The sequence below is a fragment of the Pseudorasbora parva genome, chromosome 21 (genome assembly GCF_024679245.1).
Source record: "Pseudorasbora parva isolate DD20220531a chromosome 21, ASM2467924v1, whole genome shotgun sequence".
In the NCBI taxonomy this organism is placed as follows: domain Eukaryota; kingdom Metazoa; phylum Chordata; class Actinopteri; order Cypriniformes; family Gobionidae; genus Pseudorasbora; species Pseudorasbora parva.
Window position 1 is genome coordinate 4,004,315 of NC_090192.1, and position 144,179 is coordinate 4,148,493.

General features: G+C 38.6%; 6 protein-coding genes across 14 annotated transcripts in view; 2 read left to right on the forward strand and 4 right to left on the reverse strand.

Annotated features, from left to right (window-relative positions):
* Positions 1-6,120: 6,120 nt before the first annotated feature.
* On the reverse strand, positions 6,121-21,983 carry ubtd1b (ubiquitin domain containing 1b). The gene is made up of 3 exons (XM_067429661.1): positions 21,410-21,983; positions 10,365-10,592; positions 6,121-8,287 (listed from the first exon to the last, which is right to left on the reverse strand). Exons 1-3 carry the CDS (start codon positions 21,480-21,482, stop codon positions 7,905-7,907), a joined length of 684 nt encoding a protein of 227 aa, XP_067285762.1. The 5' UTR covers positions 21,483-21,983; the 3' UTR covers positions 6,121-7,904.
* Positions 21,984-23,695: 1,712 nt separating this feature from the next.
* Positions 23,696-71,770, forward strand: mms19 (MMS19 homolog, cytosolic iron-sulfur assembly component). Its single transcript, XM_067429270.1, has 31 exons — positions 23,696-23,825; positions 25,430-25,478; positions 28,432-28,532; positions 28,637-28,722; positions 28,806-28,880; positions 29,757-29,826; positions 31,148-31,276; positions 31,738-31,799; positions 32,542-32,628; positions 32,781-32,855; positions 34,123-34,200; positions 39,611-39,749; positions 42,498-42,652; positions 44,137-44,215; positions 46,481-46,606; positions 54,601-54,682; positions 54,775-54,872; positions 54,957-55,076; positions 61,047-61,214; positions 61,481-61,565; positions 62,554-62,656; positions 62,804-62,878; positions 63,931-64,057; positions 64,851-64,957; positions 66,360-66,416; positions 66,499-66,685; positions 67,782-67,864; positions 68,487-68,651; positions 68,745-68,804; positions 70,395-70,495; positions 71,259-71,770. Exons 1-31 carry the CDS (start codon positions 23,738-23,740, stop codon positions 71,287-71,289), a joined length of 3,048 nt encoding a protein of 1,015 aa, XP_067285371.1. The 5' UTR covers positions 23,696-23,737; the 3' UTR covers positions 71,290-71,770.
* A 3,359-nt stretch (positions 71,771-75,129) lies between these two features.
* Positions 75,130-93,200, reverse strand: zdhhc16b (zinc finger DHHC-type palmitoyltransferase 16b). Of its 2 annotated transcripts, XM_067430093.1 has the most exons (11): positions 93,021-93,200; positions 90,053-90,297; positions 86,685-86,879; positions 84,000-84,088; positions 81,760-81,788; positions 81,503-81,636; positions 80,918-80,998; positions 78,701-78,786; positions 78,491-78,614; positions 75,997-76,067; positions 75,130-75,895 (listed from the first exon to the last, which is right to left on the reverse strand). In XM_067430093.1, exons 1-11 carry the CDS (start codon positions 93,061-93,063, stop codon positions 75,793-75,795), a joined length of 1,200 nt encoding a protein of 399 aa, XP_067286194.1. In that variant the 5' UTR covers positions 93,064-93,200; the 3' UTR covers positions 75,130-75,792. The 2 variants fall into 2 exon arrangements, with proteins under 2 accessions (XP_067286194.1, XP_067286193.1); XM_067430092.1 differs by lacking the exon at positions 80,918-80,998.
* A 937-nt stretch (positions 93,201-94,137) lies between these two features.
* prkar1ab (protein kinase, cAMP-dependent, regulatory, type I, alpha (tissue specific extinguisher 1) b) lies at positions 94,138-107,522 on the forward strand. 2 transcript variants are annotated; one of them, XM_067430332.1, is made up of 11 exons: positions 94,138-94,248; positions 95,599-95,798; positions 98,435-98,602; positions 98,683-98,774; positions 100,632-100,693; positions 100,786-100,832; positions 100,935-101,093; positions 101,207-101,267; positions 101,679-101,800; positions 101,880-101,961; positions 105,264-107,522. In XM_067430332.1, exons 2-11 carry the CDS (start codon positions 95,625-95,627, stop codon positions 105,434-105,436), a joined length of 1,140 nt encoding a protein of 379 aa, XP_067286433.1. In that variant the 5' UTR covers positions 94,138-94,248; positions 95,599-95,624; the 3' UTR covers positions 105,437-107,522. The 2 variants fall into 2 exon arrangements, with proteins under 2 accessions (XP_067286433.1, XP_067286434.1); XM_067430333.1 differs by lacking the exon at positions 94,138-94,248 and adding an exon at positions 94,299-94,319.
* Positions 106,425-127,839, reverse strand: fam20a (FAM20A golgi associated secretory pathway pseudokinase). Its single transcript, XM_067430331.1, has 11 exons — positions 126,743-127,839; positions 121,676-121,869; positions 121,507-121,557; positions 118,003-118,081; positions 117,813-117,905; positions 115,665-115,780; positions 113,920-114,100; positions 112,663-112,772; positions 112,399-112,480; positions 111,223-111,282; positions 106,425-111,105 (listed from the first exon to the last, which is right to left on the reverse strand). Exons 1-11 carry the CDS (start codon positions 127,084-127,086, stop codon positions 110,838-110,840), a joined length of 1,578 nt encoding a protein of 525 aa, XP_067286432.1. The 5' UTR covers positions 127,087-127,839; the 3' UTR covers positions 106,425-110,837.
* Positions 127,840-133,686: 5,847 nt separating this feature from the next.
* LOC137056263 (cilia- and flagella-associated protein 337) overlaps positions 133,687-144,179 on the reverse strand; it is a 38,814-nt gene continuing 28,321 nt past the window's right edge. For all 7 annotated transcript variants that reach the window (XM_067430297.1, XM_067430302.1, XM_067430300.1 and 4 more), the window contains one exon: positions 133,687-134,356. In XM_067430297.1, the coding sequence (XP_067286398.1) occupies positions 134,216-134,356 (141 nt within the window). In that variant the 3' untranslated portion in view covers positions 133,687-134,215. The remainder of the gene's footprint in view (positions 134,357-144,179) is intronic.

The window sequence follows — 144,179 nt, forward strand, 5'->3', positions numbered from 1 at the left end:
AAGAATCAAAAACCTTCAGCTGACAGAACTCCACATTCTGACACTCAAAACCTATATACGACTTCATATAAAACACAAATCTGGTGACTTAGACCTTCTAGAGGATATAAACGGGAATGTGAAAACATCCCTCTCTATCGAGCGCCTTTGAGCGGGAATCAGAAGAACACACGGCTCCTTGTGAGTCGACATCAATGGAGGCTTTTTCTCGGGCTTCCAGTGCGATGAATGCGTATTTGCTTATGTGTAGGAGAGCGTGGCCAGTCTATGAATGTGTCATTGAGATGCGGCACACTGTTACACACACTACACTTCCTCATCTCTTCTGGCTAGAAGCTTTTTGCTTCTGGCTGAGGCATTTATCTCATTAGTCATCATTCCCACCATCGAAGGGACTTTTTTGGGCCGCAGCTGCTCCTGTTGTTTTACTGCCTCGCAGGCAGATTGTAATCCTCACCTGACCTGAATTATTACCACCTCGGAGGGAACAAGGGCTGATGTTATGTAAGGAACCACACCACGGTGAAAAGCTTATTTGCAGTGAACCTGATCCAGAGGCATTTGGTGTTTATATTCATCGCATAAAGAAACCGCCAAATATGTGCATGGGTCAATCATGTGATGCCCAAAGAAAATGCATTATAAGTTGAAAAACGTCAGCCAAATAAAAGTCATCAAACCAAGCTTATTGTCATGGTCAATACGTTTATCTAATTTGATATTAGGTTAGTTCATGTTATGTGCGAAGGCATCTATTGTAATAGTTGGCGTTCTTATTATTAAAGGGTTACTTCAGCGATTAGCATATGGCTTTGTATCAGTAGAAACCCTGGAGTATATTCAAATGATTGTGCTTTCCCCCCCTCATATCCCCCTGAGACGAGAGATTTATGCATTTTATTTCTGGAAAAATTCCTCCTATGATGCAAATTGACGATATTTGCATAATAGGAGGAATGTTTGGCCAAAGGCTAAAGACTACAGCCAGCAGAGGGAGCCATTTCCGCATGTTTTGAACCCGCGCATGGGGGATGGAGATCACACTCAGAGCTCAGCTCGCAGCTACAGGCACTCATTTAAACGGAGCAATGCTGAGCAATGTAAGTCTTTTAACTGAAAGTTAAGCTTGCAAAGGCGTGAACTGAAACGTGCCAGACTGAACTCGCGTTGTGAATGTATGCCGCGAGTGTAGTCACGATTACCTCAGCTCTCATCACGAGAGCTCATCAGCTCATTTATCTGACTCCTGCAGTCAGTGCTCAGTGCTGTGATACTCGCGCGGTGATTCGATCATTATATTGAACAGACACATTCAGTTTTTAATTGTAGTGTCTTCAACTCAGTCACAGTAGCAGTGGCTTTGGGATTGGCCTCACAGGGCAGCGAAGCATTCTGGGAATTGTAGTCTTTCATCCCTATGAGACAAAAATATATTTTCGGTCTTTTCTCAGTCTAGAAGGCACCAAATTCAAAAATAATTTCACATTTCTACTACATTGATGACCCAGTTTAAATACAGATTCATCTTCCCAGCGCTGAAGTACCCCTTTAATCGTCCGTGTCTGCTCTGGAAGTCTATGGCAGCCCATAGAACCATTAGCGGAAAGTTCTGAAATTGGCACACAGATGGAGGTCAGTCTGAACATCCAGCGTGGCAAATTTGCCGTTTCTAACTCGGTCCCTCTAGCGCCACCAATCGTCGAAAGGTGCACTCACATTTATGCTTTTTCTTTTTCCTCTGATTCCTCGGGTCAAGCCGTTTCGATTGCTTGGTATGATGTCATTTTCCACCATGAAAATGTTGCTACCATTTTGAATTTTCAGGGGGGAAAAAACAACTTTTTCTACTTTTCTGAACTCCCAAACCCGTTGCTCTGATTTTCACTAAAATTGAACCAGATCATATTCACACCATGCCGACTTAAAGTTCTGGAATTCGATTCGTCAAACTGTTCAAACAACGCACAAACAAATTTGACTAAGTGCTTGCCAAAATGATTGTGATGCTAAATCTATCCAACGCTTTAGTGTATTTTGGCCAAACTTAGTGTGTGTTATGACCACCATGACCACGAGGCTACCTGCACTGTTTCTGCGCAGTGCAACCTAGAGGTCATGAGATTATTACTTATGGCTATATTCTTATAACTATATGGTTTGGCCAAAAACCACATAACAGGTCTCTTTAGATTTGGTGCAGTATGCGGAGTCAAATGATAGCCAATTTCACCACATTGGCCCTTTTGGGTGTCAGCCATTTTTAATTGTGTCAAAAAAAAAATCACATTTTATGAACACAATGGTGTCGTTATGAAACTTGTCTTCAGCACCATGCCCTAACACTACTCAAAAAGCTTAGGGGCAAAAGTTGACATTTTCAAAAAATTATAATAACATTTCATTAAATTAACCTATTGTATAAACCAATAGGTTACTTGAGTCATACCACATTTTGCCATATTTGGCCAAACTTCCTGTCAGCCATTTAGATTTTCTTTAAAGACCTCTGACCACACCACAATTATGTGACAGTGCCACCTACAGGTTGAAAGTGATAAACCATTAAATCACATTACTAGTGATTGGTCTGATGCTCCCAGCCATGTTTGCTTGATTTATCATGTGTTTGTGCTGGCCCTGATAATGGCTGCTTGCGCTTTTGTGGAAAATAATGTAAATGTTTTTTTGTTTTGTTTTTTAAACCATCCGAATCCACCATGAAAGCATGTTTTTAACTACATTTAAAAAATAAATAAAAAACTCTCATATTTGTCATAGACCTCATAAATACACACTCAACTCGACCATATGCATGAAGATCCCTGAGCCTTTTCTGTTTATTTAATGATCTATACATTTAAGAACAAGAAAACCTCCACATCTTTTCCTAATCAGATTTCCTAACACTAACAGTCAGCTGAGGTCACATCCTCAAACATCATCATAATAAAAACCATCTGGAAATATCAATAATCTACCTGTTACAAAAAGTCCTGGTTAGATCAACAGGAGAGAGGAAGTGCGTTCGATGGCCATTGGGACAGAAGAGGAGAGGACAGGCCTGCATGTTTTCTCTGTGTAGAAAAGGGTGTGTGATGCCAAACATAAGGATAAAATGTAACATTACTTCTAGCCTGCTCTTTTTTTATTATTATCATAATATATCATTCCATTTCATCAAAGCCAGAACAAAATCAAAACACACACACATGTATGACTATTTCTTTGCAAACACTGCCACCGTGTGGCTGAAACTGGCACATCTGCGGTTCAAAGCCAAAGCGCAGCAGGTTTTCTTCAGAGTGGCCGCCTATAAAGACAAAGCGCACGACCTTTCTCAAGCCTCGTCAGATTGTCAGAAAGATGCAGAAACAGACAAATGTCACTAAAAGGCGACTCAGCAGTTTTTAAGGCGGGTGAGGGACTCTAGCAACACCTCATTTGCTTCAGACTTCCAGCATTACAAGAGTCATTTACACCAGAACATTCTCTGTGCACAGCCAAACACACCGAGCTGAACCTAATTTTAGCTTCAGTCTGGTGTATTATAGGGTAGTTATGGAAATATTGGCCCCTTATTTACTTTTCTTAGTATGTAATATTTATAATTATTAATATTTTGATAATTAATAATTTAAGATTATTCAATATCTGGATGTTTTTTTAAACAGTATGAACGTTTTTCTATAATAATAATAATTAATTACATTTATATAGCGCTTTTCTAGGCACTCAAAGAGCTTTACATTGAAGAGGGAATCTCTTCAAACCACCATCAATGTGGTTTTAGTTTCTAAACTGAAACCTGAATTAAATAGGACATTTATCTATTACATCCAATCAGAATCCACTTTAAGACGCAATCCTGAACATGTATCAGCACATCAGAAGGTATTCATATTCATAACCTTACGTGGTTTAAATGATACGTGGTTTCATTTTAACCAATAAGGGCTTTAAACACATCAGCATCAGGAAGTTCACCTTTCCTGCTGACTTAAAGATGACAGCAGCATTTGTTTAAGTATAGATTCATAAAAGCCCTTGAAACTGATCTGAGAACATGATGAAATGATTAGCATTTACAGACTAACCTCTTTTTGCTTTCCCAGCTGTCATTTTAATGGACATAATGAAACATATGAAAAACAAATTACCTTGTAAATTATACATAACTTTTATGAAACAGGCCGTAAGCACATTTAAGTATAAGAATTGCACACATATCTCAATATACAGATATTATTCTATGAAGAAATTCACATGAATTCCTTTTAAAGGTTTATGAAAGTTCATGTATTTTGAAGGTGGGACACGTACGCATGCAAGCCTGTTTCTGCCACATGTCAATTTCACAGCAGTCAAATGAAGTCAAAATTATGAGTAACGTCAATGAGTCACAATTAAACACAATTGACAAACCGTAGAAATTATAAGAATTAAAATAGTTATAAATACGACATCAAAACTGACAATATCAAAATTTCTTAATTTAGCTTCTCGTAAAGTCGTAATTATGAGAAGCTAAATTAAGAAAAAACTTTGAAATGAGCTACTCTTAACAATTACCATTTATGATTTTCTTATCTCAATTTTGACTTCTCATAACTATGGCTTCGCATATCATATGATGTTTTTTTTTTTCTCTTATGTGGCAGAAAGGGGCTTCCATACCCACAGGTCCACAGCAGGCTCGAGTAAAGCAGAATGGCTTCTTGCAAATCTGTGATCTGAAAGACAAACGTCAAAAGCGAGTCTCCTGAAACCGTCCCAACACAGCGGGCCGAAAGAGATCCACATGTATGGCTTCCTAACAGCTTCCTCAGTCAAATATGGAAACATTATACATACATTCAAACGTAGATTACAAACAATACATAAAGAAAACATCCATTGACTGTATGAATGCAGGAGACTTGTGTCCTGCCTAGAAAACATAACAGCAATGTCCCTCTTCACTAAAAACCACTGATCATAATCAGCACACATACAGCATGTAAAACATGTTGATAAACACAGCACACACCAGTACTGTCACTATAACCATTTGATTATCTGATAACTTTGTATATATTTTTTTTAATATTACAAACAACTTATTCTGAAGCGAATGCCAATGAGCATAAATATCCTGGTCTCCATCACTAACAGCACATGTTGTCACAGCATCAGGGTTTCAGATTGTGCTGACGACAAACTCTCCTTCAGACAGCCGGAGGTCACACAGCTCCCGCTACCAATCTGGGAAAAAGCTAGCAAAGTGTGCAGGATTCGAGTTGTACACAACATTACTGTGTACTTTCTTATCAGAGCATGTAAATCAATGACGCACATAAATTATGACTGAGGTACTGAGTGACTCTGTCCTGAACGATGATCAAGGTTTTTGAAGCCGCATTGTTCCCACAGGGCATGTGCTTTACCCTGCGTACGACTTCTGGGGAATATTCCAGGCTAGTTTACCCTAAAATTAAGAGTCATCTTTTACTCTTCCCTTATGTTCCAAACCTGTGACTGTCTTTGTTCTATAAAACACAAAAGATATCGCTTTTGTACAGCATTTTGAACCCACCGACTTCCAAACACCTCAAAAGTTTCACATCACGATTGAGATAAAGCGCAAATCAGCCAAAATTGAGACTTCTGACCAAAAAAAGTCACCTTATGATTCAATGTTGACAATTATGATAGTAAAAATTAAGACACACCAAGTCAAAATTGAGATGTCATAAGTCAAATAATTGGGATAAAAAGCTAAACTATTAGTCAAAACTGAGATTTCTGACAAAAATGTCAACAATGATAGTAAAAATGATGACATACCATCAAAATCGAGATGTTATGTTTCAGATCATAATTGAGAAAATAAATTATCAGCTAAAATTGAGAATTCTGACAAAAATATCAACTTATGACTCAATTTTGACAATTATGAGATGGTCAAAAAAAGTCAAATACTACATCTACTAAGTCAAATAATTGAGATGCTATGTTTCACGTGTCATCATTGACATAAAACGCTAATTTCAGTCGAAATTAAGAAATCAGACAAAAATGTCAACAATTATGGTAGTAAAAATTAACATACCAAGTCAAAAGTCATAAACATGTCAAAATTGAGAATTCTGACAAAAATAAACACTTCTGACAAAATTTTGACAATTATAAGATAGTAAAAATGATGACATACTAAGTCAAATAATTGAGATAAAAAGCTAAATTTTCAGTCAAAATTGAGAATTCAGACAAAAATGCCAATTATGATAGTAAAAATTATGATATTCCAAGTCAAAATAGAGATTTCACGTTGCACGTGTCGTAAACATGTGGTTATTAGCCCAAATTCTGACAAAAATAACAACTAACGACTCAATTTTGACAATTATGAGATAGTAAAAATTATGAAATACTGAGTCAAAATTGAGGTGTTATGTTTCACATGTCATAACTGAGAATTCTTGACTCAATTTTGACAATTACGTGACCTGTGTAAAACAAAGCAACATTGGACAAGCATTTAACATTTTCAAAATATATTTTTTTCTTATGTCAGTCACAGGTGTAGAACATAAGAGTGAGTAAATGACACAATACACACATATACATACTCTTTAAGCCACTGCATATTGGCGATCAGCAAAGAAAACCTCACATAGATTTACATTGCAAGTGGTCGTTTAGTATACAATATAGATGACCTGGAAAAGCTTAACTTGTTTTTAACCTGGAATATTTTGGACGCAATTTGGAGGGGGAAAGGAACTGCTATTTCCAATGACAAATGAATGTGATGTAACTCATGCATGAAGGCTAATGAACACCAGTGTGTATCTTTTACAACTGAATACAGAAAGTAACCCAGAGCAATGGCGTGATAGAAGAGAGACGTATACGAACACGTCAGTGCTCAGGAGACTCGAGCTAATGAGGAACAGTTGCCGTTGAGGTAATGAGCTGTTTCTAACCGGTCACGTGGTGCTCATAACCAGGAGCAGAAGACCTTTAGCAAAAGAAACGATTTGAAACATAAATGGCCGAATGTCTGTGAACATGTCGCAGGCATAATCTTTGTTAGAGATGCTGATGAAATCTTAAAGCAATGCTTGTAATGCCACTGATAAAGGGTTAAGAATCAGTAAAAAGTCTTACTATAATTAATAAAAAAGCAGGGTAAAGATTGAAATAGTACAGAATATAATCTCTGAAAATATAAGCAATATTCTCTGATTGCAGCCTGAGCGCTTACAGCATAACAGCACTATAAAAGAGGAAGTCAGACAGCCATTGAAGTGAGTGATAGCGTGTCCAATACGGTTTCCTCCACGGAGACTGGGCAGTGCCAGGAGATGAAGATGTATAGCATCACTGTTAGTTTAATGCGTCTTTGTTCACTCCATCTACACAGTGAGCCTTTTGAGCAGTGCCTCGCGTCACTGGCCTCCAGCAAACGTGTCCGAGATGTAGATTAGCTACATTGAATGATGATATCAGTCTGAAACTGTTTTAAGATTGCATAGAAAGTACTGGTTTGTGCTCTGTCATATATTATACGAAGCATGTGGGTGTGGCCGCACTGAAACATGCCTCGTAAGCACAGTAACTCTTCATCTACTCTTCTTTTCAAGGCACAACTATTCTAAGATACTCAAGTGTGCAAAATGAAGCTCAAGTTCGATTATTTTACAAAGGGAGATCACTTTCAGAGGACCACGTGGGTACTTATGCATAGTCAAGGGAAACAAATTCACGTTGGCACTTCTGCTCAAGTTAGCAGAGATGCGATCCGTTAGGTTGGTTTATTCAAAACTGCTCGATTTGAAGGGGGAAAAAACTCCGGCAGGATCAAGTTGCTCAATTTTTGTGCAAAAGGTTCTTTTAGCTGCTGTGGTTTGGTCCTTTATCTCTTAGTGGTTTGGTGTGGGTTGGTTCACAATGACCTGGATAACAAAGTCCTTCTGGATCTTGGTGTCCTGCAGGCGGGTCTTGTCTGTAAGGAGCTTTCCCGAGAAGAACCAGCGCTGGTGGGCCAGGTCAATGTCCTCCTGAGCTTGCAGTTGCTTTTTGAGCAGGCCGATCGTGTCTGTCATGCTGGCGTTCAGGCGCAGGTCTTTGCCGGTGGAGAGCCGCACTTTCAGCTGGAACTCTTTCTTCGGTGCCGTCTGGGGCTCAGGGTTGTCCGACAGGTCTTCCTCGCTTCTTTCTGAGATCAGATTGACAGGCGGGGCCAGGCAGTAAACCGGAAGCTGGTAACGGTTTCCGAGTTCATCGTAACACTCAGTCAGGGATCCTAGAGTGATTGGAAGTATAAACAAACATCAGTGATGAAAACAGATAACAATGAGGGATGACGCGTGTCATCATTTGCACACTTTGTTATTAAATACTTCTTCATTATGGTGAAAACTTCCCCTCAAGGCCAATAAAGAAGATAAGGGGCAGGCTGTAAAGATAAGAAGCTATTTAAACAGATAAAATGTAGTTATTTGATATATTTGATAAAAAAATATTAAAAGGGGTCATATGCACGTTTACAAGCTGATTGTATGGAAATGTGTGTTGGCAGTGCCTGTACACAACCATCCTATAATGATAAAAATCCATCCAGTGTTTTTTTTAAATCTCCTTATATGTTTGATCGTTCCCTATCCCCTACATAGTGCACTGTCTGATCGTTCCCTATCCCCTATATAGTGCACTGTCTGATCGTTCCCTATCCCCTATATAGTGCACTGTCTGATCGTTCCCTATCCCCTATATAGTGCACTGTCTGATCGTTCCCTATCCCCTATATAGAGCACTGTCTGATCGTTCCCTATCCCCTACATAGTGCACTGTCTGATCGTTCCCTATCCCCTATATAGTGCACTGTCTGTTCGTTCCCTATCCCCTACATAGTGCACTGTCTGATCGTTCCCTATCCCCTATATAGTGCACTGTCTGATCGTTCCCTATCCCCTATATAGTGCACTGTCTGATCGTTCCCTATCCCCTATATAGTGCACTGTCTGATCGTTCCCTGTCCCCTATATAGAGCACTGTCTGATCGTTCCCTATCCCCTACATAGTGCACTGTCTGATCGTTCCCTATCCCCTATATAGTGCACTGTCTGATCGTTCCCTATCCCCTATATAGTGCACTGTCTGATCGTTCCCTGTCCCCTATATAGAGCACTGTCTGGTCGTTTCCTATCCCCTATATAGAGCACTGTCTGATCGTTCCCTATCCCCTATATAGAGCACTGTCTGATCGTTCCCTGTCCCCTATATAGTGCACTGTCTGATCGTTCCCTATCCCCTATATAGTGCACTGTCTGATCGTTCGCTATCCCCTATATAGTGCACTGTCTGATCGTTCCCTGTCCCCTATATAGAGCACTGTCTGATCGTTCACTATTCCCTATATAGTGTACTGCCTGATCGTTCCCTATCCCCTATATAGAGCACTGTCTGATCGTTCCCTATCCCCTATATAGTGCACTGTCTGATCGTTCCCTATCCCCTATATAGTGCACTGTATATGGGGCTTCAGATTCTACAGAGCATTTGATTGGACAGAAAATCTGACGAGAAGCTGAAGTGCAGTGATGTCATCAAAATCTTTGATCTATATTGGCGGATGTCAGTGACTTTTTTTGTCAACTTAAATTTAGGGTATCATAAAGCATGTACTACATTTATGATGTTTTTTTGATAAATGTAGTGCATGCTGTGTGATAACCAAAATTGAAGTTGCCAAAAAGTGACACCTGAAAATAAGTCACCAGATCAAAATTGCATTGTAGAGAGACGAGGAAAAACAGTGTATGTTGCATTTTTTAATTACATTAAGGGGTGGTTCCGTGGTTTTTTTTGTGGTTTCACACAAGTCACTCAAACTGACGTGATAAAAGCGGGAGGTGCCGGAAAGCACGCTGTTTGCATCCCTGTTATTGGCTGAAGTGCCAAGCACAGGTTGCCGGAAACAATACGCCCCTTCCCATTACGGGCAGAAATCTGAGGAGACTAGCAAGGGTTTATGATGTCACCAACCCAGAAAGAAGCTTGTTGTAGTCCAAACCGGCAGTTTTTGTAGGCAATATACTGCCGTAACTTTAAAAGACAATATCTCAGTTTGCATTGAACTTTCAGTGCTGTATCTTTGCAGATACTGTTTATGCTCAAGCAGCAACATTACACACTAACTAAAGTTAAAAAAGTGAAATCGCATGTAACCACCCCTTTAATCAAAATTGACCACGTCAATGCTTTTTGATTTATGGAAAAGAGCAGCATGAACATGCTTCCAAAATTCTCCTATTTCTGTTCCAAGTCACACACAATGCTGGCTTTCATCACATGAGTGGCAGGGCAGTGTAACGACTCACCGTGTGGTAACGTGATGTTGGCTCCGTCCACTATAGCCTGAGCCAGCTCGTGATCGTTACACTCCAGAGCCACAGCAGCGGCTTTTAGGGCGTCCCAGATCTCCTTGCGACCCTCAAACGCTGGCGCCGTGTCCCAGAACTCATCCCTCTTACTGCGGAGCTGCCCCTCCGTCATCGGGTAATCGCTCTTCCACTTCAGCTTATCTTTCTTCAGGGGCTCGTTACGACCTGTAGACGCAGATGACGTGTGAATTACCACTTATGTGAGAAAAGTGCAGACAATACAGCATTTCCTGGAATTATGGCTTAGTGTAATGTTTCTGGAGAAAGAAGTAGCTTTGATGATCAAAAACATTGGACCAGAATTGCACAATTCCAGTGAATAATGATGAGGTTACTTTCACTTATGACATCACCTATGAAGGCAGACAAAGACTTTCCATTTGCATTTTCCATCAGTACTCTCTCTAACGCTTTAACTGGGCAACAGACAGAGAACGCAGTGAAATGTAAAAGTAAGTGCGTAATAAACAAGAATTGACATGAAGTGCATTCAAATGATTATAGTGTAATTTTACACAAAGATCAAGATCAAGAACAACTTTATTAATCCAAGTAGAAAGAGCATATTTCGTCACAAATGAATGCAATATAATATCATAAACAAAACAAAAAAACACATGCATACACTAACATTCAAACATTTGGGGTTGGGTAATGTAGTACTGACACTACTGCCATATATTGTGACACGATTGTTTATATTGTCACACACACACACACACACACACACACACACACACACACGATTAAGATTATGATACATAAATCATTCATTAATTAGTATCAATATAAACACATGATTGAGGAGTACAGTGTGTCAAACTATAGCAGCAGCAAATGATCCTCACTTATATACACATGACTGAGCAAAGGTTATGTATTTACGACTGTTTGTGTGCTAACACTCCCTGATCACATATGACTGATCACTTTAGCCTTCATCTATCCAGATCACATCTCACAACAACCCTGAGGGCAACAGCCAAACTCTACACAGTACACACTCCCTCCATGACCCTGAAGCTATCTGGTCAAATACAGCTCTTGTTTTGAATCAACAATGATATGCTGAGGCCAACACACTGTGATTAGGACTGATACTGATATTATTGGATAAGGCCTGATGTTTCAGAACAGACATTAGGGCTTAAATTAGGGATGCACCGAATGTTCGGCAACTGAAATTATTCGGCCGAATAAGTAAAAAGGCCGAATAATTTTGGCCGAACAATGACGTTTTTAATGACGCGATCAAAAAGTAACCCACGTAGAGTGAGAGCCGCGTGCTTTATGCAGCAAACATGTCAGCAGTGTGGAAGCACTGTTTAGTGCTGCATCTCATGTCATCGATGAGAAGAGGAACCGACTTTCATGTGAGAAAGCAGAGAAGCTACTTTTCATAAAGAAGAACCTGCCACTTTTCCTGAAGAAGTAGGCTAAGTAGGCTTATGTCTAGGACAGTTATTTATTTGTTGTGGGTTCATCCACATTTTTTGCACTATTCAATGCACATTTGTTGTTGTAGACATACAGAGTTACATTCTTTCAGCAGTCAGTTATAGGCCTAACATAGGCTATTCAAGAAGGGGGGCTTCTAAGATGGCCAAATAAAAATATATTTTTTATTGTACTAATTATTTATTTTAAGTTATGTTGTGCTTAGTTTGTATAATATCTGCTGGAATGTTAAAAGAAAATTCAGTGTTAAATAAATATTTTGAAATTGTATTTTTGTTATTTGATTTATTTCTCTGAAAAGCAACACAAAATAGTAAAAAGCAAATTTTTACTATTTAATTATTGTAATGGTAAAAAAAAATTGCCAAATAAATGGAAAAAATGCGAAACACCGCGTTCGGTATTCGGCCTTCGGCCAAGCATTTCATTATTATTCGGTTTCGGCTTCGGCCAAGATTTTCATTTCGGTGCATCCCTAGCTTAAATAAATCTCCACAATATCAAATATTGTCTACAGATATTGTTATAGTCATTTGATCTCAGGGGATGTATGTAACAGGAGATTATTTAATGCAAATCTGGTGCGTTTTAACCAGAGGAGCATTGCACCTGAAATGTGAGATGGAGCAGCTCGCAGTTCAGACGCAAAGACAAATCATTATAGATTATAGTAGCATATGCATATTTTGATTTTTTACATGCAAGTAATGTTGTCCAATCACTTTTTGTGTGTGTGTGTGTGTGTGTGTGTGTGTGTGTGTATTATTTGGGAATTTTTTTATTAATTTGTAAGGCAATATTTGGTTAGACTTTATTTTAAGGTGTCATTGTTTTAGTATTTTAAGTACTGAGTAATATTAATTAATTGCATGTGCTTAATATAGGGTTAGGATTAGGGTTTGGTTTAGGGTAAGTGTAGGATGGTGAAAGATGTGTGCATAATCTGAACCCCCTTTCCTGCCTGTGTACAACACCTAGAATAATCTTTTTTTTTTTTAATAATTAATTGTTATTTCATTCAGAGTGATTCTATGTTCATAAACTGAATTAAATGAGATGTGTTAGAAAAACAATGTAGACATATACAACCTTGAAGTCTGAGAGGTCTGAGAGGTACACGTGAACAGCTAAGGGTCATAGGTTATTGGCGGATGCGCATTCGTTGTTATAAGTTACTATGTGTGTGCGTGAGCAATGGCATCTCATGTGCTGTTCATGTTTGTAATTACAGGTAAGATATAATTGCAAATAGATGCAAAAACTGTTGTATGAGGTGGAAGAGTGAGAAAGAGGTTAAATAGGCTGTTACAGTGGTTAATCACTTAATATTGAGTGTTAATCAGATCTATCCGTGATTATGCATGAAGGTGTCTTTGATATTAATACTCTCCGTTTCTGCACGAGGAAAGCAGAGATTAGCGGGGTTGTGTCGATAGTGTGAAGTTTATAGTGCCATTTAGACAGGAATTAAGCAAAAGAGAGTGTTAAAGTTAATCAATAGGTTATTGGCGGATGCGCATTCGCTGTTATAAGTTACTGTGTGTGTGCGTGAGCAATGGCACCTCATGTGCTGTTCATGTTTGTAATTACAGTGTGAAAGAAAAGTAAAGAACCTGAATCACAACACGCTCGGGAGTCGTCGTTATTACTCGTGTGTGTAACATTAGTTGCATGTAATTAAGCATTATTTACTGTTATTACTATGGTAAGTTCATGTAACATGGATGCTGTAAAATAAAAAGTAACCCAAATATTTATTTATTGGCCATAGTAGTGTACAATTAATTGGAAAACTTTGAACAAGGCTACTGTACTGTACATGTTTGATTTATGCTAAAGTGCTAAGACTTTGGTGTTTCTAATCAGCTTTCAAAAACTATATAAAAATTAGAATTAAAATGTTTAGGTCTATATATCGGTTATCTGCCTTAAAGCGTAAAGACAAGGCACCAAATAGCGAACATTTTGGCGGCATATGCTCCCGAAATTTAATCTTTGCAACCTCAGCATTCGTGTCAGTGCAAATAATTGTTGTGGTGCAACCTTTTTTCTAGATATGCACTGGTCGGCCAAAATTGGAAACTGCTGGTTTGTGCTTTAAACACCCAAACCTCAAGCCGACGGTTTTTAGATTTCATTTTGTTCAAATAAACAAATAAATTTGCTTAAACCCTTAACCGTCACCGTCTATGTTTTTATTTGATCAGCTTTTTTATATCCTATATTTTAGTAATTATCATAAATAATATGAGGCAGTGAGGTATAACCATTAACCAAATCCAAAAATCTCAACAAACAAACAAACAATAGGAAATCCCGCACACTATCAATACTTGCAAAAATCAAAAACTTTTTATTAGCAATGTTTCACTCTCATGACCTTCATCAGGTAGCCTGACAGGCCAGACCCACATCAAGATGTTTGGTCTGGAAACTCAACATTGACAGCTCAATCCGAGATTAGCTTTGCTGCCGCTAGGGTGCGTCTAGATTTCTAGGCTATTCATCAGGCATATAACTGAGAAAATGAGAATCGTTACAAAAATAATAAAAATCACAACAACAGACGGGATTCGGACTGCTTTGACCAAATAAAAAGACATATTGGCTGATGCTGATAACTTAAATGCCAGATATTGGCAGCTATATTGGCCTTATCTTATTTATACACAAGTTCTCCAGAAAGCAACCGGGAAAAATATGTTTTAGGCTACAAATAACATAAAAATGAGAACGCAAAGTCAAGTGAGTAATGTTTGGAAGATTAAGCAGTAATTTGGCTGACAGGAACAGGCAACCTTAACTGCTCGTTTACAGGAAGTCACTGTTAGGAGAATCTTCCTGTTACTCCATACGATTAAGCAATAGTGATGCTTGCCTTAGCAAACACCTCTAATAATAAACCTGCTACAGAAATCAGGAAGTTCAGGCTGATGGTGAGATAGTAGGTGGGTGGACTATGTGTGATTCTGTGCTTTCCCATCCTGTAGATGCTGCTCTGACAATGGCCAAGTATTTAAAGGACACCTTTCATCCAAACATTATTTATAGCACGTCCAGCTTAGGTGTAATTAGAAATCCCCAGGACACATTGTGTGTGATTTACAGCATTGTTCCACCCAGAATGCTCCACTTTACCTGACAGTACAATGGTGGAAGGAGTGGATGAGTATTATCATCATTTAGGACTGTATAGGATTGTGACAGGAAGTCTGATCCTCTAAACTGATTAAAACTGTAAAGCCTGACATATGATATGAGTCAGAAAAATCTAAATTGAAATGGTATAGTTTATAAAAATTTTGGATTTGCGTTTTATGTTGAGTATTATATTTAATACATCTCATATAGTATGATATAGGGAGAATATGAAGCTCAAAATATCAGTTTTATTCAGATACCCCATTGAGCATTTATAGAAAGGGTCAATAGACTAACATAAAATGCATTTCTTTCAACGTCTTGTTAAGATGATATTTACACGCTTGGATCAAAGATCTATACAATGATTGAGATGAACACAAACTTTCTTCAAAAGCCTTATAACATGATTTTCCAAATAAACATAAATAAATAAAATGATGTATGGATAATCAAGAAATCCTATGTTGCTTCATTCCAGCAAGTGATTATCTTGAAATTATCTTAAATATAAATATCTTATATTTTATTTGATCGTGTTTATAATTTTACCCTCTGGTGGGCTGTGTGGCGGTCAAAAACAATTTTTTTTACTTCAATGAAATCAATGAACTATATTTTAGTTTGATAATGTTTTTCATATTTTGATTTTTTTAGGAGACATTATATCAAAATTATATTTATGCAGGATTTATTATCCATTTATTCATTTTTTGAACATAGACCTGAAAATGAAATTTCCAGCTTAAACTGTCGTAAATCTTGAATGCTTTAGAGCACAGACTTAAGTTTAAACTCTTTTCATAGACGACACTTGGCAAATTATTGCTGAAATTAAAAAAGTTTTAAAAAAATTAACAACAAAAAAAGTTTGCAGATGTTGTTAATGCTCAAACAGCAAAGTTATGACGCTCAAAGTTCAAAGCAAAGGCAGATATTTTATTTTACAGAAATCTCTTTTTAAGGACTACAACAAACAGCTGGTAGGGACTACAACGAGCTTCTTCTCGGGATGGTGACATCACTAACACTAACATTTGCATAAACCCGCCCCCAAGAACATGTGGAGAAGAGGAAGAGTTGCTGTAGTCGAGCACATTTGGGAGTCGCTCGAGCGGTCGTCCGTCTTTCACATCTATTGATACAGTACGAACACAAATGCAACAGCATGTCATAAAGCAAGATGACAACATAAGTTATAACCGAAATTAAACTTAACTATCCCTGTTCTCTCTTCATCAGCAGATATTATAACCGTAATTAAACTAAACTATCCCTGTTCTCTCTTCATCAGCAGATATTATAACCGTAATTAAACTAAACTATCCCTGTTCTCTCTTCATCAGCAGATATTACACACCAGCAGTTTAGAGATTATCATGACAGAATATGCTAATCAATGACTGAAGATCGTTAACTCACTCATAACTTATCCCTTCAGAAGTGTCCTGTCTCATTCTACATGTCGTCTTTTCTTCTTGAGTCTCACCATCATTGTCCGACTCCGGTTTGATCATAAAAGGCTGAACAGTTTCTGTAATTTTCAGTGTGTGTGTGAAGAAATCAGAGCTGCTAACACAAGCTCTTGAAGCCCCACCCCGCCCCGGTTTGTTTTCAAACCTCAAATAAAGATTCACAAACGGTTGTGAATCAGCAGATTGATTCGTGATTCGTATCGTCAATGTCACATAATTTCAGCCGTTTGCCAGTTTGACACGCGATCTGAATCATGACCGTTTGAACCTTTAAGCTCTCGGACTAAATATAAAATATCTTAAACTGTGTCTGAAGGAGGTCTTACGGGTGAGGAACGACAAAGGGGTGAGTCATTAATGACATCAATTTCATTTTTGGGTGAACTAACTCTTTAACATGCACATTCTGGGGACATCAGAGACTTATTTTACATCTTGTAAAAAGGTGCATTATAGGAACCCTTTATAGAAACCCTTTAATTTCCAATGTGGTTATTCCTGACATATTCTGGATTTTTTTTTGTGTTCACATAGCAGGTGCCAAAACCTTTACCGATGAAGTAAAGATTCAGATTCTAATGAAGTAAAAAACAAAACGTACAATTTTCCAGTCAAAGACCTTAAAAATTCATCTAACAAATATGACACAGTTGGCCGTAGGTAGGTTTAAACCAGCCTTTTAAAGTGACAGGCAGAGAAATATTATTCTCAAATGGCCGTTTACAATCCAATGTTTGGTCAAATAAAAGAAACCACTGACAAAGTGAAGAACTCCACAGGGACTCTGATGCTCCCAGGAGCCAAGTGCACACTACAAGAGCAAAGATGGACAGCGGTCTCTTATTTTTCTCAATTTCCTTGGCCGTTGCTCTGTCACTTGTCACAGATTAGTCTGCACATTTTAAAAACAACTTAACATAATTTGTCCTATATTTATGATCAGACAGAAGGAGCTTGTCTCACAGGTTCACACTTCACACACACTTGTGATCTAGTCAACGACTCAAACACCATAGGTGACAGGGTTGAGTCTTGAGTCTCTCAGCTCGAGGGTCAGAATTCATACACTGCACATTTAATAAAAAATAAAAAATAAAAATAAAAAGTTACCTGGTTGCCTTAATTTTTAGTTCATTGAAATTTTATTTAAGTTAATACAATGACATTTTTGAAAATCGACTACCTTTATTCAAATATTATTAAAAGGTTTTGTAAGCATATTGGGTAATTGTGTTTTATATTTGTGAAGACGCAGTGAAACATGCCAAATTGTACTATTTTCACGATTTATCACGTTTAATGTGCTTCAGATACAATAATATTTAGAGTTTCTATTTATTAAACAAATTTCCTTCATTGTATCAACTCAATTTTTTTATTTCAATAAACTCCAACTTTTAAGGCAACCAAGTTACTTACTTTTTTAAGTTAAACCAACAATATTTTTTTATAGTGCAAGAGAAACACAGAGTCAGCAGGGTGCTGTTTATATATAACAGTCAAAGAGCTTATTTCACTTTATGATTATGACTTATGCCACAACAACAGGAGACAGTGTGGGCGTGTAATGCACAATGCGGCTCAGCACCTAACATAAGCTCTAGTCAAATAGCATGTAAATGCACTCAGTCTTTTGAGGCCAAGAGATCTAAAGAGCAGCATAAAGTTGCATTCTTCTCCTGTAACTCTCTCGTTACATCCACACAGCCAATGCAAGCAGCAACAGCTTCTCTTCCCTTCCTGCCATTAAGCAGGAACACGAGATGTTCCCCTTTCCTCTCGCTGCATCATAAAATGATGTGGCTCTTCCTCAGAACTGATTACATTGTTGTGCAAGTGCTGGAAAAACTATTTTTTACGACCTTTGTACAACGCGATGAGAGAGAAAGTCTGGATGTCACATAATACAAGACAGACAATAAGAAGCAGACCAAAAGAAATTAAAAATCTTTGTTCTCACAACAACAACCATACAGAACAACCCGTATAACTCTGATTCAGAAACAAATGACTCTTATGAACCGATTCTTTCAGTCAAAAACCACTCACAAACACTTAAATTAAACACTGACTCAATATTTTACTATAAGTAATAATAATTATTTTAAAAGTTTTAAACTTCTCAAACTTTGCTCTGGTAATAATAGTGTAGTCAGATTAATAACTGAAAAAAGATTAATAACAGATTAATACCACAAGATTAATAACACAATTTATGAACCGATTCAAAAACTCACAAACACTTATATGCACATTATAAATATTTTACATTGTTTAGCAAAGTTTGAGAAGTACAAATATTTTAAAATAAGTAACTTAATATTAACACAGACAGAGCAAAGTTTGTGAAGTTGTACATTTAAGTACATTTAAGGTGTACCTCATTAAGTTGTACCTAATTACACCTAAAACTTATGTATAGTCAGTATACACAAATGACTTATGAACTGATTATTTTGAGAAAAGTAACACTCACAAATTAGTCTTATATGCTCATTATTACGTAACCTTATAAATAATAACTCATGAGCAAAATTCTCTCTTAAGAATATTAATTTCATATTAAGCAAACTTCAGTAATTTAATTGAATCAGTAATAAGACATATTCCCAAACAAATTATGATTATACACTCGTATATGAGTTATATGCATTTAGTAGGATTTCATACATTTATGAAGCTAATTTTGAGACGTTAAAAACTAAGTAATACTTTTTAAAAATGTTTTTAACTTCTCTATCGCTGTAAAAAAAAAAAGTACAAGTACAAAAAGTTAAATTAAGTACAATCAACTTGGATATTTAAGTCATTTCAACTTAAATTACATTAAACTGACTTAAATGAGCAGAAACTGTTTGTATACTATTTGTATAACATACAAAATAATTGAAAATTGCTTAATTTATTTTGATAAGTTATAGCAATGTAAAAACATATGTTGTCATAACTTAATGCTCATATAATTTAACATTGTAACTTTCTCTAAATAATAATTATATTGCCGTTTTTGTTCTTTAGTGTGCTAAATTATAGTGATTTTCCCCGCTTAAATTTAAGGCTGATGTCTAATTTTTAAGCTTCACAACACATATTGGGCTTAAGAATGATTTGCTGTTAACCTCCCAAAATTTTCCCCGGTGCAAAGACGGTCTTGACTGGAGAAATGCATTGTCTTCCTGTTTTAGCAGGCGATAATCATGTAACACAGCGCCCATGTGTAAAAGAAAATCTTATCTCCGATTCAAAGCAAGACACACACAAACTGTTGAAGAACAGATAACCCTACAAAACATACAGATCGTCTGTGGCCTCAAGACTTTCACTGATAGAAGTCAAACGCATGTCACTGTCGCTGATGTTATCACTGGAGTACATAAAGTAAACTCAAAGAAAATCTTTCCATCCCAAATGTGTTTTACTGGCAAATGCAAAAACAACAGGGATAATCATGTGGAGCAAACATGCAGGGACATGCCCTGAGACGAGACTCTTCAGCCTGAACAACTGCCGGCTCCAACATGCTCACAGGTGGAAAAAAAGATACGACAGAAAGGAGAAAGATAAAGATCAAAACTGTGAATCTTTCCAAGGGCCCACATTGACACATCGGGGAGTTTCAGAATCAGCACAAATCAAACAGGACATATGGTCTGTGACATGAAAAAAAGATTCATCTGGTGAATAAATAGGGATGGGCAATATCAAATATTGTCCGATACCGATAAAACTTAATATTTGATAACTGATATATTAGCCGATAAATCTAAAATTATATAATTTTTGAGAGCCTGATTGCAAAAACTAAAGTCTCAAGCACACAATTATAATGTTCTCATTATAACTTTATGTGGCTGATATGAAAGACTTGTGGTGCACGCTGCACTTAAAGGCAGAATATGTAATTTTCCGTCGTTTATTCAAAACAAAGACGTAGCTTGATGACGCCTTGAACTTTTATTCAGCCGCTCATGTGTATGTGTGGGGGAACGCAGCGCTGTTATCATATCACACACATTTGAGTGTGTTAAAGTGATGTTATAATGCCACTCTGTGCGTCGGCTCGGCACTACTATGAGACACTTGTTCACACTGCAGTGAGCGAGATCATATTAGGCAGTTAAACATGGTACTCTGTGTGGTAAATCAAGAACACCAGATTTAAACAATAAGACTAACTGTGTTGAGCTGGAGAACAATCATTAGTTTCTGTCCATCAATGATCCAAACAGTGTCTAATAAAACACATCAGATATTAAAGCGGCGCTAGTGTTGCTATGGTTTCTACAAAATAAAACCGCAGTGTAACGCTGGTATGATGTCATTGATAGGCGACGCACGGTCAGTGTCCTGGTCCGCTTATTTCTCTGGATTTAAACATTTAGGATAATGTAAGTCCAGAAGTCAACAAAAGATATACAGGTAACATTGCTCTAGTGGATATTTTAATCCAAAAATCTTACATATTGTGCCTTTAACTGTATTTTCCTCTTTCAAGTGATTCCAATCATATTTCAAGTAATTCAAAAACATCTGAAGTTTGTCAGCTGAAGCAAATAATCCATTTATTGGCTTTCGGACAATTTTTCTAGAACATTAAAACTGTACATATATCAACCGATACCGATATGGCGGCCGATATATCGTGCATCCCTACATTTAAACCAATACAAATGATTGTAAGAGACATTCAACTTCAATAATAAAGAAACTGTGGTAAAGTGATGGAATGCATATGATAGTTGGGTGCCATCAAAGTGCCATTGTGGTATTAACATGATAATAATAACATGGTACTTTTTGTTGATGGCTCCCACACTAAGCTAAGTCAATACACTTTATATTTGCATGTTTTTAAGAATGCCAAACACGGAAACAAACATGCAAAGGTGTAAAGCAACAATGTCTCACCTCCACGTTTCCTCTGCGTCCTCGAGCCGTGTCCGCGTGACTCCGCGCGCTCTCTCCCCACGCATCCTCCCATGATTGTCAAACAAACGCAGGCCACATCTCAACGCAGCAGCAATATGCACTTCTGCTTTATTAAACGTAACACTGCTACAACTCAGATGATCTACAGTGGTATGAGTGATGATGTCTCAACTGTGAGTGCATTAAAGGGAAGTCCAGACAGCGAGAAGCTCAACACAACTCCAAACTCGAGGGTCGCGCGTAGAGCTCGCGATGGTCTATCAGTTATCTGGCACGAGACTTGCGTTTAGTTATTTCTGGCTTTATCCCAAGAAAGAGCTAACTTACAGCAGCTAGCCAGAGCACGAGCTTTTGCCTGAAGTCTCACAAGTCCAGTCTAAAAGAAAATAAACAACATCAACGAGACTAGCAGTTGAGCTTTATTGAATATTTCGTTCTCGAGTTATGGTATATTAAAACATTTATGCGTCGCAAACCTGTCTGAGTTCTGTTTTATCTCTCGCTTGTCTCGCACCTTTCACCCTACTGAATGATGTTTCCTACTAGTTCGCGTTACTGGCTCGCACCGCGCATGCGCTCTGATCACGTGACGCCACCAGAGCCCCTCCTGTAGCTAGAGCCTTCAAACTCCGCTCAAAAATGTATGCTCGATATTTTTTACGGTCTATGATACGCAAGCGAGTAAAACAAAGACACTGGAAAAAAAGTTTAAACCATTATGGTTCTCTCCGTTTGAATAGATGCTGTGTTGCTTTCACTTTTCAGAATGTTTGATCGTGTTTGGAGCAGAATAAAAAAAGTTCCAATGATATGAAACTTTTTGCTAAATGTATGTATAGCAGACTTTTCCACACAGAATGAATATTGAACTATTTATCGGTCTATTTTTTGTTGTCTCTCTCATTTTGGATTAACTTTAAAATGAACATGACAACAAACAAAAAAATAATAATACACACACACGCACACGTCGTGTTTCCATGTTTTATGGGGACTTTCCATAGGCGATTTCATACTGGACAAACCGCACGCGCGCGCGCGCACACACACACACACACACACACACACACACACACACACACACACACACACACACATATATATATATATATATATATATATATATATATATATATATATATATATATATATATATATATATATATACCATCGTTCTTATTTTATTTACATAGTTGATCTTGTAAACGTGTTGGCAAAATTTGACCCTCATATATAACCTTTAACTGATCTTAAAATGGCTTGACTTTTGTGCGCATGCGTGAGTGAGTTTGAAGCTAAATTTGCTAAATGATAATTATACAAATAAAATAAGTCCCAAAACACATAGGCTATTTCATTCAATCCATACAATATTACTTTCAGAAAGTATCGATGTTTACAGATTGATCCGAACGATACAAACTAGAGTTTGGCATCTCCACCACTTTAGGAACGCTCTGACTGCACTTTAAAAAAAGTATCACATCTGTGTGTTTGATATGTTTTCGTTAACTCCAGAAGATGGCAGTAGTGCAACATAAAGTGTGCAAGCTGCCGTTAAAAATCATTGAAGGAGAAGAATAAGTTTTTATTCCATTTATAACAAATTATCATGTAAAAGAGCATGCACTTCTTTGTATTACAAAATAGAGATCAGATGCTTGAAGGAAAAAATACATCAGCAAAAATCATTATAATAAAAGAAACAACTAAAACAAACAAATAAAAACATTAAAGGGTCTAGGGTTTGTTTGTATTTGTTGCAATCAAAAACATTGATTGCATTTTTATTTTTCATAACGATTGAGGCCTTTTGTATAAGAGTTGGACTCATTATTTATTCATCAGAAATAAATAAAACCTTACTTTCGCCTTAAAGTGCACGTTTAAACTTGCATGGGCTTATATAAAATAGAAGATGAAGTCTGATAGGTAAGTATTCTCGTGGTATAAGAACATTTGTCAAATTACTAATCAGATAATAAAAACTGCTAATCTCCTTTTATAGCACAATTTTCCTACCCAGAATATCGACTTATATTAAATGTACATATATATATATATATATATATATATATATATATATATATATATATATATATATATATATATATATATATATATATATATATATATATATATATATATATATATATATATATATATATATATATATATATATAATGATCGTAAGATGTACATTGAAACAATTTAAACACAAAACAAGGTGGAAAAAAGTCCTTTCAGCGGCTTGGCTGTTGTGCGCATGCGCGGGTGAGTTTGAAGCTGTGCTGGCTGCTGTTCAGGATGGCCGCGGATAACAGTGTGCTGCTGGGTTTAGTGGAAGAATTCGTGTCAGGACAGGTTGATAGCAAGGCTACAGAAACCGCTACAGGTAACTCATGCATTGGTCTCTCTCGTCTTTGCTCTTTCTTGCCACTTTAAGCGCTGACCCTTATTAATTAAAGCTGTACACGGACGCCGCGTGTGTGTGATGCTGTGTATGAATGTCTTGAGCTAACCGCCACATCCTGTATCGTACAGACACACACGCATTGTGGCTGCTGACAGCGACTGAACACAAATATCAAACCTTGGTTAAATTTCCACGGTGTTTTTGATTGATAATACACCCAAACCAGGAGTTGCCATGGCTTTGTTATTCTTTATTCAGGGCTTGTTTGCTTGCTTTGCTAGGTCTGCTAGCAGAGCCTTCTGTGTGAACCTGACAGTTCACTGTATTTATTTATTTATTTACATTATCTCTATAAAGACTACACTTTCATATATGATACGTGAATTCATAAGGCTTCTAAATATTCAATACGATCAAAACTTATGTCATCTTGTTGACAGTTTATACTTTCTAAGCAAAGTAAATGGCATTTTAGTATAATAGTAAACAAATCTTTTTGCTGTGAAAATCTTTAATGATTTTTAGGTTACACTTTATTTTAAGGTGGCATTGTCCTAGTGTAATTATATATTTAATTTCTGAGCAGTATTAATTAACAACATGTACTTTAGGGATTGGTTCGTGATTAGTTGCATGTAAGTATGCATCATTTACTGTTATTACTTTGGTAAGTACATCAAAATAAGGTGGTACCGATTTTTATAAGCTAAACATAAAAATAACTTTGATATTGTTAGTAATATTTCAAGTTGAACACTAGACTATAGCGTTTATTTGATTATCCATACATACTTCTAAATAGAAATCATTCCAGTGTCAAATATAATGATTGAAAAACATGTATTTGTTCATCGCTTAATCATCTTTGTTTTGCAGTGCATTATGTTTTAAAACTACAGAGGTTTGATCATACAACTAATTTTTTTAATACATATTATTAGGAGGTAGAGAATGATAACTGATATTTTATGCATTTTATGCAAGAAATCTGTTATAAAGAGCTCACTGATTTATAAAACAATTTCATCATATTTTTTGTCCATATGAATATCAGAATATGCACGAAATTGCATATTTTTGCTCAGTTTGGGTGAATAAAATTGAGCTGTTTTAATTTTTTTCTCCTCGAGTGTGAGCTTCATATTCTCAATAGTATGAGCCACAAAATCTTAACCTATCGAATATGAGAGAGAACTTATTTTAAAAAAAGAAAAAGAAAAGTTTGCATATATTTTAAGGATTCAATCAACTTTTTTTCCATTTAAAAACTGTTCTTTCATATGTCAGAGTTAATCATGAATTCAGGGCATCAGTGGTTCATGTAGATTGTCTACAAACCGAAAGGTTGGTGGTTCGATCCCCGGTTCCACCGGACCAAGTGTTGAGGAGTCCATGAGCAAGACACCAAACCCCAGCTGCTCCCGACGAGCTGGATGGCGCCTTATATGGCTGACATCGCCGTTGGTGTATGAATGGGTGAATGTGAGGCAAAAATGTAAAGCGCTTTGGATGACCATGGGGTCTGCTGAAAGCGCTTTTTAAATGCAGTCCATTTACAATTTACCATTCATGTTTCTTTAAAGGTGTCAAGACTGGACAATTCACAGTTCTCCAGCTGGTCGAAGCATTGGGGTAAAGTGAACTTTGTACATTTAGAGAGCTGAGTTTGCAGTCACCCTCCTCCTGCCTTTCTCTAATATTCAAATTGTAATGAAAGTACAACTGCAGTAATATTAACAATAATTTTAGCGCTGATTTAAAGGGATAGTTCACCCAAAAAGTAAATTACTGTCATTTATTACTCACCCTCGTGTCGTTCAAACTCCATTAGACCTTTGTTAATCTTCAGAACTCAAATGAAGATATTTTTGATGAAATCTGAAAGCTTTCTGACCCCTCCTTAGACAGTTTTTTAATTATCTCTTTCAAAGCTCAGAAAGGTAGGGAGGAAAGACATCGATAAAAATAGTCAATGTGACTCCAGTGGTTCAATCTTAATGTTATGAAGCGACGAAAATACTTTTTGTGCGCCAAACAAACAAAAATAATGACAATTTATTCTAGTCTGTGTCAGTCTCTTATGCTGTTGCCGTAGTGTAAACAGTGCAACACTTTCTAGTTCTACTGCACAACGATAAGTGCGCATAGGTCATGCTGCTCACGTGAACAGGATCGGCCAATGGTAAGTAGAGTTTAGATTCTCTGCCCGAGCCCGAACCGACTCGCGGGCCGGGTCAGGCCGAGATTTCCCGGCACTATCCTCGGGTCAGGAAGGGCTGCGCCCTTGATCAAGTGTTTGTTTTTTTAATCATTAGCCTACTTTACTAGTCTAATTGGGTGGGCAGAAAGCTATGCTATAATCAGAAATTATATAACTAAGAAACAAGTGTGTAGGCTACAAACTTGCACAAGTCAGGATTAGTGTAAAAATGCGCCTTAAACTCACAGCTCGAGCAGTGATGGAGCGCAGCGTCTGAACAGAAGTGCTCTGTGTCAAGAGCTGCTCGCGTGAACACTGCACTTTGCTTAATTAAATATCTTTGAATCGTTTCATTTTAAAGTGGACATTTCAAGCTTTCTATCCCACAAATCATTTCTAACCCACTCCTCAAAATCATTTCTAACCCACTCGCATCTTTTCACTTATCATAATCAGATGAAATGTAAAAATAATATTATAATATTTAAACATAAATATGAAGGAAAAAACACATTGTTTAATGGCTACAACAAACTAAGTAACAGATAAATGTCTGAGCTGGATTTGAGCAAACATCAGTTTACCGGTGAGCGGTTCATTAGCGCGCCTGCGGATTATTGAGCGGAGTCAAGTCAGCTTTATTTATATGGCGCTTTTACAATGACGATTGTTTCAAAGCTGCTTCAAAGTGTTAAACAGGAAAATATTGCAACAAAATTTGATTCGGCTGTACAGTCGCTGTGGAGAAAACAGCGATGTTATCAACTCATTTAAGTTTATCAATGTTAGTTTTAACATGAGTCTGACCAGTCCGCTTCGCTGCGCTTTGCTCATTACAGGCTCGTTCTCGTCAGAACACCCACGTATTGCAAAATGGTCGGGTTTAGCTCGGGCTCATAAATAGTTAACGTTTCGGGCCGGGCCGGGCCGGGCTCGGACACAACGTGCACAGGCTCGGGTTGAGTCGGGCTTGATTTTTTTGAGCCCGATCTAACCTCTAATGGTAAGCCAGCGTTCTGGAAGCGCTGCACTGTATGTACTACATCAACAGCATAGAAGACTGACACAAGCTAGAAGAAATTGTTGAATAAAGTCGTTAATTTTGTGTGTGTTTTTGCGCACAAATTATTTTCGTCGCTTCATAACATTGAGTCTGAACCACTGGAGTCTCATGGACTATTTTAACTCTAGCCGCGTTTCCATTACTCTTCAGATTGCTCAAATTGACGTTGCAAAGAAAAAATACAGCCGATGGAAACGTGTCAATTTCGCAAAACTTTTTTGCGATACATGGGAGTTTTTATGCCCACATGATGTGGTTTTTCAGGCAATTTGAAAAAGGAAATTTTAGCAAAACTCCAATGGAAACCGTTTTTCCGCATTTACAGGTCACCTGGCGTACTTAAAAGACAATCATTCTTTATTGGAAATATTTGATATGATAGAAAAATTTAATCAAATTAGAAAATGAATTCTAATCAGTATGCATGCTATGCCTGACTGTTAAAATCCACGGAAGTGTTTGCATGAAAGACATATAGGGGTTATTTGAGGAACTGTGGAAAATTACAGGAGTGCAGAAGCTGGCCTTGGAAGGGGTATATAATGAACTTGATTGTTTTGTCTGCAGACTTCCAGGATGTCTCAGTATGACCGTTGCCTCTTCTTTTGCAAAAGAATAATCCATTTTATTAAAATTTACGAAGATTTGAATTTACGAAGAAAAAACAACTCATTTCATTAGTTGATTCGAAAATTTGCCGCAATATCAGAAGACGAGACAGAGTTCTGTATTAAACGTATAAAAGACTATAGAATTACAGCAATACTAGATCCTAAATGGGAAAGAAATGCCATAAATTATCATAAAGATCTTGAAGCAGATATGAGAGAAAAACGCCCACAAACACCTCATACGTGGACGCTCCCGAGTATAAGGGGCTTTCCTTGCCATTATTGTTTGGATAAAAGTGCGGTGCGGTGGGTGGGATATACATAAACCTAACAACATATGTGGCATATTTTTTTACTGAATTATTGGGAGAGGAAAAAAATCTGTTTTAGTCACATAACGTCGGTTAATGGAAAATGTTGTCATTCCTCAATAGTTACGCAAGTCTGTAATGGAAACACAGCTAATGTCTTTCCTACCTTTCTGGGTCTTGAAGTTCTTGGATTTCATCAAAAAATATGAATTTGTCTTCTGAAGATGAACAAAGGTCTTGAGGAGTTTTAGGTTGAGGATTTTACATTTTTGGGTGAGCTAACCCTTTAAGGGCTGCATGTATGTCTAATATTTTAGTTGTAGATTTAGACTACGGTGGTGATTTTGTGACAGCTGAAAAATTCATTGTGCACCTTATTAATTTCATATCCTCCATTCAGGTTGAGTCTGACCAGCTCTCAGCCCCAGACACGTGGCCGAGGAGTTCAGCTCCTGTCTCAAGTCCTGCAGGAATGCTACAGCTGCCTATCTGAGAGAGAGGGTAAGATCTCTGTCCTTTTGAATTAATCCTGCCAGTGCTGCATTGATAATCTATTATAAAGGTCTAAATGACGTTTGACTGTGACGCACATGTTTTGTTTGCAGTTGAGGTCCTGCTAGCTTTCTATGAAAACAGACTGAAGGATCACTATGTGATCACACCGCATGTTCTTCAGGGACTCAAAGCTTTGGTAAGTCGGATGAAACAACTGAGCATGTTATTAATGATCAGTTATAATCACCTTAATATTTCAAATGTTTTGGTTCTTTTCAGACGAAATGCTCAGTTCTGCCTCCAGGTTCAGCTGTGTCCATTTTGAGATCCATCTTTCAGGATGTTCATGTTCAGGTGAATATTTTATTATGAATAAATACACTTAGATGTCACGACTCGACAGTAAAGATGTGCCTAGTCAGCCAGTAGTTCAGATTTTCAATGTTCGTGCCATAAAAATTATATATTTACACTATTCTAAAAATATTGGGATCAGTAAGATTTTTTTATTGGTACTTTATTCAGCAAGGATGCATTATATTGATTAAAAGTGCCAGTAAAGACGTTTATAATGTTAAAAAAAAGATTTTTCAACTTTCTATTAATCAAACAATCCTATAAGAAGTATCACAGTTTCCACAAAAATATGAAGCAGCACAACTGGTTTCAACATTGATAATAATCAGAAATGTTTCTTGAGCAGCAACTCATTAAATTACATTTACGAGTTATAATATGGTATATAATACTGAGAATATTTCACTCTATTAAAGTTATTACTGTATTTTTGATCAATTAAATGCAGCTTTGGTGAGCAGAAGAAACTTCTTTTTTTTAAATCTCCCCAAACTTTTTAAATATTTGTGTACAATATTTTTATGTATTTTATTTGTCATATCATATATTATACGTTTTCTATTTAAACATTGTTCTTAGTAAGAAAAAAGTCCTGAAAACTCAATTAAATCTTTAAATTCTTATACAGCCCTGAAAACAATGCTAAACAAAATATTACTGATTTATCCTTTAATGTCTATTGTAACATCATTCTTGAAATGTTATTAAATGTTAATGTAATGCTACATTATTACATTACATTATTGAGAACTTTTGGCCAGTTGACATCCTTATTGCCCTTATGTCACAAGTATCTATTCTAGACAGAAATCGTTTTTAAAGACAGAAAGTGACCAACAGCAATTATGGTTTTGTTTTTCTCACTTGCAACAGTCCTTGATGCTGGCGGAGCGATCATGTGTTTACAACATCCTCATCAGCCTAATGGAGTCCAGAGAGGAAGGTAAGGAACGCAATCGGCAATCTTTCTTTCTCACCCTTTATATTAATGCCTTTATAATTGTTGTATTTATAAGAGCTGGAACAGCACCGGTGTAAAATATCTGAACAGTGCTCAAATATCTCTTGAAGTGTTGTCAAAAATATCGATATTTCGATATGTATCGATACTGGAATATCTGAAACGGTACGATTCTCAGTTTTTACAGTATCGATACCAGCTGCGCTCTCCTCTCCGACCGAAAGCGAGTTGACACACACCGGCATATTCTCACTCAGCCCGTTTAACCTCTGAGCACGGCGAACGCGCGTTCTGCTGGACTTTTCCTCATGACAGTGTGTTAGTGTTAGTGTGTGATCGGTCTGAATTTCGCGCGGGATTGCACATAAATTAATTCTACTAATCCCCGCAGATTTCGTGCTCACATCTGAAGCGCACACACATAGCCTACCGTAATAAAGCCGCCTCTGACATGATACAAGTGCAAACATTTGCTTCTTTTTCCAGCTTATTATTGGTCAAATACACTCACAGAATTATCAGTGCACATCTGGAAGAGTATTAACGTAAACACAGTCGCAAACAGTTCAGGAAGAAATGAAGAACGAGTAACAGGAACAGTGTTAAGGATACATGCGTCCGTTAGTCATTTGTTATTCAAACTACAAAAAGACAAACGATCACACTCTTGACTGATCAACTTGTGTAACTTTATTAATTTCATCTGTACGCTATTTAATTTTTTTACAAAGAACATTATTCAATATTGTTTTAAATGTAATTACTATGCATTTTTTATTCAGTTTCTTATCTGAATGTTAGACCTACCTGAAAAAATACAGCAGTCTATTTAATTTGTATCTTCTATTCTACTGCATTTATTTGTGCTATTGTTTGTAATCTGTTTATTTGTTCTTATTTTATTACTGTTTACTCGTCTTTTTAAATTCAATTTACCATTGGAAATCAAGCTTTCTTGTGCTGTGTGTAAGCTATTGCAACACAATTACCCCATCGTAAAAAATACATTGAGATAGCAAAAATTTGTGAAATAATTTTAATAGTAATTGATCAATTGATCAATAATTGTTCAAATCAAAACGATGCCCAACCCTAAGGAACATGCTGGCCACGTGAATTTTTTGTAAAAAATAACAATGAATAATAACAAGTTCTGTTGTCATAATAAGCATCTTATCTTTTTTTTTTTTTTTTTTTTTTTTTTTTTTTACTGTGGTATCGATTTAGTATCGATATTTTAGTCTGGTATCTTATCGAAGTCATAATTTTGGTATCGTGACAACACTAATCTCTTGTTCCACAGAGCTCAAAGGATTGGGTGCAGACTTTACATTTGGATTTGTGCAGTCAGTAGATGGAGAACGAGATCCACGTAACCTCCTGCTAGCGTTCCAGGTGGCCAGGAATATCATTCACAGGGGATACGATCTCGGTTAGTGGAGAACCAAGCTGCAGATATAATGAATACAATTAATGTATAGTAAAAAGTTAGTATAATCTATTGAAGTATTAAAAAAATATGGTAACACTTTACAGTAAGGTCTCATTTGTTAATTTTAGTTAATGTATTAACTAACATGAGCTAACAATGAGCAAATCATTTGTTACAGTATTTATACATGTTAATGTTACTTAATAAAAATCCAGCTGTTCATTGTTTGTTCATGTTAATTCACAGTGCATTATCTAATATTAACAAATACAACGTGATTTTAAAAACCTATTAGTAAATGCTGATATTAGCATTATCCATATGTATTTATTATTAATGCATTTCCTATATATATTGTTATATTTTAATGCTATTTGGTGTAAAAAAAAAAAAGTCTGTTTATTTGACAATTCACTACAGGAAGTTGTTTGGTCAATGATTTAAGTGTCTTTTCTTTTCAGGTAAATTTGTAGAGGAACTCTTTGAAGTGACGTCCTGTTATTTCCCCATAGACTTTAGCCCTGTAAGTACTTTTATCTAACTCTGTAAATAAAGTCAAAGGTTTGGGTTGGTACGGTTCTTTAATGTTTTGAAAGAAGTCTCTTATGTTCACCAAAACAGCAGTAAAAAATTTAATTTTTACTAATGTTTTCTATGTGAAAATGTTAAAATGTAAATTATTCCTTTGATAAAAGCTGAATTTTCAGCATCATTACTCCAGTCTTCAGTGTCACATGATCCTTCACAAATCATTCTGATATGGTGATTTGATGCTCAAGAAACATTTATGATTATTATCAGCATTGAACACATTTGTACTGCTTTATATTTTTGTTGAGACTGTGATTCATTCAGGATTCTTTGATTTAATAAAAAGTTAATTTATTAGAAAGAGAATCGTTTGTAACATTAGCAATGTCTTTACTGTCACTTCTGATTAATTGAATGCATCTTTGTGGAATAAAAGTATTCATTTATTTCATAAGAATCGTACTGACACCCTGTAAACACTAGAGCTGCACGATTCTGGATTAATTAAGAATCATGATTTTGTTTTTTGTTTGTTCACGATTATCCCACAATTCAAAGGTTTGAAACACATATAACTATCATTTAGGAATAAGATCACGTTGGCATTTGAATCGAAATCTCAATCTTTTAACTTAATCGTGCAGCTCTAGTACATACTATCCAATGTACAAACTCTTTGAGACTTGACTGGTCAATAACTGGATTTCTATTTTTGTTCCTCTGTCTGTTCTCAGCCACCCAATGATCCTCATGGGATCACACAGGAAGACCTTATTCTTTCTCTACGGGCTGTTCTTACTGGGACATCTCGGTTTGCTGAGGTAGGGCCTAAACCTAATTCAGACATAAACTCAATAAGCCTTTGTTTTGCCATTATACTCAGTGGCTTTGTGTATCAATAGACTCGGAAATTATGCAAATTGTTTAATGAATGGAACGTGTGTGTATTGTTTTGTATCCTTTCCTCTGACAGTTTTTGTTACCATTGATCATTGAGAAGCTGGACTCAGATGTTCAGAGTGCCAAAGTGGACTCCCTGCAGACACTGGTACAGCTGCAATGCACTTACTCGATTACAGTTCTTCACAGTTAATTCTGCTTTAGGATTGAGACTTTAGATTGGTCAATGTGGTTGTTGTACTCGTGATGTGTTTTTTTGTTGTTGTTGTTTTTAAGTAATAACCACAATTTGTCTTCCTTTTTTTATTTTTAACAGTAAAGCTCTGTTGTGCAGCACTTTGTTGGATTTTTTTGATTAAAATATTAATTAAATTAATGTTTATACGTTTATTTGATTGCCAGAAAAATTAAATACACAATACAAAATTAAGATTTAAATAAAAAAACTATTGTTGTTTTTATGAATTGAATTATTTAGACATGCTTCTTGATTGTTAAAATGTAATTTAACTTTACAATTGAATCCAGAAAACGTAAAAAATAAAACGTATACAAATAAAATAAAAAACACACCAAAAAAATAATTTTGAGATAAAAATGGTTCCAAACATGTATTTTCTTTTTAAAATATTTTTTTCTTAAATTGTATTTGCCTCATGATTTTAATTAATTAGACATTCTTTTTATTTAAAACATTTTTATTTAACCATTAAAATAGTCCAAAAATTTAATGAAAATATAAAACAGAATTTGGGAAAACGTTTAATGGATTTTCATCCTAATTTGAATAACTTTCAGATTTTTTTTAAATCCATGATTTTTTTTATATCAAGAGCAAAAAGATTGGGGTGTCATTTAGGGTTAGTTGGACATAATTATGCACGATTAATAGTAATTTCTATAGTAACTACATGTAACAAGGACACTGTAAATTGCCTTATTTTGCTATTTGTGTTTATCATTATTCTTTCCCTGGTGCAGACCAGGTCTGTGACCCACCATTTGAGAACCACTGTTATAGATTTTCCCTTAACATTCATGCATTTGACGGATGCTTTTATCTGAAGTAACGTGTTTTATTCAAGCTATACATTTGAATCAGTTTATGCACTGCCTGGGGATTGAACCCATGACTGGCATTGCTATCACAATGCTTTACTGTTGCTCTGGCTAAAAATATCTTCTAATATACAATAAAAAAAATAAAAATAATTACACTTTATTTTGATAGTCCAAATTAGACATGTGACTAACTGTCATATTAGTGAGACTGTTAAGTTAGGGTTAGGGCTAGTAAAATAAGACATGTACTTGCAAAGTTACTATGTCTAAAGAGGACTATCAAAATAAAGTGTTACATATAAAACATGTCTTACTGTGCTATAAATAAACTGTAAACTTTTCATCTGTTCTAGGCTGCCTGCGGTCTGACATATAGCCATAAAGAGCTGGCAGAATTCCTTCCGGGCCTTTGGAGCGCGATACGGAGGGAGGTAAGAGACAACGGCATAAAACAATGGACACAGGAACTCACAGGTGCTTTTCTCATATTAGTTTGCTCTGCACAACACTTTTCCCACCACTTTATGCCAAGATTTGAAGTTTCAAATGACTTGAGTGTAAGGCCGAAGCATCCAGAAAACTCGTTCTAGGTCAAGGGCCGGTTTGGACAAGGGTCAAATGACCCAATTCAGATCTTTTTTTAATCAGATCTGTGCTATGTATGATGAGCAGGAAAAAGCACATGATTCTGATATTCTCAGATTGGTTTTAGGCCTCATACATACAGTGGGTATGGAAAGTATTCAGACCCCCTTACATTTTTCTCTCGGTAATATTGTAGCCTAGCCTGAAACTGTTCGGACCAATGAAATCATCAGGGCGGGCTTTAGAAGATGACGGACGGATGATAAACAGTAATGTAATCATCCACGTCATCAAAGGGGCTTGGACTTGGATTATATTTGTTCGAATCCTAAACGGAGAGCTTGTTTGTATTTGCATTCACCATCACAATTTCTCTCAGAAATGATGATCATGTTGGGTAAGTACTCTGTGTGTCATTAAATTATTTTACAACACCGGCAAAGATCGTGTATTCCAGCCTGATTTCAGCGCGCGTGCAGACAGGGTTGCCAAGTTTTTTACAACAAAACGCGCCAACTACTAGCCCTAATAGCTTCTCGGGGGGTTCTCCGGGGGAAAATGGCGTTTGGGGGGTAAAATGTGTGTTATTTTGGCAAGGTTGCCTGCTGAAATTCGCACTCATGGGTCTATATATCACATAATAGTCGCTTCAACCCGCAGACATAGAAAATAACCCGCGGAAAAAACGCGGACTTGGCAACACAGTGCAGTTGAACTCTGTTGATATTTGACAATGCGTCGCTTCGTTGCTCTGATTGGTTAGGTCTATCCAATTGAGGTCTTTCTTGGTTCGGTTGAAACGCCCCATAATCACAGCCCAATGGAGCAGTTTCAGACTCATATTCTGACTAGAATTGAGTATGACCACGTCAGGCTAATTGTAGCCATTTGCTAAAATCATTTAAATTATTTTTTTTTCTCATTAATGTACACACACCACCTCATATTGACAAAAAAACTGAATTGTTGACATTTATGCAGATTTATTAAAAAAGAAAACCTGAAATATCACATGGTCCTAAGTATTCAGACCCTTTGCTCAGTATTTAGTAGAAGCACCCTTTTGATCTCATACAGCCATGAGTCTTTTGGGGAAAGATGCAACACGTTTTTCACTCCTGAATTTGGGGATCCTCTGCCATTCCTCCTTCAGATCCTCTCCAGTTCTGTCAGGTTGGTGGACAGCCATTTTCAGGTCTCTCCAGAGATGCTCAATTGGGTTTAAGTCAGGGCTCTGGCTGGGCCATTCAAGAACAGTCACAGATTTGTTGTGAAGCCACTCTGTCGTTATTTTAGCTGTGTGCTTAGGGTCATTGTGTTGTTGGAAGGTGAACCTTCAGCCCAGTCTGATGTCTTAAGCACTCTGGAGAATGTTTTCGTCCAGGATATTCCTGTACTTGGCCGCTTTTATCTTTCCCTCGATTGCAACCAGTCGTCCTGTACATGCAGCTGAAAAACACCCCCACAGCATGATGCTGTTGGGACTCTATTGGACAGGTGATGAGCAGTGCCTGGTTTTCTCAACACATACCGCTTAGAATTAAGGCCAAAAAGTTCAATCTTGGTCTCATCGGAGCAGAGAATCTTATTTCTCACCATCTTGGAGTCCTTCAGGTGTTTTTCTTTTTTTTAGAAAACTCCATGTGGGCTTTTATGTGCCTTGCACTGAGGAGAGGCTTCCTTCGGGCCACTCTGCCATAAAGCCCCGACTGGTGGAGGGCTGCAGTGATGGGCGACTTTCTACAACTTTCTCCCATCTCCCGACTGCATCTCTGGAACTCAGACACAGTGATCTTTGTGTTCTTCTTTACCTCTCTCACCAAGGCTCGTCTCTCCTAAAAGCTCATTTTGGCTGAACGGCCAGAAGGGTTCTGGTCGTCCCAAACGTCTTCCATTTGAGGATGGAGGCCACTGTGCTCTTAGGAACCTTAAGTGCAACAGAAAAGTTTTTGTAACCATGGCCAGATCTGTGAGCTCTCCAGGCAGTTCCGTTGACCTCATGATTCTCATTTGCTCTGATATGCTCTGTGAGCTGTAAGGTCTTATATAGACAGGTGTGTGGCTTTCCTAATCAAGTCCAATCCGTATAATCAAACACAGCTGAACTCAAATGAAGGTGTAGAGGCATCTCAAGGATGATCAGAAGAAATGGACAGCACCTGAGTTAAATATATGAGTGTCACAGCAAAGGGTCTGAATACTTAGGACCATGTGATATTTCAGGTTTTCTTTTTTCATAAATCTGCTAAAATGTCAACAATTATGTGTTTTCTGTCAATATGGGGTGCTGTGTTTACATTAATAAAAAAAAAAAAAAACTTAAATGATGTTAACAAATGGCTGCAATATAACAGTGAAAAATTGAAGGGGGTCTGAGTACTTTACGTACCCACTGTATGTGCAAATAAATCTTATATGAATATTTGCATCTACCTTGTAAGTGGACATGTTAGATATTTCCCTGTCATTGCGAGTTGTACATCACTGAAATGAAAAAGTGACGCTGGCAAATGACGTCAATTCAGGTGAACTCTAACTACAATCACATGACTTTTCAATGGTGCAATGGAAGATGAGGCTCAACCTAATGTTTTGCTGACCTTTAAAGAGACGATGGGGGAAACAAAACTTGTATTATCATTTTGACAAGTGAGGTGCTATAAGTATTACAGTGACAGCTCTATACAAGCACAACTTGAGAAAAATAATGATCTCTTTCTCCTCTTCCTCATCTGTGTCCCCCTTAACACCTTTTCTGCAGCTAATAAACTCCGGAATCTGCTTTATGCTGCTTTTATTGGGACAAAACTAAAGGAACCACGTGTAATTTCTCTTTAGAATACATACGGCGGGTAAAATAAGTATTGAACGTCGTCATTTTTCTCAGTAAATATTTTTCTAAAGGTGCTGTTGACATAAAATGTTCACCAGATGTTGGTAACAAGCCATGCAATCCACACATGCAAAGAAATCAAACCACAGATGTCCATAAATTAGATGACACAAGGGAAAAAGTATTGAACGCGCTTACTGAAATGTATTTAATACTTTGTACAAAAGCCTTTTTTGGTAATGAAAGCTTCAAGACGCCTCCTGTATGGAGAAACTAGGTGTTATTTTTGGCCCATTCTTCCACATAAACAGTCTTCAAATCTTGAAGGTCCCATGGGCCTCTTCTATGAGCTCTGATCTTTAGTTCTTTCCTTAGATTTTCAGTTGTTTTGAAGTCAGGTGATTGGCCGGGCCATTCTAGCAGCTTTATTTTCTTTCTCTGAAAAAACAATTGAGTTTAATTTGGCTGTGTGTTAGGGATCATTTTCTTGCTGAAATGTCCACTCTTGTTTCATCTTCATCATCCCGGTAGATGGCAGCAGGTTTTTATCAAGAATTTCGCTGTACATTTTTCCATTCATCCTTCCTTAAATCATATGAAGTTTTTCAGTACCATATGCTGAAAAATAGCCCCACCTCCAAACTTCACTCTTGGTATGATGTTCTTTGGGTGATGTGCACTGCAATTATTTTACTGAAATTAAGAAAATGTGAGGATACTAGCATTTCTGCAGTACCAACTCCCGAGTATATTCGGTACCTGCAGCTGTTCAGTCGCTTTTGTGTTTATCTACTCGCAGAGCTCCAGACTGTAGCCGAATATAAAGTGTCTATGAATATTAAACAAAATACTATTTCAATATTACTCCTGCATGTTCTGCGTCTCTGTGAAGGATGCACAGATGCGCGATTTCATATGCAGCTCTCACACACACACACACACACACACACACACACACACACACACACACACACACACAGGCTATGTCACAGTCACTTTAATATCTTACTTCTTTTGTGAAAACACGATATTGTTAAATCATGAACACAGACACTCAATGGTCTTTACGGCAACCCGTCAAATGTTTTGGTATAATTTAAAGGAATTGACAGAAATATATCAGACTTCTGTTGTGCAGTAGATTTAGCTATGTCTCTATCTAATAATAATAGGCTACTACTGATAATAAAAATAATTATGCTTAGCTTATTTTTCACTTGATCTTTTTTATAAACAATGTTTACTTTTAACCAGCATGTAGCCTTTAAATGCTTGTATTATTTACTTATAATGATTATCATCATAAATAATAAACTCATTAAATTTGATTCTAATTATTTTTAAATAGTTAAATAAATAAAATAAAAACATTTAACTGTGGTACCGAAATTGGTACGGAGAACTGTAAAATTTGTAATGGTATTGGTACCGACTACTGGAATTTTGGCACCGTGACATCCCTACTTATTACCAACATCTGGTGAAAATTTCATATCAATAGCATAAATATATTTACTTCAACAACTTATTTTACCCGCTGTATAGTCCACATACATGATGAATATGATGATTTGTATTTATTTTTAGACTATCAAGCACTAATGAGAGAGAACGTCTGATTGCTCTTGGTTGGATACATAGAAAACCCAACATTAGAACAAAGTTTGACCCAAATCTCTACAGAGTTTGCTCAAAAATTGGCAGCTCAATTTATTTACAGGCCAAACAAAGAGATTTTGAAACAATTCACTTTCACCAGTAACATTTTCCTTGTGTTTGTCCATGACTCAGACAAACATAAAAAATTAACTTGGTTTCTTTGTCTCAGTTGTGTCAACCACAGCTCTAGTTACTGTTTAAAAAGCTTGAATGTCCAAGTGCTGAATACTGAGAGTAATTAAATAAAGCTGCTTCCACTTAAGAAGTGAGTTATTACTTGCAAATACAATACATCAAAGAGCTTCTCTATCTTGCTGTTGCTAAAAATAGCTGTTACAGATACATACCTTTTTTGTGTCCCACTTCAGTCAAATCATGGATATAAGCACTTTGGGACACTGTATTTTGTAGGAATGTTCAAATTAGGGTTTTTTTTTGGATGTAAAAAATTATAAATAAATATAATAATAAATGTATTAAAATTATGAATTCAAATATAAATAAATAATTTAATTTAATGTTATTTCCCTTCAGTAATAGTGTTCACTTAAATGATAGTAAGAATTTCCCAGATAATATTTAATATATTTTCTTTTCTATTTCAGATAAAAATATAATTTTTCACAGGATAAGTGGGTCTTTATACATAAAAGCATATTGCTGACTATAATTTTAGGGAGGAGGTCATTATGTCTGTGGCATAAACAGTTTGAAAACTTTGCTGTGTAGTATATTTGATCTTTGAGTTTATTTCCTGTGTGTAGGTGTTCCAGACGGCCAGTGAGCGGGTGGAGTCAGCCGGTCTGTCGGCTCTCAGTGCGCTGACGTCCTGTCTGTCTCGTTCTGTGCTCGATTCAGACTCAGAGGACTCCCTGCAGGTGTTTCTAAACCTCGTCCTCAAAGGTATCAATGGTGGATTCAAACAAGGATGTTATCTTAGTAGTACATGGATTTAATGCAAGAATTATGCATAAAGGGTAAAAATAGCAAATCATACAAAATTATGGATGAACACATCTTGCCATGATTATTCATAATTAAAGAGGCCATATTATGCCTTTTTTTGTTACACGGTTCTGTGAAATACTTTATTCCGATTGGTCAATTGCAGCGGATTCCAGCAGTGCTGCCAACGGCTCCCATAACCTTAAAGGACAACTCCGGCGAATTTTTAAGTTTATCTTGATCGTTATACCTTTGTGAGTACAGTCTATAGAAAAAAAAAAACGAACCGAATTGGTGCTTGCAACATGGAGTTATTACAGTTAACGCCCAGAGCCCCACCTCAGCTAAAGCGGCAGCTATGGGGGCATAAACGTAAAGGGTGTCTTTGTGCCTCTTAACAGACACAAAATGCAATTAAAATGTCTGTCCAACATGAACAGGGCCCTCACATGACAATGAGATGCATTTAGCCACTTAGCCATTGTTTAAATTTAACGTTACCCATTTTAGACGGCTAGCTGTAGTCTCACACTGAAGTCTTGTGGGGAAAAAAGGCAAATAGTCCAGTTGGGAGGAGTATCGTGTGTGTGAAGAGTGATCTCATTGCTCTGCTCGTCGGTTCTCAGTATCGAACTTGTCCGAAAGAAATGGTTTTCGGTTCTGTACTGCTGATATGAGAACCGCTGTACGTTCAGTGACACGTGCATGCTCAGTATCAGCTGCTCGTGAGTTCATAAGTTCTCTCAGCAAAACATGACTCAGTAAACGGTTGGAGTTACAACATATAATTCAAGATATTAGTTTATTTCTATTCGGAGGGACTGTCACTCATGTCAGAAAGTGAGTAACTAAAGTAACTTGTGAGATCAGCGTTGATTTGAGACGCGAACCGTTTAGAACAATTCAGTACGATTTGGTGAACTGGTTCGCCCGGTTCACTAAAAAGAACCGGATAAAAAGAACGATTCGTTTGTGAACCGGACATCATAGAGTGATGATCCAATCGGGCTCACAAGTGAGAAGAAATGGTTCACGTTTGTGCCTTTCCGAATTGTGGCAACAGAATGGAAAATTTGCAGCAAACACTTTGACAAGGATGACTAACTTACAGACACAACACAGCAGGCCGATTAAAGAAAAATGCCATTCCATGGTCGAAGACAGGTGCAACCACTGTGGAGGCAATGTAAGCTTTATTTATCCTTCCATTTGGGCACACACGGCTTGAGGAAAGATGTGCAGAAATAAAATAATCATGCTTTACACACACAACACTCTTCCCAACTGGACTATTAGTCAATACATTTAGCCGTCTAAAACACTATTTAGGTGAATTTAAACAATGGCTAAGTGGCTAAACGCATATCGTTGTCATGTAAGGGCCCTGTTCATGTTGGACAGACATTTTAATTGCATTTTGTGTCTGTTAAGAGGCACAAAGACACCCTTTACGTTTATGCCCCCATAGCTGCCGTTTTAGCTGAGGTGGGGCTCTGGGCGTTAACTGTAATAGCTCCGTGTTGCAAGCACCAATCCGGTTCGTTGTTTTATTTTTTTATAAACTGTACTCACAAAGGTATAACGATCAAGATAAACTTAAAAATTCCCCGGAGTTGTCCTTTAAGGAAGCTCGTTGATGGGCGCACACTTGCCTTTGCAAGTGGGTGTGCGTGGGTGCGTGCGTGTGTGCTAGCGTGCTGTCATCCGGGAGAATTGCTCATAGAAGCAATTACACCCTTTATGATGTCATGCAGGGCCATACTTGGAAAAAAAACTTTCAGAAACTTGTATATATAAACTTGAGTATATTTGGCACAGAAAGGAGTATATTTGGCACTCCGCCATACATCCAACTCATTATATTTTATTTTGTTTAGCATGAGAATCAACTCTTTAACACTGTAAATAAGTTAGAATGCATAAAATAGCATTAAACCCCCACTTTAAGCTCTACTAGAAAAGGTTTTGTTTCTTGAATGTTCATAAAATATTTTCACATATTTTAGAGATGCAACGGTCGACTGTCAACGGCTGATTTTTCTCATTCTCAGCCCGGACCGGTGACCAGTCGGTTAGTCTCATGTTTTTCCAATTCTGAGCCGCGGTGCAGGCAATAACATCAGACACCCGCCTCCTCTCCCTTGCTCGTCTCATTCGTTCTGGTTAATTAGTGCTTGTATTGCGCATAGTTTTACAAATTCCCACAGGTTTCACGCTCCCACCAAAAGTGCACCCACCACTGATCTATATAAGTGGCTTTCTGCCCTTTAACAGTCAAATACATACAAAATTATGTCAAAATGCCCATCTCGGCGGGTATTCGGTTAAACAATCAAGTTTGGAACATAAATGGTTGAGAAAGATAACGTATGATGTGTAACAGTATATTGGATCCGTGCATAAACTCTTAAAGTGATGGCAGCCTAATATCCCTGTCTCTTGTCAAATAAGTCATTTTTGTAGACAAGTGATGTTTCCTTAACTCACATCAACTTAAAAAAATAAGACATCAATAAGCGCAGCCTACAACCCCTCACAATCACGCACACAATTCTGTATACGTCTCAAATGACGGGAACTACAATCTGCAGTTTTCTGCAGAATTCTGCGTGTGCAGATTCTGTATGGGGCTGCTCATAACTAGCATCTTCACATGCATCAGTGCTTGTTCTACCATCACAGCTTGTGTGTGTCTTGTCCTCTCAGACTGTCAGCACCATCTCTGCGAGCCAGACCTCAAACTGGTGTGGCCCAGTACCAAACTCCTGCAGGCCGCCGCCGGAGCCTCATACAGAGCCAGTCTGATAGTGTCAGCTGCCGTCATACCTGCTCTCCTGGAGCAGTACAACAACAGGACACAGGTACTCTCTTGAAGGGTTAGTTCACCCAAAAATGAAATTGATGTCATTAGCTCCTCACCCTAATGTCGTTCCACACCCGTAAGACCTTCGTTCATCTTCGGAATACAGTTTAAGATATTTAATATTTAGTCAGAGAGCGTATCTAAGTGTATGCACACTATACTGTCCATGTCCAGAAAGGGAATAAAAACATCATCAAAGTAGTCCATATGAGACATCAGTGGGTTAAATAGAATCTCTTGAAGCATCGAAAATACATTTTGGTCCAAAAATAACAAAAACTATGACTTTATTCAGCATTGTCTTCTCTTCCTTGTTTGTATTAAATCCTCAAATAAAGATTCAAACGGTTGTGAATCAGTGACTCGATTAATGATTCGGATAGCTAATGTCACGGGATTTCAGCATTTTGGCATGCGATCCGAATCATTGATCGATGAAGACAATGCTGAATAAAGTCGTAGTTTTAGTTATTTTTGGACCAAAATGTATTTTCTATGCTTCAAGAGATTCTAATTAACCCACTGATGTCACATATGGACTACTTTGATGGTCTTTTTATTCCCTTTCTGGACATGGACAGTATAGTGCAGTATAGCAGCCATATCACCCTGTAGCCCAAGACTTGTTTCCCACTGATGCTAAGCAGGGCTGAGCCTGGTCAGTACCTGGATGGGAGACCAACTGGGAAAACCAGGTAGCTGCTGGTAGAGGTGTTAGTGAGGCCAGCAGGGGGTGCTCACCCTGTGGTCTGTGTGGGTCCTAACACCCCAGTATAGTGATGGGGACACTATACTGACAAAGAGCACCGTCATTCGGATGAGACGTTAAACCGAGGTCCCGACTCTCTGTGGTTGTTAAAAATCCCAGGATGTCCTTCGATAAAGAGTAGAGGTTTAACCCTGGCATCCTGGCCAAATTTGCCCATTGGCCCCTGTCCATCATGGCCTCCTAATCATCCCTCTCTCCTGATTGGCTTCATCACTCGGTCTCCTCTCCACCATAAGCTGGTGTGTGGTGAGCGTTCTGGCGCAATATGGCTGCCGTCGCATCATCCAGGTGGATACTGCACATTGGTGGTGGTTGAGGAGATTCCCCCTTCTTTGTAAATCACTTTGAGTGCCTTGAAAAGCGCTGTATAAATGTAACTAATTATTTTTATTATTATTAGTGTGTATACACTTGGATACGCTCTCGGACTAAATCTAAAATATCTTATGTCTGTGTGTGAAGATGAACGGAGGTCTTACGGGTATGGAACGACATTAGGGTGAGTCATTAATGACATTAATTTCATTTTTGGGTGAACTAACCCATTAAAGCGCATGACACTTACTCTTTGTCTCAAGAGCACGTGCTACTAAGTTGAAATCAAGTAACTCAGCAGTTGAGTCCTGCTGCAGATGTACTCAGAAATGAGCCAGTGTCTTTACATAAGCATTCTGTGCTGTAATGCATAATTCATTTGATCTTTCTTTATACAGTGTGCACAGCGGCGCACCCTGCTGGAGGTTCTGCAGGGTTTCGTGCAGCCCACCCCACTCAGCCGGCCTGCAGATGGAGGTATGTGACGAGATACCATGCTCACACATTCACCTCCGGACTTATAGCGACTGATACCAAATCTAATTCATAGACTTTTTACAACTGTGTTTATGTGCTTATTGATTACTGCTTGTTGGAAAGAGTCTATGGGCCCTATTATACACCAGGCACAAAGCGATGCCAAGCGCGACGCAAGGTCTTTTTGCTAGTTTCAGCCCGAAAGCAGTTGTCTTTTTCACGCCCAGCATCACATTGTTTAAATAGCAAATGCACTTGCGCATCTGTTCGCCCATGGGCATCTAGTCTGAAAACCAGGTGTGTTGCTATTGTGAGAAACTAAAAACTACTGACAATTGACCAACACAAACCTGCTCTAAAGTAAAAAAAATTGTGTTAATTAAAGGGAGTGTTAGTAATATGTGCCTATTGCATGCAATCTGCTTATTACACACAGGGATTGTGCAGCAGCACACACACATGCCAAATTGTGTCATGGGCGTCGGAAGCAAATAAAAAGTGGGTGGGTCAGTAGCGGCTAAAGCCGGGTGCACACTGTGCGATCTTGGCCACAATTTGGCCGTCTGGGACAAATTTAGCAAATCCTAAAAGATTCCTCTGATCCTAGGCTAAAATCTGACGTCTTTGGTCGTTAGTTTGACATGTTCACCGGCAGCCGATTAATGAGCGCTGCGATCAAATTTTTACCTCAGACGAAATTCTGGCAGTGTCAGAAGATTTGGCACACAATCCTGCAGTGTGACTTCTCCTACGACGACAGTCAAATATCTCCGTTTTTCAAGACAAACTATGACCAAAACGAGAGCTAGAGATTTCTTTGTTGCCAGCATTTCAGTCCCGCGTGTAATGCAGCTCACTGTCACCGAACGCGTCATTCATTGATTATATAAAACTCCGGTTGAGTTTTCTTGTGCGCGTCCGATTTTAGCGTGCCTTCACTATCGTGCAGTCTGACATTAATGTCAACTGAGATCTTTCAGTGTGACATGGCGATCATGTTCGTACAGTCTGACAAGGGACATTCGCAAAGGATTTTGAAAAATCGCACAGTGTGCAGGACCCATAAGGCAAGATATGATAGGTGGGGAAATTGTTTTGCGGGGGGTCTGGGGGTTCTCCCCCATAAAAAAAAATGATTTCATAGATGTGATTTCCTGCATTGTGGTGCGTTTGAGGCCATATCCCTTTCCTATACCAAAAAAGACCTTAAACCAGTCAATACCAATAGTCTAATAAAAAGGCTATATTCATTCAACTGCCATAGAAATCAACAGTTTCGCAGATAATGATAATGAATAAGTTGCATGTTTTTTTATGCTCCGTGTCCAGACAGAAAAAGTGCCGTTTACTAAACGATTGATTGGGACAGGCAAAATTACAGAAATCACTGAATTACTTATCGTGGCTATAGAATAGGCGTAAGTGACGCATGGCATAAAGTTTCGAGGCAAATCGAGCATAGGTTCGAATCCGCCTTTTGCCACACTCGCTCTACTCCCTTTCCCCATCACATATCAGATCGGAAAGGTATTTATTTTCAATAAAAAAAGAGAAAATATTAGAAAAGGGAAAATAAAGCGTTTAACATGTGTTTAATAATAAGTTTCTTAATAAGTTTCTCGGTTAAGGGGTAGTCAAGGTAAACAGACATGTGCTGAATTAGAGACGATAAAAGTGAGTGGGTCCAATATCATTGGTCTTAAAAAGTGGGTGGGTCTTGTCCCACACACACACAATGGTTCCGACGCCCATGCATTGTGTACATAAAGATAAAAATGCCATATAATGGATAATCGTTGCATGTTTCAGAATTACCTATTTGCTGTAATGACGAATGAAATTGGCTAATTATTTGAGGCCATACACACATGTATTTAAACTGACTCGCCAGGTTGAGGGTGTCTATATTCTGCCTTGTAAATAGCGAATTAGCCATGGTGCGAGCCCAACTACCTTTTAAAGGGAATGGCAGATAAGACTCTTATTGTTTTTTTGCACGCTACGCCCAAAACACATACCCATGAGGACTCATTAAGATAATGGAGAGAACCCTTTTGGACCATACACCTGGTGCGCCGACCAGTTTTCCGTCGTTAAACTAGCAAAAGTAGATTCAGACACGCTCTCGTGCACCTGCGCCTTGAGCTTCAGACTATGCACTCATATTAGAGTTTTAGGGCCCTATTTTAATGATCCAACATGTTTTAAATATTTGTTTGATATACAGTGTTGATGCATTTCTCTCTGTCTCCTGCATGTACACAGAGGAGAGTGTATTGGTTGCGTTTCAGCAGTCTTTGTGTAGCGTGGTGTTTTCTGCGCTGGCGGAGTCTAGTGCTGGTCTGCAGGTTACAGCCACACGTGTGCTTTCTGCACTGGGACAGCAGCCCTGTGAGTGGATACACAACATTTCTGAAAGACATTAGTACTTTTATTCAGCAAGGATGCATTGAATTAATGACAGTAAAGACTTTGATAATGTTATTATGTTCTTTTGAGCTTTCTATTAATTAAAATCCTGTAAGAATAAAAATAATCATGGATTTCATAAAATTAAGCAGTGCAACTGTTTTCAACATTGATAATAATCATAAATGTTTCTTGAGCTGCAAATCATCATATCAGAATGATTTTATCATAGGATCATAATTTCTGAAGGACACGTAAGAATAGAGTTATAATGATAAATTCAGCTTTGATCACAGGAATAAACAACATTTTTACAATATATTCACAAAGGAAAGTTATTTTAAACTGTAATATTTCCCAGTATTACTGTTTTTACTGTTACTAAATACAGTACGTAATAAATACAGTACTGTTAGTAAATACAGCACTGGTATGCATATTTATACATTGTGTTTAATATGTATTTCATTACGGAAGCCCTGAACGGCCATGGATTATATATTTTTTCTGTCTTATGTCGTGATCACAAGTTAATTATCTTGTGATCTCAAGATAACAAAAGTTGTTTTGTCGTGATCACGAGTTCATATTTTCTAAGTTACACAACTGCGCCATGAGGTGGCAGTATAGAACCAATTAACTGATGGGGTGCGGTATAGCCTATCCACCTTGTGTTGTACTGGTCCAGATTGAACGCGTTGAAGACCTTTCGTGATCACTATAATTTGTGCAGTACTGTGTGCATTAGGCAATTAATATAACTGAATGGTCTAATGTGATTAGTTTGCTATAATAGCGTTTGGTGCGTTACTAAACTTACTGTTAAACTCATTTTGATTTCACTATTCTATTTGCACCTTTTTGTGCATTAAAATGCCATTTTAATCAGCAGCCTAAATAACAATAGGTTACTATCGTAACCCCGGTTCTCTGAAACATCGAGTGGAGAGATCCACCTATGGGAAGGGCATCCGTACCTGACCTCTGCAGAAGCATCCAATTGCACCAAGTCTGACAAGACAGGCAGGAGCGCGCAGCCAATGCCCAGTAAGGCCCTACCCCTTACCAGCGGGCATATATGGGCTGCATACGCTACTGTACATCAGTAAGTATATTCGCTTCTCGTGCGGTAAGCGGGGCAACGCTGGTGGATCTCTCCACTCGATGTTTCAGAGAACCGGGGTTACGATAGTAACCTATTGTTCTCTTTCATCATCTCGTTTCGAGATCCACCTATGGGAGAGACATGGACAGCTCCCCGATTGCCCAATACACTCACAGTGAGGTCCTGTTAGCCAGAAAAAGACGGTCACCCCGAGGGGCGGTGCACGACGCGTCTCATAATCATGAACTCGCCACACCGACGCAACCGCGTAACTGCGGTGTGAAGCAGGACATGAAACATAGGCTATGTGTGTCACACATAAGGAAGGCAGGGTTAGGAAGACCCCACCCCCAAGACCGAATGTGCTACTGAGGTTCTGGTGACATCCAGCCTGTAGTAACGCACAAACGTATGGGGAGAAGCCCAACTGGCCGCAGAACAGATATCCTGCAGTGATACTCCCCTGAACAGAGCCCAAGAGGCGGCCAAGCCCCTCGTGGAATGAGCTCTGATGTTCCCTGGGGGTTGCACTCCCTTTGATTCATATGCCAAGATTATAGCGTCCACAAGCCAATGTGAGAGGCGTTGTTTAGACAGGGGATCCCCTTTGCGAGGAGGAGCCCATGAAACGAAGAGTTGGTCACTCTTCCGGAACGCGCTGGTCCTAGACACATACGTTTGTAACGCACGGACTGGACACAGGGCATTTAGCCTCTGATCCTCCGCGGAGGAAAAGGGCGGAGGGTGAAAAGCGGATAGCTCCAACACCTCCGATGTGAACGCAGGGAAACATTTCGGCATGAATGCTGGATTAGGCTTGAGGAAAACCTTATCTCCACCCAGAGAGAAATTGATGCACGAGGGGTGGACCGAGAGTGCATGTAACTCACTGACACGTTTGGCTGACGCCAAGGCCAAGAGCAAGGCTGTTTTGAAGGACAGCAACTTAAGGGGAATATTCCCCAGAGGCTCAAAAGGGAATTGAGACAGAGCTTCCAGCACTATGGAGAGGTCCCATTCAGGGATCGTTCTCCTAATGACTGGCAAGGAGCGACGGGCACCCTTCATAAATCTGCGGATTAGAGAATGCTGCCCAACCGTTGAGCCCTCAAAACCCACATGACAAGCAGAGATAGCTGCCAGATAGACCTTAATAGTGGAAAAACACCTGCCCTTATCCATAAGGTCTTGGAGGAAACACAAGATATCAGCGACTGAGCACTGATATGACGCGAGACCCCGCCCATCACACCACCCATCGAACACCTGCCACTTACAGCCATACAAGGACCGTGTAGAAACGGCCCTGGCATTCTGTATAGTAGCCACCACGCGCGGGGGAAGCCCTAACGCGCTTAGGTTCGTCCTCTCACGGGCCAAACCCAGAGAGCTACCCTGTCCGGGTGTGGGTGATAAATCTCCCCGTTCGCTTAAGACAATAGGTCTGTGCGGAGGGGGAGGCACCACGGCTGGGCATACAACAGAGGGATTATCTCTGCCAGCCACGGCGCTTTGGGCCACCTGGGTGCTATCAGGATGAGAGAAAACCCCCCCTCTCTCGCCCTGGCCAGTGTGAGAATTATCAGGCACAGGGGAGGAAAGGCATACAGCAGCACTCTGGGCCACGGGTGGGCCAGTGTGTCCACCTCGAGGGGCGCGTCCAAGTCCTTTAGCGAGAAGAACATAGGACAATGGCTGTTTTCGCGCGAGGCGAACAGATCTACGGGCGCCCGTAGTCTCATCCATATCATGTCTACTATCTGAGGGTGGAGGTGCCAATCTCCGAAGAGCGGGTTCCCCCTCGATAGAAGATCCGCGCCTCTGTTCAGAATTCCCGGAACATGAGTCGCGCGTAACGACAGGAAAACTCGCCCGCTCCATACCAAACGCTTGTAAGCTAGGGCATGAAGCTTCGGCGAGCGCGCGCCGCCTTGACGATTGATAGCCACTGTCGTGGTATCGTCGCAGCGTACGAGCACATGATGTCCCTGCAGACGAGGCAGAAAATGATTCAGAGCCTTCTAATTGGTTAGAAGCTCTAAATAATCTATGTGCTCTGAACGTAGTTTGCTCGGCCGCAAACCGTTCACAGTTCTGCCCTCCTGGGTGGCACCCCAGCCTGTTAGGGACGCGTCCGTCGTCACGACTTTCCGCAACATGACAGTCCCCAGAGGGGTACCCTGTGCGTAAAAGTCCGCGCTCTTCCAGTGGCGCTGAGCTGCAGCGCAGGTGCGCGTCACTGTTACAGAGCGGCAAAGATCGTGTAACGGGCTGAAATGTAGTGACAAAACCCATTTCATGAACGCCCTCATCCTCAGGGGTCCTAGTGGCAAAAACTGGATAGCTAAAGCCATAAGACCCTGTAGCCTGAGACATGTGCGATATCGCACCCTCGCCCCCTCTCTGAACTGTGACAGACAGTTCGTCAGAGAGAGAACGCGCTCTTGAGAGAGACACGCTCGCATGGAGACTGAGTTCAGCTCCATGCCCTGGAAGATCACCCTCTGACTGGGTGTAAAGCTGCTCTTGTTCACATTCACCCTGAAGTCCAGAGATCGGGTGTGCGCGAGCACACGGGAGGTGTCCTTCAACACCTTTTCCCACGAATCGGCTATGATGAGCCAATCGCATATGTATGTCAGGATCCGTAGACCAGACATTCTTAGGGGAGTGAAGCCCGCTTCCACACGCAAACAGAAAGTTCGGGGGCTTAATTTTTGCCCGAACGGAAGCACCGTGAGTTTGTAACAAATGCCTTGATAGGCGAAACGAAGAAACTTCCGGTGTGGTGGATAAATGCTTATGTGGAGAAAAGCATCTCTCAGATCGACCGATGTGAACCAGTCGTTCCGTTTCATGACACGGGCGAGCGAACCAAGGGTTAACATTATGAATCTGTATTTCCTCAAATGTTTGTTCAACACCCTGGGGTCCAGAATAGGACGGAGGGAACCGTCCTTCTTTGTGACCAGGAAATAACGGGAAAAGAAACCCTGGTTTATCAGATTGTGGGGAACCACCTGAATCGCACCTTTGTTTAGAAGAGAGGAGATTTCCTCCTTCAGGACGTGGGCCGTGCTTTCCTCTGTGTGAGAAAAGAGAACGCTGCTGAAACGTGGATGTTTCATAGCAATCTGCAGACGATAGCCCTGTAATATCATGCGTAATACAGTAAGCCAGGCTGACACACAGCTCGTGTGAATGCTCGTCCAGGCCGTGCTGGCTTCGAGCATGCCTAGCTGGCTTATTTGTGATGCAATGGCGCCCTCTAGTGGAGAAACTAGGGACGACACGTGCAGGTTCACCATTACGAGAGAAAGGGTATTTCCCTACATTGAGAGGGTATCTCGCTGTGACGAATTCATTTGATTCGTTAGATTTATTGTGTTTTTTGTGTTTCTGTGTGTGTTGTGTTTTCTGGGAAACACTGGGGCCGAAGCCTTTATTATTTGGGTGAGGGGAACACAGTATGTGCGGTGTGGTTACACTGCTTTTGAACTTTTCCTCACGACAATCCCCTTGAACAGGGGGGAACACACATCGTCCACTAAACATATGGGCTGGGCAGCCACGGGAGGGGGACACCCTACAGCAGGAACCTTCCGTCCTTTGGACAGGGGTTCTGGGGCAGGGAGAAAGCCCAGAAAACTTCTTTCGAGGCTTTTCCTTGACCTGATTAAAATTACGTCCCGGGACCGGGGGGTTAGGCAAACGCACAGGGGGCGCCTGGCGTGGGACCGTCTTCCTGGGAAGATACAATATGAAGGCCTCGTGCTCCTTCTTGTCGTCGCATCGTTGTTGCATCATAGCAACTGCGGGGCCAAAGAGAGCCCGGCCGGGCTCTACCGGGGCGCCTGCGATACGTTTCTTTTCACTATCCGGGAGACCAGACAGGTTGAGCCAGAGCGAGCGCTCTCCTACCACGGAAAGCGCCATAGAGCGCCCGCAGGTTTGGACGACCTGACGAGCATTACGGAGAACGAGGTCGTTAACCGTGATGATCTCCTTCCACAGTGCAGGAGAGGGAGAAGATCCCTTATCTAACTGCTGGCCCAGATCGTCCAGGATCTCCGCTTGGTAAGCGGAAAGGAGGGAGGAGACATTCAGAGTCCTAACAGCCAAGGCCGAGGATTTATAAACGGCCTGGTGCACCGAGGCAGAAAAACGGTCCATCCTGTTAGGAAGGACCGGCTTCGGGGGGGCGGGCAGCCCTCCCTGGACTGGGTTGAGGTGTCTGGCAATGGAGGGCTCAATGGCAGGCGGTTCGCCCATGCCGCGAGCCGCCATATCTTTAACCTCCAGCCCCGCGAGACCGTGTTTAAGATCGAGCGGGTCGTTCCAGTAGTGCCTCATGTGCTTAGCGCACGCTGGAAGAACGGGAAAGAGTTCTTTCCTCGGGCCGGGGGGGGCTCCCAACACTTTACCGTCATAAATATCCCTCTTCTGGTCGGTGGCGCTCTGTGGAGCCGGCCACTTAATGTTGAGACGAGCGGCCGCTCGTTCACACACATCCAGGAGGATGGATTGAGGCAAGGCCGCGGGGGCGCTAGCCTGGGGAATAACAGAGGGCGGGATGGCCTCCTCGTCCTCCGAAATTCCAAGAAGGCCCGCGTCGTCGTAATCACCGGACCCGGCAAGATCGTCGGCGAGCGGGAGGTTACCCGTGAAGATGTCCTCTTCGGGGAACTCAGGATTGGGCTGGTCAGCCAAAACAAGAGCCGTCGCGCCCCGGGAGGTCCCCGGTAGCGCGCTATCGTCACCGTGTTCCATATCCGAGTACGACAAGTCGAGCTCGCCACACTGAGTAGCGGCAACTTTAAGGCGGTGTCGCAGGAGTTTCTTAGGCAGTACCAGGCAGTAACTGCAGTTCTCCGGGTTCTCTATTGCCTCCTCTGCGTGCTTGAGGCCCAAGCAGACCACACAAAAAGGGTGAAAATCCTTAGCGGCGATAAGAGACCCACACGCGGCCGGGCAGGCCCGTAATAGGCTAGACACAGAAGGAGAAGACTGAGAGAGCGACATACCCGCGAAAAACTCAGAAAGGTCCGTGGCGGCAGCCGTGGAACAGGAAGACGGACGAGAGCGCGAGCGGCTCCGAATGCAGACACAGAATGTGGCAGAATAGAACTGTCACGCCCGGTGGAGGCTGATCTGGCGATATTTCCTCCTGCAGACAATAAGTGAGCAGCGCAAATCTAACCGAACTGTGTCAGTGCAGAGATCGCGAGAAGCGAATGTCAACTGATGTACAGTAGCGTATGCAGCCCATATATGCCCGCTGGTAAGGGGTGGGGCCTTACTGGGCATTGGCTGCGCGCTCCTGCCTGTCTTGTCAGACTTGGTGCAATCGGATGCTTCTGCAGAGGTCAGGTACGGATGCCCTTCCCATAGGTGGATCTCGAAACGAGATGATGAAAGAGAACTGTTAGTTTGCCACATTGTGTCACTCAATGTATCGCCTAAATGTGATGTATAGCCCATGTAAAGATGCATTGCAGCCTAATTTAAATCAGTGATAATGTGCAATTAAAACGATTGTATTTTGTACGAGACTGTATTAACTGGATTAAACGTTTGTTTGTTTTTAGAAATATGGAGTAGGCTACTGCACCGCTTTTGGAATAAAGGCTAGAAGGAAGGATACTAATAACAAACAAATTATGTAATGTTATTTCAAACGAATGAGGAAAATAAAATGGGCTGAATCGAAACTAAACGATTTTTAGAATAGAACAGAATAATCTGCCATCCTTCTGAAGGCACCCCCCCCCCCCCTTCTCTTTTGATCATTTAAACATGTTAATTACACAAATAAAATGTTTATTAAGTGAAGCAAAGATTTTGCTGAAAGATCCAGCGCACGGTTTATTATCCATTGATCAGATGCCCGTGAAAGTTGTGTTCGTTGCTACAGCAACAGTAGACTCTGGGTGCTGTGCAGTATTTCAGAATGAAACTCGTGATCACGAGAAAACAACTTTTGTTATCTTGAGATCACAAGATAATTAACTCGTGATCACGACATAACAAGACAGAAAAAAAATATTATCCATGGCCGTTCAGGGCTTCCGTAATTTCATAGAAAAAATTATATATTTTTTGTATGTATATATTGTATGTATATAATGTATATTTTAATCCACCAATGTTTCTTTCTTGCACTAAAATGAAACATTAATGTAGTTTTATAGTTGTATGTACTGTATTTTTAAGACATCTAAATGTCAGTGACCTTTGTTATGATTGAGTAACCATTTCTATTCCAAATAACGGTGCTTATGAAGTGGTCATTTTCATTCTGCAAATAGTTCCCAGCTGTTAAAAACGACCTATAAAAAAATTATAAATAATCTTTTCTACTTCATCCTTATAACTAGTCCATGACTGGGGGCAGAGTTATTATTGTTAACTAATACTTTTATTTTTTCCTAAAAAAATATAAATAAATTATAAAAAATGGAAGAAAAAAAATCTAAATGTTGCCTTGACAAATATTTTTAAGTATAAATTGAATCACTGAACTTACTAATTGTAAATTAATAAGTAAATAAATAAAACAAAAACTGAACTAAAATTAAATAAATCAAACATAAATTGTAATATATAAAAAGAAAATAACACAAAAAAGGCAAATGCACATCAGAATTCCATAATATTAAATAAAAATTAAAACTGAAGATATAAAAATAAACGCTAATTCAAATGAATAAAACTATACTTAATTACCCTATCCTCTTTGTCCTATGTGAGGGCGCAATAAAAATAAAATAAAAACTATAATGGTATATAAGAAATATCTTCTGGGCAGGCCAAGTTCATTTTAATCACTGAATGAATGTGGGAGGTCTAACTGTTGTTTTGCTCCTCGCAGGCTTGTTGGCTCCGACAGATGTTGAGAGAGCTGTTGATCATTTGACCAGTCTCATTCTGCAGGAAGAGGATACTCAAGTGAGGTAGTTATCACATATGAGAGATCATTGGAAAGGATGTCTTTAACATGTTTACATCTTAAAGCTTTTCCCGCACTGACATTTCTGTCTCTCAGTTTGGCTGTAGTGGAGTGTTCAGGCTCTCTGGCTCATCTGCATCCCAAAGCCTTCATCTCCAGGATGATTCCTCGGCTCAAGGAAGAGATCCTATCAGGTGAGACCTACCGTACGTAATGCACACACACGAATAACATCAAATGCAGTTTATCAGATAATGTGGGACTACATTTCTTTACAGAGTCTAACGCAGCTGTACGTCAGCGGTGTGTGACGGTGGTCGCGTCTGTGTCGTCTCAGCTCAGTGTTGTGCAGGAAAGCACCCCCGTTCTGTTACAGGTGCTGGCTTCAGCCCACACAGGTACACATTCTGATAATCATTTTTGAGAAATTATCAGGGTCCTTAAAGGGATAGTTCACTTTAAAATGAAACTTCTGTCATTCTTTACTCACCCTTAAGTTATTTCAAACCTGTATGAATGTCTTTCTTCAGCTGATTTTTTGAAGAATGTCAGTAACCAAACCGTTAACTGGAGCCATTGACTTCCATAGTAGGAAAAAAAAATACTATGGAAGTCTGTGGCTCCAGTTAACTGTTTGGTCACTAACACTTTTCAAAATATCTTCCCTTGTGTTCAGCCGAAGAAAGAGATTCATACAGGTTTGAAACAACACTTGAGGGTGAGTAAAGGATGACAGAATTTTCATTTTAAAGTGAACTATCCCTTTAAATTCGGTTGTATCAAATTTAAGGCCATAAAAAGTCTTACATATCTGAAAAAGTCTTAAATATATAATTTCAAGAGGTCTTAAATTTGAGGACAGAAAAACAGGAATCACGGTATGGCTTAGTGTGATTAATAAAACTTTAAAAGGCTATGATTTAATTGTAACCGTTCATTCGGTTTCAGATCGGTTCCCAATCAATGAATTCCCCATATTAATGCTGAGTGTTTTCTTATGATCTATGGTTGTTGAATTAGGACTGTTAACCTTATGGTAAACGATTAAAGCACTCAAATATTTTGCATTCATGACCTTTTTTTAGAATCTTTTCCAGGTTTAGGACAGGGGTCTCAAACTCAAATTACCCAGGGGCCACTGGAAGTAGACTCTGGGTCAGGCTGGGCCGCTGGGCCGCTCCCAAAAAGAGCACAACTTATCCAATCTTTATTATTAGGAGTTCTTCAACAGGAATGTTTCTTCTGAACTTGAACATTACTTTCTGAACATGAATGGTTCATATAGGCTTCTCTTGCCTACTCGTGTTTTTTTTATTTATATTGCCAATATTTTTGAGATTTTTGGATCTGATTATCCTTCGTCCTTCGCACCTATCTATTACCAACAGGTATGTGATGGTAATTGTGTACTAATAAATATGGCCAATAGAAATTAAATCATTATGTAATACTGAAATAATAAATGTTTTTATTTTTATTTAAAATAATAGACTAATTCAAAGCAAGGCCATAATCAGGTCAAACAGAACAGTGAACGAAATTCTAGGTCTAATTCTAGTTGGGAAATAATCAATTTGGGACTATTTGCAAACAATATTTGCATTAATTGTCATCAAATATATTATTAGTCCCGAGATTATTCGCATGAGGGAATAAATACGTACATCGGCTGCTTATATTTGAGTTCCTCACTGGTCTAACAGAAGACTTTTAGTAAATCGTCTCAAATGTTCAGAGTTCTAATCCGCTCATAGTTTTCTTCAAATGTTCATCAATGGTTGTATATTAAGAGCATGGACACGTTGCATTTTGTGTGCATTTGTGTGTGTGCAATTTAGTTTTGTGATTTCACCGGAAAGAATAGTCTCTCTCCGCAACGGCATTACGCGATATATTGAAGAGCTCGTCTGTGTGTGTGAAGACTGCGCGAGCGAGCATGTGCGCGGACCAAAAGAGAATGTATATCCCGCCTACTTTGATTTGATTGGCCATTTGAGCGCCGTTAAACCACATTCATTTCGACTGTCTGATTAGCCTCTGTTCATGTCAATCACGAGGTGTCAACCAATTATACTGCACGAGAGAGGGCTGAGCTAACTCTATGAAGGTAAATTGATGCCATATAGAATTGCAAGCGTAAGGTAAGATTTGTAAAAGTGTACATAAGATTGCAAGCGTAAATTAAATTTGCATGCACAAGATAAGTTTTGCAAAGGTGTAAATTGCCTTTCAAGTGTAAGAAAAAAATATTTGCAGCATTTTACTGTTATGTATAAGTGTAATTCATGTATTGTGAAACTGCAGCTTCATGTTAACGCAAAATAAATATGATCTGTATTCTTCTGACTTCCATTTTTCTGCGCTTACCCTTTTGACACGTTTATTTCGCCAAAATACGGCCAAAAGCATTGCACGCCTGTGAACATCAATTTGCAAGTGGAAAAAGCAGAGTCAGGAACTGCGAAATAGATTGTGCGTGTAAAACCAACCTTTGTGTAAAAAAATAAACTGTTGCAACTGTCTAAATGACTTGTTGTGTGCGTAGGGCAAAAAGGCTCCCGAAATAAACCGATTTGCACAGTTCCGTCTTTCTTTTAGCTGCGCTTACAGTTTTGGCACGATTCTGTCACTGACTGAGTTTATCAAGCGCGAGGAGGAAGGCGGGTCCACCTTCTTCTGGAGCCAATCAAATGAGCTGCTCGATTTACTCTTATCTGATTGGTTCAACCAAGTTGGTTCAAACCTCAGACGCCAGAACACATCTTTATCTTCATTTTACTTTTAATGCACAAATACATATAAACAAACAAACAAACAAATAAATAAATAAATAAAGCACAATTGCTTAACAATCTGTGCACCATTAGGTTTAAGACTTATATGTTTCCATCCTGAATTCTGAGCTGGTGTGTTGAGAAAGAAAATTTATGTGAATTCAGTGCATGTATCATCATCATCATCGTCTTCATCATCATCCTGCCAGATATAAGTTTGTAATCTTGATGCTGCTAAAAGTAGACCTAGTATTTGCACTGCATGCATAATATCACCTGACTACTGATCAGAGGCGATTCCAAAATTATTATTATTATTATTATTAGTAGTAGTAGTAGTAGTAGTATTTTGCTAAAATTAGTTCATAATAACAAAAATATGTTTTCCTTTAAAATGTATTTTAAGGGTACCTCTAAATTATGCACCATTTATCATCTGTAATGCCATCGTTTAACCTCTATATCCCTACTGTATGGCTGTGTATTCCTTGTTATATATATATATGAATCATTATAAAAGGCTACTCTTTGTCTAAGTTGAGTTTTATATTGATTTGAAGTATCAGTTTTGTATTATCCTACAGTCAAATCTGGACAAAGAGAAAGCATTTCCTTTTTCATACTAACTATATAATAGCTTGATCTGTCTACACAACTACACGATCACTAATCAGAATCAATATTGACAGTGACCAGAACGATGTTTCAAAATATATAATTGATTGTTAAATACCATGGTCTGAAAAAGTTATTCAGAATGGTATTGTTACATGGCTATTAAAGAATGGGAAAGAAATGTTTTGATTGTGAAGTTTAACATCAGCTCAGTGGTGTTTATATACATATATATATATACATATATATATATATATATATATATATATATATATATATATATATATATATATATATATATGTATATATATATATATGTATATAAACACCACTGAGCTGATGTTAAACAGCTCAGCTCATATATAACTGATGTATCAATACAATTCCAAACCAATGACTACACCAGCTCGAAATTTAGACGTAAACATACGTCTAAAATGCACAGCTTATTTAGCAATCGTTATTTATTTATTTATTTATTTATTTATTTATATGTATTTGTGCATTAAAAGTAAAATGAAGATACAGATGTGTTCTGGCGTCTGAGGTTTGAACCAACTTGGTTGAACCAATCAGATAAGAGTAAATCGAGCAGCTCATTTGATTGGCTCCAGAAGAAGGTGGACCCGCCTTCCTCCTCGCGCTTGATAAACTCAGTCAGTGACAGAATCGTGCCAAAACTGTAAGCGCAGCTAAAAGAAAGACGGAACTGTGCAAATCGGTTTATTTCGGGAGCCTTTTTGCCCTACGCACACAACAAGTCATTTAGACAGTTGCAACAGTTTATTTTTTTACACAAAAGTTGGTTTTACACGCTCAATCTATTTCGCAGTTCCTGACTCTGCTTTTTCCGCTTGCAAATTGATGTTCACAGGCGTGCAATGCTTTTGGCCGTATTTTGGCGAAATAAACGTGTCAAAAGGGTAAGCGCAGAAAAATGGAAGTCAGAAGAATACAGATCATATTTATTTTGCGTTAACATGAAGCTGCAGTTTCACAATACATGAATTACACTTATGCATAACAGTAAAATGCTGCAAATATTTTTTTCTTACACTTGAAAGGCAATTTACACCTTTGCAAAACTTATCTTGTGCATGCAAATTTAATTTACGCTTGCAATCTTATGTACACTTTTACAAATCTTACCCTACGCTTGCAATTCTATATGGCATCAATTTACCTTCATATAACTCTCTCATATACACACACACGAAGTGAGGCATAAAGCACGGCACAGGCACACGCAACGACTCCGCCAAAAATGGTTTTCAGAGCAACACGCGGGCCACACTAACACTAAACTTTGATGTCAAGTAGGGGGCCACAAAATATCATCCTGCGGGCCGGGAGTTTGAGACCCCTGGTTTAGGAGGTATTGAATTTAAATGGAGGGACAGAAATCTCTCAGGTTTCATTAAAATGTCTTCATTTGTGTTTGGAAGATGAATAAAATTTAAAGGTTTTCCTATAATGCCCCTTTTTATAAGATATAAAAGTCTCTGATGTCCCCAGAGTGTGTATGTGAAGTTTTAGCTCAAAAGACTCAACAGATCATTTTTCATAGTGTGTTAAAGTTGTCACCTTTTGAAGGTGAGCAAAAACACGCTGTTTTTGTGTGTCCCTTTAAATGTAAATGAGGCCCCCTTTCAGGATGAGGGCGGAGCTTAAAGAGCTTGTATCAGCAGCTCCGATTACTTCACACACACACACTGAGAAATGACAAAAATGGTTCAGCCTTTTATGATCAAGCCAGAGTCGGACAATAATGGAGAGACTCAAGAAGAAGAGACAACATGTAGAATGAGACAGGACATTTCTGGAGGGATAGTTGATGAATTTATAAGTTAACTATCTCCAAGTCATTGATGGCATATTCTGTTCAGATGTCCTTACCAGCCGTTTGTTTGTCTGGCTATCACCAGACCAAGCTCAGTTTAAAATTTGACATTGGTCTGGGGGGTCTGCTTTGTATTTTCTACTGCACAAGAGGGGTGATCAACAGGCTTAATTTGAATAACTCTGTACGCAATTGGATAGTTCTTCAACCAATCAGACCACAAGAGGCGTGATCAACGGGCAATGACCCATCGCTTCTCTATCTGTCATCGTGTTAAACTCACCAATAGCGTGCCAGGTGGGTAAGCCAGTCTGTGATTGGTTCCCTCAAAAGTGTAACTTAGTGTACAGGTTTCCAGAGTGAATTGCCGGGTGAAATCAAATCAAATTATAGAAAACTGTTCCTTTAAACTTCGATTGTCATACTTTTACAGATGTTGTTTATGCTCAAACACCATCATTAATAACTAAAGTTAAAAAAGTAAAATCACAATCAACCACCAATTGCAAGAGATTAAACCCTGGAGCTTTTATTTTAGCAAAAACTGCAGGAATTTCAAGTTTCTATAAAAATAGGCATACAAATGCTTCTTAATACAAATATAGTAAAATGCTTGAACCATCTGTCCACCAAATGTTAGAGAGATTACACAACTCTGAAAATAAAGTGGTGCATGTAGCGTTCCCAAAAACCCTGGATCATGAACTGCTAAGTTGTAAGTAATAATATATTATAGTATTTTGTGATTTGTTAAGTGCACTAAGCCATATCACATTTAGTGTTTTAGTTCGATTGACAGATAAGCAACAGTGCAAAACAAAATGTTAGAGATCTTTTGGTATGATGATAAATATAAAAATATTTTCATTGTGAAGTTAGCGGAACAGATTAGTGTTAATTACTGGGAAACTGTAATAAATATTATAAATCTGGTTGTTCCTGTTTTGGTTGCTGATTGGTCAACATATTTGGCAGTATAGCACAGTTTCTTGTACCTTACTTATTAATTATTTGATTCTGATACAAAGTCAAGTCCTTTATTTATATACCACTTTATAAAATGTAGATCGTTTCAAAGCAGCTTTACAGTGAAAAACAGTCCACTGATATAATGCAGAAACATGCTGTTCATCTTTCAGGTAGCTGTAGTTTCTCTTTGGAGGACGTGACCGCTGTATGCATCAGTTTGCAGCGGGTAGCAGCGCATGCACGGGACAATGAGGAGATTGGACAATTCTTCCACAACAACATCATTCCTCGACTTCTAGGACTGGCCTTACAGGCAGCGCTGCAGAGTAGAGACTCAGGTCAGTGTTTGTCAATGTTTTCTGGCGTGTGTGTGTGTGTGTGTGTGTGTGTGTGTGTGTGTGTGTGTGTGTGTGTGTGTGTGTGTGCGTGCGTGCGCGCGCGCGCGTGTGTGTGTGTGTAAGTCAGTCTTCTTCGTCTTTCGGCTTTTCCCTTCAGGGGTTGCCACAGCGAATCATCTGCCTCCATCCAGTCCTATCCTCTGTGTTTGTGTGTGTGTGTAAGTGTTTGTGCTATTTGTAGATGTAACTGTGTGTTTGTTCAACAGGTCACAGTAGTCCACTCACTGATGAAGCTGTTCTGTCTGCTTTAGTCCCGGTCATCAGCACAGCCTGCGCTGCGTTACAATCAGAGTGAGTCCAAAGGAACAAGCCACAATTATATATAATTATATTTTATATTATGTGACTGATTTTACTTGAGATGTGTAGTGAAAATTAGGGCTAGGTATTGTTGCCTATGAGTATTGATGATTCTGAGTACAAGCTTTTGAGTCTTTACCAATTTTGTTATCGATTCGTTTGATTGTATATCAGGTACAGTCAGTCTATCTCAAGGAACAAATTTTGTCTCAACCTATGCTCCAAACACATTATAGAGGTTTAGAGAATCCCCAGTTGGTACATTAATATTAAAGGTTAAAATTAATAACACACGAGTGATATTTGTTTTTAAATTGCACTCAGGGCTGTTTAAATATTAACTTTTTAATGATGATTATGTATCTAATTCACTAGTTAGTTGTTGAAATATACACATTTAAACGGTGACTGTCATAACTTGTTTTCATGATTAATTCAAACATGCATTAAATAATTTACAGGTTGAGTAATAATATAATGAATATGTAATATACTGCATTTATTTAGCAAAATGCTTTTCTAAAGAGCTCATTTTTCGAGCTAACAATCAAGTTCATAGTCATTAAATGCCTTAACTAAGGTAAATGTAATGATTCGTGACGTTGTTTATATCTGTGAAACACAGACTGAGCGGATACATGACAAATGATACATTTTTCAGTAAGTTGTACTGTATCTTTCAACATTCCTGTTCATTCATGTTTATTTGGTGCTGTAACTAGTAGTATAGACACAGAGATGATCAGTTCATGTGCCGCTTGAACTGAGGCGACTATTATCGTTTGTCACGCAACATTACAGAGCCACAAAAACACATTTATGAGGTTAAAAGCAGTTTTAAAGCAGACACTTTATTATATGTAATAAAAGTACACCAGGAAATCTTTATTTAGATTAAAATAGATAATCAGTGTGATTAACCCAGTGCTTATTAAAAATATACACATTTTGGAATACAAGCCTTATTGTTTTCCTATAGATCAGCGTCCCGCATGGCCGCCCAGGCTGTTTCTCTGTTCCTGGATGGAGATGTGTCCTTTCTGCCAGAGAATGCCTTCCCAGCCCAAATCCAATTGCTCCAGGTATGACAAGATCAACCACTCAACAGTCAGGTTTAGATTTGCCAATCCAGATTGACTAAGCTCAACTTCAATACGAGAGTCTGTTTTGGAAGTATTGTGGTCTAATGTCTCTCCAATCATCAGTATCGACTCAACGTTCTCCCACAGAGCCAGACAGAGTCTCGGGGTCCGTCTCAGTTAGTGTGTCTGCTGATGGCCTGTGTTTGCTCTCTTCCACGCAGCGTAAGTTAAACTCTTAGCTTGCTCTCATCTGATTATTCATTAAAGGTATATTATTCATATTCAGTTCTTTATTGAAGGGCTACACAAATCTTTTTTCTTTTTCTTTTTTTGTGTGGATTAAGTTAGGTTTTAAAATGCAATTTAATATAAAAAGTTAAATAAATGATTATATAGCAATGTCTAATTATGTATCTATCAATTTCTATTGAAATATATATATATATCTTAAAATACTTGATTTTGTTTTACAGTAAAATAATATAATATAAAAACAATAATAATTGTAATTTTTATTTACATTATATTTTATATTTTCATTGTAACATTTCACTGTAAAATAAAAACAATCAGGTATTTATGAAAAATAAAATAATAAACATCATTTTATTTTACAGTGTAACAACAAAATAACAATAATAATATTTATGGTTCTTTCTTATTTTTCTTTAAAAATACTAACTGTAAAAGTGCAATACTAATATTTATGGCTGTCTTAAAGGGATAGTTCACCCAAAAATTAAAATTCGGTCATAATTTACTCTTCCTTGAGTTGTTCCAAACCTGTATGAATTTTTTTCTTACGTTTCTTTTTCTCACGAAAGAAGATATTTTGAAGAATGCCTATAGGCTAACAGTTGATGAACTTCATTGACTTCTGAAGTAGTTTTCCATACTATGGAAGTCAATGGGGTCCATCATCTGTTTGCTTAGCCATATTCTTCAAAATATCTTCTTACTTGTTCAGCAGAAGAAAGAAATTCAAACAGGGTTTTTTTGGGTGAACTATTCCTTTTAATTTCTTTGTTTTCTAACATACAAGCAAGCTTTAGATGGAAAACCACAAGAAACCCTTAAAGCAACAGCACGTTTATAAGGGTTTCTCTTTACAAGTTTTGAAACACTCCAGTTTTCAGACTTGCTCATGCATTTGCACATTGGCTGAACCAAAACAAATATTTTTAACACAATTTAAGAAACAGCATTTGTGGGGATGTTCATGTTGGATGATGTATCTATAATAAAAGATCTTTATTTAATCAATTACACAACAGGTGGACATTCCTGAGATTGACAGGCTTCTGGTCCAGTTGGAGGATCTGATCTGTACATGTTCACACCTGTTCTCCTACACGTTTGCAGCGAAATGCTTAGCAGGCTTGGTCAACAAGAGGCCAGCAGGTATACACAGGGTGGTTTTATCTTCTTTCTAAACCACATGCACTCAATTTTGCTCTACGTGACTTAGGGCTGTTCAATTAATCGTAATTGATTTATGATTTTGGCTTCCAAATATTGAAAACATAATAATTTAGGCAAAGCTATTATTGTGCTGCTGCCACATTTAGCAGTGTGCTTTTGTTCATCCCTAAGCCAAACTTAACATCCAAATCAGTCAAATACAGGTTTAAACGGGGTGTAAAACGCCTACTCTCTGCCCTACTGAACTAATCCCATCATCTTTGGTCATGCTCATATGTAAATTGCGTGACCTTATTTCGTGAACCTTCCCTTGAAGAGATCAGGACAGAAGTGGTTGAAAGTAGACAAAAGAGATGGATTAAAACAGGTGTAAACGGGAATTTGTCTCTCTCATCTACTTTTGATCCGATCAACCAAAATGCATCTTAATACCAGGTCTAAACAGGGCCTCAGAGTCTTTATGTGGGTGCATGTAGGTGGGGTGGTGGGGGCTTGAAAATATTATTCTCCACAAAAGGAGGCCTGTCAGAAAAGGTTTGGAAACGACTGACCTATTGGAAGAGTCTTTTGTATCAATGTAGGTCACTGGAATAATGAACGAGTAATTTGAGCTCTGGAGTTGATTTACCTGATCTGCATATCGTGTGTGTGTGTGTGTGTGTGTGTGTGTGTGTGTGTGTGTGTGTGTGTGTGTGTGTGTGTGTGTGTGTGTGTGTGTGTGTGTGTGTGTGTGTGTGTGTGTGTGTGTGTGTGTGTGTGTGTGTGTGTACAGGTGAAGCTCTTGACGCAGTGCTGGAGAGAGTGTTAAAGAGGATCAGTGTAGAGCTGGAGAACGTTTCCTCTTCCCAGCGACCACAAGCGTTCACACTGCTGCTCTGGGTAATGACCACATTAAGAGATTTGCCAGATACAATTGAACAGATTAACCCTTGTGTCAATTTTAAAAAAATTACACATAGGTCCATTGAGGACAAAAATGGCCATGTCCAAAAATTGAATTTTGGGAGCACTGACTTAAGTTTGGTCTCATTTGCTTGGCAAAAGTTTAAAAAGTGAACCAAAAAAAGTTATAGAGTTTGACTTTTTTGAAAATTATTTATATTATTTCATATAAAGTATATATTTTATGAAACGACTCTAAATCTGCATAATAATCAAAGCCACAAATCTAAACAAGTTGTGTTCCAAATTTGAGGTTGATATCTCAAAAAATGAGCTTTCAGTCAGATTTTGTTTGGGCGCAGTGCCAACTTTTCCCCAGTAGATGCCAGTAAAACTCCACTGGTGCACACAGTGGTTCGATTTTTGATTTGCAGTTGAGTTTTTCTCTCTCAAATATTATAGGCACACACACAATTTTTATATTACACACATATAAACCACACTCTAACATTAGTACTAACACCCACACAGTTATAGCTGCATAATTTATCCAGTTGGATCTATAATATGCACAAGCATAATAACATTAATAAAGTGAGTATTTTCTTTATAGACTAAACCTGAAAATAATTGCACCATCTGGTTAAAAAAAAGAGTATTTTTATTTTGAAGCCTTGCCAACAGAATGTTCACCTATTAACAAAGATTGCATTGTTTTATAGTTAAATGACCCTGGGATTTAAAATTGTAGTTTTAATGAGTTTCAATTGGGACATTTTAGTCCAAAAGGTCCTGAGAGGAACTATTTTGTAGACAGGGTAAACCCAGCCCAATCTACCGGCGATTTGATTTCGCCTTGCAGCTTAGGCTGGAATCCTGTACATATTTCTATCCTGCTTCTGTTACAAATTTGCGGGAACTAATCACAGACTGGCTTATCCCCCTGGCACATTATTGGTGGGTTTAACACGATGACGAATAGAGAAGCGATGGATTGTTGGTCTGATTGATTGAAGGACTATCCAATTTCGTACAGTTATTTGAAATATGCCCGATGATCACGCCACTTGTGCAGAAGAAAATACAGAGCAGACTCCCCAGACAAATGTTCAATCTGAAAAGATTCAGCTTGGTCTGGTGATAGCCAGTGTACCTAGTGCAAAATAGATTTTTAAAGGAAATAATACAATTCCAATAAATATACACATCTATGCCAAATTTTATGCAGTCAAAAAAAAGAAAATGGAAAAAGACAACGTCCATAAGGTCGCACAAGGGTTACATTTATTCTATTCACATATGAACACTGATGAACACATACGTTCACAAGCACATCAAATATGGCAACAGAAGCTCAAACATGCTTTTGATGCACAATAACTTTTTTCTTTTTGTATAGGTGGCCAAAGCCCTCCTCTTACGGTACCATCCGCTATCAACAGCCCTGACTGACAAGGTAGGGTTTTTTCCTTCAGGTTTTTACCCCCAGTCCTTTTCAGAGGTTCAGTGTTTGAGTAGTCTCTGTCTTCTGATTTCAGCTCTTTGCTCTGTTGAGCGACCCAGAACTAGGATCTCAGGCAGCCGACGGTTTCTGCGTTCTCATGAGCGACTCGCCAGATGTGCTGAATCGCAGTTGCCACGCCGATGTGCGCATCATGTACAGACAGCGCTTTTTTACTGAAAACTCAAGCAAACTTGTTGAAGGGTTCAACTCAGCAGAGCAGGGTACTTCGATTACCACTTCCTGTCTTAACCACTCTGCTTGCTTTGCATCTACAACTACTGCTCGATATTTAGGCATTGTTAAAAAATGTTATTGAGTTTCTAATCCTCAGCAAGTCTGCAATTATTTAATGAAAATACACTAAAAACTGTAATATTGTGAAATATTTTTTAGTTTTTTATGTGAATATATTGTAAAATGCAAGTTACTTCTGTGATCAAAGCTACATGTTCAGCATCATTACTCCAGTCTTTAGTGTCACTGCAAATGTTTGAGCAGAAAATCCTCAGATTAGAATAATTTGTGAAGAATTCTAATATGATGATTTGCTGTTCAAGAAACTTTTATGATTATTATCAATTTTGATAAAAGAATAGTAAATACTTGAATTTGTTATACTGCTTTAAAACATTGTTTAAATGCTTTTCCTGAAGAATACTTAATGTATTATGGTTTTTACAACAACAAAACATTTTTTTACAGCCATTATTAATAATTGAATGCAAATAATCAAATACTCATATCCGAATGATTTCTGAAAGATAATTTGACATTCAAGACAGGAGTAATGATACTGAAAATGCAGCTTTGATCACAGGAATAAACTACAATTTACAATATATTTAAGAACAAATTTGTATTTTAAATTGTAATATTTCACAGTATTGCTTTTAATTGCAATCAATAAATGTAGCCTTGATGAGCAGAAGAGACTTCTTTAAAAAATAAAAAATCTTAAAGGGATAGTTCACCCAAAAATGAAAACTGTCATCATTTACTTACCCTCATGTTCCAAACCTGTATGAGTTTCTTTCTTCTGCTGTATGTAAAAGAAGATATTTGTAAAAATGTTTATAACCAGGCAGATAGAGCAACCATTAACTACCATAGTAGGAAAAAATATACTATGGTAGTGAATGGTTGTTCTCTCTGCTTTGTTACAAACATTCTTCAAAACAACTTATTTTGTGTTCAGCAGAAGTAAGAAACTCATACAGGTTTGGAACATGAGGTTAAGTAAATGATGACAGTGGGTGAACTATCCCTTTAATTAGTACAAACGTTTGACCGTTAGTGTAAATTGTTTTTCGTCCACAGAGAAGAAGTCTTGTTATCTGAAAGCCCTGTCACACATTGTCAATAACCTTCCCAGAGAAGTCCAGCTCACAGAGCTTCCTGCAGTGAGTGAAATTTGCTCAGATAAATGTTTCAAATGTGTTTTTTCTGTTATGCACTGTGTTAAAGGGTTAGTTCACCCAAAACGGAAATTTATGTCATTAATGTCGTTCCACACCCATAAAACCTCCGTTCATCTTCAGAACACAGTTTAAGATATTTTATATTTAGTCCGACAGCGTATCTAAGTGTATGCACACTATAATGTCCATTCTTGATTCGGATCGCGTGTCAAACTGAAATCACGTGACATTGGCGATCCGAATCATGAATCAATCCGCTGATTCATAACCGTTCGAATCTTTATTTGAGGATTGAAAACAAACCCGGAAGAGAAGACAATGCTGAATAAAGTCGTAGTTTTTGTTATTTTTGGACCAAAATGTATTTTCTATGCTTTAAGAGATTCTAATTAACCCACTGATGTCTCATATGGACTACTCTGATGATTTTTTATTCCCTTTCTGGACATGGACAGTATAGTGTGCATACACTTGCATCCGCTCTCGGACTAAATATAAAATCTCTTATACTGTGTTCTGAAGATGAACAGAGGTCATTAATGGCATAAATTAAATTTTTGGGTGAACTAACCTTTAAGTGAGTGTCCTGTGCTGTTCTGTGCAGCTGCTGCCGCTCCTGCTGGAGGCGCTGTCGTGTCCGGATCAGGCGGTTCAGCTTTCCACTCTGTCCTGCCTGCAGCCGGTGCTGCTGGAGCCCCCGGCGGCCCTCAGGAACCAGCTGGAGGCGCTGTTCTCCCGCCTGCTGGCACTCACCACCAGCCCTGATATGGTACATCACTTCACACTTAACTGAGTGTTTGCATGCGATTTTAGTCAGTCTGACCGCCATTGCCTAATTTTGATTTTATCTTCACTCTGACAGAAAGTGAGAACTGCATCTCTCCGCTGTGTTCATGCGCTCTCTCGCCTGCCTGAACATATGGTAAGAGAAGCCGTTTTCAGGGCTAATTGATACTGATCATTCTATTTGACTTGATTTAAAAATATATATTAATTATTCCAATTAAAAAATATTATATTATATTATTATATCATATTATAATTATTATATTATCCAAAAAAAATTATTTTAAATGTTATATGAATTTTATATATATATATATATATATATATATATATATATATATATATATATATATATATATATATATATATATATATATATATATATAGAAAACTAATACGTTTGTTTTTTTTAACTCTTATTTTCAGGCCTGATTTAAAAATAAATAAATAAATAAAATTAAAAAAAAATTATATATATTATATTATATTATATATATATATATATATATATATATATATATATATATATATATAATTTTTTTTTTTTTTTTTTTATCAGGCCTGAAAATAAGAGTTAAAAAAAAAAAAACGTATTAGTGCTGTCAATCAATTAAAAAATTAACTAATTAATCACACTTTTAAAAAATATATATTTTTATATAGTAATAGTTTCACAGGTACTCTCCTAATTAATGTAGAAACAACTTAAAGACAGTATATTTTAAATATCTGTTGTAATGGTATCTTTTTTTATCACTAATACTGATGTCTCTATGAAACATTAATGATATACATTCAACATTACAGTATAATTGAAAGCTATTTCAACATTTATTAGGCTTTAACTACTTTTAATTTGAGTAAACTTCAAACAATCTTAAGACAAACCCATTATAATTAATGTAATATTGACCTGTGGCGTTCCCTGTTAGACATGCAGAAATGTGATCAAGTTATCAAACACCAACTGCATAAATAATAAAGTATATATAGATTAATCATCTTCATTTTCTTTGTTCTGTGATGAACATTAATGACAAACAGCATTATTGGCTGCTGTCACTTTAAGATCTGCCGCCTCTGAACATAACGCGGATCTGACGCTGTCGCACACATCTCGTTTCCTCATGACTCTTTAAGTTCATTCAAGACGTTATTTTACTATATTAAGACCGCTCTGAATTCACAATTGTTTGGCTAATGCATCCAATTTTGGATAATAAAATAATACACATAATACAAAAAAATATTTGGATCCGCAAAAAATATGTTGAAGTCCATTTTGTTTTACAAGGCAGCATTTTGATCAAAATACAGTAAACTGTAATATTGTAAATATTATTTAAAAAAATAGTGGAAACTGATTATTTTTTATATCAGGATTAATTTCTTTGATGAACAGAGAGCTCAAAAGGACAGCATTCATTTCAAATAGAATATGTTGTCATATTATACATGTTTTTACTGGCACTTTTGATCCGTTTAGTGCATCTTTAATGAATAAAAATATTAATCTCATACTGATCCAAAGATTTAAGCTTTTCTCCTGACTATTACGTTGTTATATTGCATTTCTGCTGTGAATTTGTAGCTCTGAAAAAAGTTATGGCACCAACGTGTAGATTATTTCTAATTTGGAATAACAAACTCAGATAATTTATGCACAGTAAGACCTAGAATAAAATGGTGTTGGCTTTAAAATCCCGGATTTGACTGTCTGTTTCAGGTCCTGCCGTTCCGTGCCAGAGTGCTGAAAGCTCTTGCTGTTTCTCTGGATGACAGAAAGAGGCTGGTGAGGAAGGAGGCCGTGGCGGCTCGAGGGGAATGGTGAGGCAGAAGTCCCTTCAAGGCCTTTAGGCTTCACCAGTAGCGTACTGTGGGGTTTCAGTCAGGGCCTTCACTAATGATCAACACACCCCACACCGCTGCCATAACACCACACACACGATACACACAGAATACATTCATGACCTGTATGCACTACTGTTACGAACCCCGCTTTCAAAGTGTTTGCTGGGAAGGGGGCAAGCAACATAAAAGGATAAATTTAACTATTTATTGAAACCACTGCACTCACGTGTCCCGTTTAGGCAACTGGTGAAATGAATCAAAATCAACTCAGTCACAAATACACTTAAACAAACCATCAAAGACAGACCAACAAGAATATCAGAAGAAACACCGGAAAAACAAAGCTTGTCAGCTAACAACTCTGGCTTGACATCAGGAGGCACATGAAGCTCATTAGAACGCAGCCCATCAAAATTTGATTGGCTGATGACCCACGTCAGTCAAAGTTATGATCCAATGGAAAATGGCAGCTTCAACAGAAGGCGGACCAAACTACTGTAATAGTCCACAGAGCTGTGATGCGTTTAGATGATGACATATGGAAAATACAGCTCAGCCTCACAAAAAAATAACCACATTCTTTCTGGAAATGAAATATAACGTACTGGAATAGACAGTAATCGCATTTAGACACGTTCAGACACACTTTAATTTAATTGTATCTATATTTTTGATTTAGACAGCCCGCCACTGGGTTTCACTCTCAGATAGCATCTAATCTTGCTTTTCTCATCCATAGGTTTTTGTTAGGAAGCCCCGGTGGAAGATGAACAGATGAGTGCCCAGAACAGAGATGGATCACCGCTCACAGCCTTTGATTTTACTCCGTTATCCCCTTTTTTATGATGTGGCATGAGGTTGTACTGCCTGGCCACAGCAATGGCTGAACAAACTGTCAGCAGCAAGAACTGCTTGAACATGGACCCAATGATGCTTTTTTCAGCTGGACCACCAACAGCGGACGCTAAATCAAAATTACTTGAGTAAACACAAGCCACAACACATTGTGCATTATAATCATTTCTCCAATCACGCCGTGTCATTAGTTATAGGAACGTTAGATCCAGATTTCTTTTTGAATGTGCTGTTGATATACGACTGTCCTCATGTCAGTGTTTTTAAACTGATGTTTCATTAGCCACAAGGTTGGCTGGTTGTCCATTTTCACATGACTGATTTAAAACTAATGCCAAGAATATAAACAGTATTTAAGTGTCATATAATCTGTCAATAAAACTTTTTGTAAATGTGTAGATTAGTTGTTAATGGGCAAAGAAAGAAGTCAAGACACAAGTCAAAAATAATACGTTTAAAAACTAAATATACAGATTGTGGTAATGTCCCAGTAGGAACGGTTGACTTATTTCACACCAGTTCATTTGTACAGGAAGTGCTGGACTGGCCTTAAAGGGATAGTTCACCCCAATGAAATGTTAAATAACCTGTGATTTACTCACCCTCAAGCCATCCTAGGTGTATATGACATTCTTCTTTCAGACGAATACAATCAGTTATGTTAAAAAATATCATTGCTCTTCCAAACTTTATATTGTCAGTCAATGGCAGCTCAAAATTTGAAGCCCAAAAAAGTGTTTTTGGGAAAAAAAACATTTTTCTTTTACACAAACGCATGGCCGTTGCGTTTGTGTAAAAGGGCAGCGTTTATAAGGTTATAAGGGCAGTGTGGAGCGCTTATAATGGATGCACTTTTTTGGGCTTCAAATTTTGGACTCCCATTCACTGCCATTATAAAGCTTAGAAGAGCCAGGACAGTTTTAATGTAACTCTGATTGTATTCATCTGAAAGAAGAATGTCATACACACCTAGGATGACTTGAGGGAAAGTTATTCATGAGCTTATTTTTTATTTTTGGGAGAACTATCCCTTAAATATGAACCCAACCTGTGTGTTTGAGGAAGTGAAACCAACACACTGAATATCTCAAAATTATCTGATTTCTCAAATCACAAATAACAGAAATGTTTTCAGCTTGCTTACATTTCTCGGGAGAGTCTGAGAACATTCAGAAAATTTGTAAATGAAAATAAAACTTTACAATAAGATTTCATGTGTTAACATGAGTTAACAACATTACTTAACATGAACTAACTATGGACAATGCTAGGTGTATTAATATTAATTTCAACATTTAAAATGACATGCACTTTGAACTGACATAAAAAATAAAAAATTTCATGGTTTAACATTATAAAAAATATATATTTCTTATTAGTTCATGTAGGCTTATTCATTAACTAATAAACGATACCTTATTGTAATGTTTTACCGAAAATGTTTTTATTTTACTATTAAAGCTTAACATTAAAAGGACACTATATAATTGTATTCAAAAGTAACAACATTTAAATAACGAGTTAATACTTCCAAAAACATTTTTTAAGTGTTTATATTTTTGACCTGTCTGGATGGTTTTCGCAGGAAATTGCGTATATATCACTCACCCGTGCTTGTCTCCTCACATCCAATAATAGAGAAATGCTCCGCCCACTTTGATGTGTTGTCAATGAGTCAGAAAGGTTGATATGGAGCCGTTAAACGTTTAAAACAAACGCAGAACAGAGGAGAGTCTGGCTGCAAATAGAGAATGCAACAGAGCTCGTAATAAAACTAGAATCAACATAGGCCTGGCTTTTCAGATATATGAGGGATTTGAACATTTCCATATGTAGCTATCTAATAGAGCTCATTGTAAAGCATTATCTATTGTGAACATAGACTGTAAAAACACTAGCCTGATGTGGTCAGAATATGAGTGTGATCTGCTTTATTGGGCTGTAATTATGGAGCGTTTCAACCGAACCAGGAAAGACCACAATTGGACAGACCTACAACTAATCAGAGCAATGGAGCGACACCGTTGTCAACAGAACTCAACTGCGCGCACGCTGGAAAAAGTAGAGGAAGATGAGTGTAAACGATCTTCGCAGGTGTTGTAAAAGAATTTAAGGATACACATAGTACTTACCAAACATCATTTTTGAGAGGAAGTTCTCTTCTCTGTTTAGGATTAGAACGAATTCAACCCAAGCGCTCTTTGGTAACGTCATGGATGATTACGCTACTGTTGATCATCTGTCTATCCTCATATCTCATTATATCGAATAAATAGTTATGGAAATTTTGAAATTAAAGCTAAAGCTGCAATCTCCCGAAAATCCTGGAAAAAGTCTGTTGGTGCCTCAGTGCACTCAGAAGCTGTCAATCATGACGTCACACCCCAGTTTTTATAGCATCAAATAACTAACTAAAACCAAACTTATTTAAAGAACGAACACTTGAGCTAACATCAGCGTGTTGAAGCCGACCTAAATCGACAGAAACCATCTTTAGAAAAAAAAAAGTGTAATTTGTTTAGTTTGTCTCACGTCCCACGGACACGGAGAGGACGGGTTTATGAGCTTTACTGGGACCAGCTAGCTGGAGGTGATCAAGAGGCTTTGGTCATTTTATTATTCTTTCTGTAGGGAATTTATTTTAAAGTAAGTATTGTGTCTAATAATGGGTACAGAGACAGTCCATCTTCAGATAGTCATCTCGAGGTCCTTTTCATATCAACTGTTTATATCTCTTAAAGCTACACTGTAATTTTTCCGTCTACTAGAGGGCGGCTATTCAAAACAAATGTGTAGTTTGATGACGCCAGGTCACAGCCGGTGGAAAAGAGTCAGGATACGACTCATGTTCATGAATGTGATTATTAACGTTACTGTAGTGAAGCAGAGCAGGAGCGAGTGTTGAGGAGCTGAGCGAGGCCGCTGGAGCGATTGATAATGAGACGAACAACACACTCCTCGCGAGCAGCGGGACTTTTATTATGACAGGACAGTCGCCGGCGCCATGTCTGCTTTTCCCGTCATGAGTATGAGGTAACGAAGTTCTGTTTCTCATATTAGACACATTTAAGTGTGTTTAAAATTATGTTAAGACGTTACTCTGTGCGTTCGCTCAGCGGCTGCTGTGACATGTTCACACTGAAGTGAGAGTAAAGCCTTTCTGCAGAATAAAACTGAGGGTAATTCAGATATGATGCCATTGACAGGCGACTCCCTCACACGTCCCGGTTCATTGATTAAAATAAAAATTTTCTCACGATTTACAAATAGTTGGAAACCATTAACCCCCAATAGTTGGGATATTATAAGAACTCAACAGAACAAATTATATAATACTGGCCTAGTGGTTTTTGGTTATTTTACTGCAAAAATATTACATAGTGCACCTTTGAGCCTAGTGAATGTTTTATGAACAGTAGGATAACCATATTCATCCGCACAGTCGCCGAAGCACAGCTAAAATAATGTTCCTCCACACGTTTTTTAACTGCTAAAGGGCCAAAAGGTACATAGTTTACTAGTTAACATTAACTACCAATGAACAATACTTCTACAGACTGCTATTATTCTTACTTAATGTTAATTTAGGATTTACTAATACATTATTAAGATCAAAGTTATATCTGTTTACGTTAATGCACGGTTCTCTGTCAATTCGTGTCAGAAACACATGAACTAATATTAACCAATGAGACCTTAGTGTAAAGTGTTACCAAAACCTTTTAGTTTTAGGATTTAGAAGATTTTCAAACAAATTTATGAAACAAAAATATATACTTTAATAAACATAAGAGTCTGTAACAATTCTAAGTAACCATTTTGTTATTGCTTGCAAGAAATGCATTAAAACAAACAGCAAACATATCAAAAACCAAGACATTCTGAAATTCATGTTCATTGTAATGCCAACAACATAATTAATAATGAGAAAAATGTAATTAGAAAATAATAAAACGTTAAATTTATTTCCCCAGTAGTCTGGCTTCTGGAGCCCATCTCATGTCTGTACATGTGCAGTTAAACTACAGACGCATTTCATATGTAAAACCATGTCCGTGTGTTCATAGTTTAACAAAATGCATGGACCATTTTGGAAATGTTTAGACGTTCAAATACATGGAGAGAAACAGTTTCATAAAGGATCAAAGATTCCCATGTCATCATGATCGTCATGGGAAGTGAATCTTTAAGTTAAAAAAAATATAAATATTTCACAGAAGTCACCAAAATCTATTCACATGAAGTCTTTGGCACCAAGTACTACTTTGAACTCGGCACAAGGATCTCACACAGTTGCATAAACACACATTAAAAAACCTTACAAGACCGTCTCAATCGTTCATTTGTAAAGGGCCGGGGTGACCTAGAGCCCCTTCAGTCAGAGTGTGTGTGATCCGAGCGGATCCGATCATGTGACGTCATATGGCCACTGTGTTGTGCCTGTAAGCAGGACAGTCCCACGTCAGGCCGTCCCCGTGAGGAAGATGACAGGAGGGCAGCAGGACCCGTGTTAGCCAGTCACTGCAAGACAGAAAAAGAAAAACAGATTATAAAATATTCCCTGTGAAATAGTTGTACAATTAAGCGTTGCCTAAATAATAAATCTATGGTAAACATCTGACCTCCGCTTCTCAACACCAAAAAACCTTTTCCAATTGTTCATTTTTCCATGGTGGTATGGATTACGGAAAATCTGTGAACAGACAGTCAAGTTCATCTTCAAAAATGAGAACACAATACTACATTTTTATAGAACTTCATCTCTAAAAACCATATATATATACACATTATATATATATATATATATATATATATATATATATATATATATATATATATATATATATATATATATATATATATATATATATATATATATAAATTTAAATTAAATAAATAAATTATAAAATAAATAAATAAATTGTATGTATGTATATCTATATATATATATCTATATATATATATCTATATATATATACAGTCTTGTTCAAAATAATAGCAGTACAATGTGACTAACCAGAATAATCAAGTTTTTTCGTATATTTTTTATTGCTACGTGGCAAACAAGTTACCAGTAGGTTCAGTAGATTCTCAGAAAACAAACAAGACCCAGCATTCATGATATGCACGCTCTTAAGGCTGTGCAATTGGGCAATTAGTTGAATTAGTTGAAAGGGGTGTGTTCAAAAAAATAGCAGTGTGGCATTCAATCACTGAGGTCATCAATTTTGTGAAGAAACAGGTGTGAATCAGGTGGCCCCTATTTAAGGATGAAGCCAACACTTGTTGAACATGCATTTGAAAGCTGAGGAAAATGGGTCGTTCAAGACATTGTTCAGAAGAACAGCGTACTTTGATTAAAAAGTTGATTAGAGAGGGGAAAACCTATAAAGAGGTGCAAAAAATGATAGGCTGTTCAGCTAAAATGATCTCCAATGCCTTAAAATGGAGAGCAAAACCAGAGAGACGTGGAAGAAAACAGGAAGACAACCATCAAAATGGATAGAAGAATAACCAGAATGGCAAAGGCTCAGCCAATGATCACCTCCAGGATGATCAAAGACAGTCTGGAGTTACCTGTAAGAACTGTGACAGTTAGAAGACGTCTGTGTGAAGCTAATCTATTTTCAAGAATCCCCCGCAAAGTCCCTCTGTTAAAAAAAAGGCATGTGCAGAAGAGGTTACAATTTGCCAAAGAACACATCAACTGGCCTAAAGAGAAATGGAGGAACATTTTGTGGACTGATGAGAGTTAAATTGTTCTTTTTGGGTCCAAGGGCCACAGGCAGTTTGTGAGACGACCCCCAAACTCTGAATTCAAGCCACAGTACACAGTGAAGACAGTGAAGCATGGAGGTGCAAGCATCATGATATGGGCATGTTTCTCCTACTATGGTGTTGGGCCTATTTATCGCATACCAGGGATCATGGATCAGTTTGCATATGTTAAAATACTTGAAGAGGTCATGTTGCCCTATGCTGAAGAGGACATGCCCTTGAAACGGTTGTTTCAACAAGACAATGACCCAAAACACACTAGTAAACGGGCAAAGTCTTGGTTCCAAACCAACAAAATTAATGTTATGGAGTGGCCAGCCCAATCTCCAGACCTTAATCCAATTGAGAACTTGTGGGGTGATATCAAAAATGCTGTTTCTGAAGCAAAACCAAGAAATGTGAATGAATTGTGGAATGTTGTTAAAGAATCATGGAGTGGAATAACAGCTGAGAGGTGCCACAAGTTGGTTGACTCCATGCCACACAGATGTCAAGCAGTTTTAAAAAACTGTGGTCATACAACTAAATATTAGTTTAGTGATTCACAGGATTGCTAAATCCCAGAAAAAAAAAAGTTTGTACAAAATAGTTTTGAGTTTGTACAGTCAAAGGTAGACACTGCTATTTTTTTGAACACACCCCTTTCAACTAATTGCCCAATTGCACAGCCTTAAGAGCGTGCATATCATGAATGCTGGGTCTCATTTGTTTTCTGAGAATCTACTGAACCTACTGGTAACTTGTTTGCCACGTAGCAATAAAAAATATACTAAAAACCTTGATTATTCTGGTTAGTCACATTGTACTGCTATTATTTTGAACAAGACTGTATATATATATATATATAATTTATTTATTTTCATCATAATTATATAGATTTTTGCAAATATGTTTTGTGGTTAGTTTTATGTCACAATCTCAAAGCAAAAATGAAAACCCAAAAATGTTTTATTATTAATAATAATAACAACAACGATATTATAAAATACATAATTTTTTCCAAATAATGTTTACAACTACATAGTATTGTAATATTAATAAGATTATTATTCGTAGTAGTAACAATTTTATTATCAATAGTATTATTATACATTTTTGTTTATAGTTTTAAATAAATTAATCTTTAAAAGGAAAAAAATTCATAAAAAAGCCCAAAAAAGTGTAATAATAATAACAATATTATTAAAAATAACATTGTTACTACTAAAAATATTGTAGTAATAATAATAGTTATTTTTGCCATTGCATTTTGTGCTGCTAGTTTTATATAACTTCATATCTGAAAAGCAAATGTGTGTGTCTGTGTGTGTGTCGGTGTCTGTCCTGCAAATCTCTCACTTTGCCCTTCAGCCGGAGCCGTTTTCTCTCTCTGCGGTTGATGTGTCTCTCCACACTCGTCTCTCCTCTGGTGATCAGCACGCCGTGCCACAATGTGAGGCTTCCCAGAGCGACAGACACAGAACTGAACACACACGGAAACACGTTAGAGACACACTCGCATAAACACAAGCGGTAAAGATGAGTCTGTGAAAATACTCCCGGCTTTACCTCGTCAACACCCACAGATAGATGAGGCTCTTATGAAGCATTCTCTCCTGATGGGTGAAGGCGGGCGCAGGCGTCTGATACGAGCTCTTCAAGACAAATCACTCTCATAAGATCATCATGTGTCATAACTAAAACTAACTACCGATCAAAAGTTTAGGGTCAGTTAGATTTTTTAAAATGTTTTTGAAAGAAGTCTCTTCTGCTCACCAAAGCTGCCTTTATTTGATCAAAAATAAAAAAGCAAAATTGTGAAATTACAATATTTCATATGTGAATATATGTTAAAATATAATTTATTCCTGTGATCAAAGCTGAATTAATCATCATTACTCCAGTCTTCAGTGTCACACGATCCTTCACTAATCGTTCTAATATTATTCACTGCTCAAGAAACATTTATGATTATTATAAGCGGTTTTATATTTTTGTAAAACCACGATACATTTTTTCATGATTCTTTTATTTGAAAGGTCAAAAGAGCAGGATTTATTTGAAATAGAATCGTTTGTAACATTATAATGGTCTTTACTGTCTCTTTTAATCAATTTAATGCATCCTTGCTGAACAAAATCTTTCTTTCTTTTTTTAATTACTGAAATTAAACTATTTATGTTGACCCCACAGTTTTGAACAGTAGTTAAAGAACATTTCTGAGGACTAAAACATCAACGAAATCATTTCTAATAATTGTACGAATCACATCTCTCTAATATTCTACACAGCTAGACATTAACAAGTCTGTCAGAGCTGATGTGACCTGACAGCGGCTGCAGGTTCACTGGGCAGAAACTGAGACAGACTAACTGCTCTTAAAGGGCTTTTATTCTGCTTTTGTCCATGTTCATCTCTCTTTAGTGTGTGATGTTGCTCTTTGAGCATGAAAAAGCTCTGCAAAGTCACAGAGCAGAAAGTTCTTCTCTGTATCATTGTCAGTGTTTCTGACTCCCTGAAACGGCTCCACTGTAGTCTTGGGTTTTCTTCCAGGAACAAACACATCACAATATTCCTCATTATAATAATTCATATGCAGAATAAAGGGGTGGGGCCTGTTTGAGTGAGCTGAAACTGTCGGTTATGGTAAGGGCCAGGACATTTTCCAAACACGCGTTGAGCGCTTGACCAATCACAACACACTGATCCAGCCGACCAATCAGAGCACAGTGTGCTTTTCAGAAGGAGGGGCTTCATAGAGACAGGAACTTAACAGAGCATGACTAGCCATGTACTTTCCGCCACCCTGTTTTTGCACATTTTTGAAGTATCAGCAGAAATGAGTGATGGAAACACCACATTTCTAGATTTTTTTTTTTTTTAGGTATAATTATACACTCACGGGAGGTGGTTTTTGACTTTTGAATATTGAGTTAATGAGAATGATTAGACAATTCACTCACCCTCAAGCCATCCCAGGTGTATATGACTTTCTTCTTTCAATCAAACACAATCAGACTTATATTAAAAATGTCCTGGCTCTTCCCGAGTGAATGGTACCTGGGATTCAAAAGCCCAAAAAAGCACATCCACCCCTCATAATAATACGTTGATTAATAAAGGCCTTCTGATGCATTTTTGTACGAAAATTTTCCATAATTATTCCCTACGTCTCCTGCACAGCCTGGAACATAACATCTATTTCCATGATCTGCCATTTTCGCTATCCTCATGTGACGCATGCACTGCCGTATACAAATCTTGGGGCGTAAATATTAATGATCCCCAGCGATTGCGTCACATTTGGCGTTATGTTGAGAATCGCCTGTTTTTCCGTGGTGTTTTTCACAAACAAGATTTACATATGAAAGAGGAAATAATGGTGTTTGAGACTCACTGTATGTGATGTCCATGTACTGAACTCTTGTTATTCAACTATGGCATAGTTCATTTAAATTTTCATTCTAGGGCACCTTTAACAGGTTTCAGGGCTGTGCTTACTAATATTAACCTGTGAGGTGAAAGTACTAAACATTTAGTATGTCATTTTATGATGCCAACACAAATATTGAGACTATACTCTGAAATGTTCTACAATGTTTTGCGTAGTAAGAGCATTAATATAAACTCAAGGATGAGTAGAAAATATTGTCTATGGAAATCAACAACAGGCTGAACCTGTATTTAAACTGGAACATTCCTTACAGTACGGCAAGTGAAAATGTCTGCTTTAGCCCTCTAGGAGTTTTGCCCAGCATGCACCTGCAGCCTATGTGCCGTTTCTACCTGCCGTGGGAATGAGATATAGATTAGCCCCGCCCCCGGGACCGCCTCCCCTTGTGTGTGAATGTCCATATACCTGCCTGACTATAAAAACAATACAAACGCAAGCTTACCACAACACAATCTCCTATTATGATCATTTAAAGGTTGATTTATGAGATAAATTAATACTTTCATTCATCGAGGATGCGTTAAATTGGTCAAAAGTGACATTAAAGACATTTCTAATGTTACAAAAGATTATATTCCAGTTAAACTGTGATACATTTTTAGGATTATTTGATGAAAAGAACACGTTTCCACAAAAATATAACTGTTTTCAACATTGATAATAATCATAAATGTTTCTTGAGCATCATATCAGAATGATGACACTGAAATTAGGATAAATTGAGCTTTGAGCACAGGAATAAATGACATATTAAAATATATATACACAACAGTTATTTGAAATTATAATAATATTTCACAATATTAGAGTTTTACTCCATTTTTGATCAAATTAACGCATCCTTGGTGAGCAGAAGATACTTCTTTCCAAACCCATAGTAAACCCTACAGGAAGTGAAGAATGGTAGACGGACTGACCTCGATGGCATCATAAGCCTCCAGGAACATGTCTTTGGCACTGATGCTGCAGTAGATGCAGCCCATGGTCATGTACAGACAGAAACTGAAGAAGTAACGGTGGTTGAAATGACCCACGCAGTTATTTAACCAGGCTGGATGAGTGGGCAGTTAAGACGGAAACCACAGCAGGACATTGTCACGTGATAATGAAAGAACGTACTTTTCTTCACATATCGTAAGGCCATTTTTATTTACTGGCTGCTTGACAAGGATACGACAGTGGTGGTCCATTTTCAAAATACATCTGTGATGGAGAGAACAAAATAATGCATTATTTTATTTATAACTTGGACTGCAGCAGATTAGTAATGTTCATCTTCAGAACAAAAATTCATATATTTTTGATAAAATCCAAGACGTTTCTGAACCACCCATGGTAGAGCCCTGCACAGGCCTCAAATCTAGGCCCTAGCCCGGCCCGGGCCCGAGACGCTGAGGCCCTAGCCCGGCCCGTGTCCGACAGCTTATCAAAATTCTCGGCCCGAGTCCGACTAGAGCCCGTTTTTTTTTTTTTTTTTTTTTTTTACATTGTTGCAGCCATTAAAATAGTTCTGTTTTGTTTTTAATGTCAAAGTAGTTATTTTTCGTTTCGTTTCTTTAGTACGTTAATTTAGAAAAATGTTTAGAGCATTTTTTTGTTTGTTAAATTAAAGTTTTAATTTTTTTAAGTGACGACCAAAAGCGGCCAGCGGCCGACAGTGAGTTAACCGCATATTTAATTAATTTAGTCTCTCAAATCAACTCTTGACTTGTCTTGCCTATAATAAAATCCATAAAACACTTCAAGCATCACAATGTTAGTTAATTTCGCCAACTATTACCACCAGTAGCCTAAAAGGCATTTTTGACGAGCTGAGGCAGGCTGATTCTGCTCGCGGCTCTCGCAAACGGAGCTAAACAAATAAAATAAAAAAAGCACATGCAGGTTGTCTTATAGCCTACCTTACACCTACGCAAATGAATATAAATCCCATCTTCAATTCCCGGGGTATATGCTCATTTAACGGAGTTTACAGCAACGGAAGCAAAAGATTAAGATGCATTTTATTCAGCAGCTTATTTCAGATTCAAATACCACATAAGAGAGCGCGACGCACTGGTAAGATAATGATCTCATTCATCTCATTCATTTTTATTGAAGATGATGGTGTTTTTGACTATCTTAGACTTATTTTAAGTTTCATTTACGGCCATTTGCGTTGGCTTGCTTTAGTCATTTGCGGCGATGCGTGTTGCAGCACCATCATATCTATCTGACTACAACATATAGCCCATAAAACATTGTGACACATAATGACATAATGTTTGAAAGTCTGTAGGTTAACATAAATGCAGATAGGCCTAATTGTAATAATAAAAGACAACATAGCCTAATTATCGATTTTGAAATATTAAACCAGTCAATACAGAACGAATTATTCTGTAGCCTTTTGCCGTCAATACCATGGATATGGCATGGTCCGGCTACTGCCGAAGTTGTCTTTGCTGTATCAATAGGCAATATATTTATATTTAACATGAAGTATAGGGCTTCCCTGTACATTAATAGCACCAGACGCCCCGCGGATGACACGCAACAGAAACGCCACGCTCACACCACGCTTGCAGTGTGTCTCCGTGCTGAAGAAACGCGCGCTGCTGCTGGCGCGGACTCTGAACCTATGCTCTGAACACTGTGCGAGCCATCTTGACAGTCGCGTTAGCTATTATGGTCTCGTGTTGTTTCCACCCGCGCAGAACTCATTGTTCCTTTTAATTGATAAAATAAATATAAAACGAAGGAGAAGCCTATAAAAAGGCCCGAAGCCCGGCCCGCGTTTTAGGTATGACATGAAAATTGGCCCGAAGCCCGGCCCGAGGGGCGTAAAAAAGTCGGGGCCCGTCGGGCTCGGGCATAAATGGCTTTAACCCATGGGCAGCAACATCATTGCAACTTTCAAGGCCCAGAAAGGAAGTAAAGACATGGTTAAAATAGTCCATGTGACAAAAAAAAATGACTTCTCGTCTGTGTCCGTCTCCTACACTGCTGATGTTGTAGATACAGTGCAGCACCTCCTGGTTTTACGTCAGAACGCTGGCTTACCATTGGCCGACGCCATTCACATGAACACCACAACACGTGTGTGATGCTGACACAGGAGCTGGCCAATAATGAGCCGGCATTCTGATGTAGAACTAGGAAGGGCTGTACTGTATCTACATCAACAGCAGAGTCTTACACAGAGAAGTTATTGTTGATTTTTGTGCACAAAGTATTCTCGTTGCTTCATAACATTAAGGTTGAGCCACTGGAGTCACATTAATATGTTGGATATATGTTGGAGTCACATATTTTAACAATGTCTTTACAACAGTCATTTTTGGGTTAACTAACCCTTTAACAACATACAATCTGACACACTGCACATCAGATTGACTTGTCTTGTTTTGCCTTGAGTTTGCTAACTTGTCTCACCTGTTGCAGATGCTGCAGTGATGCGTTCTGGCTGGTTTGGGAACGATACATTTTTTACAGATGGTAACAGTTGGTATATCACTCTTTTCCTAAAACAAAACGACATCAGCATGCAACAAACACTTACTAATATATGTTAGATACTGAAAATAAAAGTACACAATAAATGAATAGGCAACACATCTAGAGCTGTCTTTTGATTTGAATAAATTTGCAAAAAAAGAAGCTTAAGTGCTTAATTTCTCTGCAACTAGCGTGCAAACTGAACGCAACTGCGAAAATAATGACTTATCAAGCACTCCTCCCATTTTTAATTGATTGGAAACTCACATCAATGTTTGAGCTAGAGTTGCCCTGTCAGCCAATAGAGTTCAACAGTGGCTGTCTACTTTATCAACAGACTTGATTCAGGAAGGTTTTTTTTCCAAGGGGATTTTAAAAAGTCTTTGTTAAAGCGTTATAAGCCACAAACCAAAGCAACCAACCGCAAGGAGAATCACAACATTAAAAACTTTGAGTTGAAGCAAAAAGCATAACATCGGACAAAAAGACTGTAAACGTCACGGCTTTAATGAGGGAAAGAACTACAATCCCATGAAGCATTACGGATGACAATCAAATTAAAAACAAGTGGTAAATATAAAACTACTGTTTTTAAGATGTTCATTTTGTATACAAACACAACATATTTTATGTTTGTTGCAAAATATACATATACAGTTATTTATGTAGATTGAAAGTGTAGGGAGACTGAATCAGTCACATCATTCGCCGGGCTTCACAGGACTGGACCGGCACCAAAGAGTTATTTTGGCGTAATTTGCTTGTTTTTATTCTCTGGGTAATGTAGTTTTTCACCAGGAAATCCACTGGTAAACATGATTGTTTTAAAGTGCCCCTATTTTGGTTTTGATATTATTATATTATTCCCTTTCATATCATGCCATTATTGATACAGCTCCCGCATTTGCACTGCAATAAATGATAGGGATGCACGATATTGGATTTTTGCCGATATCCGATATTTTTCAGCTCATTTTGGCCGATGCCGATACCGATGCCGATATATGTTTATTTTTTCCCTTTGTTTGGAAACAACACCATTTTGAGCAAAAACTATTTTTTTTCATTCTGGTTTCAGATTTCTGAGGTATCCTTACTAAAAGGATTCTTGTTGAAGATAAATAAATGTTAATAAAGTTCTTTTTATGATAAGAGTATATTAAAAGCTCTGAAAATAACAATAATAAAGTCAGTAATTTTTCACCCCAGATGCAGCTGTAACCTAAATATTGTATTTTGGGATTTAACGTTTGTGCACATGAAGTGGGGGTGGCATGACATCCATTGATGCTGTCTTTTAATTCTACAATTATTGTAGAGCTCCTTGGATTATTTTTCATCATCCATTTAGTAAAATTTTATTACAGATTAATACACTGTATATAAAAGTATTTAATTTACAAGTGTCATGCTTGTGATTTATGACATCATTACTGATTTGTTTATTCAGAACAAGAAGTAACTTCAATTTATTTGTGTATTCTACTTTTCATTGTATTAGTGTAACAACAGCGCCCCCACTACATGTATAAATATATAGCGGTCTAGCGGGAGGGCACTAGGACCTGGAGGAGCTTCTGCTGCTGTGGAGGCTGCCGCACACGCTAGAGAGTGGGACTGGGGAGACGCGATTGGGCTTGTTTTGGGCTAGTTTTGTTGTGAAAACGTGGCAAATCTGCTGCTGACGGTCACGTCCTTCTGTACGTGCATTCAGAAATTCAAGGCAGCATTTAAAAACAGTCAATATAAATCACTGTACATGCAATGTATTTTCTTGTTTTCACTTGAAGAATGACCGCAGTGCTGACATGGTCTTATCGCTGTAGCACTCCTTGCACACGTGAGTTATTGCAGGCACATATCAACACGTTATCATATCGGCAAGGCATATCAGCATAATGTTTTCATATCGACCGATGCCGATTTTTATATTTTAAGCGTTTATCGGCCGATTCCGATGTCGTGCCGATAATATCGTGCATCCCTAATAAATGAGAAGCCAATCAGAGCAGAAAAGACCAATCACAACAGACTGGGCAGTCTGGCCAATCAGAGCAGAGTAAACTTGCAGAAAGGAGGCGTTTAGAGAGACTGATTCATCCGTCGAGTCGTTTGAGAATCATTAAACATTGTGGTGATGTGCAATGTATATTATGAAAAAATCAAGGTGTTTTTTGACCTCTGATGCATGTAAACCTGTTGTAAGATACACCAAAACAACATTAGGAGCCTTTAAAACAGCATCATAGGGGCACTTTAAAACAAGTTGAAAAAATAAAGACTGAAAGCGAATACAACATCGTACCTCATTAATGGTTTTAACGATCTAACCGTTTATCATTAATGGTTTATAAATGGACTGCATTTATATAGCGCTTTCAACAGACCCTATGGCCATCCAAAGCGCTTTACATATTGCCTCAAATTCACCCATTCATACACCGACGGCGGTGTCAGCCATGTAAGGCGCCATCCAGCTCGTCGAGAGCAGCTGGGGTTTGGTGTCTATAATTTATCATTAAAAATCTGAAACATTTTTACTTCCAGAAACCGATTGTTGTACTCTATTGCTTACTTAAAATGTAAAATTAGAATGTGAAAAAGTGAAGTATCTTCAGGCACCTGCGGCGGGAAACCCGGAGACGTGACTGTGGCTTTATAGTAATGGAAGACCAGCATGAGGAGGTTCCAGTGGCCGTAGCAGAGGTGCCAGAGGATCCAGTGAACGGGGTACGTGCTGAGGATGATGGGCAGCACGCACAGATAGACGATAATCACCACAGAGCTGGTTAAGGTGATCACCAGAGACACAAACACCTTTACAGAGGAAACAGAGACGAGGGATTAGAAATGGTCAATCCTGTGAGCTGTTAAAGTTTAAAGACGCATTAACAAACCAGTTCACACGTGAGCTGCACAATTCTGGATGAAGAGACACGTTTTTTTGTTTAAAATAGAAATCACAATTCTAAATGGACACCTAAACATTTCATTTTAATCAGTTTGAATGAATGATTCAATGACTCGCTTATGAAGACCCTTGTTTTGTTCCTGGATGAATCGGTGGGTTTGAACTAATCTCGTGAATGTGTCCTCCGAAGGCAGCGTTTTTAAGCTTTCGGACACAGCCAGTGACAATCACAGGGACTTTGTTAAAGGGATACTTCACCCAAAAATGAAAATCATGTAATTCTAAACCCGTAAGACTTTCGTGCATCTTCAGACCACAGAGCAAGATATTTTTGATGAAATCTGAGTGTTCTGTTACTCTATTGACAGTCTATGCAACTACCACTTTCAAGGCCCAGAAAGGTAGTAAAGACATTATAGTAAAATAACCAGTGATTTAACCTCAATTGTATGAAGTGCTTTTTGCACACACACAAAAAAAAAACTATTCACCACTTAATTTACAAAATATTAATCTCCAACGCACGTCCACTAGAGCACCATGAAGTGTTCATTAAAATATCTTAATTTCTGTTCTTAAGATGAATGTCTTACGGGTTTGGAATGACATGAGGTTGAGGATTTAAAGACAATCTTCTTTTTTGGGTAAACTAACCCTTTAAAACACCTACTAGTGTACCTGTGAAATTGATACAATCTTTATTTGAAGGGCCCTATTTTAAAGCCGCACTTGGCTACTTTTGCTCTCGGGGTCCCCCTACAGTTTGGAAAAAATAATGTCCTCAACTACTGTCGTAAGAGCTGTCATCCTACAACAGGGGATGCCATCGCGCGTGCATTTGTTGACATGACAACCCTGATAGCCCTGAACTAGTGATGCGTCGGTCGTCTCATAACCCGCGGACCCCGTATGTCTATTTAATGGTTGCGGGTGCGCGGCGGGTTGTAAAAATATATACAGTGGTGCGGTGCGGGCCAAATAACTTCATAAAAGTGGCGCCAGGGGTCGGTGCAGCACTAACAGTTCCCCTGAACACTGCAGGAGGAGTTCAGAGTTCTTCTGGCGTCGCGTGTGAAATGTCTTCATCCCAGGTAACGTTACAGTCAGTGGCATGTTTCAGCATGTCATATGAATATAATTTCATGGGTTTTATTTTTTTCAAACGCCAAATAATCACGATGCTCACGTTTACAAGCCAGCGTCATTATAGTAGTCTATTGGTTACCGTTTTACAGAATCTATATGATACTTCAGTTCAATGTTTGAGTGGTAGCTCACCGTAACAAGCAGGACAGCATCGGTCGGGCACGCCTCCTTCAGCTCACGCCGACGAGCAAACGCTGGTCACATGTTGATCCTCGTCCTGCCTTTAATCCCATCACTTTTTCGTTTCCTCTAATTGCTTTCCTCCAACAAAACCTTTTCTTTCTTATTTGTCTCTGCTGCTTCGGACATGACTATATTATCCGACGAACAAAGTTGGGCTCGCACGTCCGAATGTAAGGAAGTGTGGGTGTTGGTGGAAGTGACGTATATGCCGTAAAGCAGTCGAATTGTGTAGTTCTTTTTGTTCTCGGGTTACTACCCGAAACACGAAGTTTAAAAGTACGATTAAAAATGATACAGACCCCATCAGGCTATGGCAGACGTGTCATTCAACCTATTGTAAGTCGATTTATCATCACAAGAGTCTGAAAAAATATATTATGAAGGTAGAAAAGTTACCTAGTGCTGCTTTAATGATCTGAGCACTGAAGTGCATGACGCAGGTTCACTTAGGGCGTGTCCGAATCCACTTTTGCTAGTTTAACGATTGAAAAAAACAGTCAGCTAAGTGCATGGTCCAAAAAGGCTTGTCCTAGTCTCTTAATGATTCATGGCTTTGTTTTGGGCCTAACCTGCAATAAACCAATCAGAGTCTCATCTCCCTTTCCTTTTAAAAGCCAGTTGTGCTCGCACTATGGCGGATTCACTATTTACATGCGAGCGGAAAGACTGAACGCGTCTCCAGAGACGAATCCTTTTATTTTTAATATTGAAAAATGTGTGTGTGTGCTGGCATCACATTGCACCGGGTGTATGATGTGCAAGAAGTGTTAATTTACTTTCAAAAGGTGATTTACGCTACTGTGATCACTACTGTAGACATCAGTGTTTATGTTTAAACTTTTATCCCAGAACTTCTGTGATCATTTGAATAATTATTACACAGAAATAATGATACAATGTGGTTGAAAACTGCTCTCTCTGGATCAGCACCAACACAGATCTGAATCGGTATGATCACACTCGTCAAAGATTTAAAGGTGCCCTAGAATGATTTGAAACAATATGTTAAATTGTTCTCTAATATTTACATAGAGGGTATGTGGCTTATTTAATGGCAAAAATTCTCCAGATTTTCACTAACTTATTTAGTTTTGTATGGTACTTGGTGTTTCCTATTGTTACTATACTAGCCTCTTGCGTTATCTAGACAATGCTGTCTCTCTAAGAAATGTTCTATTTAATCAGAAATTGTTTAAACAGTCAATAAGTGGATTAATCAGTACTTACTGCTTGCAGGAATATAGTTGTAATGGTCCCTTTCTTCAGTTTAAGACGCTGAGTGAAGCTTGCTTGAAATGGGCCGAACAAACGAACGATTTATTGTGGTATCCGATTATAATAAACCTCAACCATGTGTCATGAGAGCCGTTTTTGCTATCTTCGAGTGTCTTGTTTACCATCAGTAGATTCGGCTTGTTTGGACAGATGCAAATGTTGGGGGGTTAATATAAATTATCCCCAACGCTTGCGTCACGGTTGGGTTTATGTTGAGAAGCACTTTTTTTTTCTTGGAGGTTTTGATTTACAAGCTTTACATAAGAAATAGGAGGCAGTGATGTTTGAGACTCACAGTATGTGATGTCCTTTACTGAACTCTTATTATTTCACTAAGGCAAGGTTAATTCAAATTTTCATTCTAGGGCACCTTTAATAGACTTAGCTAAATCGTTGCCATTTAGGACATGCACTAGCTTTTATGATGGACACCACATACTAAATGACTGAAGAAAATTGATTTTGTTCTCCTTACCACTCCAAACCAGCGGGTCATGTTGTCCACCAGCCAGTAGATGGGCTCAAAGACACAGTCGAGCACCGTGTCTGAATTGGTCAGGACGTTGTAGTGCAGGGACTTCAGTAGCACCGTCCCATAGTTCCACAGGTCTCGTACTCTGCTCGGCCGCTTCCGGCGTCCTCGTCGAGGGCAGAGCCGGAACCAGCGCAGGAAGAGACGCATGACTTTGGCGAGGTACCACCTCCAGCTACGCATCCCCCCTTCAACACACACACACACACACAGTGTTTCTATTCGCCGTATCAAACACAAACACAGGTTACAAATACCCTGACCTCCTCACCTCGACATGATGAAAACACCAATACCTGCTCGTCTGACCTTTACAGTCTTCATTAAAAATACATTCAGACAATCAGTAAATAATACTGGATTCAAAGACTTTAAATATTAATACAATTGAGAATAAGTCTATCAAATAGCTTTTTATAATAGAAAACATATTATAATAAAAAAATATAATAATAAAAAAAATTATAATAGTCTTTATTATTATTTATTTATTTTAAATGTGAGAATAAAGTACCTCTCCAAATGTAGAGAAAAGAAAATCTAAGAAATTCCAGAAAAATAAGTAAATAATTATTTTTGAAAACCGAAACACACACACACACACACACACACACGTTGCAAGATATTACATAAATATATAAGTATACATACATAAATACAATTAGTTTAAATAAGCAAGTAAATAAATACATTCTTTTTTAAATCAAATAAAAACACACACAAATTTAAAACATATTCCAGAAAAATATATTAGTAAGTAAATAAATCAATAAATACATTTTTGTGCAAAAAAAACTAAATCTTTTAGGCACACAGAGTGTAATTAAAATCCTTACCAAACTCGTATGATTTTTGATTTTCTAAGCAAATAAATGCATTCAAATAGGACCCAATTAAAATTGTTCTGAGCTTGTCTGTTCCAAGAGAGAAACTGTCCTAGACTATTTCCAAGACATCTACTCCAGAACTGAGGAGACACACACACACACGCACACGCACACGCACACACCTTCCCTGACATAAAAAAGCATTAGTTTGATTAGATAAAGTGTAGCGAGATCAAAATACCTGGTCAAGGAGTGGATAATTATTGCGCAGGATTATCAACTAATGTCCGAGGCAGAAAAAAACACTATAAATATTTGATCAAGTCCTTGGAGGTTCGCCTTATGCAACAACAACAACCAACTTAAAAAAAAGTTTCAAGTCACATGAAGACCAGTGTAACCCAGCACTGGATGCACTTCCTCACAGGACAATAAGTGTCCATCTGATACGGCCAGTGGCTGATGAAAGTGAGTATTAGTTACAAGATTGAGGCAGTATTTTTATCCGAGTCCCATGGGGTTCCTCTCTAATGAGACGAGCCATCTGGCCACCCCGACCCACTTCATCTTTCCGAATGTCGCAGGTGAAAGGTGAGCTTGTGGTAAAGGCAATTTAATGGTGACGTGATGACGACGTCATGTTGATGTCACATGGTGTCAGTAGCTTGTTACTTAATATCTAATATTTTAAGGGAATAAGGATTGAATGTAAACTCTCAGATCAGTACGTAATTTTGTAATGTTTTGAATGTTTAATCTTCTTGTCTAGATTAAACAGTACTGGAGTGTCAATATCCAATCAAATGCATTGATCAAATCTGATCAAATGCATTCATAAAAAAAATATTTAAAAAAATACAATAATTGATAAAATAATAATACATAATAAATATTAACATAAAAATTGTTTTACAGTCTCCTTGTTTCACATATATGCACGTACCAAAGTAATAACAGTAAATTATGCAAAAGCAATTAACCTTAAACCAAACCAAACCCTAACTGTTAATGAATATTACTCAGTACTTACAATGTATGATTACATTGTAACAAGGGCATTTTACAGTGCAATTACACACCTATCAGGCATAACATTATGATTATTTTGTTGGTCCCCCTTTTGCTGTCAAAACAGCTCTGACCCGTCGAGGCATGGACTCCACTAGACCCCTGAAGGTGTGCTGTGGTATCTGGCACCAAGATGATAGCAGCAGATCCTTTAAGTCCTGTAAGTTGCGAGGTGGGGTCTCCATGGATTGGACTTGTTTGTTCAGCACATCCCACAGATGCTCGATTGGATTGAGATCTGGGCAATTTGGAGGCCAAGTCAACACCTCAAACTGGCTGTACATTGGCTTAACAATGCTTAGGTAGGTGGAGCATGTCAAAGTAACATCCACATGGATGGAGGACCCAAGGTTTCCCAGCTGAACATTGCCCAAAGCATCACACTGCCTCACTGCCACTGCCCAAAGCATTGCTGCCTAATATATCCCACCTACTAACAGGTCTGGACTGACTGATGACGGTGTAAGTCCCTAACAAAATCTGTGTCTGCATAGGAAGCCCCTTTTCCTTCAAAAGTAAGGAGCTTTGCACTGTAATTGGAAAGGCTTAACTTCGTCACGCCTTACAGCAGAGCACTCCCACATATCCTGTTAGCACGTTTACTTACCGTACCCATGGATTATTTCAGGACATTTCAGGAAATTCAGGGTTTAAAGTACTATAACGTTATACTAAACAGCATAGACACTGAAGAGACATAAGCAAAGCTCAGTACTGTGCACGTTTGCCTTCTGTCTGCATGGAAACCTGCACTTGACCTGGTTCCACTGCCATGGTTATGATTGACACACTGTAACACTGACACCGGCTATGACCTCCTCAGGTGTACACTTTCACTTCTGATCAAAGGATAAACTAAACTTTCCATTACAACAGCAGAACAAAGACAAGCCAGGTCAAACCATGGACGAACGCCTGTGTTTTGTACGGTCACTGCAGTGGACAGCTGCTGTAACGTTATATTCACATCACGTGAAGATGCTCAGAACACAAAAACGATTTTAAAAGATACTTACCACCAAATCTGGTCCCGTAAAGTTTTTCGACCGAATTGCTCATACAATGATTCAGGTCATGGTCGCAAATGAATGAAACACGTTCAGGATAATCACAACATGTTCAATATAATGCACTTTTCTCGTGTAGCATTGAACTGAGCCAGTACCATAGGGTTAGTCCCAATGGGACTTCCGGTGTTTACAGTCGTTTTCAAAATAAAGGTCGCGACAGCGGGCGCGATATTTTTTTATTCCCCAGGATGGTAGAGGAAGGTATACCGCCTTTTTCGTCTATGATTGGCTAGAAGGGCTCTCCTCCGATTGGTTATACATCTCACGTTCATGGCAGGCCATCAGCTAGTGATAACCAATCGGAGGAGAGCCCTTCTAGCCAATCATAGACGAAAAAGGCGGTATATCCTCCCCTACCATCCTTGGGGAAAAAATATCGCGTCCGGGGCGTACACATCTTTGTAATTTTTTTCCACATAGAAATTGATAGTGTATAAAATTCAAGACAGAACACTGAAGTCCATAATATTGTTAAGCGATAGTCTTTAAAATATGGAAGCTTGTTTGAATAAAAAATAAAAAAGGTAAGTACGACCTTTTATCTCACAATTTCTGACTTTTCGTAATCCTGACTTTATAACTCGCAAAAAGTCAAAAAAGTGTTTTATTCCATTGCGGAAATAAGCTTCCATAGTAAACATTTTTTTAAAGTCAGAATTGCAAGATATAAACTTGCAATTGCAAAAAGAACTAGCAATTCTGACTTTATGTTTTGCAATTCTGACCTAACAACTCACAATTGCGAGTTTATATTTACACAATTATCAGACAAAAAGTCAGAATTGTGAGATATAAATAATCAATTTCGAGAAAAATATCAGAATTGTGAAATAAAAGTCACAATTCTGAGTTAATTTTTTTATTATTCAGTGGCGGAAACAAGCTTAAATAATATCCAAAATCAAACATGCATAAAGCAAAACGTTTAATAGATCAAGAGTTTTTATTAATTTACGAGTATGGTACTCGCTTTAATTCGTGCTACGTTCCCTTTAAGGTTACCAAGGGTTACAGTTTCCATGTGAGAACGAGGCGAATTGACGTCAATGCCAGGCTTTGATTGGTGTTTTACCACTTCCGGTGGGCAGACGTCCAAACGACTGTGAAGAATAGTTGTTGCGCCGTCTCTGAATAACGCAATAACGCAGAAGCCGAGTGGCGTTATAAAGGCTCGGTAAGAAATAACGGTGCTTCAAATGTGATGTTTCGTCGAGTAGAGGTAGCGCCAAACATTTGGAACGATCGGTAAATGCTGTAAATGTCATTTGTTTATGATCCAGATAAAGATGGCGACCACTCAGCGGCCTTCGGTTAGATATTTGTAGCTAATGTTATTCTCAAATAGCATTTAACACGACGTTCAAGAGCCTGTTATGTTTTATTTGTTTTAAAGTTTGTATGTTTTAAGATTTAACCTTCTTCTAGTTAAGGTTTCGAGTACATTTTGGAAAACGTCATGTCTGTTCTGTTCTTTTGAGTTGCGTTTTGATATTTGTTATTAAAATGACATTGCATGTGTGTTACTTTAGATATTATAATTATTATATGTAAAATATTGATCAGAAAGAAACATTACTATTATAGTTAAATTTATTCTTAAGTACTCTATTTTTATTTATTTTTTTATAATGAAAATGTTATTGGAATAGTAGTTTACATAATATTTTCATATTTTGTTGGTCTTGTGAAATAATTTAACCATCATCCTAAATATATTGGTATTTTGATTGATGTTGAAGTGCAACATGATTTTATGTCAGCATAATAATAACAAGCAACCTGCAACATAAAGTATATTTTCTCTAAATATTATATGAATCATATGAAAATGCTCATAGTTCATGCGTGGATCATCAAACTGTCCAGGTGTGTTGAAACAAAGATAATCTCCAGATTATTTCTGACATCAATCTCATAAATGATGCAGTAATCCTGTTCCTGTCCTCCTTTGGACAGAATGTATTTTCATAATGTGTAGACATTAATGATATTGTTATTAATTCTGCAACATGCACTGATCAGAGTTTCTCAGTATTGTTTTATATAGTTTTTTTCCATCATAACAAAGAACATCCAACATCACTTGAATAATTTAGAATAGCATTATTATGGGTATTTTTACTATAGTTTTTTTTTTTTTTTTTTTTTGCTATTGGATTTTATATTAAGGGATATTTCTTGTAATTATTAATTTGAAAAAGAAAGAAAAACATTTCAGACATTCTGTATTTGTTATCCTGGATCATTCATAAGTTATAATATTTCACATAATCTTTTTTTGTATTCATGAAATACATACAGTAATTATACATAATACATATAGTGTGGGGAAAAACAAACATGATCAAAAATATACACAATAGACAACTGCTAAATAATGGGAAATAAAAAACATAATTGGTAAAGAGAGGAAGGAAAAAACAAACAAACAAAAATGTAGTAAAAAGAAACAACTTGTACTTAAAATATGTATTTCATGTAATCTGAGTTTTCGGTGTGTCATTGATTTGAATGCTATCTGCAGGTCAAAGGTCAGATCTAGCGTCCAGCATGGCGTCAGGCAGCGCGAGCAGCGAGGAGGAGAAGAGTCTGAGGGAGTGTGAGGTTTATGTGCAGAAGCACAACATCCAGCAGCTGCTGAAGGACTGCATTGTGCAGCTCTGCACCTCGCGGCCCGACAGACCCATGGCCTTCCTCAGGGAACACTTCGAAAAGCTGGAAAAGGTTTGTGCATTACAATCACTCTGACGTATATCAAAATCACAGCGATCCGGAACACTTTGCATAATGAAAATTGGGATGAACTCATTTAAACAATCAGGCGCTCACATAGATTGCAATCCATAGTTTTCAGTCACATGACTGTCGCAGAGAACTCCATTGAACTGCAGCACAAACCTGTCAAACTTGCATCTTAAAACTAAAAAAATGTGAACAAGAAGCACGTTTTGGGCACTATACAGCACCTGCTACAGTATTTCAATCACTAAACACAACGGGACGCTTGACGTGAAAACACTATAGGGTGAGTTGCACCAACAAGCATTCAGTTAAGAAAAGTTTTACGCTAATCTAGGATTTGTTGATATGTACTGGTGGCCGGGAAGTGCAAAACAAGTGTGAAACACTTTTACGAAACTTGAGATAAATTTACATTTTGGAAAACATTGGATATAGGACATCCACTTTCAACAAATAATTACTTATTCATAATAATTTGATTTTTTTCCCCAGCAAATTTGGCCTCATGTTATTAAATGTGTACAAATATGCATAACGTTTTTGTCAAAAGATTGTTTATTTAAAAACTAAATTAAATAACAATATAAATGAAAATTTGTCTTTATTATTATTACAAATTAGCATTTGTTTTTATATTTTTAAAGGGGGGGTGAAACACTCAGTTTCAGTCAATCTCATGTCAATCTTGAGTACCTATAGAGTAGTATTGTATCCTTCATATCTCCGAAAAGTCTTTAGTTTGATCATATTTATAAAAGAAATATGGGCTGTACCGAGTCTTTCCGGAAAAAACCGAGCGCCTGGAGGCGTATCGTGTGGGCGGAGCTAAAGAATGACAAGCGCGCAAAGCGGTGACGTCCTCAAGCGTGGAGAAACCCATCTATCTCAGCTAATACAGATAATGATCCACAATCAAATCTGAGGCTGAAATAAATTGAACAGGAGAAACGGCAACATCAGGATGTCCGTCTCTGTGGTATGTACTGTATTTAGGGGCCTTTGTGTGCAGTTTATGAGGACATGATTCGGTTTATGGACTATTGTATGTGACTAGACCTTAGAGGTAGCAAGCAAAACGGTTTTGCACGTCAGAGTCAGAATAGTGTAACGTTATACAGAGAACAACAATGGAGTAACCGTTAGCGCATTTGAATGACGAAGCACGCGATCGTATCCTTTACTGATGTTTACTCATGCGACGGTAGCCAATAGCAGAGACATTTGAAGTTGATTTACTCACCGGCATCTTCCAAAGCAGGACCGCTCTGTCAAAAACACACTTCTTTGGTATGATTTGGTGAAGTCCTGTGACAGCAGTGACCGTGGAAATCCACTTTGCGACGCGACTGAAGCGATGCCTTGAAGCTTCCCGTCATTTCTGCGTTCAAATCGGTTCAAATGCAGCGCTGCCTTCCCGGAATGCTGTGCTGAAGCGTTGAAGTCGCTCGACGTCACCCATAGGAATAAAGTGGAGCGCGGCGCGCCACATAAGTGTTCACGGACGACTGGATCTGCACCTGAGAGACTGTTTACAGCGTGCATTTCCTCTCTCTCCCTCTAGTCACGCGCGCGCACCCTACCGGGAGAAGAGCCCATACGGCCCATACAAGGACCTTCCGCTCTATCAACGTCAAGTAGACCCATATTCGAAAAAAACTCGCCGAAACTTGTGAGAAACCGGAAGGAGTATTTTTAACACAGAAATACTCCATCATACGTCCAACATTAGTTTTTGAAACTTTGTCTATGTTTAGGATGGGAATCCAAGTCTTTAACAGTGTAAAAAGCTCAGTATGCATGAAACAGCATTTCACCCCCCCTTTAAGTGTAAGTCTTAATATTTTTGTTGTTGTTGTTGTTATCATTTCTATTGGTGTTAATATATTTTTGTAAAAAAATAATAATAATAATTAGTTTTTTTAAAATTCTGTTTTAGTAAAAAAAAATAATTGAGAATTGATTTATTTTCAGTTAGCAGCCTAAACTAAATTAATATAAAAACTGTTGCTTCAGAAATTAACTTAAACAATTTATATCTGACATTGTTTTTAAATATTCTTTATTTCAGCTTTCTTCAAATTAACAAAGTAGTTTTAGCTATCGATAATAAACTTGACGTGGGTTTTTACCCTTTTATATGATTAAATAGCAGATAAAATGCTAACCAAAAAAGATATTATATATATATAGTCCTGAGTTTATCACAACAATCACACTGAGCATCTACAGCTCCTGAAACCATTCTCAAAGTTTTCAGTCATCCAGGAAATGAAATCATTCGAACAGTCCAAAACAGCGCTAATGTAAAGAAGGCATCACACACATCAGAGAGAATAAAGATTTAAAACATTTGTGGATTAAACAATACTTTTTATTTTTTTTAATGAAAAAACACTAACCATTTATTTTCTAAATAGATGTTATTCATAACTTCTTGACTGGAAACGTCATGCTTCTCTCTGACGATGTACATTTATTTCCTAATAACCTGTTTAGTTTGGATATATGATACAATGCAGAAGAACAGATCTGACGATACTTCTGTTTCATTGTGCTTCCCTTCAAATGTTTCTTTTTTTTTTTGGTACAAATTATGCACGCATGTCCTTCATGCACAGGAGGAAGCGAAGCAGCTGCTGAACCAGCAGAAAGCCAGCTCTCGCTCAGACTCTCGTGAAGATGAGGCGTCTCCTCCCATGAACCCCGTGGTGAAGGGCCGCAGGCGGAGAGGGGCCATCAGCGCCGAGGTCTACACCGAGGAGGACGCCGCCTCCTACGTCAGGAAGGTCTGTGTCTCTCAGAATGACATGATGTCTGAGGTCAGTCAGGACTCAATAAGTGAATCATACGTTCTGTCTCTGTGAAGGTCATCCCTAAAGACTACAAAACCATGGCTGCTCTGGCCAAAGCCATCGAGAAGAATGTGCTCTTCTCACATCTGGATGACAATGAAAGAAGGTGACTTCATTTTTTTCTGATTTAGTTTTTATAAAGCGAAACACTACATGCAAATGCATAGCTGTTTTTTCTGCTCAGGGGCGCGTTTCCCAAAAGAGTCGTTAGCCAACTTTGGTCACAAGTTTTGTCGTTACTCACGTAGTTCAATGATGTAGTGTTTTCCGAAACCATCGTTCCAACGAACGTTTGCAAACTTGTGTGGTTGCAGCGACTGCTCTCGAAGGCAGAGTTTCTTGTTTAAATAACGTAGACTTAATACATCCTCATCTTGAGCAAATTAAGCCAGCTGACATTCAGAAAAATCTATATTTTTTATTTGAATACATACAAATGTGATTTATGTCTATGAGATTTAAAGAAGAGTGTGCATGTGAAGACGTAGCATAGAAATCTAGACGCACCCTAGCGGCAGCAAATCTAATCTGCTCGCGAATGTCGTCTAGCAACTCTCAATACCCTTCTGAGCTGTAAGCGCCAAACTCTGGTCGGGCCAATCACATCGTGTATAGAGTCGGCGGGCGAGTTGCGTTTGCGTGCTTCTAGTAAACACAGAAGCTGGCGAACGGCGGCGGTCTTTCGAATCAGCTTTGACCGCGACTCTGGAAGACTTGGAGTTAAGCTTTTCTCTGAGAAAAGAACAAAGAACGGCACTGAAGTCATTCTTAAAAAGGGAAGATGTGTTCGGAGTTTAGCCGACCGGATACGACGAAAGTTTAATCTGTCACCGAGCTCTGTTTCACCTTCGTTGCTCTGGTTGGTTGTAGCCCTATCCTATCGCGTGCAGAGAGTTTGAAAGACAACCGTTTATCCGCCCCTCAGATTGAGCTGTCAATGTTGAGTTTCCAGACCAAACATCTTGATGTGGGTCTGGCTTGTCAGGCTACTGAAGACGTGCTCTAGTACGTAAAAACGAGCCTATGATTGAATCTGGAAATAAACAAAATCCAAATCCTCAGACACAATGTCCATCATTTATAGCAAAAAATCTAGCATGAATTCGATTAAAATAATTCATTAAAAACAGTTATTACTCCACCACCTGTGTGACGTCTTTAACCAACGTCATAACTTTTTCAGACCAGTGGAAAGAAAACATGCAAAATAGACCATTAAGGGTCTATTTGCATTTAGATCTGTGCTTACATTATATAATTGTATGTATAAATATATATATATATACGCTGACGTTTTAGGACTTTAGCTCTTTCACTGTATCCCCTCAGAGTTAGATAAGTCCATACATACCATTCTCATCTCCATGCGTGCCATAACTCTGTCTGACACACACACTGCTAGCTTAGCACAAAGACTGGAGGTTAACGGCTCCATCTAGCCTACTGGTCAATGACAAAATAGCGCCAACATTTTCCTATTTACATGTTGTGATGTGTATGGTTACATTGTGTACTAAGACCGACAGAAAATGAAAAGTTGTGATTTTCTAGACCGGAAAATGTTATCGTTATTTTTTCACTTATTGAGCAGTAGGCTAGATGGAGCCATTTACCTCCAGTCTTTGTGCTAAGCTAAGCTAGCAGTGGGTGGTACGTATGGCCTTATCTAACACTGAGGGATACAGTGAATGAGCTAAAGTCGCAAAAACTAAATATATTAAAAATAAATAATTTACTGACCAAAGTTTTCATAACACTTTATAGTAGTGTCCTTGTTACATGTACTTACTATAGTAATAACAGTACATTATGCATAACTACATCCAACAAACCTTCAACCAAACCCTAATCCTACCCTAACCCTATAGTGAGTGCACAGTTTATTATTAATCAGTATATAATTATACTGTAACAATGACACCTTAAAATAAAGTCTAACTAAATGTTCTGTTTTCACCTGCAGTGATATATTTGACGCAATGTTTCCAGTCACCTACATTGCAGGAGAGATTGTCATCCAACAAGGTAGAACATCGAAGACACTTATGAAGACTCATATTGACCATATTTGCACATTTATTTACCTTCACTTTTTTGTGTCACACTTGTTTTTCCAGGTGACGAGGGCGATAACTTCTATGTCATTGACCAGGGTGAAATGGATGTAAGTTACACCTCCTGAGTTTCAGATGTATTCATACAATCATGGAGATGGAGAGCATCAAGTCCCCTCCTGGATTTGTTCTCAATTAGTATTTCTCCGCAGGTGTATGTGAACAGTGAGTGGGCCACCAGCATCGGAGAGGGCGGCAGCTTTGGGGAGCTGGCCCTGATCTACGGCACCCCGAGAGCCGCCACCGTCAGAGCCAAGACCAACGTCAAGCTCTGGGGCATCGACAGAGACAGTTACAGGAGAATACTGATGGTATCTGCCCGTCTCACACACACACACACACACACATACACACACACACACACACACCACTGCAGAGTTTAACTGGCAATTCATATTATAAAATATCCTGTGTTTGATGATAGGGAAGCACTTTGAGGAAGAGGAAGATGTACGAGGAGTTCTTGAGCAAAGTATCAATTTTAGGTAACTATCTTTTTTTTCATCTATATCCAGCCATCCGTCTACCAATCAGTCTGTTATTTTATATATCTGTCTGTCTGTCTGTCTGTCCATCCATCCATCCATCCATCCATCCATCCATCCATCCATCTATCTATCTATCTATCTATCTATCTATCTATCTATCTATCTATCTATCTATCTATCTATCTATCTATAAATCTATCCATCCATCCATCCATCCATCCATCCATCCATCCGCTTTTGTCCATCCATCCATAATTGTATCTGTCTGTCTGTCTATCTATATATATATGTATATATTTATCTCTGTCTGTCTATTGTATTTTCTATTCAACTTCTGTTACTATAAGTGACACAGAGAGAGAGATGTCTGTAGAGTTCCTGTAACATGAGCGTATCTGATCATCACAGAGTCTCTGGATAAGTGGGAGCGTCTGACGGTGGCTGACGCTCTAGAGCCGGTGCAGTTTGAGGACAGTCAGAAGATTGTGGTGCAGGGAGAACCAGGGGACGAGTTCTTCATCATCCTGGAGGTGAAGTCTCCCGTCTGCTGCAAGCGTGTCAGTGTTTGTGCAAGTGTTGTGATTTCTAAAATCATGTCTCTTTCCTCAGGGATGTGCAGCTGTTCTGCAGCGCAGGTCAGAAAATGAGGAGTTCGTAGAGGTCGGCAGGTTAGGACCGTCAGACTACTTCGGTAAGTGTTGAAAAGCATGGATGTTCCAGTACACATTCTTAAAGGGATAGTTCATCCAAAAATGAAAAAAGGAGAGGCCACAATTTATTTCGATTAGTCCACTTTTAGACTTTGCAACCGCATGTCAACTAATGCTGCCCTCACATGCTATAACGTAAATACGAGTTTCCTAGGTAAAAACTGCACATGTTTACCACTGGGAAGTTCAGAAATCATTTTGATACCCAATTCTTGAGATGAGCGTGCCTTAAACTTTAAACATGATGGCAGGAAGAACTGCTGCTTATTAGTATTCCCCCCAAAACTGCTATATCGTCTGTCATTGATGTAGTGCATATTCACATGAGTAATCGTTTGAAGCGTATTGGATGTTTTACACACAACAAAAATAGCCTGCATTTGACCGAAATAACAGATTCAGCAGAATGCAGACTATCTGGCATCGTAAATGTTTATATGGTTGTCAGTGCATGTGAGACTGTAGCCTGGCTCTGCCCTCCTTTGTACTTCCGCTCAATTTTCATTTTCCTTCAGTACGTCTGGGACTGCTGTGTAGTCTTAGGTTTTCTCCGAACAAATTTTTACCGGCCCAATCAGCGAACAGAGGGAGTGTCTGAGAACGATGACGTTGATGTCGAGCGCTAGTTTGAGATGTAGTTCAGTAATGGCGGCGGAGAAAGATGCAAACTAAACCATTCATTGCATTGTGGCACCGCTGCCGAATATCCAGAAGTTAAAGCGGAGCAATAACAGTCTTTGCTGGGGTTTGTTGGTGGCCATGATGTTGTGGCCCTCCAACAGGGTAAATTCGGGAAAAGTTTGATTTTCCAGATCGCTTCGTTAGTGATGAAGGACTTGCTAAAGCTATTCGGACGGTAACTGTTTCTTGTGGGGTCGGAAGGTATTGCCATCATTTAAGTTACAGGGACTGGTCAGTTATTTTATTGCCGTCCGTCTCTCACCACCCGCGGAAAAATCCCCGGCCGAGTTACCGACTGCTTTTGACAAACGCAAGGTCGTGTTGATGTAACAGCTGTCCGAATCCACATCTCTAAGTTTTCAACAATATATCACTTCAAAATTCACTGTTTGTAATCATTTTTGACCACTGCAGAACACCATACGCTTGCTTTGCTGTTATTAGGATGCATTTCTAGACTTGTATTTCCTTAAAATGCTGGCAAGTATTTAGAAGAGCAATATATTTCATCACCGCTCAAACAAATTAAAATAAAAGCACTTAAACATTTGAATTGGTCCGTTATTTATAGCAGCATTTATTATCATACCAAGCATATGACATTTTATTTACAGCATACAATGATGTTACGGACCACGTGAGCGCCGCGTTCCCGATCACAAAGCTCTCCTGTCCACCGTGGCGTGAATAAATCACAATCCGAATGCACAAGTTTTAGGTTTTATCCTATAGTTTTATTACTGAGGTGGCATGCACATGTGCACTTTTATTTTGTCGGGTTTCCATGAGTGAAACAGGCGAAGGCCGCATGACATACGTCACGACCAAACGTTAGCGATTGGTTATGGCAGATCCAGAGTGGCTCAGGGCAGATCCAATAGTTTTAAACCTCAACAGGGTGCCCACCTTCGCGGAAATAAACCATTGTCAATGGAGAGTGGCCAGACTCTATGTACAAATGAAATGTACGAGAGTCTGGTAAAACCAGGCTAGTGAGACTGCATATAATTTTAGCTTTAATAAGATAGAATAGGCAAGAATAAGCCTGGTGTCCTCCATGACTCCTGTTCATTCCAACTACAAAGCATTTGAATGCAACAAGCTCATAATCACAACTTCTGAAGGGGGAATTATCAAATTACGATAACATGTGAAGGCAGCATAACTCTCGTTAGACTATAAGTAGACTGTTGGTTGTCTGTTGTGGAGCATCAGAAAGTGTTAGTAGATATTAAGCAGACACTACTAATATTCTCATGACTGCAAGTTGAGATGCAGATGCAAAGTTACTTACAGTTAGTAGTAGAATGTCTAAAGTGAACTATTGAACATTACATTTTATTATGTACTTGCATAGTAATTAAAGACACCTAATATAAAGTGTGACTGGTCTCTGAATATGATCTGACAGTAAAATTCAGAGGCCTGGTTTCACAGACAGGCTTAAGCCCCGTTTTCACTGAGATTTGTTTGTCCCAGGAACTTTTTTCCCCAGACCTGTTGCTGTCTGCATTTCCATCACGGTCTAAAGTACCGTGAAGATTAGTCCGGTGATGTAGGACTTCACGCGACTTTCCAGAGCCCACTGGATTTCAAAAAACTTAAAAAAAAAAAAAACTTTACCTCGCAGCCAGGGCCGTTTTGAGGAGGAAATTCTCACCTGAAAACTTTATTTAGACCCCGGTTCCTGCGGTCAAAACCACCCCAGAGTCCCTATTTCCTTAAAAAAAATTCCTGCGGTGGAAACGCGGCTTTAGATTAAGCCAGGATTAGGCTTTAGTTACAACGGAGTACCTTTTATAAACAAGCCTTAGAAACAACAATTACTGATGTGCCTCATGAGAAAAAACAATGGCACTGACAAAAAAGTTAAAACAGTCTGAGACTATCTTAAGCCTTGTCTGTGAAACCGGGGGGAAATCTATTTTATTGCTTATTGATTATAATGTGATGCTTAGTAGTTATTTATGAAGCTATAGTGCAATTAATTAAAGGCACAATATGTAATTTTTGCTACTAGAGGTCACTTATTCAAAACAAAGGTATAACTTGATGACACCTTTTATGTCACCTGTTTTATCATATCACACATTTGAGTGTGTTAAAGTGATGTTATAATGCTACTCAGTCCGTCAGCTCGGCGCTACTATGAGACACTTGTTCACACTGCAGTGAGCGAGATCATATTAGGCGGTAAAACATGGTACTCTGTGTGGTAAATTAAGAACACCAGATTAAGACTAACTGTGTTGAGCTGGAGAACAATCATTAGTTTCTGTCCATCAATGATCCAAACAGTTGGTCACCTGTCTAATAAAACACATCAGATATTAAAGCGTCTTTGTGTTTCAATGGAAATCGAGGGTAATGCTAATATGATGTCATTGATAGGCGACTGTGTCCTGGTTAAAATTGCTCAGGATTGAACATTCTATTTACACAACATTGTTCTTGTGGTTTTTGGATATTTTAGAAGAAAAGTCTTACATATTGTGCCTTTAAGTCTCAAAAATCCATATATTAAACTAAAAATAATACAAATAACATAACAAATATGAGTTTTAATATTTGTGTGTTTCTTGCACTTGTTCACTCTCACCAGGCGAGATCGCTTTGCTGATGAACCGACCCCGTGCGGCGACCGTGGTGGCCCGCGGGCCGCTCAAATGCGTCAAGCTGGACAGGCCGCGCTTCGAGCGTGTGCTGGGACCGTGTTCGGACATCCTCAAACGCAACATCCAACAGTACAACAGCTTCGTGTCGCTCTCCGTCTGAGAACCCCCGCCCCCTGAACACCTGAAAGGGTTAGTTCACCCAAAAATGAAATTGATCTCATTATTGACTCACCCTAATGTCGTGCCACACCAGTAAGTTTAAGATATTTTATATTTAGTCCGAGAGCGTATGCAAGTGTATACACACTATACTGTCCATGTCCAGAAAGGGAATAAAAACATCATCAAAGTAGTCCATATGAGACATCAGTGGGTTAATTAGAATCTCTTGAAGCATCGGAAATACATTTTGGTCCAAAAATAACAACAACTACGACTTTATTCAGCATTGTCTTATCTTCCGGGTTTGTTTTCAAACCTCAAATAAGGATTTGAACGGTTATGAATCAGCAGATTGATTCATGATTGGAATCATGGACAGTATAGTGTGCATATACTTTCATTGAAGGAACAGAACAGCTCTCGGACTAAATCTAAAATATCTTAAACTGTGTGTGAAGATAAACGGAGGTCTTACGGGTGTGGAACGATATTAGGGTCAGTCATTAATGACATCAATTTCATTTTTGGGTGAACTAACCCTTTAACCGCAGGGTCCACCTCACCGTTAGCTCTTCATCACACCACCTATTCCTGAGCTCATTATCGTCACGCGCTTCATTAAGTGCTTCCCATGTCGAGAGCTTTAACAGCCGCTTTCATCGTCGGACATTTAGAGCCAAATCAATGAAAGGACAGACAATCAAATGGCATCCTTTACTCTGCAGTGTTTTTACCTTTCATTCCAAGCAGTAAACGAACAGTAGAGGAGTATAAATATATTTATAGTAAAACCATTTTGAATTCCTTTACCCTCACAGTGCAGGTTAGTTTTTTAAGACTAGTTTTATAAGATTAACTGCCTACATATATGACAGAGTAAGATAGACGGGTGATGTTTGGCTGTACTGACATTCTGATTCTTCTATTCAAGCCTTATTTCCCCTCTCAGTTTAGGAACATATAGGAATTGTATGCTGTTTTATTTCTTATTATCATTCCAGCACACGCTCTTGTGTTCAGTTGCTTATCGTAATAAAGTACCAAGGCCGTTCCCCATATAGGATTTTAATCGTGGATGATCAAATTTTGAATCCAAGAAAACTGAAAACGATGGGCGTTTCTGTTCTGTTACAATGCCAGTGCCAAACGTTGGACAGAGATGACACTCCTGCGTGTGTTCCTGCATGTGCGCCGCCACCGAATGGGAATCGCTTCCGGTCGGGATGATCCAGTATTTTCCTTTTTGTCAGTATATGCTGAGAAATACCAGTTTTATTTTTTAACAAGCTTATTTTTCCACAAAGGTGCACAGTGGCGTATTTAGTCGCATGTCATAATTTCAAGTGTTTCTGTGGCCATTTTTAAACGGGCTTGTCGCTGTTTTAATGTTGAACTAAAACAACGGAAAGGATTATAAAGTTAACGTCAACGCCGAGGTCTCACAAACACAGGCGGCCGCGTTCGTGAAACAGAAAACCAATCCATTCTGCTCACGTTTCACGAATGACATCTTTGATACATTTTTATAAAAGTTAAACGAAACCTTGGCGGTTTGATGTTTTCGTGTCCGTGTTCTGTTCTTGCTGTTCAACAGTCCAGAGTGATCAATGTTTGATTCTCTTTATTTACAAAATGTTCCTCGTTTTAGCTTTTGAGAAACGCAGATTAAAGGTGTGACACAAAGGTTTTCCAGATTCTTTCAGCTGCATCTTTGTAACGTTTATTAGGCTGGTTTCCCCTGAAGTGAGTGGGCCAGAAGCTCACAGGCACGTGTGTTTTCTGTTCGTCTTAATGGACTGATGAATTAGATCAGGGCTGGCCAATCCTGTTCCTGCAAAGTTTAGCTCCGCCCCGATCAGCTGACGAAGACCTTCAGGAGCGCTTGATCGTCACACACGGGTGTGTGTTGGATCAGAACTCCTTCAAACCCAAACTAGTTCTTATGAGCTGCTGATATATTACAGACCTCAAATGATGTTTTATTTGTCGATGTTACCCAAATGTGTCGTTTCATTTCCAGCGAGTTCTGCGCAGAATATCCAAATGGCAGTTTAAGCAATAAAAAGGTTGGAATATTGAACAATCGGCTGCAGTGGAAAGCTTTCTTTTCAGACAGATGCTCAATATTTATTTCAGGTTATCATATAGATGTGCCAGACACAAGGGGGCAGTGTTCATCTGAGAGGGGTTTAAATGGGAACATGTCTGTCATGAGCTCATTGTGCAGTCCAGTTATCATAACTTACGGCCTTTTAATGAATTCTGTGTTCATTTTACTTCTGGTTCATTTCTCACAGAAAAGGAGCCGGTCCACTTGAGGACATTGCTTTTGCATTGAGGAGATTTCTTTAAAGTAATTCATATTTTCATTCATCAAGCACACATTAAACTGATCAAAAGTGACAGTAAACCCATTTATAATGTTATAAATAAAAAATAAAATAAATGCTGTTCTTTTAAACTTTCTATTCATCCAAATAGATATATATCAAGGACTGATATTGATAATATTCATAAATGTTTCTGAGCAGCAAATCATCATATGAGAATGATTAGTGAAGGATCATGTGACACTGAAGACTGGAGTAATGATGATAAATTCAGCTTTGAGCACAGGAATAAATCACACTTTACTATATATTCAAAGAGAGAACACTTCTTTTAAATTGTAATAATATTTCACAATATTACTGTATTTATGATCAAACAAATGCAGCTTTGGTGAGCAGAAGAGCTGCTCTTGCTGATCCCAAATTATTGAACGTTAGTATTTATTACACATTTTGATACTCAAAGTATATGATGATCTGTGCTCTTGATGCGTTCTGAACATGAGTGTCGTAATGATAATATACACACTATTTACTGCAGGAATATGATATCCTGTGTGCTGAAATCATTATTTTTATAGCCTCAAATGATAAAAAAAAGTACCAGCTACTGCTTCAAGTTATTTCCAGTTCCCATCCAACAGATGGCAGTGAATAATTGATGAAATTTAAATGAATATTATAAATCATGTACTAGCTTAGACAAGTCAGAGCTGCTGGAGTGAAGAAATCATATCATATTTTATTACTATGCGTAAGATAATTTACGTTTGTATGTGTCATATGAGGCGTTCTGTCAGGAAATGTGCTGAATCAGAAAATATGCAAATGTTCTGCCATTTTAATGAGGCAATCTGACAAATAGTCCTGAATAAGGTCTGATTTAGTTTTTCAGATGTAGTTCAGAATTCAGAAATGCACATTTTGAGCATTTGATTTACAGTGGGTTTTTTCCACTAGCTGATGACGTGTTTGAGCCGGCTTGAACTCGGCGAAACACAAGTTGCGACAATGCTCGGGAAACTTCAAATGATTTGGTTTTATTGATGTTCAAAGTTCCAGTCGACAGCCTGTGAAGTAGGAGCAGATGAGCCGTCTGGAAAAGAGACACGAGTCTCTCTCTGCTGCTGATGTGGCCTGTTTGTGCGCTCCATCATCAGCTCAGCCGCCACTAATGGCTGTTTGTGTTAACATGGACAGAAAGGGAACGGATAATCAGAGGAAACGCTTCTCACTGTGCAGTTAAAGCACCACATGAACTGACGTCAGGAGATCTGAACATCTTATCTGCATCTTCTGTCTGGCCAGCTCAGGACACACACACTTAAAGCTGCCGTTAGGGAAATCTCACACACACCTTTAGCCAATCATGAGATACAATGAAATAAACACCAGATAAAAAAAACAGAATTAGGAAATAAAACATTGAAATGATCACAATCAACAGTCAGAATTATGACAACTTTATAGAACTGATTTTTTACTTTATATATTTTACTGGCTCATCATTTAGACTTTTTGTCATATTTTAATTATCAAAATGCAATTTCAACTTTTTATCTCAATTTCAATGTTTTTCATAATTTTGACTTTTTATCTATGACTTATAATTTTGACAGATGTGATCATTTTGACAGTCAATTTCAATTCATAAATGTCTGTCATAATTTTGACTTCTATTAATAAGGATATTAATATAATAGGGATAGTGATGATATTTCCTATTAAAGGTCTTATTTTAACTATTACTTTCTCAAAATTAAATTTCTCAAAATCTAAATTTTATCATCATTTTGACTTTTTTCCAATTAAAGGTGTAGCTAGAACACTTTAAAGTAATACCACAGACCTTTTAGATTCATCATGAAATGCAAAGTAGAAAATATGAGATTAAAAAGTCAGAATTCTACAATAAAAACCTGAAACCATAAAAACCAAGTCAAAATTGTGACAAAAAGTACAATTATAATAAATATTTCAACTATACAAAATCAATTTTTACTTTATATGATCATTTGACTGGCTCATAATTGTGACTTGTTTGTCAATTTCTTGTTTTAATTATCAAAATGATTAAATGCAATTTCAACTTTTTATCTCAATTTCAATGTTTGACATAATTTAGATTTTTTTTTTAAAATCTATAAATTATAATTTTAACAGATGTGATGCTTTTGACTTTGTAAATTTCGATTCATGATCATGGCTTTGTCATAATTTTGACTTCTATTTCACTTAAAGGTATTAATAGGGATTTTAATATAATAGAGATATTGATGTTTTTTTTTTTTAAATAACAGACATTTTTAGCCACTCTAAAGTGAATAAATATAAGATTTAAAAATTTAAAACGTTGATAATATGAGATCCCAAGTCATAATTTTGTTGTAGATGGCTATAAAAAAAATAAAAAACTTGTGTACTGTGCTAATTAATTGAGACTTCTTCCAGCTCTTACAGGTTGTTGGCCTTGTTTGTTTCGTTGCTTCTATTGCTCTCCCCTTTTTTGTAAGTCGCTTTGGATAAAAGCGTCTGCTAAATGATTAAATGTTAATGTAAATGCATAATCATGACAGTCAAAATTAGGAAACGAAATGTCATAACGGCATAAGTTCTACTTTTTAGAATTGACCTCATCATTGACTTGAATACAATTTTGACCATCTCTACTTTATCTCAAAATTAAAAATGCAATATCTACATTTGTTCTTATGGTTTCGTCTTTAAACAATTCATAATTACAACTTTTTTACTTTTATCTCATAATATCAATTTATATGATAATTTTGACTGCATTAAAATTTGAATTTTTGTCAGTTTTGACTTATAAATATGGCTTTTATGTCATAATTTTGACTTTTTATTTCACTTAAAGGTGTTGCTAGGGAACTTTTTAAAGTAGTATCGCACAGACCTTCTTTAGCCAATCAGAAGTGTGAATAATTTTCCTCTTGATGTCTTTATATATGTCATGATTTTGGACAGGAGGAGTTTATTAGTCTGGAAGTTGGCGTAACATCACTTCTCTGATATCTCCTCCTCACATCCACGCGGACTCTTCTCGTTCTGTCACCTCTTATTGCCTCCTCGATGGCTTGTAGTTAGTCTGGATGATTCCACAAAGTCTGTGATCACCACATGTGGTTCTCCCAGCTTCTTCACACACTTGCCCACTGTCCTGAGCACCTGGGCCAGCCGGCGGTCCAAGGCCTGCAGGTGCTCCTCCGTCAACACTGGTGCGAGAGGGTCTCTGGAGAGGGACTCCCTCATAACGTCACTCAGGCGGTACTCGGACTCGGACAAAAGATTCAGTCTGGAGAGCGTAGAGCGCTTGATCCTGGAAGAGGTCATGGCTTTTGTAATCTTTATACTTTTTTAAAATGATTATTTGTCTCTTTAAATGTGCTTCAGAGTAATCCAAATCATTTTTGCAATATTAGAGAAAGATCCTTACATGCAGCATTGTGTCAGTGGAGCAAGAATGGACATCTCATCATGGGAATGCCGTCCAAATCTGCAGCACACAAGAAGATGGAGGAGCCATGAGGAAAAAAACATCATGCTTTGGTAAATCACGATTGGGAGATAAATATTATTGTCTGTATAAAGTTCAAATTATGACATACCATCATAAAAATGAGATATGTCATTAATTATGACACTTATAATTATGAGATACTAAGTCATGACAGTCGAAATTATGAGATAAGTCATAATCATGAATAAAAATCTATTTTTGTCATATTTAGACCTATGTCAATTTTGGCTTTTTATCTCAAGTATGAAGTATTTCATATTTTGTGTCATCATTTTGACTTTTTCAGCATAATTTTGACCTTTTTTCATCATTTGGATATTTTATCTCATAAATCCTTTTAACTGTCAAATTCAACTTTTTTAGTTTTTATTTCACAATTTGAACGTTGTTATTTTTGATCGAAATTAGGATGTTTTGTCTCATAATTTTAACTTATGCCAATTTCCACTTTTATCTCACAATTAGTACTTTGTCGTAATGTTTTTATGTGATGATTCCTTTTTATCACATAGTTTAGACTTTTTATGGCATACCTATGATTTCCCAAAGCATTACATTGTCAGAAATTAATATAATTTCAACATAATTTAGATTTTTCATCATAATTTTGATCTTTTGTCATTATTTAGACATTTTATCTCATACCTATCAATTTCTATTAATCAATTTTAACTGTCAATTTCAAAGTTTGTACTTTTTGAAATTTTAGCAAAATTAGGAATTTTTGTTATAACTTTAACTTATGCCAATTTCCACTTTTATCTCATAATAAGTACTTGTCAAAGTTTGTGTATGTATTTGTTTTTATGTAATAACTTCTTTTTCACTTAATTTAGATTTTTTATGTCATCATTATGATTTACCACAGCATTACATTGTCAGAAATGCAATGAAAAAGGCCACAGAATTGCATTTTTGCATTCTAAAGACCCTTTTGATATGGGCACTGCATGTTTTGGTAATGTGAAAGATGATGCAAAAGACATAAGTGCAATGTCAAATGTTTACATAGAGAAACAATAGAAAAGTTGAATGCAAAAATGCATAGTCTGTGAGCGGCCCCAGAAACGTATAGTACAGATGAGCACAAACCCTCTGGCGTTGTCTAAGTGAAGAAGGAAACCATCATCTCCAAACTTGGTGAAAATTTCGTAGTGGTGCCTGTCCATGTTTCCTACAACATGAAGGACAATCATTTCCTCTTTACGGTCAGCACGCAACTCTAGCTTTAAAGATTTCCTAATGCTCACTTGGGTGCAAAATCATCAACACTATATTCATTGTGTCAAGCATGAAATCATTTTTACAAGTTTTGGCATGAAACAAATAGCGTCAAGTTTTAGCGAGTTTACATGCCTGTGAGAAAGTCAAAAACGGCCATGTCAATAATGTTGAGCAGTCTGTTCCCAGAGTTGTAGGGATAAAGCTTTTTGACTGTGTCGCAGTATGACGGATTGACCTCCCACCTAAGATAGAAAGAGAGAGAGAAACAGAAGATGTTAATTGCTTCAAGCTGTTGGACTCATCTGAACATTTCTGAACTTTAGACCCTTTTGTGAGAATGACAAACATTTTTGTTCCTTTGCCATCAAGAGCTGGATTACTCAAACCCAAATAAGGATGTTCTACGTTACATAAAACAACAAATGTTTTATTTTCTTTATAAATCAAGATCAACTCCTTAAACACATTCCTGGGCTCATTGTGCGATTGATCGGTTCAAGTAATTCCGAAGAGAAAATAAATGTGTGTGAAGAGAGATGTGGTGTGTGTGTGTGTGTGCCCTTGTTTATATTACATTGTGGGGACCAAATGTCCCCATAAGGATAATAAAACCTGAGATCACCTATATTGTGGGGACCAGCCGACGGTCCCCACTTTTCAAACGGCTTATAAATCATACAGGATGAGTTTTTTTGAGAAAGTAAAAATGCAGAATGTTTCCTGTGATGGGTAGGTTTCAGGGGCAGGGGCAGTGTAGGGGGATAGAAAATACAGTTTGTACGGTATAAAAACCATTACACCTATGAGAGTCCCCACAAAGATAGTGAACCAGACGTGTGTGTGTGTGCGTGCGTGCGTGCGTGCGTGCGTGCGTGCGTGCGTGTGTGTGTGTGTGTGTGTGTGAGAGAGCCTGTTTATGTGGTTTATGAGGACACATTTGTATAACTACATGGGTATTACACTGGTATTACACTATAAATGTGGTTTATGAGGACATATCAAATGTCCTCATAATTCAAATGGCCTTAAAAACATACTAAATGATGTTTTTTTTGAGAAAGTAAAAATGCAGAATGTTTCCTGTGATGGGTAGGTTTAGGGGTAGGGGCAGTGTAAGGGGATAGAAAATACGGTTTGTACAGTATAAAAACCATTACGCCTATGGAGAGTCCCTGTAAACCACATAGACCAACGTGTGTGTGTGTGTGTGTGTGTGTGTGTGTGTGTGTGTGTGTGTGTGTGTGTGTGTGTGTGTGTGTGTGTGTGTGTGTGTGTGTGTGTGTGTGTGTGTGTGTGTGTGTGTGTGTGTGTGTGTGTGTGTGTGTGTGTGTGTGTGTGTGTGTGTGTGTGTGTGTGTGTGTGTGTGTGTAAGTAAAGGTCTCAGCGTACTCCTCTCTGCCGGTGAAGCTGTAGGCGCGGATCCAGGGGTTTGGGATGGAGATCCGCGGGGCGATGCTCAAGCCGGGCAGGTAAGCAGACATGGACCCCTCCAGCAGATCGGGGTGACCACACACTGCATACTCCGACTTGCACACGTATAAACACTTAGCGAAGAAACACGTGTTGTTGGCTGGTGAGGGACAAAGAAACGCTTTCACTCTGATAGAAAACAGACCCTCATCTTTCCATCGGGTCATTTTGACCCGAAACTCTATTTTTTCTATTTCTATTAAAACTGAGTGTTCATTGCAGTGGTCCAAGACCCTAGGACTTTTATCACACTTGAAACACAAATACACAACAACAACAAAAAGACTGGATTTGAGGAGTTTTGTGGTTGAAATTTTAAAAGTTACAAATCCTTCACTTATGGGTCAATTTGACCCCTTAGTAATGAAAGGAATTTGAGGAATGCTTTAGTACACATCGAAAAACCTGAAAATGCAACTAAAATGCTAAAATTTTACCCAAAAATATATTTTATAATGTCTACATGTGAATCTGAATGCATGCTGAAGAGAACAAATGAATGCATGCTTTCTGGACAAAAAAAAAGAGTATAATTTTTAGGGCTTCGGGTCATTTTGACCCGTGAGGGAAGGATGAGAAATACAGTAATACAATTTAAACTAAATCGTCTCTATGATAATAACATATTGTAAAATGTAATAATAAAATTAAAATCTATCTAGGCATAAAAATATGATATGATTTCTTCACTCCAGCAGCTCTGACTTGTCTAAGCTAGTACATGATTTATAATATTCATTTAAATTTCATCAATTATTCACTGCCATCTGTTGGATGGGAACTGGAAATAACTTGAAGCAGTAGCTGGTACTTTTTTTTTTTAATCATTTGAGGCTATAATAATAATGATTTCAGCACACAGGATATCATATTCCTGCAGTAAATAGTGTGTATATTATCATCACGGCACTCGTGTTCAGAACGCATCAAGAGCACAGATCATCATATACTTTGAGTATCAAAATGTGCAATAAATACTAACGTTCAATAATTTGGGATCAGACAGATTTTTGATAGAAGTCTCTTCTGCTCACCAAAGCGACATTTGTTTGATCATAAATACAGTAATATTGTGAAATATTATTACAATTTAAAATAGCTGTTTTCTATGTGGATGTGTATTTTAAAATGTAGTTTATTCCTGTGATCAAATCTGAATTTATCATCATTACTCCAGTCTTTCGTGTCACATGATCCTTCACTAATCATTCTCATATGATGATTTGCTGCACAGAAACATTTATGAATATTATCAATGTTGAAAACAGTTTCACATTTTTCTGTAAACTGTGATTCTTTTTGGTTTTAAAGGATCATTTGATGAATAGAAAGCTCAAAAGCTGGAGTGTGGTGAGCATTCTGGCGCAATATGGCTGCCGTCATATCATCCAGGTGGATGCTGCACATTGGTGGTGGTTGAGGAGATTCCCCCCTTCAATGTAAAGCGCTTTGGGTGTCTAGAAAAGCGCTATATAAATGGAATGAATTATTATTATTTTTATTATAAAAGAGCAGCATTTATTTGAAATAGAAATCATTTGTAACATTTTAAACCTCTTTACTGCCACACTTTTGATCATTTGAATGCATCCTTGCTGAATGAAAGCATTATTTCCTTTTTGTATATAATACGCAGTTTTAGTGTGACCACAAGTAATGCCAACCTGGAGAGATGAAGAAAACACTGCGCAGTTCTTCATTGTGGGTAATGTACAAGATTTCACCCGTCACATTAACGAATCGCCCCACCACAGGCGGAACCCTCCGGAAGTCCAGCACCCTGCACACACACAGTCCACACAACACACACTTTCAGGACTCAGTCAGAATTCAGTCAAGCTGATTCTTGACAAAAGAAGTCTCTTTAAATCCTATCCTGACTGAGGTCCATTTCAGTAAATTTCCTAATGGTTTGCTCATGGAATCTTAATTTGAAGCCAGTCGTGAAGGGATCAAATAAAATGGCTATTTTTGATCAACAATAAAAAAAAAAGCTAATTATCCAATAGGATCTTATTTGATTCTTAGGGGATTCTTAATTCATTCTTTTAGGATCGGCTCCAAACTATTACCGAAATGCCATCAGCTTTCCTTCAGGTTGATTTTGACTAGTCATTTTTCAGGTTTACTCAGAGATTACTCTATGTTTGAGCTCCGTGTTTAATTAAGCTCAGATGAGGAATAACCTGCAGGAAAACACCCTTTTCTCAAGTGTATTTACTTACAGTTCACCACTAATGACAGGGTGGATCTCTTGAGGAATTTTTCCTTGCCACTGTCGACTGGGGGTTTGCTCTTTGTAAGCTGGATGCTTTGGAAATAATATGCATCGTGAAAAGCACTATCCAAATAAACTGGATTAAACTGCAAACCCTCAGTCTTTATTGGAAAATGGATTTAACATATCTATTTTTAGAATAGCTAACAATACAATGACAATATAAAGCTGAAGGGGAACAAACAGTCCCTCAGCAGTAGAAATGTAAAGTTTTTAAATTTCAAGTTAAACTGTTGTTTGTATGTCTATTTGGGGATTTTAATATGCTTTCAGACAAATCATGTGCAAATTCATGTCAACACCACTGCTGAGTATTTTCTCTTTAAAACTGCAGTGAAAAAAAACATGGTTTAAAATCGCTGGTGTTTCTGACATTATAAACTACCTTCTAACCAAACACATCAACGTGTGGGCGGAGTTTAGCATATCACTAACTATTCTCTGAACAGGGGCGTAGCACCAAATTTTGGGCCCTGGGTACAAACCATCTTGCTGGGCCCCCGTACCATGTATGTGTATATATAGAAAACTGACTTCTAAGGCCCCCCCCCTGCCTAGGGCCCTGGTTACTCAGTACCCTTTATCCCCCCAGTCCCACGCCCCTGTCTCTGAAGCAGGAATCTCAACAGAAGCAGATATTCATGGTATATTTTTCTGTTGATTCTGTTGGGTACATTTAGCAATATCGGGTGATTATGTATATGATGTATATTACGATTTTATGATGAACTATATGCCTCAGTAAAAGTTGAGCGAGTGGATCTCTGAGTTGGTTTGAGTGAGTGGAGGCGGGGACAATTTGCATATTTCGTAAAATAGCTTATTTCTCTGTATTTAAACATTAATGGAAACAAGTCAACAACATATATAACATTGTTCTAGTGGTTTTTGAATATTTTAATTAAAAATTCTTACATATTGTGCCTTTAACCTCCAAATGGCTTACAGATACTTGCCTGAATGGAGTATTTTAAAAGAAAAACATATATATAATTTTGAACTAACGAATATATTTCTTTTTTTTTTTTTAGTATCAATTTATTTTACAGCACTGTTCCCCATGTACATGCTATGTACTTATTATAGTGGTTACAATAACTAGGTACTAACCCTGAATCCACCCCTAAACCTCACCATAACCCATGTAGTTACCTTATATTACCCAGTACTTTCTTGGGTAAGTACATGTACTGTAAAATAAAGTGCAACTTATTTATCTATAGAAATCTTTTGAATGTGTCTTTAATAAGATCTTTTCTGGTAAATCGTATGTGAATGCCTTTGATGTCTGTTGCAGTTTAGGGTTTCATCATCATATATTCGTCCAATAAAGACCTCCTCACCAAATATGCTGAGGTGAGACTAATCGTGCTGAACCTCATTGTTTCAACAGGCCTAAACAATGATGTATGGTGGAGCCTGAGGGATTTCATCTGTGTTTACTCATATCAGATCCTTCACAAAATAACTCATTCCTGACAGTCTCTCTGTCTGTGGTGTTGTGACTCTAATAATCAGTGTTGGGCCGCCTCACCTGTCGAGGTGGAAAGCTGCAATCTCAGCATTGTGTCTCTGAAAGTCGACAAAATAGAAGAAGTTCTCTGGAGTCTCTTCGTGCCGCTCCTGTCTGTAATCAAGAAGGACCATTATAGAAATTACACCACAGTTACACTACCTTTAAACCATAGGTGTAGTAATCTGGACATCTGAATAACAAAGGTTACCTCATTGGTTTAAACATAGCTTTGCCAAAGTCTTGGAGTTTCAGGGCCAACTTCAGGTGAAGACCACTGGGTTTAACCACTGATTGTATAGACAGACAGAAAGAAAGAAAATGGTTGTTTCCTTCTAAATAATGGAAACTGTAATATTAAAATACACTATATTGCCAAAAGTATTGGGACACCCCTCCATATCATTGAAATCAGGTGTTCCAATCACTTCCATAGCAACGGGCGCGCAGTGCACAGAAGTCATCAACTACCTACAGAGTCAATAGCTCCAGACCTCCAAACGTCTGTGTCCTTCAGATGAGCTCAAGATCAGTGTGTAGAGAGCTTCATGGAATGGGTTTCCATGGCCGAGCAGCTCATCCAACCTTACATCACCAAGAGCAATGCAAAGAATGGGATGCAGTGGAGTAAAGCAGCCGCCACTGGACTCTAGTGCAGTGAGACGTGTTCTCTGGAGTGACCAATCACGCTTCTCTGTCTTACAATCCGATGGACGAGTCTGGGTTTGGTGGTTGCCAGGAGAACGGTACTTCCGTGACTGCATTGTGTCAAGTGTAAAGTTTGGTGGAGGGTGGATTATGGTGTGTGGTTGTTTTTTAGGGGTTGGGCTTGGCCCCTTAGTTCAGCCCCTTAATGCTTCAGCATACCAAGACATTTTGACATTTTCATGCTCCCATCTTTGTGGGACAGTTTGGGGACGGCCCCTTCCTGTCCCAACATGACTGCGCTCCAGTGCACAAAGCGTCGGTCCATAAAGACATGGATGAGTGAGTTTGGTGTGGAGGAACTTGACTGGCCTGGACAGAGTCCTGAGCTCATCCCGATAGAACAGCTTTGGGATGAATTAGAGCGGAGACTGAGAGCCAGGCCTTCTCATCCAACATCAGAGCCTGACCTCACAAATGAGCTTCTAGAACAATGGACAAAAATCCGCATAAACACACTCCTAAACCTTGAGGAAAGCCTTCCCAGAAGAGCTGAAGCTGTTAGAGCTGCAAAGGGTGGATCAACTCCATATTAAACCCCACGGATAAACAATGGGATGTCATTAAAGTTCATGTGCATGTAAAGGCAGGTGACCCAAAACTTTTGGCAATACAGAGTAGGTCAAATTTTTAAACAATTAAAATAATAATTCTCTCAATTTAGTACCAATTTAACATTCATATTAATTTATATTTTAACTAAAATAATAATATAGTTTTCATAAGTTTTGTTAGTATATGTGTGTATATTACACTTTATTTAAAAGGTGAATTATTGTAGTAAAAGCCATTATTAATAATAATGCTACGTTATTTACAGTATAATTTAATGCTTTATTGGGCTGTGTTGGTTTGTGGTGAAACACAAGATGAAAAATGTCAGGAAATTGTTGCAACACCTGACTTTGAGAGGAAATTACTCTTTTCTGGACTGTGAGATCTTATTTTATGCTTCCAGAGTCGACCTTTCAACTGTAATAGTTTAATTATAGAGGGATCTTTCCATAAGCAGGGCTTGCGGTGTTCACTATACGCTCCACTGTTCCTTTTGCTTTGTCTGAGGTTGTGGGAAGTCGTGGCAGGCTGCCGGCAACCCTAAACCACACAGTTCCAACTTCTTTTAGCTCCTTTCCCGCTCAATCATATCAATAGTTCTCACCCATGCTCCAAAATAACACATGTAATGAGCGAAACAGAAAAACAAGCCAAACAAACAAAAGCATTGTAGTTTTCCCTGTATTGGACATTCATTCAGTGTAAAAAAGTGCCAGGAAAAGGTCAAGAGAGAATAGCATTTTGTTGATGACGAAGGCGGGGCAAGCTGTCACTCATGAGATCCACCAATAGCAAACCACAACCATCCAATCAATTCCCCACAAACAAAATCAAGCCCCGCCCTACATATGACACAATAGGAAAAAAGAGTATAAAATACAACTTCTGTTTAGTGAAAATTATATTTATATCTAAATTATATTTTTAAAAAAATACATGCTAAATGTTATTTAAAATTCTGTAAAAAAAAAAAAAAAAAAAATGTTTTCACAACATTTCCGGATTGTTAAGATTTTCTAATGTTATTTTTTAAAGTCTCTTCCGCTCACCAAAGCTGCATTTATTTGATCAAAAATTTAAATTGCAATTTAAAATAACTGTTTTTATGTGAATGTTTTAAATGTAATTTATTCCTGTGCTCAAAGCTGAATTTATCATCATTACTTCAGTGTCACATGATCCTTCACTAATCATTCTGATATGATGATTTGATGCTCAAGAAACATTTATGATTATTATCAATGTTGAAAATAGTTGTGCTGCTTCTATTTTTGTGGAAACCGTGATGCATTTTTTTCAGGATTATTTGATGAATATAAAGTTAAAAAGAACAGCATTTATTTGAAATAAAAATCTTTTGTATAATCATTAAAGGTGCAGTATGCAACTTTCCGTCCACTGGAGGGCGCCTTTTCTAAACAAAGGCGTAGTTTGATGATGCCAACTGTGAGCGCAGCATCTTGGGAAATGTGGTCTTCACCTCATAGCAGGTGGAGAATAGGACTCGGGCAGAAATCATGTTCATGGATGCGGTTATTAACGTTACTGTAGTGCAGGGCTATTCAAATCTTACCCTGGAGGGCTAATGCGGTGCAGAGTTTAGCTCCAACCCTGATCAAACACACCCACCTGTGATTTTCTAATGATCTTGAAGACATTGATTAGCAAGTTCAGGTGTGTTTGATTAAGGTTGGAGCTAAACTCTGCACCGCATTGGCCCTCCAGGGTAAGATTGGAATAGACCTGCTGTAGTGTAAAGCAGAGCATTTACACTACAGGAGCTGAGCACGGACGTTGGAGCAATTGTTATACAAACACACGGCTCGCGAGTACCGGGACTTTTATTATGACGGGACGGGACACAGTCGCTGGGCGCGCGCACTTCCGCTTTTTCCGGTCATGATTATAAGGTAAAGCAGCTCTGTTCATATTAGATACATTTAAGTGTGTTTAAAATGATGTTATGACGTTACTCTGTGCGTTCGCTCGGCGCTGCTGAGACACTGCTAAGAGAAAAGCGCTTCTGCAGAATAAAACCGAGGGTAGTACAGATATGACGAGATTGACAGGCGACTCGCTCAAACGCTATGCTGAAACGTCCCGGTCCTTAGTTAAAATAGCAATTTTCTCACAATTTACAAATAGTTGGAAACATTTGGGATATTGTAAATACTCAACTAAACAAAATATATAACACTCGCCTAGTGGTTTTTGGATATTTTACTGCAAAAATACTACATAGTGCACCTTTAATGTCACTAAATCAATTTAATGCATACTTTTTGAATAAAAGTATTAATTTGTTAAAAATATATATTTTAAACAGTAGTGTTTTTCATAAAAGGTATCACCTTATAATTGACATTCCCAGAAGGTCTTTCTCAGAAGAAACCATCATATTTATTTTGTAAATAATAAATAAAAAAAAGATCAATAGTGTAAAAAGTACATTTACCTTGGGAGCAGTCGCACGCGCCCTTCAAAGCTTTCTCATCCTGAGTGAAATCTGTCAGACGCAATGAAATATCAGCTTCTCAGGATGAGATCATGCAAGCAGATTTGCAATGAAGAACTGCATTATCATATTCAGATTCATAAGCCGCCACTCTAGGGGAAACCATCACCTGCACTGATGACGGTGGCCGTCTGCATGTCCCGCAGGAGTCTGTCGACGCTGCTCTCGTCTCTTGAATACAGCGCATACCGGTTGATCCCTAGATGGAACTGCAGCCAACTGGCCTCCGGGTCGAAGGTCACAGGATGATCAGGTATAGTGATGTTTGAAGCTGCTGCCGCCTCGATGTAGAACTTTTTCAGTCTGTAGAAGATACAACAACAAAACAAACTTTAATTAAAGGTGCACTATGTAGTATTTTTGCAGTAAAATATCCAAAAACCACCAGGCCATATTTCGTTCAGTTGAGTTCTTACAATATCCCAAATGTTTTTAACTATTTGTAAATTGTGAGAAACTTGCTATTTTAACCATTGAACTGGGACCTGTAAGGAGTCGCCTGTCAGTTGCGTCATATCTGACCCTCAGTTTTATTCTGCAGAAGCGCTTTTCTCTTAGCAGTGTGAACATGTCACAGCAGCGCCGAGCGAACGCACAGAGTAACGTCATCACATCATTCTCAACACACTCAGATGTGTCTGATATGATAAACAGAGCTGTGTTACCTCACACTCATGACCGGAAAAGCGTAAATGGCGCCGGCGACTGTGTCTTGTCATAATAAAAGTCTCGCTGCTCGCGAGGCGTGTGTTTGTGTATCAATCGCTCCAGTGGCCTCACTCAGCTCCTCAACACTCGCTCCTGATCTATTTCACACTACAGTAAAGTTAATAATCACATCCATTAACATGATTTCTGCCTGAGTCCTATTTTCCACCAGCTGTGAGGTGAAGACCACATGTCCTAAGATGCAGAGCTCAAACTTTGCGTCATTAAACTACGCCTTTGTTTTGAATAGGCGAACTCTAGTAGATGGAAAAGTTACGTAGCTATTTAATATTCAGATTCTGAAATCAACCCGAAAGTCACTTTCCTGTACAAAAACCTGGAATGAAATGAGCTGAAATAGCACATGTGGTGAGCTCTCTTTTAAGTCATCAACGGGTATTGTTAGCTCTTAAAATAATGAATCCCTTAGCATACACAGGTCTGCACATGTAGGAACTTTTAAGATGTAAAAACAGCACAATCCAATTCCACAGCCTCAGCAATCTGCCAACAGCATTTTTTGGCTCCTACAGAATGAGACTTTTTTTATTATTTCTTTAGATCTGAACTATATATATATATATATATATATATATATATAGTGGCCAAAAGTTATATGTCTGGAGAGGAAATGTGTTTTAATAACCCTGTACAAGTTAAATTAAACCATCAAAATATAAGGAAAATATATATATATATTTTTAAATATTTAAAATATGAGGGAAGAGCAAAACACTAAACTTTATTAAGGTATTTATCGGAAAAAAATACTAGAGGAATATTTTTAAATCTATTTTTGTAACCTTTCTCCCTTTCACCACCATTGATGTAATTTTCCTTCATTTATGAGACAAAACTTCCATGTTGAGGCTTTTTTCTGCCATTGAATAAAAATTAAAAAAGCTAATTGTGACTTTTTATCTCACAATTAAGAGTTATAAAGCCAGAATTGCAATTGCATTTCTGAGAAATACTGTAAAATACTGTAATGTCCTTTCCCCCTGGAATTAAGCTATAAACTTACAATTGGAAATGTATATCTCACAATTCTGACATTATAACTCGCAAAGGGAACTAGAAACTCACTCCCCAAGCTATCAAGACAGTGGCTGAATCAGAAATCGCCCCTTATACCCTTAAATAAGGCACTATCTGAGGGGATGGCCATTTGTAGTGATGTCCGAAACCATTGTGGACGTTATTGAGTGCACTCATTCTATCCCACATTGCACCTCAATAACCAGTGTACAGCTGATGTACACACAGCGGCTGTCCGTATTCACTCACTTGTTTTCATTTACTCCTTCAAGTGAACTAGTGGACTTAAGTAGGGAATAGTGAATGAGGGTTTAGGGGGCGATTTTGGATTCAGCCAATGTCTGCATCGGAAAACACACACTTCCCTACTATATAGTCACGGCATGTGACAAAAGAAGGATGTCTGAATTCACAGTACTCGTAAAAGAGTAGACAAAATGTACTCGGATGACCTACTACTTCCAGGGAGATTCTGAAGTGTGATAATGACAACATGCCGAATGTTTCACGTCTAGATTACATTCATTCAACACACATTCATACTACACTCTAAAAAATGCTGGGTTAAAAACAACCCAAGTTGGGTTGAAAATGCACCGACCCAACAATTGGGTTGTTTTAACCCAATGGTTGAGTTGTTCTTACCCAGCAATTGGGTTGTCTTAAGCAACATTTAACCCAACCACTGGGTTAAAACAACTCAACCACTGGGTTAAAACAACTCAACCATTGGGTTAAAACAACTCAATTGTTGGGTCGGTGCATTTTCAACCCAACTTGGGTTGTTTTTAACCCAGCATTTTTTAGAGTGTATATTGAACTATATGATATATCATATAATATAACTATATTGCTTTTTAGCAGTCATGAAGTAATTAATTATCCAAAATAAGTGCCTACTCAAGAGAGTATGCGATTTCGGATACGCTGGTGCTAGCTGACAACTTTTTAAAACGCTGGTGGGGAAAGAAGATTTTGTTATCCACTTTGCATTCAATCTATAGCCTACACTGTAAAAAATTAGTTTGTAAAAAAGTTGTCTGGTTGCCTTAAAATTTTGAGTTCATTGAAATTAAATATTTGAGTTAATACAATGAACATTTTTTAGATTTGAAAACCTTTATTCAAATATTATTTAAAGCGTATTGGGTTATTGTGTTTGTTTTATTTGTGATGACGCAGTGAAATATGCAAAATTTTGCTCTTTTCATTATTTATACATTTTTTATGTAGTTCAGATACAATAATATTTTGATTTTCTATTTATTAAACCAATTTCCTACATTGTATCAACTCAATTTTTATTTCAATAAACTCAAAATTTTAAGGCAACCAGGTTACTTACTTTTTTAAGTTAAACCAACATTATTTTTGTACAGTGTATAGGACATTTTATCAAAATCATGTGTCATGGAATCAAGTCCCTGGCAGATACATCACCACATTACAGATTATTGATCCTATTTGGAGCAAATATTTGACTCATAAAATTGTCACCATAACCTCTAGAAGCATCAGCTTGAATCAACATCATGGAAAAATAGAGAAATTAGATGAAAGGCTAAACTAAATAAACTATAAACTAAAGAGATGTTTACTGTGGCGGGGATCCAGCGCACATTACGCCTCGTATATCGCGTGTACACTTATAAATATAGCAGGTGAACGTTTTAGGTGTTTCTCGTACTCAAAGTTCCAGCAATCAGAGATGTTGACCACAACTTCTGAAACAACAAAATCTTGACTAGTGCCTAGACCTGATTTAAGTGTGTGTTTTCTGGCAAACCTCTGATTATGTGGGAGACACTTATGGCCGGGTGCCCTTTAAACTCTGTGCCGCACGGCATCACGGCCAGTGCAATTAAAAGAGTGATTTGTCTACACCACTGCCTTTAAAACGCAGCTCGTGACCTAAAAAACAAGCCCAAACTACACTCAACTCATCTGAACATACCGTTGGTTTCCATGGGGCAGCAAGAGGGAGGATTTGAGCTCTTATTTTGAGCTGTCACTTCTGCAGCAAGGGTCAAAATGTCAAAATGTATTGAATGAAAAACATAATTTTTTATATTATAGATTTGCTTTTTAAAAAACACCAAGGCATAATATAATACTATTATTTTATATAATATTATTATTTTTATATAATACTAATAATTCATATTTACATATTTAAATAAATATATAATTTTGCTTTATTTCTGTATGATCATAATTAAATACAAAAGGAATAATAATGCTATTATGTTAATTAATAACAATAATATTTATTAAAATAAATAAATATTATCATTTTGCTTTATTTAGATTTTTTAATTCAACACAAAAGCATAATAATGTTATCAGATTAATAAAACAATAATTAATAATTATTTAAATAAATAAGTATTATAATTTTGCTTTGTTTTTATTTTTAAACACACAATTAAACACAAAGGCATAATAAATGGTATTATGTTAAGTATACAAAATGGTATTATGTTAAGTAATATAACAATAATTCATATTTAAATAAATAAATAAATATATAATTTTACTTTAGTTTTATTTTTTAATTAAACACAAAGGAATAATAAATTGTATTTAGTTAATTAATATAACAATAATTAATATTGTTTTATTTTTTAACTGAACGCAAAGGCATAATAATGCTATCATATTAATTAAAAAAAGAAAAAAATATAATCTAATTTTATTTTAGTACATCAAGTTACACTAAATTAAAATGAGAAATTAAAAAAAAATATTTTAAAAATATTTTCAATTCAGTTAAAGTTTATTTTATTTTAAGTTTTAACTATGACTATAACTTGTTACCAGGGGTTTTCTATTTTACTTTCAAATTGTTCAAAATATTTAATTTCATTGCAAATATTTTTCCTTTAGCTATTGAGTAAAAAACTAAAAACACTAAAAAACACGTGTATACATTCAGGCCAGGCTTGAACTTTGCTCTCAGGACAATAGTTAGGATAAAGTTGCCAATTGCTTTGATTTAAGTGTTTGGCCATTTTGGTATGTTTCTTTGCTGTTTATGAATATTTCACTCAATAAAGCTTCTAAAATTCATCTATAAACAGGTTGCCACTGTGTCAACCCATAGTCAATGTGTGTTAAACACTGGTGAAAATGTTCAACACTCTTGTAGCCAAGACTTTAAAAATACGTTTCTGCATTGTCAGAAAAAAAAGGTACACTGCTGTACCCTAAGGTACGAAATTGAAAAGGTACTAATATGTACCTTTAAGGTACTAATTTGCACTCTTAGTACTGATACGTACCTTTTAAGGTACTAATATGTACCATTTAGGGGTGAGTAAGTTGCACAAAGATCTTTTTTTCTGACAGTGTGACTTCATTCAATGATTAGAGTGTTTTCCTGCAAATAAACATGCCACATTATTTAACATGAAGCACAACTGTTGAGTACCTGTCCCAGCGGCTCACTTTCCTCTGGTAGTAGTTCATGAGCTCCTCGTGCTGTAGTAGCAGTTCGTCGGGCCCAAGTTCTGGAAGACGGATGTTGTACAGCGGATGGCTGAACAGCCGCTCCAGCTTAGAGCTTCGCTCAGTGGAAACTGGAGTGAAATTCAGGCCCATCCAAGTTAAGGTTGTAGCACCTCTGTCATCCAGGCTGCCATTGGCGACCCTGCACTCGCAGCTTTCTCTGGGCAGATGATACCAGCTTTTGAGTCTGGGAAGCAGGACAAAATGGATGTCAGCCGCCAAGAGGGTGACCAACGTGAGGGCCACCAGCAGCCGGTCCCTCCTCATGTCCCTTCCACACCGAATCGGACTCCGAATCGGACAGGGTTGAGATGTTCTCCTGGCTGGCTAAGTTGGGGCAAACAATCTCCACGTCTTCATGGACAGATCTGACACCTTCTGGCCGTTATGATCCCTGCTTATTCCACTCAAGAGAGCCGCGTGTTGCTCCTCGCAGTAGCTCGCACATCTGACCCAGACAGCGCAGTGCCCCAGTGAGACGAGTTGCTTTGCTTTCTCTCTCTCTCTCTCTCTCTCTCTCTCTCTGTCTCTTTCTCTCTCTCTCTCTCTGCCTCGGACTGGAGCGTGGAAGCAGTGCGATTTCCTTGCCTTTGGGCAACATTCCAGCTGCACCTTCCCACTTCCCATGTAGACACAGCCTCCGATCAAAAAACACACATGCAGATAAACACACGCACACACACACACTGGAGAGACAGAGAGGGAGAGGCAGGGAACGAGTCGGAAAGCAGGTCCGAGTGCCAGCGCACATAAACTGTGTGAGTGTGTTTTCAGTCGAGAAATAAAAAGGCCTGGGATTTTCCTTCGCCTCGAGCGTAAGCTGGTGAAATGTGCACGTTTCACTGAAACAGCACAACACACTGCTGTGTGAGGTGGATGGGAAGCACAGGAGGGGTTTCCCAGGCTGCGGACATCTGCCGATTGTTTGGGTTTGCATGTGCGCGTTTGTGGATCAGCTGTGAAGTGAAATTACGAGGTTCTGTGTAATTTGAAAATATTTTCGTCTTTTGGGATGAGAGGCAAACACAACTGAAAACAACCGATGGGATACAGAATGAACAACCTCAACCAAGTCTATAAATAGATTCTGACTGGCTGAGGCTTTTCATTCTGTATCCCTTCAGTTGTTTTCAAAGGCTTCTGCCTTTTTCCTTCTCAAAAAAAAAAAATGCATATAATTGCATATAAAATGTCCATCCATTTTGAACATAAACTAATAATCTTAATGTAATGCATCTTTTTCAGTCATACATGAATGAAACTGGATGTTTATTATTAACTATTAAAATCTATTTGATTCTATCTAAATAATATTTTCAAAATGCTTAGAATCAGCAAAAATTATTTGTAAACACAATTAAATGTATTCAGTTAAAAAGTACACTGTTAAAATATGGCTAGCTGTGAAATAAGCAATAATCAGTTAGTTAACATACTTTTACACTTTTACCTGTTTCATTTACGTATGACTGACAAATATGCATCACATAAAGTTTATTTATGTTAAAACTGTGAAATCCAAATGGATGGAAACTTTATATGCACATACATAAATCTTAAATTTAGGCCTAAATATTTTTGGAGTGTACTTTATTTTAAGGTGCCCTGTGTAATTATGCATTTAAGCACTGGGTAATATTAATTAACAACATGTACTTACTATAGGGTTAAGGGTTAGTTGCGTGTAATTATGCATAATTTACTGTTTTTCCTAAAGCAACAAGGATACTGTAAAATAAAGTGTTATGAAAAGAAGAAAAAAAAGAGACAGGTCTTTCCCAACACTAAAGGGCTGGCCAAGTCCAAAATCCATTGCTATTTTGAAATGCAGTCCATGTATTTTTGCAGCTGTTGTTGATGTCTTGAAACGCTGAAGAGAGAAATATGTATTTGGGTAACACCACATCCACCAATACTACGAGATGACCTCAGTGTTGACCGAATGCCAACATTTGGAGTGTGAATTGCTCGAGTAATTTCATCAGCCAGCTCTGTAATGTGATGTTTGTGTGCGTGGAGTTTACTTCATGCTGTTGGATTCAGTTTGGGAACACTCATATTGCACTTCATTTTTCTGCCTGATTTGAAGTTTCACTGATGCTTGAAGATTTACAAGGTTGTTTTTTCATCCTCCAAAGCTTTGCACTTTGTTTACTCGTACTCTTCGTTATCTGTCTTGGATTATTCATGCAGAGCAGCTCCAAAGCTTCCAGGAATTCTTTCAACAAAATTATATAACAGCATGTCAAAAGCTGGCTTTTGGGAAATCGTGGTGAGAAGTTGTGAAGAAAGTTTCCTAGTCACAAAAAAAACAGGAGAGAGACAGAAATATTCACACACACTGTATCCATGACCAGAGGAACTCTACACACTGCATCATTTGTACTCACTTCTCACTTGTCTTCCTATCAGACCAATGCATTCCTCAATGAGAGGGAGTATCTGCATTCCCAGACGAGAGCCTTAGCAGGCCGCCATGTTTCAGCTTCATGCGTTTTATTGAGAGAAATTTGTGCGTACAGTTTTCTGGTTCATCTTGAATGGATGGATAGAGGAACTAATAAATCACGGCGCAGAGTTCTGCTCATGCTCAGGTGATGAATGAGCCGCTGGCGGAGGTGCAGGTGCATGGAGGATAGTGAAGCACGACTCATTATGTGTGACTTTATAGGATCTAGGGGGAACAATGTTTCAAAGCATTGTCTTATGGACCATAACCACTGTGTAAAGGGGACATTTCATGAAAGTCTGGCTTTTTTAGTGTTTAAGTGCTATAATCGGGTCCCCGGTGCATATACCAACCCAGAAAACGTAAAAAAGGACAACCCCGTAAACGAGCCGCTCAGATTTTCTCTCACCTTCTGATGTAGGAAGGGGATCTATTATAATATAATATAATTTAGCACTTTGAGATTTGTTCCAAATGTAAAGTGCAATACAAATAAAATGTATTATTATTATTATTATTATTATTATTATTATTATTATTATATTACCGACCCATTATCTGCACGTTTCCACCCACGGCGCTGACAGACTCCGTATTAGCATCGTTTAGGGCCTCAACCAGTTGCACACTGTCTGTCATTTTCTCCGCGTTCGAGGAGATTTAGCGACAACAGTGTCTTGTAGGCAATGCAGATGCATAGCCTGAATGAGGAACAATTCAAGGCCAGTTTTGCTCAAAGGTTAAAGCTCAAGGATGGATCAGTACCAACTATTTGTGATCCAGCTTACAGTCTCCGGAACGATACTGGTCTGCAGTAATGAAAGGAGAGAGTGCGAACTTTATAATATTTTTTTAGCTTTACGGATATAAAGTTTACCAGTTTATTAAGCACCCCCTGAAAAGGCATAATGCCTGTATATATTTGTTTAATGTTAGTTGTAAGGAGTGTTTTTGTGTAATTTGCTGTGTATTTTTATGATAATGCAAGGCAGAGATAGTGTTTATGGATAAAACTTTAATGCACACTTCTTGTAGTGTGTATTCAGCTCTTACTGTGATTTTCTGGAGCGAAAACAGACGCTTCATCTTTTGTGTGATGGACAATCAACTTCATAAAACTCATCAGTAAAGTTTTGGCCATCATTCGAACAGGGTCCGCTACAATATGCTTGTACTAATAGTGGATAAAAGCAAGATGACAACATAAGTTAACATCGTAATTAAACTAAACTATACCTGTTCTATCTCCATGTAGCATTGATTCTCTGGCTCTAGACATTTTTGTCCGACTCTGGTCAAAACTGAGAACTGATTGTTCTGTTGGTGTTGTGCATGCTCTTGAAGCTCCGCCCTCTTTTTGATAGAACAGGCTGGGGGCACCAGCTCATTTGCATTTAAAGGGACATACACAACAATTGTGTATTTTTAATAATTGGAAATTTTAATATGCTATAAAAAATTATGTGGGATATTTTGAGCTAAAACTTCACATACCCACTCTGGGGACATCTGGTAAAATTGGGGCATAATATTTTCCCTTTAAAATTGGTTAAATCACCACAAATTATGGATTTTGTAGTTCACTGAAAAATAACAAGGTTTTTCAAATGATTTAAGGTACCTGGCTGCCTGTGTTTGGGAGCATTTTTTGGATTTGAAAGCCTATATTTTGATTGAGTTTTGGTTGGAGTGGTCACAAGTCTCTTTTGCCCGGTTTCTGACTCTGCAGTGGACACATTCCTCTATGAGGTCTGGACAGCAGCGACGGTCTAAATGTGCTTTCAGCAAGTACAATCACAGGCTGGTAATTGTTACATACGGACATCCTACGGCCACAGCGATGGAGAAGGCGATCACAGTTTGCTTGCTAGGGTGTTTTGGTTGGTCTCTAGAGCATTGCTACACTGCTGTAAATATAACAGGTGTTCTATACAGTTTCTAAGGCATTTCTGGGGTGTTGTTTAATGTTTCTAGGTCACAGTTTTGGGCTGAGCAGGTTTGTTTAAAACAAATGTTCAAAATTAATAATTATTATTATGGCTATTACACCTCAGGTGTGCATTGTTTTCTAATAATTCAATGGATAATTAAATAATTAAATGATTCCGCTAATACTACGGTTACCACACTTCAAGTGATTTTCTATTTCAAGACATTTGTCAGGTTTTTGTCCTTAAAACGCTCTTGTGTGTAGGACTAATTTCTTAGTCTCAGCTTGAGCCATTGATAGGAGACTAATGCAGTTATTAGAGAGATTAACACTCTCAACAGTGTTCGGCAGCAGCATCTCGACTCAAAGTGAAACTCTAAGTTTATCAACTTCAAGACCAGCGCCATTGTCAACTTGCTAGTGTGCAATATCATGTAGCTTTTAAGTTGCTAAAATCAAGCATACCGTTTGTTCTGGCAGGTCACGTTAGTCAAGCTCACATCTGCTGACTTTCAGCTGATCATGTCTACCTATAGGAATATGACGTCTATCACAGCAAACATATCCACAACTTTCCTGCAAGTCTTAGTGGGCGTCGCCATGACACTTGATACTTCCGTTTGACGGTATCTCAGTTCCGGTTTAGCACACATGACAGTTATGCTGTGTTCACACCATGCGAATAAATAGCGCTATTTGCGCGAACTTGGACGCGTGAACATTTTGACTCCATTCGCTTCATTCACTACACAACAGACGCGAATTTGCGTCATGGGAGGGGCTTCTGCCAGGCAGCGGCAGTCGTCAGAAGGACGAGCCGAGTTAAGGCTGCTCTCGCCGGGGTTAATGAGCGCTGAGCGCCGCTGAGCGTCTGGATCTCACACCTCCAAAACCTTGCTTCCATAAACCATGCAACATAAACGGACCCGTTTGACATGTTGCTAGCACCCCACAGCATTTAATGCCCAACGAGCTTCAAATAAACTCAAGAATTGTGATGTAGAAGTAATATTTTAATTTTAATACTTGTAATTGTTGAAATCATGTCAGACTACTTGTCAGTAGACTTTTTTTTTAATTAACATGAAAATAGATGCATCAACTTGAATTAATTTAAGTACATTGTAATAAAAATTAACATTTCATTGCTGTAAATGTAATTATTGAGTTTATATAATATATTAGTTTAACCTATTTAAAATACTGCAGTACAACTGTATAAATTTTTTGCAAGGGGTTTGTTTATTGTTGTCAATAATTTACAGATTTAATGTGTAGCAAGACCGCTCTAACAGCCTAACGTTATTATCCAAATCGAGACCTGCACTCCCGCGGGACCCAGCACAACCGAGTGCGGCGCGGGATCATATTTGGTGAATGCGGATGCGGGCGGCAAGATATTATTGTGTGCGAGTCGTGGGAAAATAAAATTATTTTGCGGGACTCCCGCAAAGTGGAAATATCTAACAAAATAAATAACTAAAAACAAATAAACTTTTCTTTATAATAAAATCGATTTACAGGCGCATGGAGGGAAGGTAACTCTCGCGTGGTTCATAGGAACAGCCAAGCCTACCACACAGTGGCAAAATGTGTGCACGCATAACTCTGGTGAACCGCTTAGTGCCACAGATATTAGTAAGTTCTTGTAAGATCATTTTGCCTGAAGCGTTGTTATAAAAGTCTACTCCTGAATCCTGATAATACAACCAAGCGTTCAGCTGATAACAGTACAGACTAACGTAAACTGGAAGTTCGTTACCGGCGTGTTCTACGTTGCCATAGCGATCATGGGAAAGGTCAGAGTTCGGGAAAGTTGTGGATATAAGCTCCTTCAGTACTATCAGCAGCTATTGCGTTTCTCCAGAGCTCATTTACCCTCCTCCACCCCAGCCCCTCCTCTCATCCAGTCAGGATTTGGTATTCTGATTCCCCCTGAATCAGACTAAATTCCCAAATTATGCTGGACAGTTTAATATTGACATTAATGATATATGCAATACATTTTTGGTTCTGTTCTGTTTACCCTAGGGGGGTTTATTGCTGCTCTCCCTGCTCTCATCCAGGCTAGGATGAGGAGTTCTTGCCCAGGACAGAACCATACAACCAATTTAAACTATATGCTAATTGTCAATCAATAATCTTTGATGATAATGGTTTGGTGGAATTTGGGCTGAGCAGGTTTGATGAATTTCTTTTACAAAATTACATACTACGGTGTTCGGCAGCAGCGTCTCTACTAATAGCGAAACTGTAAGTTTATCTGCTTTATCTTAAAACGTCAGAGCAGCGCTGACAACACATTTTTGTGGAAGTGTGTGTCAGTAGCATTTGAGTGGGAGAGAGAGAGCGGGGAAAAAACATGGAAATAATTAGTCATTTATTTGTATTCTATTGTTTACTATATTCATTTGCTTGGTTAGTGAGTTGATGTGGGTTTTATAGTTTTTTTTACTGTTGTCAGCTGTAAGGACATTTGAAATAACATGTAATGCGGTCAAGATCAGCTTGGAACTATTTTAGTTTCCCTGAAAATAATTGCACAGATTATAAAGTTCATCAACCAATCAGATTCAAGCATGTAGTATTAACTAAGGTCTACTGCAGACCTCTCCTCATTCATGTTATGAACAGGATGAGTTACTGTACATGCCAAATTGTAATACTTAGGAGTAAGAGTTTGTTCAAATCTCTAACCCTAAGTATGCGCGCAACAGTAATAATGATGATTGTCTAATAGATTTTTATTGCTAAAATTACAGTTTAATGTACAGAAAAATAAAAGCTTCAAATGGGAATCAATGCAACAGCAAAGGTCACATACATAGTAGAATTTCAAAAACAATTATTCTTGCTTTATATTCCAATAAATAATACATAGTATACACACATTGATTTGACTGAACAAAATTGGCACAAAAGTTAAGACAGAGGAGGTGCATTTCTGTGTGTAAATCAGTGTATAGGAACTGACCTGTGGCAAATATACAACCTGTAACCTCCATCATACCCACTGTCTAGTTCTCCAGTGTTTCATAATCCCCAGCACCTTCAGAGGAGAGCATCCGAGAGCTCACTTCTGTTCCTCTGGAGGAGGAAGTATGCCGCATCTTCAATTTCCAGCTCTTCACAGGTACATCTTCTAGCTCGCTGATCTCCTAGAATGAGTTAAAAGTATTTCATATTTAATTGCAGTCAAAGTTCTCACATGCTTGTGGTGAATATGCAAATAAAACACTGTCAACTGCTTTTCCTTTAAATTTAGTGAAAACTCTTTTTTCCACTGTAGTGGAGACACTGAAATGTGTCTGACTTTTGTGTTGTGGTTGCCATAACAATGCCTCGCTCCCCTAAACGTGCCGTTACAGTCAGTATCCCATCCTGGCACACGGCAACGCTTCTGCACTCTCTCACCAGCAACTCCTCCGTGATTCACTCTTCATTTTTCATTTCACTTCCAGGCAGCTTGAAAAATGAATGTACAGAAGAAAAAAAAACATTCGAGCCTTCTTATTCCACCTCACTAAAGGCTTCACTAGCCAAGCAAAACTTCAGTGTGTTGAGGCGTTCATGGCAACAAACACACAACAAACGCTCAATGCAAAACCCTGGTGCTGTTCTCATAGCACAAGGGATAAAAAACTGGGTGTTGTCTTTGTTTTTCTAATCCGCTGGTTTTGCAATCAGCAAATCAATCAACATTACGTAGCTACAGGTATGTTTGTGACTGTCAAGCGACATTTACGGATACATTTTTTGTCATTTCGTCCCCACCACGAGTGCTTAATTTGTAAATTAATCATTGCTGGATCAAAAGCACCAATTAAAAGGTGCTGTGACTGACAGAATATTATTTAGCGTTGAGACCAAAAATTAATCAGTTGATCAGTGATATCTCACCAACAAGCCACGAGGGGGCAAAATGGGGGAAAATGGGGCCTCTCAGATCTAATGTGTACCTCCTCAGTTTTAATTTGTCAACGGGATGGATTTTAACCCTTGGACACGTACGATCACACCGGTGATTTGAACAGTCAATGTGTCACTGCTCATCGCTGAGCCAGAAATGGACGTGCTTTTCATACATCACTATCCAGTGTTTTCAACCACATGATGTTTATTTTAGGTTTAAGACATTTAAATGGAGAACTATATAAAAAAAAAAACAATTAGCCTAAGTTGTTAAAATTCAAATTCCATACATTGAAGTCTATGGAAGCTTTATTAACAATAATTTCAATTTTAATTTGAAGAAGTTTTTATTCATCAGATGTACACATTGTGTGTGAAACAAAGTTTACCCTGTTCTTCTCCCAGTTTACTAGCCACTTACTTTTATTTATTTTAGGAAAAACTAATGAATTTATATGATGTAAATCCGGCAGATCCTCTAAATTGGGGTGCATTTCATACAACTCATTGCACGTTATGTCAACGTTTGAAAATACTGTTCTAAAATAACGGCGCCTTAAAAAAACTTAGTAATAAGCAGTAAGCACCAACCAATGAAAATGACTCAGGAAAGCTGGTCAAAAATAGGCCTATACAGTATATGCTAAGGGGGCCAAAACTAAAACATAACCTTCAAATGCATCTGCATTAACGCATCATACAGTGCCTTGCGAAAATATTCGGCCCCCTTGAACTTTGCGACCATTTGCCACATTTCAGGCTTCAAACACAATGGTATGAAACTGTAATTTTTTGTGAAGAACCAACAACAAGTGGGACACAATCATGAAGTGGAACGAAATTTATATGATATTTCAAACTTTTTTAACAAATAAAAAACTGAAAAATTGGGCGTGCAAAATTATTCAGTCCCTTTACTTTCAGTGCAGCAAACTCTCTCCAGAAGTTCAGTGAGGATCTCTGAATGATCCAATGTTGACCTAAATGACTAATGATGATAAATAGAATCCACCTGTGTAATCAAGTCTCCGTATAAATGCATCCGCACTGTGATAGTCTCAGAGGTCCGTTTAAAGCGCAGAGAGCATCATGAAGAACAAGGAACACACCAGGCAGGTCCGAGATACTGTTGTGGAGAAATTTAAAGCCGGATTTGGATACAAAAAGATTTCTCAAGCTTTAAACATCCCAAGGAGCACTGTGCAAGCGATAATATTGAAATGGAAGGAGTATCAGACCACTGCAAATCTACCAAGACCTGGCCGTCCCTCTAAACTTTCAGCTCATACAAGGAGAAGACTGATCAGAGATGCAGCCAAGAGGCCCATGATCCCTCTGGATGAACTGCAGAGATCTACAGCTGAGGTGGGAGACTCTGTCCATAGGACAACAATCAGTCGTATACTGCACAAATCTGGCCTTTCTGGAAGAGTGGCAAGAAGAAAAAAGTGTTGTTTAAAGTTTGCCACAAGCCACCTGGGAGACACACCAAACATCTGGAAGAAGGTGCTCTGGTCAGATGAAACCAAAATTAAACTTTTTGGCAACAATGCAAAACGTTATGTTTGGCGTAAAAGCAACACAGCTCATCACCCTGAACACACACCATCCCCACTGTCAAACATGGTGCGGGCAGCATCATGGTTTGGGCCTGCTTTTCTTCGGCAGGGACAGGGAAGATGGTTAAAATTGATGGGAAGATGGATGGAGCCAAATACAGGACCATTCTGGAAGAAAACCTGATGGAGTCTGCAAAAGACCTGAGACTGGGACGGAGATTTGTCTTCCAACAAGACAATGATCCAAAACATAAAGCAAAATCTACAATGGGATGGTTCAAGAATAAACATATCCAGGTGTTAGAACGGCCAAGTCAAAGTCCAGACCTGAATCCAATTGAGAATCTGTGGAAAGAACTGAAAACTGCTGTTCACAAACGCTCTCCATTCAACCTCACTGAGCTCCAGCTGTTCTGCAAGGTGGAATGGGCAAAAATGTCAGTCTCTCGATGTGCAAAACTGATAGAGACACACCCCAAGCGACTTACAGCTGTAAAAGGTTGTGCTACAAAGTATTAACTTAAGGGGGCCGAATAATTTTGCACACCCAATTTTTCAGTTTTTGATTTGTTAAAAAAGTTTGAAATATCCAATAAATTTCGTTCCACTTCATGATTGTGTCCCACTTGTTGCTGATTCTCCACAAACAATTACAGTTTCATATCATTATGTTTGAAGCCTGAAATGTGGCAAAGGTCGCAAAGTTCAAGGGGGCCGAATATTTTCGCAAGGCACTGTATTTGTCACAGTGTGTCACCATTTGGTTCATGTTCGTGTTCTTATTTTGTCATGTTCACTGTCATGTTTCCTGGTTTGTCATGTGACTTCATTGTGCCCTCTTGTAATCATGTCACGTGCTTTTCTAGTCTCTTCTGTCATGTTGTCATTGGTTCTTTGTCTTGATTGTTCTCAGGTTTGTCTTGTTAGTCATTAGTCTCTGTGTATTTAAGCCCTCATGTTTGCATGCGTCTTTGTCTAGTATTGATGTTGTAACCATTTGTTTGGTGAGTTTGTGTCTGTGCTAGTTTAGTTCATGGTGTGTCAAGTTTAGTCAAGCCAAGTCTTTGTTTCTCTATCTAATGTTACAATATTAATCTCTCTTTCATAGTGCGTGTATGTTTTCAAAACATTGAAAGTTGAGCTTCACACTCCACTTCCATAGGAATTAACTGTTCCTATCTCACTCTGCTCAGCTTGCTTCATGCACGCATGTCACTATGTAATGCACTTGTTTATGCCGGATTGTTTAAAAACAAATGCTGGAATGAAAAATTCAACATCGGACATTTTCTTGAACAGGATCCGACTCAAATTAAGCACTGCCCGCAACTTGTGTGTGTGATAATGACAGATGATTTGTTTTTTTTAATATAAATTGTACATTATTATAACTAAATTATTTTGAATTGTTACATTTACCTTGAATTTATTCAATTTAAATATATATGTATGTATGTATGTATGTATGTATGTATGTATGTATATATATATATATATATATATATTTACATACATGCATACATACATGCATACACACACACACAATTTAGATTTTGTTTTATTTTTATAAAAACTAAATGAATGTGTATCTGCTGCTCATATACATCCACAGACATTTTGGTTTATTAAGCTTGGACATTGTCCTTAAACTATTTGCCTATATACAGTAACATGCTATTTAAAATATATTTTCTTTAGTATTTCTGCTATATAAAAAAACTAAAATTGTATTTATAATATAATGTTGGAGGCCCCCCAAGTGGGTTCTGGACCCAGGTTGAGAATCACTGTCGTAAACTTTCATAAGCTATTTATTTTTTCAAAACAGTAATCAAAAATGTTAAAATATGTGCATAACCTAATAATATTAATATTCATATATTCAGGGCTTGACATTAACACCCACCAACCGGCCAAATGAGTGGGTATTTCAGCAGTGGCGTGAAAAATAATTACTCCTATTAGCCACCTTGGTAAGGTGAATTTTATATATAAAATAGATACATTTTTCAATTGTAGTCTTTTAAAAAGGCATCTGAAAAAATAAACCAATTGCCGTGTAATGTCAAAAATATAGATTGTTAATGCATATTGACACTGAAATATCTGAAACACTTCCAATTCTCATTTTCCGCAGAATAGATACATAATACCAGCTGCTCTTTCTCTCTCCTCTCTCTGACAAAGTTAAACACAAACCCACCTCCCCTCACTCACTCGTTTCATTTGCCAAAATGATGTCAAAATGCCATAATGTCAAATCTTGTCACGTATTTATGTAAACACAGTCAGTTATGTTTTTAGTGAATGTAAAGAGCTGGCAAAGAAAACGTCTCGGTTACGTATGTAACCCTCGTTCCCTGAAGGAGGGAACGGAGACGTACGTCAGAACTGAACCGACGAATGGGATCTTACTTTAGAGACCAATCCTACTTCGAGCATCTAACAACGAGCCAATGAAATTTGGCATGCGATCACGCATTCCACGCTCCGCCCCGCAGCGCGGGTATAAATAGGAAGTGGAATGGTAGATCAGCGCTTTTTCTGCTGAGGAGCCGAAAGGTGACCGGACTCCCAGCGGAAGCACAGCATCTGGCGACGGGACGTACGTCTCCGTTCCCTCCTTCAGGGAACGAGGGTTACATACGTAACCGAGACGTTCCCTTTCAGTCGGTCACGTTCGACGTACGTCAGAACTGAACCGACGAATGGGATCTAGGGCTGCACGTTTTCAAGTTTTTCATTAACCGTTAACCGAGGCCCTTAGCGGTTAATACTCGGTTAACCATAGTGTGCGTCAAGGTTATTTTTAGCTTATTAATTTGACGACCACAATCTCCGTAGTGAACGCGCCTATATAGAGAAATGCACATCATGGATTACACAATCAGAGAGTAGCCTATTTCTTTTCGTTTTAAATTGTTAAAAGACATTTCAAGCTTTCTTAAGATCTATTTCATGTCTGCGAGGCGTACGCTGAGTTTCGTTAAATTAGGATGAGATGCGCTCCAGTTCACGAGCAATGCGAGTGGCCGCGAGGGCGCCTGCACGATTAGAGCATGTAACGTTAGTAAAATATGCAGCCGAGAATGATTCACACAGACTCAGCGTTTGACTCGCGCGGCAGAGCCTCTCCCGGCAGAGAGTTCAAGCATCTGTGGACTCGTCCCTTCAGCTCTGGCCATCTTGCTTTCAGTCCGCGATTAGCTTTTTTGTTTTCTTCATTACAGTTAAAGTAACCTCTGCTTTTCTCTAGTCATTCACAAGTTTCTCACTTCAAACTTTCTTTCTTCTGATCCGTTATGCACAGCGCGCGCGGCTCCCGCTCTGCTTCTGCCCTAATGCGACTTATAGTCCAGTGCGATGTTTGTTATTTTCCTCTTCATGACGCATATTTTGACTGATGCGACTCATACTCCGGAGCAACTTATAGCCTGAAAAATGCGGTAAGCACTGCATTGCAATACTTGCATTTTGCCCCGTCACTCTCATTTTTAAAGTGCTCCCACGCTTTCTTTGCCCGCTTAGAAAGCTGGTCATGACTTCTTCTTGTGGATACTACAAATGTCTGGGAGCGCTCTGGCGGTCTATAGGGGTGCAAACATATATTACAACTAAATTCAAGGCACGTCATTGACGCCACTTAACCAAGCAAAATGTTTCACTCGGTTACGCAATTTTTAACGGTTAATCGGTCAATCGGTTAACCATGGACACCCCTAATGGGATCCTATGGAAAACGCCAGGATGCTGACCCTTCCAGCGTCCTGCTTGAGCGCACTGCACCGTCTAGTATGGTACGGAAGTCAGGGCTCCAAGCAGGGAGTACAGTCACTGCTGTTTCTGCAAGACCCACTCAGAATGACTATTGGATAACGGGATAACGCTGGGAAAGCGTGCCTACCTCGTTCTTGAGAGAGAGGGTACGCTGCGGGGCCACGTCCTTCAGGGAAGGAGAGGTGGCAGAATACACATAAGGACTAACCTGGCAGGGTAGTGCAACATATGGCAGTCTCTGGGGTGGTTCCAGCCTGATTGAAGGGGGGAAAGAACACACCCAGAGACGACAGAGCGGGCTCTGTCGAGGGAAAGACACGGGGCTAGCCCGAAGGGTAGCTGGTACCGTGGAAGAATACACATATGGGGTTGCCGTGAGGGAACCGCTACATATGGAACCCAGCCTACAGCCACGTTTCACAAGCATACGGGTGCAGGCCTGGCGTCAGACGGTCCGCAACGTCTGACACCGGAGGGGTGACGGAGGAGCTCGACAGGGTTAGCCGGTTTCCCGGGGAACACAACTGGAGACAATAGACGCACGTATCCGGCCCAGAGGGCGGGAGTGGCGTTTCGCAAGCCGACACTTAGAACGGGCACTTAACGCTCCTGGCCACTGGGGGCGAGGATGCGGGAAGATACCGGCTCTACACGTAAGCTATAGAATCTAGCAAACGTGTTAGGTGTCGCCCAGCCCGCAGCTCTACATATGTCTGTCAGCGAGGCGCCTTGAGCCAGCGCCCAGGAAGAAGCAACACTCCGAGTGGAGTGAGCTCTTACACCGAACGGGCAAGGCACGTCTTGGGACTGGTAGGCCAAGACTATAGCATCCACTATCCAGTGGGCTAACCTCTGCTTGGAGACAGCCTTCCCCTTCTGCTGGCCTCCGTAACAGACGAAGAGTTGCTCTGAGGTCCGAAGGCTTTGGGTCCGGTCAACGTAAGCGCGAAGGGCGCGGACCGGACACAGCAAAGCCAGGGCTGGGTCTGCCTCCTCCGAAGGCAGCGCTTGCAGGTTCACCACCTGATCCCGGAAGGGAGTGGTAGGAACCTTGGGCACATATCCGGGCCGGGATCTCAGGACAACGTGAGAGTTACCTGGCCCGAACTCTAGGCACGATTCGTTGACCGAAAGTGCATGCAGGTCCCCTACCCTCTTGATCGAGGCCAATGCCGTCAGGAGCACTGTCTTCATTGACAAGATCTTAAGCTCACAAGACGCCAAAGGCTCGAAGGGAGGGCTCTGAAGTGCTCTGAGCACTAGAGCTAAGTCCCAAGAGGGTATCGAGGATGGACGAGGAGGATTTAGTCTCCTCGCACCTCTGAGGAACCTGACGATTAGGTCGTGCTTCCCCACGGACTTACCTTCTACTACATCATGGTACGCTGCTATTGCTGCAGCATATACCTTGAGGGTGGAGGGAGACAGCCTTCTCTCCAACCCATCTTGCAGGAAGGAAAGCACGACACTGATCGAACACCTTCGGGGGTCTTCCCGGCGGGAAGCGCACCACTCAACGAACAGGTTCCACTTCAGAGCATAGAGGCGCCTCGTAGAGGGGGCTCTAGCTGAAGCGATGGTGTCTACGACAGCTTGTGGTAGTCCATCTAGAACCTCCGCGTCCCGTCCAGGGACCAGACATGAAGATTCCAGAGGTCTGGACGCGGGTGCCATAGCGTGCCCCGTCCCTGAGGAAGAAGGTCCTTCCTCAGGGGAATCGGCCAAGGAGGGGCTGTCGCGAGGAGTGTGAGTTCCGGGAACCAGGTCCGGTTGGGCCAATACGGCGCAACTAACAAGACTTGCTCCTCGTCCTCCCTGACCTTGCACAGAGTCTGTGCAAGAAGGCTCACTGGGGGAAACGCATACTTGCGTAGGTCCCGGGGCCAGCTGTGCGCCAGTGCATCTGTGCCGAGGGTACCCCCGGTCAGGGAATAGTACCACTGGCAATGGGTCGAGTCCAGAGAGGCAAACAGGTCGACCTGTGCGGCTCCGAACTGGTCCCATATCAGCTGGACCGCCTGGGGGTGGAGTCGCCACTCTCCCGGAGGTGTCGGCTGACGAGAGAGCTCGTCGGCTGTCTGGTTCAGCACACCAGGGACATGAATGGCCCGAAGCGACCTCAGCTGCTTCTGACTCCACAGGAGGAGGTGGCGGGCGAGTTGGAGCAAACGACGGGAGCGTAGACCACCCTGACGGTTGATGTACGCAACGGCCGTGGTGCTGTCCGTACGGACCAGTACATGCTTGCCACGCAGCGGCCCCTTGAGGCGGCGGAGTGCCAGATGTACTGCCAGTAACTCGAGGCAATTGACATGCCAATGCAATTGCGGCCCCGTCCACAGACCAGCAACTGCATGCCCGTTGTACGTGGCCCCCCAGCCCGTGGTGGAGGCATCCGTAAATAGCACAGCATGCCTGGACACTTGTTCTAGGGGCACCCAGGCCCGGAGAAACGAAGTGCTGGACCACGGGCTGAAGGTTTGGCGGCAGTAAGGAGTCACTGGGACCCGGTACTGACCGCTCTGCCACGCCCACCTCGGGACTCGGCCATTGAGCCAGCGTTGAAGCGGTCTCATATGAAGCAATCCGAGCGGCGTGACCGCGGCTGCAGATGCCATATGCCCCAGGAGCCTCTGAAAGAATTTCAGTGGGACCGCTGTCCTGCTCTTGAACATATTCAAGCAGTTCAACACCGACTGGACTCGCTCCTCGGTGAGGCGCGCCGTCCGGTTGACCGAGTCCAGCTCCATACCGAGATAAGAGATCCTCTGTGTAGGACAGAGTTTGCTCTTCTCTCGGTTGACCCGAAGGCCCAACTGGCTGAGGTGACTAAGCACCAAGTCCCTGTGTTCGCACAACTGGTCCTTCGACTGGGCTAGGATCAGCCAATCGTCGAGGTAGTTGAGAATCCGAACGCCGCGTTCTCAGAACGGAACAATGGCTGCCTCCGCGACCTTCGTAAAGACGCGGGGCGACAGGGACAGCCCGAAGGGCAGGACCTTGTACTGATATGCTTTCCCCTCGAACGCCAAACGTAGGAACGGTCTGTGTTGAGGGAGAAAGACACACGGAAGTACGCATCCTTCAGGTCGATCGCTGCAAACCAATCCTGGGGACGGATGCATTGGAAAAATGCGTTTCTGCGTCAACATCCTGAACGGGAGCTTGTGCAGGGCCCGATTCAGAACTCGCAGGTCCAGGATTGGTCGTAACCCACCCCCTTCTTGGGCACAATGAAGTAGGGGCTGTAGAACCCCGTCTTCATATCGGCTGGAGGAACCGGCTCGATCGCGTCCTTCGCCAGTAGGACCTCGATCTCTGACCTCAAGACCTGAGCATCGCTGCTTCGCACGGAGGTGAAGAGGATGCCCCTGTACTTGGGCGGCCGGCGCGCGAACTGAATCGCGTAGCCGAGTCTGATGGTACGGATGAGCCAGCAAGACGGCCTGGGGACCTAGCCAGGCCCCCAGAGACCGTGCAAGCGGGACCAACCGCACCACAGACGTGCCCGGGGTGGGGCAGCGAAGCGGAGTACTCTGGCCCGACTCGGGAGGCCCGGAGGCGGCCCGAAGTGTTGCCTGAGCATTCCTGGTTTGGACAGAGAGTGGGTGAGAAGGCCCGGGGGCGTCCTCTGAGCCCACTCTGCTGCCCACTGCCCGGAGGCAGGAAAGTGAAGCACTCAGCCCCGACCCGGGAGGCCCGTGGGCGGCCCGGAGTGTTGACTGAGTGCTCA

Coding starts and splice junctions, on each gene's coding strand:
- fam20a (XM_067430331.1), bottom strand. CDS start 127,086: ATGAGGAGGGACCGGCTGCTGGTGGCCCTCACGTTGGTCACCCTCTTG. Junction 117,906..118,002: donor GCTATGTTTAAACCAATGAG/GTAACCTTTGTT, acceptor TCTTGATTACAG/ACAGGAGCGGCACGAAGAGA. Junction 115,781..117,812: donor GCAGCTTTCCACCTCGACAG/GTGAGGCGGCCC, acceptor GTGTGTGTGCAG/GGTGCTGGACTTCCGGAGGG.
- prkar1ab (XM_067430332.1), top strand. CDS start 95,625: ATGGCGTCAGGCAGCGCGAGCAGCGAGGAGGAGAAGAGTCTGAGGGAG. Junction 98,775..100,631: donor CTGGATGACAATGAAAGAAG/GTGACTTCATTT, acceptor TTTCACCTGCAG/TGATATATTTGACGCAATGT. Junction 101,962..105,263: donor AGGACCGTCAGACTACTTCG/GTAAGTGTTGAA, acceptor CACTCTCACCAG/GCGAGATCGCTTTGCTGATG.
- ubtd1b (XM_067429661.1), bottom strand. CDS start 21,482: ATGGGAGGATGCGTGGGGAGAGAGCGCGCGGAGTCACGCGGACACGGC. Junction 10,593..21,409: donor GACGCAGAGGAAACGTGGAG/GTGAGACATTGT, acceptor CTGCGTCTACAG/GTCGTAACGAGCCCCTGAAG. Junction 8,288..10,364: donor CAACATCACGTTACCACACG/GTGAGTCGTTAC, acceptor CAATCACTCTAG/GATCCCTGACTGAGTGTTAC.
- mms19 (XM_067429270.1), top strand. CDS start 23,738: ATGGCCGCGGATAACAGTGTGCTGCTGGGTTTAGTGGAAGAATTCGTG. Junction 42,653..44,136: donor AGTACAACAACAGGACACAG/GTACTCTCTTGA, acceptor TTCTTTATACAG/TGTGCACAGCGGCGCACCCT. Junction 61,215..61,480: donor GCTGCAGAGTAGAGACTCAG/GTCAGTGTTTGT, acceptor TTTGTTCAACAG/GTCACAGTAGTCCACTCACT.
- zdhhc16b (XM_067430093.1), bottom strand. CDS start 93,063: ATGAGCAATTCGGTCGAAAAACTTTACGGGACCAGATTTGGTG. Junction 86,880..90,052: donor TGACCCGCTGGTTTGGAGTG/GTAAGGAGAACA, acceptor TCCTCTGTAAAG/GTGTTTGTGTCTCTGGTGAT. Junction 78,615..78,700: donor TATCTGTGGGTGTTGACGAG/GTAAAGCCGGGA, acceptor GTGTGTGTTCAG/TTCTGTGTCTGTCGCTCTGG.